This window comes from Musa acuminata, chromosome BXJ1-8, assembly GCF_036884655.1.
Source record: "Musa acuminata AAA Group cultivar baxijiao chromosome BXJ1-8, Cavendish_Baxijiao_AAA, whole genome shotgun sequence".
NCBI lineage: Eukaryota > Viridiplantae > Streptophyta > Magnoliopsida > Zingiberales > Musaceae > Musa > Musa acuminata.
The window spans coordinates 9,781,812-9,909,784 of record NC_088334.1 but is presented as its reverse complement, the minus strand read 5'-3'; the positions used below and the strand labels follow the sequence as shown (position 1 = coordinate 9,909,784).

The 127,973-nt window shown below is 39.3% G+C and overlaps 9 protein-coding genes across 21 annotated transcripts; 3 read left to right on the top strand and 6 right to left on the bottom strand.

The window, feature by feature from the left end:
- Window positions 1-3,348: 3,348 nt before the first annotated feature.
- Window positions 3,349-46,272, bottom strand: LOC135587465 (DNA mismatch repair protein MSH1, mitochondrial-like). 2 transcript variants are annotated; one of them, XM_065078936.1, is made up of 22 exons: window positions 46,043-46,272; window positions 45,454-45,583; window positions 45,262-45,359; window positions 43,048-43,123; window positions 40,948-41,067; window positions 40,272-40,319; window positions 36,858-36,922; window positions 35,700-35,785; window positions 32,539-32,703; window positions 29,902-30,011; window positions 27,783-27,888; window positions 27,610-27,685; window positions 19,304-19,362; window positions 17,864-17,931; window positions 16,760-16,933; window positions 14,795-15,001; window positions 11,279-11,535; window positions 11,000-11,143; window positions 7,825-7,882; window positions 5,163-5,462; window positions 3,945-4,652; window positions 3,349-3,866 (listed from the first exon to the last, which is right to left on the bottom strand). In XM_065078936.1, the coding sequence occupies exons 1-22, from the start codon at window positions 46,150-46,152 to the stop codon at window positions 3,630-3,632; spliced, it is 3,402 nt and encodes a 1,133-aa protein (XP_064935008.1). In that variant the 5' UTR covers window positions 46,153-46,272; the 3' UTR covers window positions 3,349-3,629. The 2 variants fall into 2 exon arrangements, with proteins under 2 accessions (XP_064935008.1, XP_064935009.1); XM_065078937.1 differs by lacking the exons at window positions 40,272-40,319; window positions 40,948-41,067; window positions 43,048-43,123; ... (1 more) ...; window positions 45,454-45,583; window positions 46,043-46,272 and having other exon boundaries at window positions 3,502-3,866; window positions 36,874-36,922.
- A 3,926-nt stretch (window positions 46,273-50,198) lies between these two features.
- On the bottom strand, window positions 50,199-60,609 carry LOC135587464 (ABC transporter C family member 13-like). The gene is made up of 11 exons (XM_065078935.1): window positions 58,382-60,609; window positions 57,979-58,299; window positions 57,817-57,903; window positions 56,549-57,232; window positions 56,278-56,442; window positions 55,430-55,724; window positions 55,011-55,225; window positions 52,206-52,511; window positions 52,070-52,133; window positions 51,235-51,474; window positions 50,199-50,713 (listed from the first exon to the last, which is right to left on the bottom strand). The coding sequence occupies exons 1-11, from the start codon at window positions 60,425-60,427 to the stop codon at window positions 50,601-50,603; spliced, it is 4,536 nt and encodes a 1,511-aa protein (XP_064935007.1). The 5' UTR covers window positions 60,428-60,609; the 3' UTR covers window positions 50,199-50,600.
- A 3,757-nt stretch (window positions 60,610-64,366) lies between these two features.
- LOC135588977 (membrane protein PM19L-like) lies at window positions 64,367-65,433 on the bottom strand. The gene is made up of 3 exons (XM_065081306.1): window positions 65,223-65,433; window positions 64,855-65,032; window positions 64,367-64,773 (listed from the first exon to the last, which is right to left on the bottom strand). The coding sequence occupies exons 1-3, from the start codon at window positions 65,350-65,352 to the stop codon at window positions 64,563-64,565; spliced, it is 519 nt and encodes a 172-aa protein (XP_064937378.1). The 5' UTR covers window positions 65,353-65,433; the 3' UTR covers window positions 64,367-64,562.
- Window positions 65,434-66,093: 660 nt separating this feature from the next.
- On the bottom strand, window positions 66,094-67,147 carry LOC135588976 (MYB-like transcription factor EOBII). The gene is made up of 3 exons (XM_065081305.1): window positions 66,921-67,147; window positions 66,716-66,845; window positions 66,094-66,617 (listed from the first exon to the last, which is right to left on the bottom strand). The coding sequence occupies exons 1-3, from the start codon at window positions 67,060-67,062 to the stop codon at window positions 66,194-66,196; spliced, it is 696 nt and encodes a 231-aa protein (XP_064937377.1). The 5' UTR covers window positions 67,063-67,147; the 3' UTR covers window positions 66,094-66,193.
- Window positions 67,148-70,142: 2,995 nt separating this feature from the next.
- Window positions 70,143-71,063, top strand: LOC135588974 (uncharacterized). The gene is made up of 2 exons (XM_065081304.1): window positions 70,143-70,373; window positions 70,545-71,063. The coding sequence occupies exons 1-2, from the start codon at window positions 70,255-70,257 to the stop codon at window positions 70,759-70,761; spliced, it is 336 nt and encodes a 111-aa protein (XP_064937376.1). The 5' UTR covers window positions 70,143-70,254; the 3' UTR covers window positions 70,762-71,063.
- Window positions 71,064-78,778: 7,715 nt separating this feature from the next.
- Window positions 78,779-80,796, top strand: LOC103993150 (ammonium transporter 1 member 1). The gene is made up of 2 exons (XM_009413109.2): window positions 78,779-79,364; window positions 79,459-80,796. The coding sequence occupies exons 1-2, from the start codon at window positions 78,862-78,864 to the stop codon at window positions 80,468-80,470; spliced, it is 1,515 nt and encodes a 504-aa protein (XP_009411384.2). The 5' UTR covers window positions 78,779-78,861; the 3' UTR covers window positions 80,471-80,796.
- A 2,359-nt stretch (window positions 80,797-83,155) lies between these two features.
- On the bottom strand, window positions 83,156-96,143 carry LOC135587462 (RPM1 interacting protein 13-like). Its single transcript, XM_065078934.1, has 3 exons — window positions 95,689-96,143; window positions 84,657-84,743; window positions 83,156-84,510 (listed from the first exon to the last, which is right to left on the bottom strand). The coding sequence occupies exons 1-3, from the start codon at window positions 96,001-96,003 to the stop codon at window positions 83,581-83,583; spliced, it is 1,332 nt and encodes a 443-aa protein (XP_064935006.1). The 5' UTR covers window positions 96,004-96,143; the 3' UTR covers window positions 83,156-83,580.
- Window positions 96,144-97,634: 1,491 nt separating this feature from the next.
- On the bottom strand, window positions 97,635-111,680 carry LOC103993153 (pre-mRNA-processing factor 39-1). Of its 5 annotated transcripts, none has more exons than XM_009413111.3 (15): window positions 111,505-111,680; window positions 110,194-110,658; window positions 109,929-110,035; window positions 107,840-108,069; window positions 107,072-107,239; window positions 106,277-106,637; window positions 105,642-105,785; window positions 104,609-104,761; window positions 104,415-104,531; window positions 103,885-103,965; window positions 103,648-103,797; window positions 100,607-100,897; window positions 100,020-100,130; window positions 98,183-98,329; window positions 97,635-98,077 (listed from the first exon to the last, which is right to left on the bottom strand). In XM_009413111.3, the coding sequence occupies exons 2-14, from the start codon at window positions 110,630-110,632 to the stop codon at window positions 98,219-98,221; spliced, it is 2,463 nt and encodes an 820-aa protein (XP_009411386.2). In that variant the 5' UTR covers window positions 110,633-110,658; window positions 111,505-111,680; the 3' UTR covers window positions 97,635-98,077; window positions 98,183-98,218. The 5 variants fall into 5 exon arrangements, with proteins under 5 accessions (XP_009411386.2, XP_018686118.2, XP_064935005.1 ...); XM_018830573.2 differs by having other exon boundaries at window positions 110,194-110,654; XM_065078933.1 differs by having other exon boundaries at window positions 97,635-98,073; window positions 110,194-110,654.
- A 2,892-nt stretch (window positions 111,681-114,572) lies between these two features.
- On the top strand, window positions 114,573-122,513 carry LOC135587460 (plasmodesmata-located protein 3-like). 8 transcript variants are annotated; one of them, XM_065078931.1, is made up of 9 exons: window positions 114,573-114,757; window positions 114,844-115,213; window positions 115,394-115,491; window positions 118,301-118,546; window positions 118,686-118,732; window positions 118,846-119,767; window positions 119,855-121,424; window positions 121,659-121,763; window positions 121,869-122,513. In XM_065078931.1, the coding sequence occupies exons 7-9, from the start codon at window positions 120,608-120,610 to the stop codon at window positions 121,874-121,876; spliced, it is 930 nt and encodes a 309-aa protein (XP_064935003.1). In that variant the 5' UTR covers window positions 114,573-114,757; window positions 114,844-115,213; window positions 115,394-115,491; window positions 118,301-118,546; window positions 118,686-118,732; window positions 118,846-119,767; window positions 119,855-120,607; the 3' UTR covers window positions 121,877-122,513. The 8 variants fall into 8 exon arrangements, with proteins under 8 accessions (XP_064935003.1, XP_064934999.1, XP_064934996.1 ...); XM_065078927.1 differs by having other exon boundaries at window positions 115,361-115,491; XM_065078924.1 differs by having other exon boundaries at window positions 115,310-115,491.
- The last annotated feature ends 5,460 nt before the right edge of the window (window positions 122,514-127,973 follow it).

Genomic DNA, 127,973 nt, shown 5'->3' with positions numbered 1-127,973 from the left:
ATCCAAAAGAGAAGATGAAGGAGGTCAGTTGTTATCCTCTCTAGCAGTGATCCATACGGTGGATGTGGTTGCGATGATGCTTCTCCAATCGCAGCATGATCTTCCTCTCTATGCGCACCACAAGGTTGCACTATCTTCAAGAAGGGGCCCTTCTTGCTGTCTACATACCCTAAACAGAGGCTGTCAGTTGAGGAGAAGAGGAGAGAGAGGATATTAGGAGGGGTGACTAAGAGGAGACTAGCTTATGCCACATTTTAGTTCCTTTTATTTATAAAAGTTTCTATCACTTAACCATAATGGATCCTATCCTACTGGGTACTGAATCTCTATCAAATTACCCAAGCCCCTTATATTAGTGGATCTATATTCAATAATCTCTTATTGAATCTCATCCACAAGATCCAATAATATATGAGCTTATTAGATATCTAATAAAATAGGGGCTCTAGCAGATATCTTATATCCAAGCCTTTACTCGTTGCAATACATGTTGGGAAATTTAAGGGCAACATCATATGCGTAGCGGAAGAACATTAAAAACAAAATCTCTAATTTCCCAAAGATGTGTTCATCATCGTGCGAATATTGATGTGTAAAATCTACAAAACTTAAAACTACATATATGAAAGATTGTGTTACTTAGGGAGATCATATATCCCTGAATCTCTACAGATCTTAAGGAGAGGGTAAAGGAGGTCAAACGTCCTCCCCTTTAGTAGTGATCCACACAGTAGAGCTGAAATGATGCTCCTCAATTCTCCAGGCTTGTTATCTGAGGAGAAGGGGAGGAGAATAGGAGAGGCAATCCAAGCTCTAGCCTATTAACTATTGGTTCACTCCTATTTATAAAGGTTTCATGTCAACTTAACCCTAATGTATCCTACCCATTGGGTATTAGATCTCCATCCAACTACCAAAGCCTATTAGATTAGTGGATCTCTATCCAATAATCTCTCATTGACACTTATTGGATCTCGTCCATGGGATCCAATAATTCAAAAGCTTATTGTATATCAAATAAGATAGGGGCTCCGACGAATATCTCATATTTGAACCTCTACTCATCGTAACCCCTACCATATGTGTATGACCCTCTAGGCCCAATATTGAGCTGGCCATGAGTAATATCTATCAGAACTCCTTCTGACTTAGTGAATTATTATCTCCATAATAATTCACTTGACTCATCGACTATGGATATACTTAGGCCACTACGTTGTAGTCCCCAAACGATACAAGGGAATCTAATCTATTGGACTTGCCTATCCTCAGTTATCGTATACTTATAGTCCCTCATCCATTTAATATTCCAAAGACCGTATATCAGATATAGTGCTGTCAGACCCATACGGTTTCTGCTAGAGTCTCGCTCTAATCGGATTCTCCGAGAGAACTCTTTCTCTCTCAATTTGAATGACCATAACTAAGGATTTGTCTGAGCAAGAATACATGTGATTTTTCTCTCATGACACTACAAGTGGATGATCCATTATCGACACTCAATAGTCCTTGTAAAGTTGGCAACCACTTCCGATAACCGGCTGTGCTAGATCTGGAATCTTTAGACATGTAAGTCCAATATCAAAGAGTGGAGTACTTATACAAGATATCCTTGGTATCTCAAGTCTAAGGACCAGATACATCACTGGGACTACGGAATCACTGTTTGACAATAAGGCATCATCAACCATCTAGCATTCCGTAAGCGGATCAATTAGTAAACTCATTCTCCAATAAGCATATGTATTGTATCCCTAGTATTCCCACACGAGCAACTATGAGACCAGATACATCCATCACATAGATGGATATATAGCACACTAGTATGTCTGGTTATCTCGATATCCCTCTCGAGTAACCTATGACCGAGATTACTTAGGATTTGAGTTTAAAGGCGAATCGGTCTCATTATCGTGATCTCATCACGATCCGATTCCCATTGCACAGATCAATGGACATCACAATATATTCAAGCAACAGATAATACAAAGTGATAAAATATCAAATAATAATAATAAGTAAAAAGATTACGTATCAAGTCATACGTGTCATCACTCACGTGATTGACTTGCAATATACTTATGACTAGCAATAGTCAAAATATTACGAGTCTTTTCTTACCTTAACGTTAATTTTTCATGAGTACATATACTAGTCGACCCATACAAGAAATGACACTGTTGCATTATCAATTGCCTACTTATGACCAAGGTAGGCCGGCCAATCGCTACAGTAATACTTGGGTTGCTTATGTGCTAGTATGTACGGTATCGCACTTGCTAGTATCTATAGTAGTTGCTATACGTGATTGGGTTGGTGACGATTAGATACTGTCAACCTCAATAATGTTAACTTTGACAGCAAGATGTCAATAATAGTTCATTAATCAAACATGAGGAATCTTGCATTGTTCACAAACAAGTGAAAGGATGGATAAGATAGAAAAGCAAATCAATAACAAAAATTAATCATTCAAACATCGTAAAATCAAAATTGAATAACACATTTTGAGAAACGAATGATGCTAATAAATAAATATAAATATAAAATAAATTTGATATACTTTTACAATATATTTGATTTCAAAATATAACTCTCAATTATAAACATAAAACATATAATTATGATATCATTATAAAAAATTTAATATCAAAATCAAACAATGATAAATTAAGATCACAATTAAACATTTAGCAACTCTTTATCAAATATGCAAACACATCGTCCTCAAATCTATTAGTTACAATGATACCGATTTATAAGAAAAACTATATTCATCTTTTTCTTTCTTAGGATCACAAGCAATGATATAGAGATTTAAATTGATTAAAAATAAATCTATAATCCTAATTTTTAAAATGATACTTAAAAAAATCTCTTCCCTCAAAATTGTCTTAAAAAATTTTATTAACAAACTTTCTTTCTATTAATCGATAACCATAATAAAAATATAATTAATTTTATAATATATATTACTAAATTAGATAAAACCACATAAAAAATCTATGATATAATTATTTTTTCATCATTAATCACCGTACCTTATGGCACGCCGCCTGGAAGATGCCAAACATCACATTCATGAGAAGATGCATTATAGAAATCAGAAAGGACATGACCCAGCAGGGTAATAGTCCAGGCGATAAGCGTATAAGAATTTAAATATCGGCTTTATAATATAAAGAGAAACTCAAAAAATATTCATATAAAACAAATCCAGAAAGGCAACAACGACAGGAAGAATCGTTAGGTAATCTCAATATGACTTGAACATTCCATCATGTTTCTCAAGGAAAACACGATACGATAACATTCTGCTTCTATCATAATGACCATTTGTTCATCACCTGATGCATAATCTTTCTGCAGAATTGCCTTTTTACTAAATCATAGCTCATATGGATGATCAAGCCATAGGACATTGTACACTACATCCTTCACTTGTTACTAAATGGCAAATTGTTGCCACCCATCGCAAAATTGAGCTATCACCATAGCAGGCGCAAGAATCATGACATTCCCCTTGTACAACAAGAAAAGGGAAAAACAAGAATGAACAAAATTTAAAGACATTCTTGCAACTACCCCTACAAAACTTTGGCATAGGTTGGTTTCAGAAACAACACAGACTAGTCTTGCTGACGCACAGTAAGAGCTTCCATAATGAGGCCAGCGACTCCAAAATTTCGGTGCCTTCCATCAGCTTTGTTTACAAGTCTAAATCCACTTATAGGAAGTTGATTAATGAGAAGAGTCTCCAGTTGGTTTGCAACACTCTTTCCTGGGACAATGACATAAATGATTGGTGCATTTTGCATGTCTTCCTTGGAACGATGTGCACGAAGCCGACCAACCAGGTCATCAGTCTGCAATTAAAGTTGCTCTCATTTAGACAAATACATATTGTACATAATCTAAATGAAGGACGAGAACGAAAATGTAACCTGCCCAATGTACAGTGTCCTATCAGGTCTTATGAGGACATAAATACTGGACGTTCCTACAGTTGATGGAGGAGGCTGCTCCCTAGCACCAACAGAAAAACATCTCACTTCAGCAAGCTCAGGTATGCTCTTCTTTTTGAAAAGGTCTAATAACTTTCTCTGGCAGACTATTGTTACAGCACTCTTGACTTCCTCAACTAGCTGCTGATCCGATACACTGGAAGTACATTCAAAAGTAGTCTTTGAAATGCAAACTTCAGCAGGATTGTTTAAGTAGCCCTTGGGATTAGAAAACTCCATCACAGCACAAACAGCTGCTTGTGCATCAGTTGCATTTACGGAAAGGTAGAGTTCTTGAGCTCTTTTAATAATCATTTCAGGAATACCTTCTTTCTCAGCAGTCTCAAATGCAAGACTCTCTCTACATATACCATCTATCAACTTCCATGTTGGCTTTGTGCATCCATCTACAACCTCTGTTCCCATTGCTTTGTATACAGTACTCCTTGTCGCTAAAGGCAAGTCAAAAATACCATGCAAATGGGTGGACACAATACCCAAGCAACCAATATGATCAAGTGTTTCGACAATACTACCAGCAATACAGGTTCCCTTTGCAGTTTCAGTGCCTCGACAAATCTCATCCACAAGAACTAGACTCCTTGCAGTAGATCCGTTAACAATTGAACGTATCTCCGACATTTCAATCTGAAATGAAATAATTATGTCAGGAAGATGATTCAATAGTTTGGGATCATGATTGAGTAAAAGTTTGAAAGCTAAATACTTCTGTACATTGATGGTAGTTATGCAAAGTTTCGCAAAGCAGAGAAAGATATCAAAGCAAATGGATTATCATTTTTCTAGGCATCTCATACATGTTCCAAAATATAACCAGCAACTTCAATTTTTAAAACACCAGTAAATTTTGATAAAAGTACAACCAGCAGCTGAAGAGTCAGTTATGAGTATTATGATTATCAGCAATCTAAGTTCTGAAGGACTATAATAATATTTAAAACATTTGGCTTCAATAGCAGAACTTGGTAGCCACACTGAAAATCTATTAGTTGACAGCAAACACACTGAACTATGAAATATGGTCGTTCCATATAAAGTAGGTCCCATATGGAATGAAAACCAAATCGAGCATCATAAATTTAAATAAAGATTAAAGTCATAAAACCAGTAATAGAACTTAAGCATTATATTCAACACCTGAAATGAGCTTTTTCCATCAGCAGGACTGTCATAAGCTTTCATGTGCAGCATAATAGAGTCAAAATTAGGAATTAAGGCTGATTCAGCAGGCACCATAAGCCCGCATATTCCAAGTAATGCCGCAGCACAGATTGACCGTAGCAAACTAGATTTACCACCTCCATTTGGTCCAGTAAGAAGGAAAAGTGAATTCAAGTTGACTGTGTTCTTTGTTGCATTTCCATGTGCAACATCAAACCAATAAGGAGATAAGCCTGATAACTCCATTTTACTGTTTACTTCTGCCAAAAAATTTTCCTGCAACCACGGAAGTGATGATGATCATAGCAGGAAGCTATTTTAACTGAAACTGTCAAAAACAGAATCTGCAAGGACATAAGCTCTTCACTGAATTATGAAATCAGACTTAAAATATCCAGTAGTTTTCCATTATGGCAGACCGACCAAAACCAAAGGCAGTTCACAATCAACTACAGTCAAACCTACCAAATTCAGCTACTAAGTGAGATGCTTATATATATATATATATATATATATATATATATATATATATATATATATATATATATATATATAATTTTTTTTTTTTTTTTTTTGTGAATGTAACAGAAGCACAAATGTCGTGCAAACACGGTTTGCAGACAGTAGTGAGAACTTGACACATGGTAGCCAACTTTGTGATAAAATTTGGAAAGAATACCATCCACTACCTAACATATTTTTCCCTTGTGCATAAATATGCATATCCACTCACTGTACACTCCAGCCATGCTGAAAGCACTGTGCCAGCTTGGGACAGATGTACCGAACAAACTAGTTTTTACTGACATAATAAAAATAATAATTTTGTAATGTATAACATACCATAAGAGTCAACATATACTAATCCAATAAGATATTGATGTGATGCAATAGACATACTGATTGTAGAAAAAAAGATATACCCAATGCATGAGGCTCCCAACAATGTGGGGTTTGGGGAGAGTCAATGTATATAACCTTACCTTTAAATATTTAAAGATGTTTCCTCGACTCTATTTCCACGACTCGAACCTTGATCTCTCATGTCATAAAAAAACAACCTTACCATTGTACCAAGACCCACCCTCAACATACTAATTGTATTGGAATATTAAAAAAATACCTAGTGTATTGAGGTAAACCATATTATGAATTGACATATTCCAATCCAATAAGGTCTCGCTATGAATGCAGATATCAGTATGTAAATCATTGTACATAACAAGCACATTAATAGGCATACTTGTGTCATTTGTAATTGATAAATTTGAACATAGATTGCCTTAAAAACGTTATACATTAAGTTATGGAATATTTAAGACCTTGTACATAACAAGTACATCCCTAGACATACTAATGCAATTTGGTCTATAAATTTATTACATAACAAGTGTTCTTCTAAGCATGGTTTGCAGTACCGGTCTGTACCGCACGGTACGGGCAGTATATACCGGTCCGACAGACTTTCGGTACACGGACCATAGGTTACCGTACCGGTACCGAGCCCAGGTCGAAATTCCGGTACGGTACGGTATTGCGAACCTTGCTTCTAAGACTAACAACCCCAAATTTAGTTCTTCATTGCATGTGGGAGAAGACTTGGATTGGTTTATAAGAATTAAATGAGTGTACCACCACTACCTAGAGCTTAAAGAATTTTGGATTAACTATTTAGATTCATCAAATTCATGGATTGAGTATTCCATAAGCTCAAGTAGTGACAAATAATATTAGCACAGACCTAGTAGCTACGGACATGGCGGGGGACACAAGTAGGAAATGATTACCGGTCGAGGCTCGAGACGCATTACAACATATTCCATTGGGTTATGATGTGATTATTCTATTTCATAAAATAGAATTGACATTAATATGGAAAGTTTCGTAGCACAAGAATATTCTCTAAAGAATATTTAAAATTCATATTAAAGTTATTGACTGTTTAAACCAAAATTAAGCATTTAATATTCCTCATTAGAGGTTCAACACACTTCAAGATGTCACGAATCACTTTAGCATTATCAATCCTTCAAAATCAATGCAAAGAGATTTGTTTATCCTTCAAACTAAACACAAGGGGTTCTCAAGTGTTATCAAGCTTAGTTCGTCACACTTCAATGCTCCCCAGTCCTAGGTGTACAGTTAAAGATAAGCACCTTTCCTAGGGTTGGTGAAGAACAAATAAAATTTTGAATTTTTAATATCAACATAGTTTCTCTAGTTCCATTCCATCTATAATGATATTTAAGTAACAGATACAACTAAAAACTATTCAACATGAAACAAATGCCAATTACAACAAACATAATACTAAGCTGTATTCAGAAGGGGTTCTCAACTGTTATCAAGCTTAGTTCGTCACACTTCAATGCTCCCCAGTCCTAGGTGTCAAGTTAAAGATAAACACCTTTCCTAGGGTTGGTGCAGAATAAATATAATTTTTAATTTTTAATATCAACATAGTTTCTCTAGTTCCATTCCATATATAATGATGTTTAAGTAACAGATACAACTAAAAACTATTCAACATAAAACATATGCCAATTACAACAAACATAACACTGAGCTGTATACAGAAAATTAATGCTACAGAATCCTCACTAACAAAATATCACCAACGCTGTCCTCATATAAATACCTTGGAATCAAAGAAATCATATATCTCAGGGAAAACCCATTCTCTTCTCCGGCCCTCACTGCATAACAACAAATTACCCTTTGAAGTGAGCATGTATTAGCTAAGGTATCAAATGATCAGTTTTAAGCATACTACCATGCTAAAGCACACAAACATCTTTAACCAAAGAATTAGCAGCAGCATCTCATTGGAATGAAACATGAATCTCACAAGACCATACGTAACGAGCAAACATGATTGGAAGACCAGCAAATCATGAAGATTATTATGCATAATAACAGCAACAAGAAGCGAAAATGTCCCACCTATTTGGATCAGCTATATGAATCTTGTCTCCTGCCATTAAACTCTGTGTAGGGCCCTAATTAAATCAAGATAATTTAAATTTTGATTTATTGCTTTAAGACAAGTTTTCTTAGGAAGGAGTTCAACTATCTAAATGCGGCATACAATAACAAAATGTTATAGACTAATGCCAACGTGATGGGTGTTTTAAGCAAGGTTCTTAATCTCATACCGTACCGATGTATCAAGCTTTTGCTCGATACATTACGGTACGGCATACTAAGCGGTACGCTAGGGCAGACCAAGTGGTATGCCTAAAATAGGCATAAAAAATTCTCTGAAAATACCTGAAAAATAAAAAAAAATATGATAGAGTTTTTAAGTTAGAAATAAATATGCATTTAGTATAGTTATAGCAAAACTAATATAAATTAGGTAAGAATAGTGCCACATTTTTTTTTCAAGCTTTGAAGAGTAGCTTTGTGCAAGGTTCGCAATTTCGATCCGTTCCAGATCGTCCTTCGTTAATATTGAATTATCTATAGAAAAATTATTCGAATTGTTAAATTATTTTGTATACAACTTAGACTTTATGATACAAATGAATTAAGTAATCACATGTATAGATATACCTAATTCTACCATCAAAACAATCGATAGGCCTCCACGAGTGGTGGATCAGAATCCTCGATCATATGTATCTGTATATCAATATGATATGTTTGTTGGACCCGATCGTAGAATTGATCCCACGACATAATGTATTGATACATCATATGTCAATGGTGAATCAATCCACAAATCATTGTTTTGTTGAGTTTAGGAGAGTGAAAATGTAAGAATCAAACAGAGAATATGAGAAAAAATGAGTTTGAGAGAACTTAAGAGAGTGTAAGAGTGAAATAGATTGAAATAGAGAGGAGGAAAGGGTTTAAAAACCCTTGAGGAGGCCTCCAATAGTTAAATTGACCGTTGGAGCATTGTTATATTCGATAACGATCGGTTTCGACTGTTACTGCCCAGTACAGGTCGGTAATGATCGAAATTTCAACCGTTACTACCCAATACGAGGCCAATAGCCTGATACCACCCAGTAGCCAGATCGGTATGTACCACTCGTACCAAGCAGTACGGTACAGTATAACAAACATTAGTTTTAAGTCTTCCTAATGAAAAGTTACTGATTATGTCAAACATGATTCATGACTCATGTCAACATTTTCTAAGCATCCAACATGGATGCTCATCTCCAAGAAAACGGTGCTTGTTGCTACAATTTGTTGCAAATAAATTGTCAGAATTATATGACAAGATGGTGGAGGCGAATACAATATTAAATTCTCTCCACTAAATCTCAGCTAGTCCTCAAAAAAAAAAAAATGGTAGCCCAGTGTTCAAGCTCCCACCAATGGAGAATCTTTTTAACAGCACAAATTTCCATTAAATTTTCACCAGTAATTCATAACTATTAAAACCAATTATTTAAATGTCCTAGAAAAAGTTGAGTAGCCTAGGTGAAAGACACAAACTTATCGGGCAAGAAATACTCCAAAAGAAACATGAAACTTTAAATACATTATCAGATGCAACAAAGTGAATGCTGAACCATAGGTCCAATAGTTGTACATACGACAGTTGCTTCAGTCAAAATACAGCCCAAGAAGATTTCTAGTTCTTAGTCCTTCAATTTAGCCATAACTGCTAGATTCATGAAAATCTAAGAGATAATTGCTTAACTGCTAATTTGATATTTCTCTGACTACTAGTGTAATATGTCTATGTTATTCTACATGCAAGTAGACTTTAAATTGAGGCTCCAGGCAAGTTTTGAGGACAAAAGTTTGAAACATCTCATACTTAATTGGCATTGGAAGGAGTACAATCAAAAGTGACTTAAACAAACAATGTACATTATGTTATCAACAACTTTGTGCTAAACAGTCATTCCACAATCTTAAATTAGTACATTCATTTTTTGTTAAGTCTATTGCAAGGTTTAAAATCTCGGTCTAAGACCACTTTTTGCTAATCTGTCGGACTGGTAACATTAACTGAGCAGTATACAGACTTGTACCATCCAGCATCAGCCAAAAGATATTAAAATGTTAAATATCCACCAGTACTAAATCATATGGTCTGACACCTGTCCTTGCTCAGATTAGTAAAAACAATGGTTTGGTGTTTAATGCCTAGTCAATGATAAGGTTGTATACAAAGTTAAGGCCAAGTGCTTTGCTTGCTTGAATTGTTTGAGGCAAAACTTTATCCCACTAGATTTTATACATACAAGGGTACTTGTTACATGGAATAACAAGAAACAATAACTGGTTGCTCTGATGAAGCAAAGCTACACGACGACAAAGGTAATTTTGCAACTCAGAATCCCTTGAAGACAGAAATTCTTTATTCATGAGTATTCATTTAACGGGCTAACTCAAATATGTCCAAGGAATCCATTTGCACTGGATCTAATTGATGAATTTCAGCACAATAGTGCACTAATTAGTCCGTTCAAGAGCCACAAGTGTCCCAACCTTTTTGAGATGTACAATATCCCAATCCTTTTTGAGATGTACAGCATCGCCTGGGAAAACATACCTAGATAAAATTAATGGTCTGAAGCCTCAATTCAGATATTGTTTAGCTTTTCAAAACATTCATAGCAGTCCAATCTAGACAATAAATTTATGAATACCAACTCTCAGTATACTACTACACCAAAATGTTACACGGATTACATATCCTATATGCCATTTCAGTCACACATACAGTCATCTATTTTAGTTTAAAAAGACATAGAATGCTCAAAGAATATACAAAGGAAAAACCCAAATAAAAAATCAAATATAGACAAAATATTATTCTCTACTAGAATGAAAAAGGGCTTCACCTAACGTGACTGAAAAGTGCCTTCGCAATGACAAGCAAGATGGACGAAAAAACTAAAATGTTCATTTTGGTCTGCAAATCACTGGACAATCCTCTTAGTAAATTCAGAACTTTAGCTCTAGCATTATCACTTGCTTCATGGTACCTAAAATTTGAACACAACAAATTAAGAAGTCAAACCAGAGAACATATTTGAACAGCTTTAAAGAAAAAGTATTCAGTCTCATGCTGGGAAAACAAGCTCATTTATGTTCAAGTAGCCAAATTAGAAAAAAAGAACCTGTTTAATGCTTCCTCAACCTTGCTAGTTGTAAACCATTCCTCTCCAACCTTTCTACCTTTTGAATCTGTAGCAGGTCTGAGTTGTTTAATTTGTTCTTCCCCGGTAGTGTTAGCCCATACAGCTGGAACAAACCGTCTCCCCTTGAACCAAACTGCTCCATGCTCTCTTGCATAACATATTTCACCCTTTGGACCTCCGAAAGGATTCATGAGAGATTTCACTCTTAAAACAATTGGAGAAAAATCTTCCATCACCTAGAAAAACAATTTAAAAAATCTAATAACAGAAGATAGAAAGCATTATGATGTTTAAAATGAAAAGCATATAATACTAAATAAGAACAATGATATGTCTATCCCGCAAGGTTTGATATTTAAGAACTGCTGACATTGCAATGCAGAGTAACCTAAAATGAGAAGGCATGAAGCATTAGAATTTAGAAGTTTTGACTATATAACACGAAAAATATTCTACAGAACTTCCAAGTCTAGTTCACATTACTGAGGAATTCTATGATAAAAAATATGAAAGGCCCTGAACCACAAATGGTGAAATTGCTAAACATCAGAGTTTCCATAGAGCTTATGACTTATTATAAAATATGTTGGAATTGTTAATTAACCATTGTACACAAAAGAGGTGGGTCCTATAAAACATTTTGAAATTGAAGCTATTAAATTCACAGGTTGTACAAATTTGAGAAGAAAAAAATTTATGGAGACAAACTGCAACCAGAACAACTCATAAGTTTTATCACATAATAGTATATATGCTGCATCATCACTCTTCAGTTATTGTCATATAAAACCTGCACAGTTTTATTTAGAAATTGATTCTCCCTTCTTAGATTATTTACAAAGAAATGATATTGAATTATCTATAAAAAACGATTCGAATTATTAGATTATTTGATATACAATTTAAGCTTTAAGATTCAAATGAATTAAGTAATCGATTAATGAATATACCTAGTTCTATTACCAAGAAGAACGAGAGGATTTCACGAGCGATGGATTGGGATCCTCGATTCTATATATCTGTACATCAATTTGATATATTTATCGGACCAAATCCTAAAATTGATCTCTTGACATAGTATTCTGATACACAGCATGCCATTGGTGCATCAATATGGTAACGTCGTAGTTTAATCATCATGAACTACACATGTCCGAGGTGGCTCTTGAGGCAAGTACGATTGTAGCATACATTAGTGCGGAGGTTAGAGAATGCCGAAACTTCTATTTTTGCCACTGATCTATTGTTTTGTATCCTAAGATCAATCATCATACTGCTGCTCGAAGAAGAACCAACTATCACCGTACTACTGTTGCCCGTAAGATTCTCCATAATACGATGACTGTGAATACGACGAGCTTCACTCTATGCCTACATGACGTAGTGTCACGAACAGTCGTCGCGCACTCGAAACAACTTCGTTCAACGAACCGTTCGTCGCTTTTGCATGCTTGAACAGAGACATGACAACCTGTTTTGCCATGGTTTTGTGTGTTTTTGCTTGTAAAAATACATGTTCGAACATGTTGCAGTGCACAGTGCGACCGCTCACCACGTCGGGCCAAAAAGCCCCAAAATGGCTCCGTTTTCGCGTGTCGCGAGCTGTTTTCTACAACCCACTACAATGCGCGAAATGTCAGCCATCTCAGCACCCTGGAACCCCCCGGGTGGCAGAGGGCTGGATGAGACTTTGGTATATTGTCAGGCGTTGAACAATCTTCACAAGTTTGCACGTTTTCTTCACGGGAACTTGCCTTCGCTCCCGACACCCGGTGAACAGTTGTTTGTGGACTTGCAGATGTTCGTTCAACCTTCTAAAGTCCTTGTTTTCCTCATTTCTCTGTTTTCTCTCATGCACACAAGGTGGTCGCTGAATTGCTTGTAAAGCTTCCCTCTTCGCGAGACGTCAAGACTTGTCCGTCGCTCGTTCTTCGAACTAATCAACTTTCTATTTTACAGGTCCTTCGGGACCTGAGTGAGGTTGCAAATTGGCTGACCTTTGCGAACGCATATCGCAAGGGTGCATCAAGACTTAGGCATCCCAGCTAAGTCCGAGAATTTGGCTCAAGGGTGCTTCGCGACTTAGGCAACTCAAGCTAAGTTCGCGTCTTGACCGCAAGGGTGCCTCACGACTTAGGCAATTCTAGCTAAGTCTGTGACAGTAGGCTCTGTCGCATCAAATCAAAATCATCCATTATCTTCCCCTTCCCCTTGTTTAAACTTGACAAATACATCGTCGAACAACATGATCTAATACTTGGGTAGCATGCGTAAAATACTGCTCTTCAGTTCATGCACCACCCTAAAACTTTATAGACGGGATCATTGACTCCCCAACATCACTGTCATCATTGGTCGAGACACTAATGTCCACGTCGCTACCATGTTTTCGGACCGAGCAGGTTGCTGAATGCGATTGAGGTGTCTTGTCGCCCAACTTGCTTCCTTCTAATGGTGCAACAGATGCTACTACCTTCTCCTTTGGCTTTGCCTTTGCACGCTAGGTGAACAACTGTGACGATTGGGTGTCAATAGTTCCTCAAGTAGTATGGCTTGATGTGAATGAGACTACTCGAGCTTGGTGGAGTTCAAGAGAGTACAAATGAGAGAATAAGAGAAATATGTGAGTGAGAAAGTGATTGAGATAATAGATGAGTTAGAGAGAGTGAAAGGGGAGAGAATGAGGGGCTAGAAAGGGTTTAAAAACTCTTAAGTCTGGTTCAAATGGTCAAATGGAACATTTGGATTCAGCAAATCCCAGCAACGGATCAGTATTGATCGAAATCCGACCATTACTGACCGATATAGGTCGATAACAATTGGATTTCGATTGTTCTGACCGGTACAGACCCCGTATCGAGCGACACGGGGTCCCCTGTTATGGACCGCCCGATACAGGGCAATCCACGTGTCGATCCCCTATTGAACTATAGTGCGTACAGCCAAGTACAGGTCAACACGGTGAACCTTGTTTTGAACCATGTGCACAAGAAAGAATCACATACTAAATATAGCATCTCATTATGAGGTTTAAAAAGAAGTATCAGATGCAATCCAATTACTACAAAAAAATGTAAATCAGATAAAATCAATACCAGAACAGAATGTGCAGGTATTTTTGGATGCACAACAGCTCATCAATGTTTTGAAGGAAGATGCTGTTGTCCCATAGGCTTTACAAGCAATTGAGTCTAACATCCAACCAACGCGCAGAATTTTGTCTGAGAGGTCTTAGATATGTGCCAATTGCTCATAGAGTTGCAAACTTTTGTAGAGCCAATTGCTACAACCTACATTGTAGTGCAGCTGATGTTCTTGCTAGAAAGTTTTTGAATATATAGTAATACTACATCTCCTTTTTGTCTCAAAAAAAAAAAACCACATCAAAATGAAAATGACAATAGCACATGAACTCAGCTAATTTTGTGCTGAAGGTGCAAATGTTTTTTGAAAGCAGTAATATTGCCAAAGTAAAACGATGGTTTAGTAACTTACTGCAATTGATAAGGCCATAGCTGCGCTATCAACCTCTGCAAATGCTTCTTCAGCATGACACCTCTTGACACGTCCTTTCCATGAAGACTCCATATTCTCAAAGAACTCATCAGGAATAAACTCTAATGAACTTGTTTCCTGACCACTTTCACCACGCATAAAAAGTATATCACCTATTTTTTGGGATATGCAAATACACTCATTCACCTGCCAAGAATATATAAAGTAAATACTCAAATAGAAAATTCTATGATATTTAATTGATTAAACTATTGAAACAGTAAATGAACAAACTAAACATCAGCCAATCAACAACAAAATCATCACACCATAATACCCTAAACTAAAAAAGCCAACCACCACATTAAATACATAGAGACTTCAATGCAGCTTGAATAATGGAAATTCATTTGTAACAGATTAATACATAGTTCATCTAGTTTCTTTTTAATTACTTATAGGCCAAGCTACATAGGAGTTGAAAAAGAGCCATAACTATAAGTTACACTAGCTGTTGAATATTAATTAAAAAAAGTTGATTTCCACATTATGCAGGTAGTTAAAATAACTATTTATTTAAATGCTGTCCACTCCAAATACTATGACATTGCACAAATTGTCAAACATTTTTATGTTAAGTTTCCTTGTGTAACTTCTCCACTGAATTAAATGCACTTCTCTGAAATTCCTCTACATTTAATCTACATCAGAACTTTCTATACTTTATTGAATATAATCCTTTGGAAAAATAACAAGTTAAATAGTTTATTGAAGTATCAAATGAAGCATCTAAATTGGTCCACAATGTAATACATCAATTTCCAAGGAGCTTGCAAAGAGTTTGGAGAAAAAACAAAGAAACAAATTATTGCAGATCCAGGAACCTTGTGAACAACTAAAGATTCTCAAACTGATGGATGATGCCGAGATGGACTACAATGTTATTTCTCAAACCTATGAGTGTATCATTAGTTTGACTCATGGATTTCTAACTTGTTAATATAAAATATTTTTTTAAGTAATATCATGACTCATGAGTATCATTAGTTTAAGCATGTATTAACACCAAACTGTTGGAGTGTACACAAACGTGGTCAGCATGATAACAAAGTTCCTGCCATCTACTATATTATATGAAGTTCCAAATATAGATATGATCATCCAAAGGAATTTTTGGCATATTTTTCAAGGCAATACAATCTACACAAGGATCTTGGCAAATTGATAATTTTTCTGGAACCCATATACCATAAGAAACTGATGCCTATGAACCCATCACAATCCCTGACTAGGTAGCATCATCATCAGACATAAAATTTCCTCTTCTAAAATAGGTTATAAATTCTAGAATTTTTTACTATAACAAAAAGAAGAAACCAATTATGCTCACAAAATTGTAACCCAACCACCAACAAAATGCTTAAATCCCACACATGAAACATGAAAAATTTCTTGGAAGAAATAAATAATACGAAGTTAAATATTCCCACGCATGTGATCTAACGCATCCAGAATGAACTTGTATCTAACAAGGAACTGTTTCAGAGTTTACATATAAATTTTCTGTACATCCATAATTTTATAGTACAAGTCCAGATTAAAGTTTTAGACCATTTTGTACAAGCTTGTGTTGGCAAGGGATTGTGAAGGACTATGATGACATGTACAGATGCAAATCAATGGCATGGCACCAGCACATAGATGGAATCCTTGGCTCATGTAGTGAAAATGCTTATACCACATGAAAATATATACACATACTATAAAGAGAGGAGACATAAACTCCAAAGTTCAAGCATTGCAGGTGTACATACACGCAAGCAAACCTAGATGTAGTTGCCTCCATAATATTTAAATTAATGCTTGCAATGTTTAACATAGTGCTTCCATGTTTAAATACTAAGTAATTTGGTATAACACAGAAGTTAATAAATAATAGCTATGGCAATGATGACAACCACATACCAATACATCATATTCAACTTTTAGTCCAGTAGCTACCCATGTTGGTTGCAATAATATATGTAAAATAGCAGAAAGCTCAGGGTTCCTACTCATATGGATAATCTCATCAACTACATTCTTTATTCTACAAAGCTCAATGTGATTAGCCTCCTTTGACTCGAGCAATTTTACAAGCTGCAAAATAAGACAAAGTCAGACTAGACAATGAAAGAGTATATATTTGACATGCAAAATAAAAATAGAACATCCTATAGGAAACAAGAAGGCTTGCATGAATTATGCAAAGAAAATAGCAAGAGAGTTAATTTACGAAAGGAAAAATCTTGCCCACCATTGTTCCATAAGACATTAGCAAAAGAACACAGTTTTACAGATACTTGAACTGCAAAACTAATGTGAGGTCTGACGAAGTTCACCTTATGCAGCCTCTATCCTAAGAGAGGCCAAATCACCAACTAATCAACATAAAGCATGGACATTGTCAAACTACTCTATAAATGATGAGATATTACTGATAAATCTGTACAACCCAGAAATTCTTAATGGAATAGCAACCACAGCAACACCATAAGTGCAAAATGATCTCAGAAACAGATCACATAGTTTAATCAGAAACCTGAATTTGCACACTACATTCAAAAGAAAGTAAAAGATTACAAAGCTAACAAAGCCACCATGCTTTTGGACATGCACACAGAAACTAAGAAAGATGAAAGTGCCGAAATTCAAGACAAAGAGAAAGCGCAAGAACATTAATATGTCTCAGGTGTGACACAGAAATATCCATAACTTTCTTTTTGCAAAATTACAACAGAACTGATAAGGTCCAAGACACGTATTCAATAATCAATCTAGTTATTGTATACTTGTACAAGCCGTTTTCCATAAGTTTAGAAAGAGGCTTGTACAAGTATTACAATAGAACAAGCTACACAAGATATGTGATAACACATCCATAAACAGCTTAAGAAAGACCCAAATATCCAACATCAAATAGTATCATCGAAAAAAAAGCACTAGACCAACCATAATACAATAAATAACAATAAATGACACTTAGACCAAAAAAAGTATACACTTATAAAGGAACATGTAAAATATTACCTTTGCAGCTGATACACAAGTGAACTCAGGAATAGAACAAGTCACACTGCTCATAAGCCTGCACGCCTCTGTCAGGAAATGCTCCAACTTATAATGGTTCCAACAAAGAAAACATATCCAACAAAATCGATATATAATAGATCAAATCTTACAGTGCCAAAGTTAAAGCATAATGTTTGACGTGGTATAGTCATAAAACAAAAGAATGAGAACACGAGCCTCGTGTATGCACTATACGGTCCACTATTCTCATGCATACAACAAGAATTATCAAAAACAGCAATAAGAACTACACTAATAAATGTCCTTCAGCACCAGCATTCAGGCTGGCCACGTGAAACATTTTCCCCAGGGTTTCATTCAAGTAAATGCTTTCTTTAGAACAGCAGTATGACTCTTCTTGCTACATCTATCCAAGTTTTCGTAGCTATCCTTTCTCCCTAATTTTATCACCTTAAACCAAGTAATACTTTACTATTATGCCATATGTTCACTGTCAGATGTCCAAAGAAAAATTTCCACAATAAATACTTCTTAGTTCTACGTCCAACTTATTTTGAATGCAGTCATTTAACATGGTACATCTTTCAAGGTGATATTTCTCGCCCATCTCATTTACATTCATTTAAATAAATGTTGTTTCCGAACAACCTGATATTTTAACCTATAGAAAAGAACAATTTTAGGTGCATTCAGCAAAGACAAAACAAGCAAGAAGAACTCAACTTTATATCTTGTTCCGAAAACTTGATGAACTTTACAACATTAAATAGCCTAACCAACTAAAAAACAGGGAAAACTGCAATTTCCCAAGGCCATACCACGACCTGTGTTTCTTTACCTTTTTTGACAGTATGGTATAATCAAGTGATCATCTCCTCTTTTAGTCTAAACCTTTAGGTCCTAATGTTCTCTGTTGTTCCTCATTCCCATCCAAAGGATGTGGTGATTCAAGGCCCCTCATCATAAGCATGCATGTTATTCCAATGCCAAGTCATTTCCTTAATTAGATTCCTTTATTCTCAAATGACTTATTTGAAGAGTAGTCTCCTTGATGTGTTACTTAAACCACCATTTTCACCAAGATTTTTTTTTTACAAGACCAACTGTGTCATAACTTTATGGAATCTACTACACGCTTCTGCAAGCAATCAAATTTCATGTGAAAGGACTTCACAACAAGCACTCCAATGCATGGAATTTGACAATATTTCAAGACTTAAACCTCGCTCAATCATGGAATTTCCACAAGGCCCTCAACAGCATCATGTAGTGTCAATCCTTAACTAGATTGGCATGTCAACGACATAAGATGAAGCAAGAAGCATAATACAGAACAGAAGAATATCAAAGTAATGACCACAAATAAAACTCTTATCCCAAGCAAAGGACAATATGCTGGACCATTATTTGGGGGAAATAACAGTGCGCTGGACTTACCCTGAATAGAGGATGCAATCTCATAACATGGAGGGTTAAGCAGGAGATCTCTTATGAACCTAAAAAAAGGCCCAACATTAGTTAGACAGTTGAAACATGGTGGTAGTGATCTATTCATGAAAATGTATGTATGTAAGTAATTAAATATAAATAACATGGTATATCCTGGATATCTTTCCAATGGATATATATATACAAAGAACATCACACCTTAATGCAAGTTCTAGAAATTGTTGGACTGACCATTATATATCAGTCCAACAATTTCTGAAAACCAGCACTAGACTGATATTTTTAGAACTTGCATTAAGGTGTGATGCTACCATTAAAACAGGTAAGAATGTAATTGCAGAAGATAAATCCACTTACAGAAGAAATTTTCCTAATTGTCACATAAGATTCATTGCTGCATCTAACATTTAGCTTTGACCAGAATGGCTCACAGCATGTAGAGGTTCTTAACTAGATGAAGTTAATATATAACCAAGCAACCAGGCTGACAAAGGACGGGGTCAGATCATATGATCTGGTACTGATAGGTATTTTTTATTATTTTTCAGGCTTGTACAGTTCAGCTTCATTGGTATCATTCCAGTCTGGTAGACTACCAAAAATGAAATCAGATCAAAATTTAAAACTTTGATACTGAATTACTAGCTTGCAAAACATCATCATCTGATTGGCAGAACTCTTAACTTTTACATGCTACTAATTAGCTCAAGAATTTCAGATCAAGTTTGGTAAGAGTCATGAAGTGATTGATAAGACCCTAGGGGCTTATCACTCGACCATCCCTCCTCGCAATAATCAAAACAAGGCAACCACGACCGCCGCAACCACTGCCATTTCCTCAACCGCACGCGATCCCTCAGCATCACCTGCGCCTCCTTCCGCAGTGCGACGGAGACAGAGCAACGCTGCCTTCCATCCGCGCCGTCATAGCCACCACAGTGGCGAGCCCTTGGCGGCGCTGCCCCCAGCCGCACCACCATTGCTGCCTCCTAGCCCTCAGCAGCAGCGATCCCTCCACGCAGCGACCGCAACAAGCATCGCTGCCTCCCACGCAGCGACCGTAGCTACATCCCCGCATCGTCGTAGCAACCCTTCACTCCCACAGTGCTGCCACCGACTGCCTCACAACAGCAGCACCGAATAGGGCAGTGATTGATGCCCTAGTCTCGACACCAGAAACAGGAGTTGAGATTACAGATTTGCAGTCTTACGCAATGGCCACCGATAACTCAGTGAAAGCACAAATAGAAGCATTGGAAATCAGAATTGAGAACCGACTGCAAGAAATACTTAATGATTTCAAAAAGAGCCTATTGGAGAGCCTTAGCAAATTTCAACAAGATAGGGGCTCAAGTTCTACGTTGCACAGATATGAAAATACCGAAAATGGGCCCCAAGATTATCACACAAACTACTCATACATGAAGGTAGAATTTCCGAGAGGGGAAGATGAAGATCCAATCAGTTGGATCTCCAAGGCGGAAAAAATTTTTCGTTTTCACAGGACCCCAGAAGAATCCAAGGTAGAAATTGTCTCAATCTAGCTGGATGGAGATGCAATCCAATGGTACGATTGGTATGAAACTTGCCACGGAGTTCCTTCATGGGAACAGTTCAAAAGAGGGCTTCTTGTTCGCTTCGGCCCATCGGAATATGAGAATGTTGATGGACAGCTCACCAAAATTTGTCATACTTATACAGTGTTGGAATATCAGAGCAGGTTTGAAAGATTGTTAAATCAAGCTAGAGATTGGTCGGAACGATAACTTCTGGGTACATTTATTGAAGGGCTTAATCCAGAGATTCGGTGTGAAGTTAAGGCTCGTCAACCCCGCACCATGATAGCTGCGATTTCATTTGCATGCCTGCATGAGGAAAAAATCAGCATGGAATATCATCGAAACAGATGTGTCAATAAACAGGCGATCAGCAAGCAGCCCATCCCATCTACTCCTAGTCGAAATCCTATTACTTGCAGACTAACCTGAAAAGAACTCAAAGAAAGATCAACGAAGGGTTTGTGCTGGCATTACGATGAAAAGTGGAGGAAGGAGCATTGATGCAAACAGGGAAAACTTCTGATGATTGAGCCGATCGAGGAGGAACCAGAAGTAGAAGAGTTGGACTCCGATCATAAAGGTGTGGAAACTGATGAAGATATTGAAATCATCACACACATACAATGCATGCATTGGCTGGCTACGCTAACCCACAAATTATGAAAATCGGAGGAACTTTGAAGCATCAACCTGTCACTGTTTTGATTGATATGGGTAGCACTAATAATTTTATAGACAGGAAAGTTGCAGCCCGATTAGCTTATCACATTGAAGGCTGTGATAAATTCAAAGTAAAGATCGCTAATGGACGGATTTTAACTTGTGATAGTAAATGTTCAAAGCAAGGTTCGCAATACCGTACCGTACCGGTATTTCGACCTGGGCTCGGTACCGGTACGGTACGATATACCGAGTTGTCACGACCTTAGCTGGTTTTGCCTAAGGCGTGCGGCACCCTCGCGCATCCGTCCGCAAAGGTCAGCCTCCCCGAAGCCTCCCATTGTCCCTTAGGACCAACAAAAGAGAGAACGGGTTAAAGAGAACGCCTCAATCGGGATCCACAAGCAAACATGTCCGAAAAACACTTTATAGACAATGCAAATTACAAACAGACTTTACAAGCTCTGAACAGTGGCACTACAAAGGGTAAAATGGTCCATTACAGACCGAAAAGCTCTCGAACGTGTCCACATGACACAACCTTTATTTACAAGCCTAAAGAGGCCACCAACCCAACTAAAATGGGACTATTAAGCCTTCGGCCGCCCCTTTACATTCTGTACAAGGCATGAACATGCCAAAAGACAACGGACAGACATAAGCATTACATCCAACATCTTGTTTAGAAGTTTGTCCGTTACATTCTCCCCCACTTATCCCTTCGACGTCCTCGTCGAAGCCTTTGTGAACACTGCAACTCTTCGCCTTTGCTGAGTCTTCAATCTTCCGCTCCAGCTGCAATGCGCCTCCTGGCTCCCAGCTGCTCTCCGCTGCTGTTTCTGAGTAGTCGAACCTTTGATCCGCCATGCTGCTTCAACTCGCCAATGACTCTGACTCTGGTGTGGGGTTGGCTGAGTTGTATTGATCCTCGTTGATTCCTGCGGATCCACCAAATGAAGGAAAAGACCATCCTTAGTGCGCCAGTCTCTCAAAATTTCCACATGCTGCTTGAACTGGGTGGATGCTTGTTGGAGCTTTAACGAGCATCGCCTCGCAAACTTCTGAAGTTTTGGGTCCTTCCTCCACAAAATCTGCTCATTGACTCTTCTTTCAGTTAGTTGTCACATCCAAGTAGGTTCGCATCACTTCCGCTTTCGATTGGCATTTCGTTGGGAAATGAGGCGGACAATCTACTCTCAGTAGCACTGATCACCGTTGGTGAGGATTTGACAACTATTGTCTTCCATTATCTTCGAAGGGTCTTTGAACTTGTGCAGCGCTCCTCTGCTGGATAGATAAGAGAATTGGGGTACTCGGTTTCGCCCATTCTCTTAAGAGTTGAGAAGGCAAAGGTTACTTGACTTCGCCCGCCTCCTCGAGATTGTACTTCATGCATCGAGCTGGTTACTGGCCTTCGCCTGCTCTTTGCTCACACTTCTGAAGTACTTGAAGTGTTTGCACTCCTTGCGTTGAGTTAGTTACTGTGATTCACCTTCTCAATGCCATTGAACTTCTGGAATGCAGGAAGTTTTCACCCCAACTTGGAGTAATTCTCTGATAGATGAGGTCGCCTCTCGGATTGTACCGTCTTCTCCATCAACCCTGCCGCCTACTCCACTGAGTAGCAAAGGTACAGCACCGCGTACTGCCTGCTTCGTTCCTTGGTCGTGCACTCTTGCATGACCCGAAGTCCTTCACTTACGGCTATCTTGATGAGAAACTTGTTGACACCGGTCTTACGAAGTTTCTTGGCCTCTGCCCTTCAGCCTTGTCTCGGTACTTGGAGATTGCCTCTGCATGCTCCACCTCCTCGGCCCCTTTCACGACCAAGCGCTCTCCCTCCGTGAGAGCAAGGGATCAATGACTTGCACGGAAGTCCCGCCTCTGCGGTACCATGGCGCTGCCATGCCCATGGCCCTACTATCCGTCGCCTCGCCTCTGTATCCCTTTTCTGCATGATCAGTAGAAATGTCTCTGTGGCACTCCTCTGAGTCCACCTCCATTCTGACTGATGCTTGATTTTGGGTAGCTAAGTCCCTCTGGACTCGTCGTCGCTTCCTCGCCCCTTTCGACCCCCTGCTTCAACACCACTGTGTTCTCCAAGCAGTCTGTTTGGTCGATGGAAAGACAGACTGCAACTCCCAAGCATGGCCTCTGCCATCACGTTGTAGAGTTAGCACCGATTCTGTTCTCCTTAGCTTCCTTGGTAGCAATGTTCGCTTACTCGACCTTGTCCTCTGACTTGTCGGGCTCCCTTAAGCGAATATGAGCTCTGGAGCAGTCCAACTCTCCAACTGCTTCGATCATACCTCTGCATGATCAAGTCCCTCTCATGGGACTCACTGGTCCTTGCATTCGAACTTTTCCCTTGGTGGAACCCAGCCCCCATATGCTGATGACCAAGGTTTTCATCCGATGCAAAATTCGGTGCACGCCCGGAAGACCCGCCTCTGCGGTACCATGGCCTTCACTCCTTGAATCCATAGCCCTTCTTGCCGTCGTGTTGTTCACCAAAGCGGAGCTCCCAGTAGCTCCCGATCATACCTCCATATGATCTCATCCCTCACGGGACTATGTCGTGTGTGTCGCATTGCCACGAACTGTTCCACCACGATCCGCTGCACCATGTCGCCTCCTGGTGACATCTCCATTGCATTCTGATCCTTGTGGAATAAACTCGAATTGTGAACCCTCCATGTGTGGCCTCTGCCAATACATCGCAGGGTCTCCTCCACCTTCGATTTTGTTCGCTCCTTTGGCAATCGACCTTCATCCACCCACTCTTGGGTCACACCTAGATGAAGCACCGCTCTAGGACAGTCCGTCGCCTAGTAGCTCCCGAAGTCCACCGACTTCACTGTAATTGTGCACCATTGTCTGGATCCTGGGCCTCTGCCCCTACCAGCACAATCTCCGCTGCGCACTGCTTCCTTCATGGCAACTTGAATGGCAACACTGTGGCATATTCTTCAAGAGTACCCGCCTCTGCGTCCTCTTGCCCCGTGCTAAGGCCTTCTGTACCCAACTTCGCCTCCGCAAATTGAGTCGCCTTAGTTCCTCCATCGAATGCTCCTCCGAGATAAGGTGCATGTGCCCCGAAGCTCCCTTCGTCTTTGGCACCATGCAAGATGAGTCCGCTCTGTCAGAATGAAGGACCCAAGGAACAGCATGATTCTACTCCTGCCTCTGCAAGAGTTCATGTCCTTGACCTCTGTCTAGGGAAAGCGCTGTGCCTCTGCTCCATGTTCCAACTTCTATGCTGGCTCCCTTCATGCGGCTTGGGTACTTCGCCAAGTTACACCCAAGTTGCTCCGCTCCTCGTTTTTGCATTGAGTCGATGGTGGCCCTCGCGCCCACCATTCCACGGGTCAGCCCTCCCTTGAGTCCGATCTCCATATCGACTCTAAGTGTGCCTCCATTTGAGTTGCTTCAGGTCGCTCCCCCACTTGATCTCGCAATGCATCCACCAATGCATTCTCTCGAGCGAGATCATGCGGCAACTCCTCGCTGCTTGCTCGGTCCATTGAGCTTCGTGGAGTTGTTGTTTGTGAGGTACTCCTCCTCCTCAACATGTGAAGTCCGTCTCACATGATTCTCCTTCTGGAGAGCTGAGACTTATCCCTCCTGGATAACTGTCCCGTTGGAGCAACATCTCTCTTCGTTTCGGAGACCACCATCCCCTTGGACTACTCCGATCTGCTGAACAAACTGTGCATTGTTCTGCCTCTTGCAAACGCACTTGCTAGATTGCGCCTCCACGTCAATACAGCCACCGCTGCACCCCTCAAGGCCTAGCAACATGCTGAACTTGTTGCACACTTCAGCCTCCTCCGGACGTATCCTTCGCATGTCGAAGAGAAAGTTTCAATGCTCCATGGCGCCGAGTCTCGACCGCCTTGGGATGGCCACGAACAATCCATCGTCCGCATACAAGCCCATGCATGAGTACCGAATTCTTCGAGTTAGCAATTCCCCTCACCTCTGTGAGCTTTGCACAACTCTTTCGGTCGCTGAGCAACTCATTCCACTTTGCATGGTCTCGTCCTTTGCCAAGCGCCTCGCTTGCCTTGAGCACCATCAAGTAAAGTTGTCAACGTTGAGCCGTAGCTCAAACTCAGCCATCCCAACCTTTGTGCGCTCCAAATTCTTCCAAGCTTGCCTGTTCTCGTGGTGCCTCTTGCGCGAAGGGTTGGCCATTCCTCTGAATGCCAATCTCAGATGCCCGCTCCTCTGAGCGACTCTTTTCCCTACATCTCCATGCCCGTTTTCCCTCAAACGGTCGCGCGTGTGCTGACTGCCCTCAACGCAGCCCCGCTAGGTCCCCCACGTTTGCATGTCAAATGTTTCTATGAGTGCTTGTCCCGCTCTGATACCACAATGTCACGACCTTAGCTGGTTTTGCCTAAGGCGTGCGGCACCCTCGCGCATCCGTCCGCAAAGGTCAGCCTCCCCGAAGCCTCCCATTGTCCCTTAGGACCAACAAAAGAGAGAACGGGTTAAAGAGAACGCCTCAATCGGGATCCACAAGCAAACATGTCCGAAAAACACTTCATAGACAATGCAAATTACAAACAGACTTTACAAGCTCTGAACAGTGGCACTACAAAGGGTAAAATGGTCCATTACAGACCGAAAAGCTCTCGAACGTGTCCACATGACACAACCTTTATTTACAAGCCTAAAGAGGCCACCAACCCAACTAAAATGGGACTATTAAGCCTTCGGCCGCCCCTTTACATTCTGTACAAGGCATGAACATGCCAAAAGACAACGGACAGACATAAGCATTACATCCAACATCTTGTTTAGAAGTTTGTCCGTTACAGAGTGGTACATTCAGGTGTGTCGAGTACTGTAGCACTGCTACAGTGCTACGGTGCACTGCTACAGTGCTACGGTGCACTGCTACAGTGCTACAGTGCACTCAGACCGGTAAGAGGTGGTCCACGTACCGACAACCTGTCGGACCGGTATGTACCGCCCGTACCGGGCGGTACAGTTCGGTACGGCAAACATTGGTTCAAAGATAAAATTGATTATACAAGGCCAGGAGTTTCTTGCAACGATTACTATACTAAAAGACCGACCTATAGCTTACACTATCAAAAAGTGGAGACCATACTTGATCAATTGGTTGTGATGCGTTGCAGATAGCCTATGACTGAAGTGTTGAAAGAGAAGCTCCCCGAGTTTGATGTTGCTCAGTCTTGAGGACAAGGCTGATTTGAAGATGAAGGAATTGTTAGGACCTTTTTTCTGAGCTTTTGAATAATGTTTATTGAGTCTGTTTAGTTCAGTTGTTTATTGTCTGTTTAGTTCAGTTAGAGTTAGGTAGAGGTTTATTTAATATTTATTTATTATTAGAGTCCAAGTCCCGGTGGACTCTGGGTGGAACTCTATAAATAGTGATGTAACAGTTTCTCTTGAAGACAATGAAATATTATTCAGTCTTTCGATAAACCCTAGGAGATCGATCCCCTCGAAGTGATCAAGGAGGTCGATCCCCTCGAAGTGATCATTCCCTTTTCTCCTCTTTCTTCCATGATAAAACCCTAGGGTCTTATCAATGATCAACTAGCTAAGAGAAAACATGCTAACCTACTATGTCGCAGGTCATAATCTTTGGTTGCAAGAGAACCAACAGAATTTAGAAACTTTCTAAGCAAAACCAAGGATCAGTTAACCATTTAAATTTTCATAGGCTATGAGTTCTAACAGCAGAGAAGTTTGACGAAGGGACCATCTTGCCATATAAATTATGATTTTAGCCAAAATCCAAAACCACCAATATAAATTATAATGCTTTAGCCAAAATTCAAAACCAATAGCCACAACTAACAAGCAAAATAACATAGTTTTAGCCAAAATTCAAAACAACCAGGCACAAATCTTCAATGACCACAATTACACAATAAGTTCAATTCAGATGAATGTCTAATTTGACAGTATTCACATCACATATCAGAAATAAATTATTAGTCTAAGATTCCTTTAACTGAAGCAACATATAACAATATGGAATCGTACCTTTCCATGTTCAAATTTTGAAAACAAAAATACTATATATTAACTTACAATGCTGGAAGACCAACACAATTTGAAGGAAGCAATACTTTCAACAAGCTGGGTATTCCCTCAGTTGGTAAGACTCCTGACAAAAGTATACATATATAATATGATTAAGCTTCAAACAAATGGGTGAATAATAGGATGGAAATACCAATAACCTAATAGAAAGCCTCTCTGACCTATTTGAGTAGCTGTTCCAAGATACAGAGGTTGAGGCCTTTTATTTGAAGAAACAGTGACATTTCTGAATGTAGTTTCTTGATCAAGACCATAAATTCCCCTTACCTTCAAGAAATTAAGAAGTCATCAACAGAAAACACAAATTTTCTCAATACAAGACCAATAAGTCTAAACTCCACAAGCAATAACAAGTTGGTAACGATCACACAATTAGTTGATACCACGATAAACATGAACAAGAAAAGAACAGCCTAAGTCTTAGGCTGCATGGTATAATGAGCAGCTGAACACTACTTCCAACAAGAAATATGGTTTAAACAAAGAAGAGAAGCGAACACAAGCAACAGAAAATCAATGGCCAATAAGAACTATTTTGACAATAAAACAAGGTCGTCAAGAGCAAGGTTTGTAATTTCGTACCGTATCGAAGTTTCGAACTTAGTTCGGTATGATACAGTATAAGCATATCGAGTGGTACATTTCAATGTACCGCTCAATATATATATATATATATATATATATATATATATATATATATATATATATATATATATATATATATATATATATATATATATATATAAACGACAGGTCTACCCACATGAGGAGGAGGCGTCGTCACTTGGTTTCCCCGCACACAAAAAAAGAAAGGGAAAGGCGACGTCACCTCGATTTCCCCATGCAAAAAAAAAAAAAAAAAGAAAGGGAAAGGCGACGTCACCTCGGTTTCCCCGTGCAAAAAAGAAAAGGGAAAGGCGACGTCGCCCGGTTTCCCCGCACGAAAAAAAAAAGGAAAGGCGATGTCACTTGGTTTCCACATGCGAAAAAAAAAAAAAAGGCCGCCTCACTCGATTTCTTCTGCTGGGGAGAAGAAATTGCTTCTCCCCGCGACGTTGCTGCGTCGGATCTCTAGGTTTTCTTTTTTCTTCTCCCTTTCTTTCTTCTCCGTCACCAACCACTTTCTTCTCCCTCTCCTTTCTTCTCCATCACTGACCGATTTAGGAACGAAAACAGTCGCAATCGATGCTACCGCCCGGTAGCGGACAGTCTGTGTACCGATCTGTCGACGGATCGATATGTACCGCTCAGTATGGGCAGTATTATTCGAAATTAAAATCCTTGGTCAAGAGAACTTGATCATTAAGCTGCATATGTCCAATTTATGGCCACTCACTTATAGGATCTAAATCATTAGTAGAACATGAGATGTTTTCTTTAACCTTAACTCCTCGAAGAGGATTACCCAGAAACTGATGGTTTTGACATGGAGTCCAATTCTTGGATCAAGGTACCATGGAAGTCAGGCTTCAACTGTGCCACTTTACTTTCGAGGAAATCTCAAGCCACTACACTAGAGAAGCAAATTTGTCCGTCAAACAGTAAATACTAACAGGAGGATATGTAAAGTGATGGAAACTTTATTCCAAAAGAGGTTCGGAAACTCAGAAGTTAACCCTAATTACAAATAAGAAGAACAGCCTTGAGCAAATTTAAGGAGATCAGATCCCAACTGGTGTGGGAGCAGCAAAGAAATAAATTACCTATTAGTGTAGGCCAAGAGTTTTGAATCCACTCGAACTGGTTTACAAGTCCATGAGTGAACCCACATGCAGACCACCCCCCTCAGGTGCTCCAATCCGTTTTTGTTTTTTATTAAGTCTTACGGTCTGCCACATGCAAGTCACAAGTGCCCACAACTAGTGACACTGCCCACCCACCCGCTTGACACTCGCCACCTGCTACAGTCCCTCAACTCACAAGTGCCCAGGTGCTCTCTCTCTCTCTCTCTCTCTCTACCATGGTATATGCCAATGTACCATGTGTCAGAGACTCAGAATGACACCATGACCTAGACGGGCACTAGTCCAATACTCAAAACAACATTACTTGGTGGACTGTAGGCATCAACAATCATGAAGATATAGTGCATACTGAATTCTGTTGCAACAGATTGTTCATTTGGCATTAATGTCTGGAAAAGATGGGCATCATTGAGAATCTTAATGTAGATTAAAAAACATCCTAAATCTGAACTAGAATCGCTATGGAAAATAAATACTAATGGAATATAACCAAAAATGACAAATTTTCATGTTATAACTACTAAAATTTGAAAACCTTGCATAAAAGTTCTTCAATAGGGTTGCCGCCAAACCATTCAAAAGTTTTTCCATTACATTCTCCCCATAGAAGTCCACCCTCACCAAATTCTCCCCACCGACAAGTACCTGCAGAAAAGAGAATTAAAGCCATTAGAAAATGCAGCTACCTTAACAATAGAATATTATGTATTCCTAGAATCACTTCTAACTTATTTGAGCCGCTCCACCAATTCGAGGAATTGGTAAATGGTTGTTTAATATGGTTTAGAACTTTAAACAAGAAAATAAAAAGCCAGATATCACCAAAGTCGAAGTAAATAGATGTGGCTCAAACAATCGTAAAATAGACACTGATGCAGTTAATTTGTGTTATCTCAAGGCTAATGAGAAAGTGAAGTGAGTAATACACACACAAGTAATGATGCACAACATTGCATCCACCTGCCCCCTTTAAAGAATGGAAGAAGGTAGCATGACAAATTAGCATACACAAGATGAAAGTACTGGTACTCTGAAGCTCAACATGGATAATACTCATCTAAACATAAGCAAATGTCCACACATAGATACACATACATCATCTCAATATGAAACATACACAACTGAGAACCCTCATCTTCTCACCACATATATAAGTACAAGAGATGGGCATTAATCAACTGTCAACATAATTCAGTTAACATATCAAACAGAAGTGAGATTTTCATGGCTTGTAAGATATGTTAGTACAAGAGATGGGCATTAATCAACTGTCAACATAATTCAGTTAACATATCAAACAGAAGCAAGATTTTCATGGCTTGTAAGATATGTTAGGGACGTTGTAATCACATCCTCCATCCTGGACAATTGACGTAGGCTGCTGTATGTGATGGAAAAAGGATATGTAAAGAGACTGAAGGATCAGTTTTCATTAGGAATCTAAAATTCCCTTAAATGAAGATGGTAATAATCAAGAATCAACTTTTCAAAAATGAAGAAGAAAATTCAATCAAAAGAGATGCCTATTTCCGTGCAGCCTAGGTTTAGGTAGGACAGTGACAGTCAAATTAGGTCAATCTTATTTTTTGCTTTCCCAGATAATTTATGCTGCTTAGCATATAAATTTAATAGACTCAAATTTATATGCTTGACTGGCAATCAGTTGAAAGAATCAACTGCTTGGAGAAACAATGGAATATCTGGTTGTATATGCTTTTAACCAGTGGCAATGGCCTCGTATAAGATATGTTAGGGATGTTGTAATCACATCCTCCATCCTGGACAATTGACGTAGGCTGCTGTATGTGATGGAAAAAGGATATGTAAAGAGAATGAAGGATCAGTTTTCATTAGTAATCTAAATTTTCCTTAAATGAAGATGGTAATAATCAAGAATCAACTTTTTAAAAATGAAGAAAATTCAATCAAAAGAGATGCATATTTCCGTGCAGCCTAGGTTTAGGTAGGACAGTGACAGTCAAATTAGGTCAATCTTATTTTTTGCTTTCCCAGATCATTCATGCTGCTTTACATATAAATTTAATAGACTCAAATTTATATGCTTGACTGGCGATCAGTTGAAAGAATCAACCGCTTGGAGAAACAATGGAATATCTGGTTGTATATGTTTTAACCAGTGGCAATGGCCTCGTGTAAGATATGTTAGGGACGTTGCAATCACATCCTCCATCCTGGACAATTGACGTAGGCTGCTGTATGTGATGGAAAAAGGATATGTAAAGAGACTGAAGGATCAGTTTTCATTAGTAATCTAAATTTTCCTTAAATGAAGATGGTAATAATCAAGAATCAACTTTTCAAAAATGAAGAAAAAAATTCAATCAAAAGAGATGCCTATTTCCGTGCAGCCTAGGTTTAGGTAGGACAGTGACAGTCAAATTAGGTCAATCTTATTTTTTGCTTTCCCAGATCATTCATGCTGCTTTACATATAAATCTAATACTCTCAAATTTATATGCTTGACTGGCGATCAGTTGAAAGAATCAACTGCTTGGAGAAACAATGGAATATCTGGTTGTATATGCTTTTAACCAGTGGCAATGGCCTTGTGCAAGTATTTCATGGTTTTGCAACTTGGCAACCAAATCTACCTAAAAAATCAAAAAAGTTGAGGATGTTTGACTACTATCCCTACTGTCTGTTATTATAGGCAAAAAAGTAGAACAGCTCATGAAACAAACATCCTGTATGCCCAGTGGGCACAGACCTACCTTTCCACTCTCTTTCGAAGATTGGCGGCTTGCCATTCCAATCGCTTATGACTCGGTAAATAAATCTCCGTGTGGTGGCCTCCCTTTCCAATGGTACAGGGGCATTTTCAAATGTGTTCCAATTGTGACTATCCAGTAGGGTCAGTACATCATACAGAATGCCTTGGCTATTAGCACCATGTTCACAGAGTTCATCAAATCACCATTGAACCAACTAATCCAGGCAGATATGACTATAATCACAAATAATACTTTTACAGTTTACTTCCACAAGCTTGGCAACTCTCAAATTGATGCATATTGAAAACATGGTTATTACAAGTCAAGCATGGAAACAGATAGATGTGGCACATGGTATTCAATCAAATAGGAAGTTGCGCAAATTAATAAAAAATAATAATACATTCTAACTTAAAACATAATAAAATGGATGATAACACCTGAAGAATTATGTCTCAAAGAAGTATGCAGATATAGATGGTGATAGTGACAAGTACGAAGCTTCGTAACTATTGCTTCCTCTGTAAGACCATCTTCTGCTGAAAATGTTTTCATCGTTTCAAGTACCGAGATCATGCAATAGCCTTTTGCCGATCGTGAAATCCCTAAATCACAGCATGTTATAATATTAGAAAACATGTAAATCTCAATCTTCACATTTGCATTTGAAGGATGTATACTATTATTTAAAATGAGAACAAAATTCATAGCAAACTACTAAAGACCCCTGAATATTAGTAATCAGTAGGGTTATCTGCAAGACAATTAGAAACCCAAACAAGACAGCAAACAAAAACAATAAGACAAAAAAAAGAAAAAGAAGGTTAACTGTTGGCATCACAATATTCTCCATAGCTGGATAGAATTTTTCCAACTGCTTCACGTTCAGTTAGTCAAGGTGCTTTATCAATTATCAGTACATACATAGAGGCCTTCTCCCACGACAATCTCATGATGATAATTCTAAGCAAGTTCCACTAGTAATTTTTAAAAGATGATCCATCATATCACATCATAAGATACGAGACAATTCATGTTTCTCTGAGAAACAAAAACTTCAAACAAGGCTCCTATAGCTAACACAGATATGCAGTCTTGAAAAAGAGGTGCCAACAAAATCTTCAGCGAAACCCAGTCTCACATGAACCCTTCAGGACTAGCACACAATCCAAGTGGCACAAAATCAACTCCAGTAATTATATGATGAGAACTGAGACCATGGTGGGGTATGGTACTTCAAAATCACTAACAGTGGAATCACCATCATTGTAGGTGAAGTATGTCACCTTACATGTTGAACCTGTTGCTTACAGGGAAGCACTCATGGCAGAGTGTGAGAAGGGGCTAACTGAGAGTATACATGAAGTGACTTCAGATCCACATTAATTTCATAAACAAGCTGAAAGAAAGGTGGTGTAGGATCAAAACCTTGCAACACAATTGAATTTGTTGACGCATTTTCTGGAAGATGTCATTTTGTGCATACTTACAGAGGCAAATGAGTTGTCGACTGATTGATGAATACAACTAGATGGTCCAATATGATATTTTGTTTCAATTTTCCACTAAAGACTCTTCACATATCTATAACAAATACCTCTCATCAGGTGCTTGCCAAAGTCATCAAATATAATTAGCCCCTGGCTCTTATGTTAAGGGAAAAATTTTCTTGCTAGCATATTAAACCAGCGCATGCCATAGCAGTGTTGTAGGCACTGGCATTGACAAGCTAGAATAACATTGCTTGGACAACTTTGAATAATACGAGGACATGTATACCATGAAATCTACATTAGCACTTATGCTCAAGACAACAAAATCTTATTACCTAAATCAAGAAGCCTGTAAACCCAAAAACTAATATGAGGCTTTCCAATGGAAGCTAAGAAAACAAGCATAACATGTTTGGTTGTTATTTCACAGTCTCTTGGATATACAATAACTTTATTGAGCTTGAAGCCTAATTCTGGATATGGCAATAAATCCTTTGGAACCATAGGTGATCCTTTGAAACCTTTAATTAACAAGGTTCAAAGTTTGAAATCTATATAGTAAATCTGATTATATTGAAAATTCAGAATTCTCAACACTTTAGTTCCCCTTACAAAGCAAATTGAATTGTCAAAAGAAAAGAATTTACTACACAAATTACATCAGCATATGTAAATGTAAAAAAAATTGAAACAGGTCTGATACCAAATGTCACAACCCTGATCTGATAAGCTAATTGACCTATCAATTTCGCTTGACTCAAACCACTAGCCAAAATGCTTAAGCTGATGTTGATAGTAATATACTCATCAAATTCTTACAAGTCAATCTTATTTTTTTCCATTTCCAATGTGAGACTAATCAAGGTGTTAAAACCTTCCACACTCAAGAGTTTGACGTCCTCGTCAAGGCCTAGTATAGTCCAAAGCAAACCCTAGCATGGTGCACGTGAGGCATAGCCCAATGGTGGCTCCATGCCATGACGAGTCATCTGACTCCATCCATAGGTAGTTCTTTCCTACTCGAGCCCCTCACCATACACCAATACTAAGTCGGGTCATGACATTTGGTATCAAAGCCGATTTAGAATTAGGGCATGGTGAGGGGCTCAAGTAGGAAAGGACTACCCGTGAATGAAGTCAGAGGATTCGTCACGACGTAGAGCCACCACTAGGCTACGCCTTACATGTACGATGCTAGCGTTTGATTTGGACTATGTTGGACCTTGACGAGGACGTCAAACTCTTGAGTGCAGGAGATTGTAACACCCAAATTAGTCCCACATCGGAAGTGGGCATAATTAAGATTGACTTATAAGGGTCTGATAAGTATACTACTATCAACTTCAACCTAAGCATTTTGGTCAGTAATTTGGGCCAAACAAAATTGATAAGCTAGTTAGCCCATCAAACCCGGGTCGTGACAATAAGCCTAGTGTATAACATATCAAATCGCAGTTTGATTACTGTCAAGCTCACGTTACTCCACTTCTCATGTATGTTCAAGCTCCACAATATCCAATCCTGATGTAGAATTCTTTTCAAACTAACATCATAGTGATTTTAGATCACAAATTTCTTTTGATTTTTATCTTGAAAAATACTTCCCTCAAATTGAAAAGGTAAAGAAATGAGAAGAGAAATTGACTAAAATAGAGAGTACAAATTGTGGATGGACTTGATCAAAGACTCATCTCAAATCAGATCAGTTACTTTTTTGACAAAAGCAGTAAGGCTACAATTTTGTTTCATTAAAATATGAAGTTAAGTACACAGGGAAATTTAAAAAAAAAAAAATTCAAGCTTAAACGAGTCCTGTCTCTTCTTGTAAATCTCTACCTCAAGATAACATCAGGTGATAAAAATTTAAAGATTTTATAACATATACAAGGCTTCCTGTTGCTACACACAAAACTTTGCAATGAAACCACATTATCAATCCACCCAAAACTGTAATTCTGATGTTCAATACATTGAAGCATTTCTAAACCATACAAAGACATGCTGAAACCTCAACCAACTTGAAAACTTTTGGAGCATTCAAAACCGTTTCCTGAATAGTATATAATTTTAAAGAAACTATAGAAGTGTCATAATCAGTTTGAAAATACCAACTACAGGCATTGGATCGGGAAACTCGACATCATGGTCAACTCCAGCAAGCCCAAAAACATAAGGATTACCAGGATGTGCATGGCTGCAACATCAAGAATCAGTCACAAGTCACAACAGTAATATTAAATGAATATGAAGGAAAAAAGAAAGAAACAGTTTTGCCTCAGAAATTTAAAAAAGAAATGAAATATCAACAAATTCCTCTATGAAGTCTCCAATGAAAATATTTCTAGAAATAGGATACCTGGCATATATGACAAATATAACATTACTGTAATAAAGTACCACAGAAATAAAATGATCGGTACTTGGATAAGCTCAACATGATTCAAAAGTGACTTGGAAGAAAACTAAGGAGAGCATTTACACAAGCAAGAGTGAAGAAGAAATGAGGTTTATCTCAAATGAATTCTTGATGAGAGAACAAGGACTAACATGAGATACATCATAAATGCAATTAATGTCATTAACAATCTTGTATGTTCCGAAAGTTGCGTACGTGAGAATAGAAAATATGTCAATTCAACATCACATGCTAACATCATGAAAATATTACATAGAAGTTTTATTCCTTTCTTTCTATTTTATTGTTTTTCATGCTTGCTTATAGTTCCAATTATAAGAACCTAACAGCAACAACATACTGAAAGAACTCTAAAACATCAGAAAATACAACATCCCTTAAAAATTTGCCTCTTAAATGCTTTGAGCTTTACATAAAAAGTTTATACTCTATGGTTGATTTCCTCTGCATAAAATAAGGTGATTCTGAAAAATACATGTTTGAATCTTAATATTTAATAACCATTCATTCTCTCTCCACATGTTTATTACATGGCTACTAAGTAAACACAGGAAATATCTTACAACGTCCTTCAGAACAAATGTAAGAAAATAAAATCTACCGAAGAAACATGGAATAGAGAAAGAAGATGGAGTAAGAGCATTTCATAACATTTGAACAACAAAAGTAATGTCATCAATTGCACATGCATTTCATGGAATTCAACTAGGCAGCAATGCACAGAATTATGACTGTAAAATCCCGAACAAGTTTTTCCTTTGTGGAAACATGGTGCTAACTAAAATAACAAGTGTAGATTTTTAAAATAATAAGTTTGAAAATGAAATAAATTTTGTTGCAAATTAATTACCCAGATATAAATCGACCTTTACGAGTACGAGCCTGAGTTGGTCCTTGAATCTCCTCAACTATGCACTGTCAGAACCCAAAAGAAAATGTTCAGCATTACACCTTATGCATGCACCATTAGCATCATTTTGTACACATTGAATCTGAAAAACTCATTTAAGTGATATATCAGCAAAGTCAGAAAGCATATTGAAGTGACTAAAGTGTTTCAAACTGAAAAGGGCAGTAAACAAGAGTTAAGGTCAAGACAAAGATGTTCCAAGTATCATCTCATTTCACTACGACTCCATTTCATAAAGGAATTCATAAAAATTTCCAGTGAAATCCCGGGATTTTAACCAAACACCCCCAAAATCCTTGCCTGACCCTAAAAATCCAAGGATTCAAATTCCAAGGACCCTCAAAATTCAAAGATTCGTACTCCAAAGACCCTCAAAAATCCAAAGAATCGAACTTCAAGGACCCATTGAGTAAAAGGGTTTCATTGGGTTTTGAGTCAAACACCCTCAAAGACCCTCTCTAAAAATCCTAGGATTCAGATTCCAAGAGCACCCTATGGAACTTCGAAATCCCAAAGATAATATTCAAAATTCCCATCAACATATTCCATCCGCATATATCAAGCTTTGGATCCCCCAACAAAACACAAAATCTTGTCCTGCCTTGGAACTTATAAAAACTACTTAGATTTTGGATAAGAGCTTTACAAAAAATTGCAGCCAAACAGAATGATGAAAGAGAAGAAGAAAGAAGAGAAAAAGAATAAGAAAGTGTTTAAGCAAAAGGTCTACCATCAAATTATAAATAATGTAGCTATTCTCTTATGGAAATAGATAAAAATGAAATAAATGGCTAGTGTACAATAGCTTCCAGCTGAAGAAGTCTCCAAAAAGTTCTCTTGACAGTGCCTCAGACATGTGAAAAAGAACAAGCCATCCCGGTCATAACCACAGTAGGATAGAAAGTAACTCCCATCAACTGAATTACTGAAAGCCCTGTGCCAAACTTGCAAGAGCAAGCTGGAGCCTGTGACCCAATCCAGTCTGATTGCTTGATGAATTGCACTTTGCATGATCCTTCTTTCTTTTACCAGCACATGGTCCAAACAAATTCCATCCTTTTTGTACCAACCACACAAAGATATTAGCTTTATTGGAGATTGAAACCAAAACTTCTCAGGGTCTCAATAGAGAAGACCTCAAAGTTAAAGAATTTATATTAGTGTGCTACTTTAAAAGATTTAGTAGAAACACCAATTCAAACTAAAGAACACTGTCATAGTCAATTTGGCATCTCTGATCTCCTTCAAATCTTAGGTGCTCCTCCATCTTCGAATGATAGAGCAGACACTCAAAAGAACTAATATCACAGAGGACGATGACCCTTTGTCCTGGGACAGGATGGCCTAAAGAGGTGTCGGAAAGTGTAGTTATCCCCACCAAGTGAGGTAATAGTCAAAGGCCAAACATCATTTAAGTACCCTCAAAAAACCTAATCTTCTCCCCATTGGCCCCAATAACTTTTGAACCCTAATCATGGAGATCTGTCCACACCAAAAGGCATCGTTCAAAGTAGCAAGGGAACATACATATCTAGCCAATTAGATGCATAATGGTTCCCACTAAAAATTTATGTTTGCCATGCATGTTTGTTCCAAGGAGGATCTCATTCATTGAATACTTTCTACCATCAGTTTCAAAAATGGTAATTGTAAGCCCTCCCTACTATTTGCTTTTGCATACCGCCATCCACTAAAAATCAACTCCCTGCACCCCTTTAAACTTTTTCCAAAGGAAGCTCTTTATTCTATCAGTCATTCAAAAAGCTTGAAATTAACCAAGAATACGCTCCTTAGTGAAGATAAAACCCAAACTCATTTCATAGCAAAAACATGTTCACAAATCTTTTTATTTTACTTTTCTTCAACATTTTTAAAGTCGCATGTACTGACTCCCCTTTCTCCCCCCTCCCTAATATGAACTCGAGTTCAAGATACAAGATACAACCAGCCATTGCTTTTTATCCTCCCAGCAACCCTCCTCTTCAATCCCACCTGCTTGAGAAGCTACATATCTCATGCACTGCATCCTTGTTAGATATTGACCACCTATACCTCATCATCATAGCCCCACCAAGAAGTGGTGGACAACTGATAAAAGTTTCCCCTATTTTTAATTTAGTCTCTTGGTGCTTATGACTCAGGTGCCCTTCTTTTTTTTTTTTAACAAAAGAAGGATAGAGGCATGGAGGGGAAAATGGGCCATCCAGACATGTCAAAACATGGTTTCGAGGTAAGGATTGCTACTAATAGGAACATTAATACAGTGATTTAAAAAGCGCTATGCGCCAAAGTCCCAAAACCCCCGAGGCACTAGGCGCTCGCCCGAGCAAAGCAAGGCGCTCTAAAATATTAAAATATAAAAAAATATATATAATATTATTAATCTAATAAATAAAGATTATTTTGTACAATAATTAATAATCTATTGTTAACAGTAGATTATTTAGATCCATCTGTAGCTTTAGATCCTGCCCCTTATTCTTCTCCTGAGATGAGCTCATAGACGGAGTTCTGTTCTTATGCTATAAATGCACTAGAATATTTACTGTTAACAGCAGTTAGAAGGGAAGAGTAGAAACTGCGAGTGAGAAGTCGCGGCAGCAGACAGCAACAGCCACAGCAGAGTCGCGGACAGTAGGAGGCAGCAGACAGCAACGGAAGCTGCAGAGTCACGGACAGCAAGAGGCAGCAGACAACAGCAGCTGCAGCAGTAGCGTTGCGGACAGCAGGAGGCAGCAGACAACAGCAGCTGCAGCAGTAGAGTCGCGGACAGCAGGAGGCAGCAGCGGACAGCAGCAGCAGACAACGAACAGCAGCGGAAGCTAAGGAGACTCGGTCGGCGACAAAGGAAGACTCAGAGGCAACAGGAGAAATCGTCAACGGCGGAGAAAGAGGGAGAAATCGTCGGTGACGAACGCAGAGGGAGAAATCCTCGGTGGCGAACACAAAGGGAGGAAGCGTAGGGTTGGAAGTCGGGGTCACGTGCAGGTTTTAATATAACTGTGTGTGTTAGTTGGTTCAATCGAACCAACTAACGCAAATTTAACCAAACCAGACTTAAAAAGTCTGATTCAGTCGCCTTATATCAACCGGGTGCTCGCCCAAAGCGCCCAACGCCTCATTTAAGCGTGTTGCCTGACCCTTAGGCGAGGCCCAAGCATCTTTTTAAATCACTGCATTAACATACCATAGTATTCGCAAAACTTTAAGTTTATACATGGCAACTTGATTGTAAGATTAGTATTAAATAATTCGTCCCCCTTTCTCCTTCCACAAGATCTTAATGCAACAGAAAATGAGTAGCATCAGAAATTAGAAAAAGTAAAAGAATTTCAGATATTGAAAGTGACTCACAACAGAAAATCCATTACGAGTCAAGTCATCCAAAGTCTGGCGCAAGTTCTGCAAATAAAATAAAATAATTATTTTAGAGAGCAATGAGCAGAAATTATCTTTCAATACAAACACATAATTCAGAATGTGGCATGACTAAACAGGTTAGTTATAAAACTAAACTAACCAAGTATTACATCCTCAAAATAGGAATGACAAGGAGAACAATTGAACACCAGAATCATTAGAATTAAAGAAACAAAAATCCTCTATCTTGTTGTTTCTTGAGTTGATTCAACGAAATAGCACAAAAGACAAGCTACAACAATAACACAATGTATAAAATTCCTTTAGTACAGTCCTGTGCCAAAAGAAATCTTGGACTTGAAGACATGACTACCAAAATTCTTCTAGAAACATGCCATGACACTTACCAAAGACAGTTATCAACTGTTGGACACCAATTTTATCCACTTACAACAACACAATAGCAGAAACAACCCATGCCGCACTAAACATGGTGTGCATTTTTTGCTCACAAAGAACAGCTGTATAAAAACTACCAACCAGAGTTTACTAAAAAAATGATAAAAGATAAAAACTGATAACAGTGAATATACTCTTCTTTAAGCATTAAATACTCTGTAAGAAGCAACCATAATCAAGAAATAATATATATAGGGTGCAGAAAATCAACCATAACAGGGCACCCAGCTCTCGGAATACTATCTGTACGCAAACCCCCAAAAGGATTCAAACCAGCATACTCAACGAGAACACAAGCATCAAATCCAATAGCCTCATAAAAATCACCAACCTGAGGAAAAATAAAGCCATCAGTTGCAGTCACTAATTGTGTCATAATCAGTAGAAAAAATGTATCTTGATTAGAGTCATAAAGAGCATCCTGTCTTAAATTTGGTATCATAATCAAACCAGCTATCTAATCTACAGAAGATTTTGTTTCAGTCCATTAGCATCAAAAATTGATTTGCAAGTCATAATCAGTAGAAAAAATGTATCTTGATCGGAGTCATAAAGAGCATCCTCTCTTAAATTTGGTACCATAATCAAACCAGCTATCTAATCTACAGAAGATTTTGTTTCAGTCCATTAGCATCAAAAATTGATTTGCAATTCATTTCAGCCGTCCAATAAAATGGTAAAGATAATATCTTCTACAAGCATGGCACTTTTCATATTTGGTTCCAGTGTTTCTCGGCAGAGAGGATAGTATTTATCAAGGCCAGCATATTTTTCATGATGTCATGTTGGCATCCGCTTTCTGGTTATAAAGTTTAAGTCCATGCAAATGCATAAAACTGTTGAAAGCATGCAATCAGTCATCAAGGACCAATGTGTTGCCTGCATGTCAGAACAGCTGATGGTACACAAGTCAAACAGAGAATCATAATACAGAAGTTTGCAATGCAACTGCATTAGATCAATGCCAATGACTGGGACATACATAAATAGAGCTGTATAAGCTGTAGAACATATGTTGCCACAAGCTGAGCCACAAATGAGAAGCACCTTAATATATAGCAAATCTTAACATGCAATGATGGCAGGAAAGAAGATGGATAGCATTGCCCATAAGCCGCAATGATGTAAGAACTATTTCACATTGAGAAAAAAATGCTTAAGTATTAAGCTACAAATCAAATTGTCTGGCAAAGGACAAAAATGAACTATCATGCTAAGAAAACACAGAAAGATGCAAACTCTGTATTTTGATGAATAATTATCTAGAAATATAATTACAACTGTAGATAAATGATACAGAAAACACAAGTTCTTGGAGTTCCAAACTGAATATATTTTCTCTTCAACAGTTGATGCATCATCTTTTTCAAATAAATTACATTACAAAGAGGATTAATCTAGGTAGTCTGAAATTTGTGTATATTATGTATACAAGACAAAGAAGATGAATCTAGCTAGCCTTTTCAAATTCATACTTAAGAGTACTCCAGGATCTTATGTAAAATTGCCAGCAGAAATTTTTATTTGTCTTCACTGTGCACCATAAACTTAATCAATACTTTTCCTGCACATCTAATATGGGACTGACAAATCTTAATGTAAAATTCATAATGGCCAAGAACTTATTTCAAAGACTAACTAAAAGTTATTGCTCAGAACTTCAAATTTCCAAGTCCTGCATGCACATCCAAATCCTTTGCATACACATAGAATGTGGAGCTAGAGTGAGTTGTCACATATGTCCCTCTTCCAAGCTTTGGAATCCAAGACAAGCCAAGGTCTCATACACAACCAACCCATGATCATCCCAGTAATCCTTTGTGCTGCAGTCTCAGTCACATAAGATAAATTTCATCCTCGACAGTTGACACAACCTGTAGTCATCCAAAACCTAGCTCAAGAAGAGCTAGCCAAGATTTACTGTTTCGGTTCAGTTGCGTGGTTAGAGGGCTGTTTTGACACTTAAACTGCTTGTAAGATATAGGACAATAGAAACTTAAAGCAATATGCTAATCAACTGCTACAGTGAGGATCATATGCAACACCACCACAACAATGATGACAAATTTTCAATTTACCAATTTGCACTTTTTGCTACATAATTATAGCCATCAAGAGAAGCATTTTTCTCAACATGCAGAATCATAATCAATCAAAGGTTATAAAAGATAAAATCAAAAGGAGAACTAATTGATGCTCAAGAAACTTGCCATTCTCCAACAAGGTAATTCTCACATTTATTTCATTATAAAACAAAGCAACAACAAGTAGAACATGACAAACCAAATATCATAAGAGATCAGTGGCATACTCGACAAAGCAACACTTCTCGAGGAAACCTCGACTTAAATTGCAACAACTCCATGTTGAGTGTTCCTTCTTTCAAACTGCAAGAAGCAAGATAAAGGAACAATCATTCTAGGAAAAAATATCATTAAGAAAAATATCAGCAGTATATATATATATATATATATATATATATTAAAGAGCAAAGAAAAATTGCATGCTAAACTTATAGTGCAGCAAATCCAAAGATACTAATTTGAGTATGTAGGAAATCTCATGAGCCAGGATTACCAGAAGTCAGAAAATACCCCAATTAAATTCAAAAACCTCTGGTCATCAACAAAAGACTTGACCCAGTTTCAACCACAAGTTTTTATATGTACGAGTATGAGAATTGCTTAGAAAAACTAGGAGCTTATAATACTTAAATGACTTGTTCTTGGTAAAAGTATAAATCTATATCATATCAAAGTCAGTATTAGTGCAATGGCTAGTAACGACACGATAACTAGAACAAATGTTACTATTTTATCATAATACAATAATCAAGGTTACGGATTTAATTTTTGGCCGGCACAGAAAGCTTAATTCAAAATTGTGCTAAGTTATGCTGGATCACACCACACTAATGCCTGATTCAATAATATATCTAGAACAGCTTTTAGCATAAGACACACTGCCCATAAGTGTCTCCGGCCAAATTATGTTAGCCCATACCAAAACCTCCATTCTGCTGATATCAAAATTCATTGCAGTGTAAGCATCAAATGCCCTAGAAACAAAAAATATAATGCCTCTGCAACCATAAGGCACCTAAGAAAGCCATAGATGAATAGGTTTAATTTTGTTAAATGTCATAATAAATCATGAAATGAAAACAATCGTTAATGAATCATAGCAATTGATGCTTAAATGTAATTTATACAAATGGACAAGCTAGTACACTTGGGCAAAGACAAGGTGCTATTCTTGTCAAGAGTTGGAAGTCTGGAAATCTCAGATATTTTAGGGCTCTGCCAATAAAGTCAAAAAAAAAAAAGAGAAAGATCAAGTTTACAGTAGCTGCAATTCTATAAGGCTACTGCAAAGAAACAACAAATTTAGATAAAATCTACTGAAGGACCTTAAATATCAACTATGCACATTAAAGCTGTTAGTTGCAGGAATAAACAACCATTAGGGATGTAAAATAACTCGAACGATCGAGAATAACATACATTACCTGTGAAACAAGAAGCCTAATGAAATTAAAAGATAATGATCATCACAATAGCATGGTAACTATTAGTAGCAATAATCTATATAGCATTCTCCTGAAACAAACCTCATACTGGTTGTTAGTTACGGACACTAACAATGTCCAAAATTGTGTTAAAATTTAAAAAATTGAGAGATAGCAGCTTCTGATAAGGATTTATATATTTGTGGTGACAACAATAATAATCCCTCAAGTTAGTTGGGACATATTAACAATAATTTGCTAACATCAACATGGTAAACTTTTAAAAGGATACAATTTGGTACCCTAACCCTGTGTAGTCAAGCTGTCGATTTTAAAAGGATACAAGAACCAAGGTTTTTGATTCTGCTGGATTTGGTATGGTTTGACCAGTATTTATCAGTCCAACTTCCAAACAGGACCCAACTGATGAACAGGATGTCGGACTAAGAAAATTGGATGGTCTGGTCCGGTGTGCTTACAACCAGTTTTTTCTCTTTTATGTAGCAAAATAACATGTTTCAGATGGGTCACCAACCCAAAAAGGCAAATTTTTCAGCATAATCTCTACCACCTAAAACATGAGCATATAAATATCATATTTTGCAGAAGAACATTGCAATCAAGTTTTTTTTTCTCCTTGCCTTTTCTTGCTTTCTGTGGGAAACCAAAAGTAATTCTTAGCAATTACCGCTATCCAAATGCATTTGACAGATTAATACAAGAATCATATATTATTACCACTACATTGACTGAGAAATATCAAAGGCATGAGAGGTAGGAGATAAAAATACACAGAACAGATTGTGCAGCAAATTAAGAGTGATTGTTCGTCAGAATGCAGTAGTATCAATTAAAGTCCTTGTTCACACAAGGGGCAACTTTGTATGGTTGACAAAACAATAGGAACTCAAAGTGCACTATTATAACATGCAAGTTTCATGGAACAAGATCATGCACTGTCAAGGGGAAGAAATGAGAGTAAACCTTTTATACAGTGAGATAAGGAACTCTGCTTACCTTCCATTTTTTAAGTTGACATCTAATCCTAACAAATTTGAATAAGTAAGCCTTTTGACCAGTAGAACAGTAGAATGCTTTTTGCAAAGTTGGATCTTCTGAGGAATTCAAATCATTAATTCATGGTTAGATAAACAACCCAAGATTCACAATATAGGGAAAAAAAGTCTAAAGGCAGGTTGTCATAGAAACCTCTTTCCACCACATGATATGAGAGTGGACCTCTTCCACATAAAAATCCTTTTGCTTACTCAATCTCTTACTTGCCATTGGAATTCCTTTAAATACTTTGTTAGGCCTGACATATTTCCTCACAAGCAACCTGCAAGGTGTTCAAGCGGCGAACATTAGTTGATATACTAGAAACCCTCATGGAAAAAGTGTGAATGTATCATTTCAGGCTATCAAATTTCATTAACTAAGGAATCAAATTTTAAAACATGGATGTGGTAAAAGCTTATATATTTCGTCATCTCATTGCATGAGCAAACTTATGAACTTATAAATCTAAAATCTAGAAAAAGCAAAACACCAGTTTGCAACAAAAGATAAATCAGGATGAGGGTGGGCAACAGAAAATGGATCAACCAAAGAGACAAAAGGGTACTTGCTCTATTACAGGTGTGGTTACTGCAATCTTGATCCCTTGTACAGAAGAAATTTCTATTTTCTTCAAAACAACTGCTCTAAGGGCTTGTCGTAACAGCATTTCACCGGTCAAGAGACACTTTAAATTTCATCAGGTAGTTTGAAGGGAAGAAACTAGGGCATCAAGGTTTACCTTGGGAGTGGCGATTTGTTGAACCTATGGATGACGGAGGGGCGTAGTAGTCCCACGAGAAAAAGGCGAGGCGAGGAAGCCATTAGAGCGGTCAATACGACGCGACGCATTACAAGTGGAGACGGGAACAATGGAGAAGCGAAATGGTTGAACGGAGTTTAGGGTTTGCTCCGGCACCCTTGTATGGACGTATCGTTCTCGACGCCCAAACGATTGAGAGGTCACAGCGGTTATTAATGTGAAGAATGGTGTATTAATGTTGTCTTTCATGCTCTTGTTTCGCAAAGTTGTAGTTATATCCCTCCGTAAGTTAATATCCTAAACAAACCCGATTTAAGAGCATAGTCTTCAGTTTGGCCAAAATTACATATATAACCCTACCTAATTTTATATTATACATATGTACCTCTAAAAATAAAAAATTGAGGACTATAATATATCGTATGTCAATATATTCGATACAATTCGATATGCTGATAATTAATACCTATCTGATATTATTATCTTTGTCGACTAAATGAAAAAAAAATCAAAGGTTTTTTTTTAGGTTCAAATTTATGGGTTTCGTCGATGATGTTAATGATAGGATTACGTGTAAAGGATCTCAGGGACGGATACGCTTGACTAATTCTACATGGACAATATGCTATTTATGGGCATGTTTGTAGTGGGTTGTGAGTTTCTCACGGGGATGGCAACAGGTGTAATTTGCAAGTACCTATTAAAATGAGTACATACTAAACAAGCAAATGCCATATACGGACGGGTTTGGAGCGGGTTTGCTACTCTCACTTTAATGATGGTCAAACAGGTCGTTGACATCAACATTCGGTCGTACTAAGGAATCTGAGAGGATCAAATTGGGATAAGACAATATCCGAGCATGGGTTAGCTTCATCTGAAACCTGCCAAACGATTAAAAATCAAAATCAAAAGAATGGAAGTACATATTTTCTTTCACGTGAAGCAAATTTTCAGTTTTATATTCCGATAGATTCTTCCGTCTTACTCTTCTGCCAAGAGACTGCATGAAGCAAGAGCAACACCTAAAAGCTGAGACTGTTTTACTGACATCAAAGCAGGAAAAAAAAAAGAGTAAAATCACCAAAAAAGGACAGCCCTGATTGATTATTAAGCATTCTAAAACTCAAAGAAAGAACAAGCTCTCATAATTAATTATTAAGCCAAGATTGAATTCGGCTAGGCCACATTTTTTAGGATTCTTACACCCTTGCAAATGTGGTCCGGACTTGTCATCGTAATTCCTAGTAATTTTACATCCCAGCTCAAATAGAATCATTTAAAGTCAATGGATGTTCTACTCTATAATCCTTCAAGAAGCGTTTACAAAAACACTATACAGTAAAGGAAAAGGCTTCGGAGCAATTAGGTATCCTACCATCACTGTCATTAGTTGAATAATTAATTACCAAGACTAGTATATTTTGTCTTACGAAACATACTTAATAAATATTTTCAATATGTACGAAGGCCGATAATAATGAACCAACTAATTCTATCTTGAATGTTGATAACAACTAAAATTTTTTATAATCCTTAATTATACTAGGAAATATCATTACTGTGTTGAGAAAAATCCTTCTCTTTATGTGCATAAATAGAGAACATCATATCAAACAAACACATATATCATTTTCGTTTAATTTCTAACACATATAACAAGATCTGTAATTATTGTTCTGAACTCGGGGTATTCCCGAGGGTAAAGCATATTCAGCGTGACTAAATATTATCAACATTAACTTATTTATAAGTCAAAATGCACTTTAAACTAAATGTACTAACCTCAATACATGGAGTAGCATCTCCTCTACCACACTGGTTAGAGTCTGTCAGCAACTGCAAAACCTGCAAAAAATAAAAAATAAAAAATAAAAAAGAAGGAAAGAAACATTTTGTGGGGTAAATCTACCACCCAAAACTCCACATGAAACACAGAACAACAAAGCAAGGCTTGCAAGATCAAAAAGCTACTCATACGGAACTAAGAAGAACTCGCTAGAGTGGGAGCTCAGTTGAAGCAAATAGTTCAAGAGATGTTGTCACTGTCCGTGCAAACTCTTCCTGCACTCTCCAACTTTTCTGTCTCCATGAACAACCACCAGCTCTTTCAACAGTAGTTGTTTGAGAGGACACCTAACTTACATGTGAACCTCAATTTGTCAATCATATCATCCCATACAAAGGCAGCATCACCCACACACCGTTGGATAAAAAAACTTATTTTAAGATTGAAAAGTGTTTTAGAATTTTTGAAGTCAATGTCCCTAAGGAATTCTAATACAAGCAAGAGTTTTCATGAAGGAAAAAAACTCCAAAAATTAGGATTTAATTCTTCTATAAATATCTCATGTATCCTTGGATTTTAGTAGGACTAGAACAAGATTTAAAGTGTCTCTTTATAGTTTCTATAAAAGGTATTCTCTATAGTTTAAAAATATATATATAAATTCTTCGATGTTTATATGAAAGAATTTGTAAAAAATTATGCTTGAGTAGGAATAATTCAAGGTCTTATAATTGATCTCACGTAGTGAAGAATTTAATTTTATCTGTAAATGTGAATGTAAGTAGGGACTTACCAAACCACGTTAATCTTAAATCAATTTTTTGATACATTCTTCATTATTGATCTTTGCGTGATTCATTTTTTGTTTTTAATTTTTTCCTCCCCCTCTCCAACACTTATTTAACATCAATATTAGAGTATTAAGATATTGATAGCATGAACAAGAAAATGTGATCTCTAAAAATTTTAACCTAAAAAATCTAAGATATATGCCTTAATAGGTTAATCATGTAATCAACAATGATTGATGAGAACAACTAGATTTGAACGGTTATGTGATCTCTAAGCTTCAATTACTAAGAGCTTCCATAAAAATCATCATGGAAAGACTGCCACTACAAAGTCATAACTTCTAGATTATGTAGAACATAAAATAATGATACAGATCAACAAATTTATTTGATTTTGTCCCAAAAAGAAGAATATCTTACAATGGAGAACCAACCGACACAAGAATGCACTTCATAGACACCCAGAAATATTGCACGACTGAGGCAATGCATTCCCAGATTGTAAGTGCTCAAGACCCAAACGAACGAAGAGAACTCCAAATTCAGACCAGAGCAATGATAAAGAAGAGAATAAGTCCGACCTCCATGAGAGTGATAAGAAGCTACCTTCCGATGTCCCTTACGGGCTGCTTTCCATCTTCAAGCCTTTGGACGACGACCGGCACGACGCCGTTGAAAGGAAGCTTGAGGTGATCCCCGTAGAGCAGCGTCGGACAGCGCCTGGAGCGCTAGGGGGAATTCAATTCTTCATAGCGCGAAGAAAGACGGTGAATAATTTGTACTTCCATATTTACCCTCAATCACCGAAGATTTACCATTCCACCACCGGTTGGTTCTATTGTTTGATCGAACAGAAGTGTCTGTTTAATCCATTAGAAGTGTCTGTTTAATACATATATATAAATATATATATATATGTATATATGTGTATATATATATGTATATATGTGTATATATATACACACACATATATACATATATATATATATATATATACATACATATATGTGTATGTATGTATATGCATATATATATATGAATATATCTATATCTATATCTATATATATATATATATATATATATATATATATATATATATATATATATATAATTTTTATTTTTTATATGATTAACCAACCACTAAAATTAACCAACCAAAAGTGCTGATCCAAAAACAGAGTCAATAAAGAATTCTTGACATTTTCTATCATTGCAAGCATATGAATGAGAAATGGAGAAATATATGTTTGGTTGCAGTGCACAGATACAATAGAATCCATAATTTCTTTTCTTAAATTTGTTTCTCAGAAGCAAAAATTTTCTCACACACATACTGGAATTAAGCAAAAATGTTCCTAAACATGCCTCATGCCTCAATTTAAAGGTTTGTAATCTTTCAGAAGCAATAGCACACCAAAATCCAGACAACCACAATATCACAATAATAGAGTTGAAGGCTGAATTGTCTTATGGAATACAATCCTTTCAGTGGATTAGTGGAGCATGTTCACTAAAGATGGCCTGTAAGCTTAAAAGTACAGCAGGCAACATCATCGGCCGAGAACAATTATTCCTTCATTTTGATTGTTCTCGATTTGATCGTACACAAAGGAGTTGACATTACAGATTCTAGCCTTATATGAAAGGAAAATGAGAAAATAGTCCAAACATGATTTCAAAAATGCCTTATTGTTCTACCTCAACAGAAAATTGTGGCTGATATTTTGATCTCCATTATTTTGCATTAACACATATTTATACAGGATGTATTCCAACTCTGAGTTCACAATTCGAGGAGATCTGTATCGGGGCTGCCGATATTATTCCACCATTTTCCTGTTGTGTTGGTTAGGAAACTACCTGTGATGTTCATCTACACTGATGCAGTGGAACAGGGTCACCAGTCAGAACATGCCACCTAGCCTTTTCCTACCTTTGGTCCACTGTTCATATGTACTCAAGCATCTTGCACACTGCTAGATCTTGTAGAGTACTCAGAAACCAGCCTAAGAAACATGGATGATTTGTCTTCCAACAACTGGTGTGGACTGTCAAACTCGGCAACTCTACCTGACAAGCATAAAAAATGTCAAAGAAAAATCAGTGATGTTGTATACATAGAAAAAATGTTGATAAAATAGATCATGACCTTCACAAAGTCAATTAGTCGCCTAGTTCTCGGTTATCAAATTTGAATATGGAAACTATTTACCACATGCAATGGGAGTCAATTTAATGGAAAATCTTTTAACTGTTACGTCATTAATGAGTAGTATGAAGGAGATGGCCGGTAGAACATATGTTATATGATAATTTAACATGAACTACATTTTTCTTCTTAACAACACACAACATCAACAAAATGACCACACGTGGACGGTTCAAAATGATGCAATAGTAGTTTCTAAGAGGACTCAACTATGAAAATAATGGCAATATATTTAAGAGAAATTTTAAGTAGTGGATGTATCTTTATTTTTTCCTTTTTTGTTGAAGAACCAATTAGAGAAAGAGAATCAGCCTCATATAACAACACAAGAAAATCAATTCTAAACTTTTCAATTGGCTCTTTGGGTTGACAAACAACTTACCGTCGCTAAGGACCAAAACCAGATCACTGTCAATAACAGTAGGGATACGGTGTGCAATGGTGCAGACTGTACAATCCTTAAATTCTCTTCGAATGATCTTCTGGATAAGGTTATCTGTAGCTGTGTCAACTGAGGCTGTTGCCTCATCAAGCACCAATATTCGTGCCTGCTTCAGCAATGCCCTGCCCAGTGAAACAAGTTGTCGCTGTCCAACACTCCAGTTGTCTCCATTCTCCAAAACTGAAGAGGTCAGAAGTGACAATTACAAATGAAAGTTAAGCAACAGGACGATGCTAGTATGCAAGGTAGCAAATGAGCTCTCTTTTCAGAAATGCAAATTTTGCACATTGCAGTAGCAAGAAACCCTGACAAAATTCCTAAAGAGATCGCCTTTCCTTGGACAATTTTAATCCAAAATTTGGACGCAAAGGAGCACATGTATTTTAAGAAAAAGCAGGGATATGATGAGTTCAAGATAATCTACACTAACAGAGACCTTTTCTTAAATCTACATATGTGTTACAGTCTATGACATTGTAAATTCACTGGGGTCAAGTACCATAAAGAAGCCTCACACATAAGAAAACCGATATGTGTTACAGTCTATGACATTGTAAATTCACTGGGGTCAAGTACCATAAAGAAGCCTCACACATAAGAAAACCGATAAAATTTTTACATTTAAGAAGAAATACCATAATAGAGTATATTAAAAACATGCTAAGCAGCAATCTTTCATCTCCATCTGAGCTGACAAATCAGAATTTTTTGCAACTGTAGATCTAAAAGTAGAACAAAAAGCAACAGTCTTTTGCCACATCAACAGGCAACATACCTGGAGCATCAAGCTTTTGGGGCTTATGGCGGATCACCTCTCCAAGTTGACACTTTTCAAGTGCCTGAGGAAGGAAACTACTTTTACAACAACGTAAAAAATGATGCAGAATTAAAGGTTTCTTCATTAATATTACCTGCCAGATTTCATGATCAGAATGCTCTTCGAGAGGATCAAGATTACCCCTTATTGTACCCTCAAACAAAGTGGGATCTTGAGGAATGATGCTAAGCCGAGAACGAAGGTCATGGAGACCAATGGTAGAAATGTCTATGTTGTCAATGATAATTTTCCCTTCTGCAGGTTCAATTAAACGGAACAGTGCCTGTATAAGAGTGGATTTACCGCTCCCAGTGCGCCCAACAATGCCAACCTTTTTCCCACCAGGAAATGTGCAGGTTACACCATGTAGGACCAGAGGTAATGTGTCTTTATAACGGACCTTTGTTGTAACAAAAAGAAAACTAAAGTCAATTGCTGCCTTATCTGCTAATGAAAATCACTGTATATTTAATATGTTAAGCATGAGGAAAAAGGATGTGCTGGACTTCAACATCTTTGACCAAAGGATGTGCAGGACTTCAGAAATCTTTTGATAAACAATAGAGTATAAAAATATAGATAAAGTATGAGTATGACAAATTTTCACTAATCAACAAGTATCTTCCAGAAGAAATATTGTGTAACTATGAATATTTTGGCAAGAAATAAAAGTTACTGAAAGAATGTTAACAGGGAAAATGTATGATCTTTGTTGTTTTGTGTATCATCTACATTAAGTATAAAAATTATTTCAGCTGGCAAGTCAGCTTGGATCTATGGCTTAACTGTAACCAGCAAGTTCAAGGGGGATAATCCGATTGCAAGATCTTCAAAATGCATCGATGACACTAAATATGATGCATCATCCCCATGTGTGTTTCTTCTTCTTTCATAAACCAGCAACAATTACATATTCACAAGCAACAAATTCCCGATTGAACATATGCCAGTGATGATAAAATTCTTTCAAACTTGGCCATTACCTCTAAATAATGCCTATTTTCCTTAAATAATCCACTAAAAGATGCTTTATAAAACAAACTTGAATAATTTGAGATCCTTATCAAGTTTTAAGCTGTTGCACTTCAAATCTATCACAATATCTTGGCAACAAACATCGGCCGATAACTACAAAGAGTATATTAAATAAAAATGATTCATGCTCTACTGAAGATAACCTCCAATGAAGATGACAACAAAGGGAATCAAAAGATATGATAGAAGGGGAAAAGGAGTGAATATAATAGTGACAAAGTAGATCATTAAGTTACCATGACAAACTTGCTTTAAATATAGCAAACAACAGAAACAGAACAAGATCCAAAAGGACAAAAATTATACAATATTACAAATCAAATAGCCCTATTATGGTCTGCAGTTTGTACATGTGTTATTGCATAAGATCGTATTGCAGTATAAGTTTGAGTGCACCTTTTGAAGTACAGCACTATGAGAAAGTTTGTACAGCAAATTCGTCGATTTAATATTGGATGACTGGTTGCATTTCCCTACCTAAGAAATTCCAACAGACAACCAAGTGACCTACATTACCATATCTAATTGTAATTCTTCTCAAACCTTAGACGTAAAGAATAGCAGAAATTCATCAATTATCATTTTGTCGAAACACTTATTAATCACTGTCAGATAATTGTGTTTATCATAAGGGCCTCCACCGTCAACGTCAAATTCAGCCAAGTGGAAGTTAAGGCAGAACAAAGGGCCGTCAAACCATTCCTATGCTTGGTGTGGTTGAACAATAGGTCAGGTATGGAGCTTGGATAGCTAGAAGAAGAGCCCATGATGCTATATCAACAACTTTGTTACACATGGATGCCTATGTATGCGCTCGTTCTACCTTGTATAGGAGTCTGACCAGGCTTGGTCAATATTTGACTAGCCAACCAGAACGACTCCTACTTGTATAAGATTGGGACTATACTGATCCAACTTGATTGTCCTGTTTTGGGGGATTCCAGTTCAGTTTAAAGTCACTGAGAACTCTCAATCACAAAGACAGAGGGGAAAATCAGGGGATACAAACTCTCAATCAAAAGAGAGGGCAGTCAGCCAAGATCACCCAATAAACAAAGGAGCTGGCTAGTCCTTACATAGGGTGTCTTTTGTTATGGATGACAAATTATGCCCATAACACACTAGATGATGATCAGCATAGGAGTGTTTCAGTGGTCGAATGTATATGCAACTAGTCTATGATTTCTTGAATCCTAACTAGCGTATACAAGTCTGTAATTCAGATTGTCTATATATATACAGCATAGTTATAACCCCTTGGGCAAGTCTTGGACCTTATTCCAACAATACATCTCCACTATTCCTTTCCAATGTCTCCTCTATAATTTATCCCTCTTTCTCTCACACTCACTTATAATTGGAGGTCACTATCTTCCAAGTAAGGTGGCATTTAATACAAGGTGGCAATCCAATTACATATATTGATCGTAAATAAGGAAAAGAGAAACTGTTGAAAGAAGAAGAAAATTTTAGTTAAAGTTATCAAAAGACTAGCTATTTCTCCACAAAAAAGATTCTGCATTTCTTATGTGTAGCAATTGTACATGATAATGATATATAAAATTTCTTACAGACAAATACCTCATCATACCCTATACACTCTCCTAGTTAGAAGTGACCAAGAAAAAGATAATTATTATAAAAAAAAGAACTTGAGGTGGATTACTATGCGCAGAACTAAAACAACAATGTGGAAATCCACATTGGAAGTCTAGTTATTATTCATAATAAATGTTCTAGGAACAGATTATGACTGACAAGGTAACACTTGTAGAAGGTCTAAACAACAATATTAACTAAGAATGAGTCTCCTAAGTCCTAATAATGTTTAATGCAACAATCAAAATGAACCTTGAATCCGCACCTTAAGATCAACCAGTTCAATTTTTCCAGTCTCTGGCCACCAAGAAGTAGGGCGACAATCCTCAACAACAGCTGGTGCTTCACTTGGGATTTGGCAATACTGATGTATGCGCTCAATAGAAATAATTTTATTCTCAAGCTTACAAAAGCTCAATATCCACCGTGATAAACGAGCATTTAGATTTAAGCCATATGTTACAGCTAGACCCGCCATACCTACAACATCAAAACAAGCTTCATGTAAATAAAACTTTTCACTGAGGAGCGTAAGAAGATATTAAAGGTCATCCCTCCTTAAATATACTGATTTATGAATGGAAAAGAAATTAGCACAAAAAAATGTGGAAATCATCAGGATTGGACATGTATAAAGAATAATTACAAGTTATCAAAACGCTTAGAAAATCAATAGAGGCATACTAGGATCAATAGAACCGTGTGGGAAGCTAACAAGGAGAGCCATGCAGACAGCAAATGCAAAAGTCGAGAGCAATTCCATCCGCAAGCAAAGCCATTCAATTGCGGCAATACTGCAGAAGAATGGACGGGTAAAGCAATCAAGCAGGTATAGGTTCCTCTTCATAAAACGTTTCTCTTGACGGAAACCTCTAATAGTAGCAGCTCCAGAAATTGATTCCCCAAATAGATGGATTACTGGGGATTTTTGTATACTGACAATCCGGACTAGTTCCCTCGATGAAGCCATGTAATATTTCTGCACAAAAACAAGTGAGATTTCAAAGTCATGTAAAATTATTAGTATCTAAAAAATCATTAAAACCTCCTATTCTTCTTTCCAATTTCTCAAGCATCGGCATTCAATTTAGCCATAATAGAAGGTTTTCCAGAAGCAAGCAGGTACAAACAAACATTCTCACCAAGCAACAAGCAAGATAAGAAGATTGTTCTCTTTTCCCAAGCTTGAGTTATTTAGTGCCTCAAAAACCATACGGGATGACACCATGAATTACACAATCACACCATTTCCTGCAACTTTTTCCTAAGCACTTCTTAACTTCACAAAAATTCTATAATTGCAAGAGAACTGATTATATCATAGTGAGTTCAAGAATTTCATTATGGCCAACAACCATCCAAACTAAGTAACTAAAGAATACACTACGTTCCTCTCCTAACCTCTCAAAAATGAAAATATATGATCCAATCATGGTAACAAACATAAGATATGGGGATAATTATTGCTTCATTTTCTCAGACAATTGCCAATGATGTTGTAAGATGATAAACCTTATCGCTGTAATCAATACCTGCATCCATAAGCAAGCCATCGCCATGGGGAGAAACAGAAGCAAAACTTGCCATGTAACTTTGGTCATTACACCAACTATACCAAGAAGTTGTATTGTTGTTGAAGCAAAACCACCGAGTCTGAAAGGTATATCAAGATCCACAACACTTTGATCCACAGAAACCTGATGACTCGTAATTCAAGATAATAAGCAGTATTGAAAAAATATATCATACCATATGATAAAACCAGTTCAATATTAACCAAGAACACCAAAGTTGATTGCTTACTCGATTCAGTATCCGCCCAGCTGGAGTAGAATCAAAAAATGACATTGGTGCTCGAAAGACAGTTCTAAGCATTCTTAGAAACAACTTTTGTGCAGCTGCTAGGCCAAAAGTAGCTACAAGAACAGCTCTGATAAAAACAAACAGTGAACTCCCAAAAGCAAGGGTCATATAAACAACTAAGAGAACAATGCTACTTGTCTTCGGGCTGTCACCTCTAGTTTGAGGATTTGCCCATGCCATCCACCAGTTGCTGGCTATTTGGAGCACCTGAAATGTAATCTGAGCAAGTATAATCAATGGTATTAATGTTCCCTTATATGCTGCAGCCATATATGATAAGTACACTTTCAAGCTAACTCTTCCTCTCTCACGCTCCTCTTCTTGAGCCAGCTGTTTCTTCCTTGTTCGTTTCACTTTCTTTTTCTCTTTTATTGCTTTTTCTTCAGATGGTGGTTCATTTTCTGGTGTTTCACTTTTCATTTTATCTGTGCTGCTTGGACTTGATGTTAACCTTTTACCAAATACAGGAGGAGCACCAGAATGAATAGTTATGCTAGAATCTTCCAAAATATCCATTGTTTCAATTGCTTCATGGTGAGCTGAAACTAATGCATTGAAGTCGGTTCCAGCTTGCAAAAGATCTTCATATTTTCCAGCCTGTATAATATGGCCATCTTTCAGGACCTGCAGCAATTAATGAGAAAGCTGAGTAAAGATTACTGTGATAAAAAAATTATATATAGACCTATATAACTTCTAGAACGCTATCCGTTTTCGGCTTGGGTTTAAGGTAAAAAAAACGTTCAAACAAACTACAGCAGCAGTAACATTTTCAGCATAGAGTTTTTCTTGCTAATATGAATAATTCCTCGTCAGGTATGGCAGACACATCTTAACCTTTATACAAGAAATAGGGTAAAATAAAACAACATAACCAGTTGTTCTTGACAACATACCTAGCTGAGAAATTTGGGAGGAAGAAAAATAATTGATGCCAGGATGTAAGCACTGAGAATTGTCTGGAAGCAAATTGGCAATAATGTCAAGATTTGGCTGTTGATTGCAATCAGGACAAATGGGAGGTCTTGACGATTGATGATAAGCAGGAGAAGAAGGTCAAGAACAGATGGGATATTATAAATCTATTCAACACATAGATGCCAAAATGTACGTGAATTTGTTAAAAAATAAATACGGACATTTTTGCCATAGTATTCATCCAAATATTAAAACATTAGTTATTATAACACATCTAAAGCTTGCTGTACCAGTATTTTGTCGGCAGCTGGTAGAAACTCAACTTGATGAGTGACATAGATTACAGTCTTTCCAGCTAATGCCGTTAGTATGTATTCCTGCAGAAAAACACAAGAGCTGTGAAAGTCAGGTTGAAAGATGGGACAGGACAAGGGAGAGCTGTGTATCCTAACCTTAAATAGTTCGCTTCCTGTGTGAGCATCAAGTGCACTGAAAGGATCATCAAGCAAATAAATATCAGCATCTTGATAAAGTGCCCTAGCAAGCTGCACCCTTTGTTTCTGGCCACCACTCAGGTTAATACCTCTATCACCAATGATGGTTTGATCTCCATGCAATAACAATTCCAAATCTTTCTTCAGACAACAAGCATGAAGAACACTTTTGTACCTTGGCTTATCCATTGGGCTACCAAACAGAATGTTCTCCTCTATATTTCCAGACTGAATCCAAGCTGACTGAGGGACATAAGCCGCAGACCCACTTATACTAACCTGGAAAATAAGATAAAGATTGAACTTGAGAATATAAAACAGAGTTACATGACAGAGAATTGATTGTAGGAGTATTACTTACTTCCCCAGAAGTTTTTGGTATTTCGCCCAGTATGCAAGATAGAAAACTAGATTTACCAGAGCCAACTATACCACAGACTGCTACACGCATGCCTCTTTCAACTTTAAGCTGTATCCCAGAGAGTGTAGGTATTGCAGAGGAAGGGTCCCAGCAAAATTCTCCATCATTAATTTCAATAGAATTGCCCGTAAGGCCCCGAGGAACAACAATGGTGGCATCTTCTTGTAGCTCTTCCTCCTGTAAGAAACCAGATATCCGGTCCAGAGAAACCTTTGTCTGAGCAATCATGGATATCAAGTCTGGAAAATTCCTAAGAGGCTCTTGAAGAATCCTGAAAGTGGCTAAAGCTGAAAGCACACCACCAGCTGTAAGCTGACCACCCAGCAATATAGAAGTAGCAAAGGTTGCAACTGACACAAATATCGGAGATCCCCAGAAAATAAAGGTTATAACAGACTGTGCATATAGAGCTCTCTGAAGCCACTTGAACTCGACATTTCTCATCTCCTCTAATATCAAGCGGTACCGATCTTCCCAAGCCTGCAGCTTCAAAATTCTCATGTTCCTCAAACATTCAGAGGTCTTCCTCATTCTTTCATCCTTGGCAGACATTAAATTATCCTGATACTCCTCTTGCACCTTGGCCAGCGGAATTGTGACAATGATGGAGATAATGGTAGCTACCAGTGTTGCAATTGTTGCAATGCCCACATTTTTATACAAGATTGCCAAAGCAAGTACTATTTGTAGTGGAAGCATCCATATATCATGGAGATACCATGAATAATCACCGACTCTCTGCACGTCGACTGCCATGTAGTTTACTATCTCACCACTTGTATGACTTTGTCGAGCTGTACTTGATAGCCTAAGCCCTTTTCTGTACACCATTGCTGTTAAGGCTGATTTAACATGCATGCCCAATATGTCTACTCCTAAATACCATTGCCGAGTAGAAAGCGTCTCTATCAACTTAGCAGTGAAAAATATTGAGGCCAAAATGTAACCCTCATGAGGAAATGCTATGTTGCCACTCAAGTAATCAACAAAATAACTAATCAAATATGGACCCACATAAGAAACTAAGGTGTTCAACCCGGCAAAGACTGCATTCAAAGCAGCTTCTTTCCAAAATGACCGGCAAATAGCCATTGCCAGTGATGGCTGATTCTCAGGGTCCTCAGCTTTCAACCTCTCCCAATTTAAATTCAGTATCTTGTAACAAGTCTTCGAACGATCTTTTGTGGCTAGCAAAGGTATGTCCCGCAGCTCTAAGGGCCTTTTTGCACCCACTGACAAGAGCGGATCAAGCCACGACAAAGTTGCAAGGCTAAACAGACCTGCCTCGCTGTAGGGGGTGACTCTAAGACATCCATCTTCGTCTTCTCCAGCAAGCAATGGTTCCCTGAGGTCTCCATGTTCCCTATAAAGTTCTATAGATGTGATACCTCGAACTGAGGCAAGGAAAAGGAAAGCAAGGGCAGGCAACGCAGCATAATTTGAAAGCGTATGTGAATTTAGGCTGATCGACTTGGTTATCAATCCCTTGGTATCAAGGTAGCCAATGTAGAGAGAGAAGATGAATGAAATAAACCACCATACCCTAATCAAGCATGGAAATTTAACCAATGCCTTCAATTTACAATGAAATACCGATAAGCCCAAGACAAGCCACGCGGATGCTTGCACGGAAGGCAGGTAAAGAAGCGTAAAATCTCTGGATTCGACCTCTCCTGTAACCAAGTTCACGGTTTCATACCCCAAGACCACCGCTTGAAGGAAGAAAACAAAGAAGCAGCAGAAAGTTGTGACCTTGAACCAATAACCGACTTCTACAAGCCGATCGCAACCAGGATCGCGGCGAACGGGGAGAGGGCTCCGGCCATCATCCTTGAGAGCCGGAACCCGGCGGATGGCGCAGGCGAAAACTCGCCGTGCGGAGGCAAAGAACAGGAAGAAGAGAAGCAACGATGCATGGGTGGCGGCCGCGACCCGTTCGGGAAAAGGGAGGTCGCCGAACGAGCTGATGATGGAAAAGGAAACCATAGCCCTGCCAAGGGTCGGATATCGATGAGAGATCTCGAATGGTAGCGGGCCGAGGCGAAGATTTCCGCTACGAGCATTTCACCATCAAGGGTATGAATAGGATTAAAAGCGAGGAGGAGAACTAACAAACGGCAACAGGCTGCAGAGCGATTGATGTCTGTTCTATAGCAGCTGATGACACACTGCACATGGAAACAAAAGCGCCTTCCTGATCATCTACCTAATAAAAATAAAAGGAAATTTTTCGCAAAGAGACAAGCCAAAACCAGAGGAAAATTCTCGAGAGAAACAAAAAATCCAATCTTTACCGACCTTGTCTGTGGGGCTCCCTCCCTCGTTCCACCTCCTCCCTTCTTTCTCTTCCCCGTCCGATGATTCCAAAGCTGGGATTTTGAGAGGTGTGAGTGACCGATAGAGGGGTAGGGAGGCAGAGCAGGGGAATGGGTTGTGGTTATACGCTCTAAAATCCAAAGCCTTCTCCTCCCTCCGTCTCCTCTCTCTACTGCTCTCTCTCCCACAGCAAGCTGATGGGATGATGTTGCGAGCCTATTCCGGAGATGAAGAGCAGGGGAAGAGGGTGCTTGGTGTTACTGACTTTGCCGAGGGGGTTGCGTCGGATCAAGTGGCGATTGCTTTGTCTACGGCTGATGATGCCACAGTTCCAGGATTTACTCTTATATAGGAGGGTGGAGAAGGGATCAGTGTGGATGTGTGGTTTTGCATGCAAATAAAGTAGGATTAGGATATAAGGATATTACAATAGGATATTTGCCAGGAATAATATAAGATGTTTTATCCTATAATTATATAAATGTATTTATATGTAGTATTTTATGGATTTATTACTAATTTTAGTTCACTATTTTCTGATAATGTAATTCTATATTTGTCAACTTATACATGATTCTGAATTATCTCTTGAAAGAATAAATTTATCATTATATAGATTGTAAAAGAATAATTTATCAATATTAGTTTTAATTTTGAAGTATGAGATGACTTTCATAGAAATTTTATTTTTTTAATTTTTTAAATTATATCTTATTTTTACCTTTTTGATGCTGTTATTTTTCTATAATTTCTCTCTACACCTTTCCTCCTTTTTCATCTAATCGTTTTGATTCCATCGTGATTTTTTTTTTTTCCTTCATCATATTTGAAGATGAAATCACGAACAATGATACGATTAAAACGATGGACATTAAAGGTGAATTAAAAAAGGAAGATGATCATAATAAAATAAAAAAGTATTTATAATATTATAAAAAAAAACTAAATAAATAATTTAAATTAGGGAACATCATTCAGAAAAATCTAAAAGAAAATTTTAAGGAGAGTTCTCGTACAGACTTATCCAATCAGCTTAATGATATTTTTATCAAGAAATAGTGCTTATTATGGAAGTAAGCTCTTAAAGAATTTAGGAAGACAAGCGAACAACCTCTTCCATTGTGACGATAGCCTTATGTACCGATAATAGGTGGATTAGTTCATTCAGATAAAGTTTCAGGAAGATGATTAATGCTTTAAGTAATGGTTTAGGCCCCTAACTAACAAAAGGGAGGAGAAAACCATTTTGCCTACATTAAATGTGAGCCACACCACCTTCCTTTTATGAGCTTAAACCTTCGAAAAAAGATAAGGACTGAGGTGTCATTTGACTGAAGGTACATTGTGATTGCTGCAAGCATCGCTCTTTATGCGTCAGACCGGCTTCTCGATATAGGATGACACGATACGTGATAAGCTCCACTGAAGTGACATCGACGACGGGGAGGTCGAGTATGGGCTCATTCTTTGTCTCATTGGCTTTAAGTTGATGAGATGATGGTGGCGGTGACTCATGCTGCAAAACATGGAGCGTGACTGTGAGAGCATGTTGTGCTTCCGCACCAGTTTAAGATGATGCAATCCGTTTACCTGACAATATGTTAAGCACGGTGTAAAGGATGGAAAGGATTCGATGGGTTGGTTGGACCAGAGAGCGCCTTTTACTGTGGATTGGGTCTAATTATTTTGGATTATCGCTTTCTGGTGACTCCACCTTCCGCTATCGATATATTAATTTATGGAGAATAGCTTTTGTTGCCTGCTTGCAAGTGATATCAACCCCAACCCCACTGAAAGGCAACGAAATGGCCAATACATGAATCAAATTAGTGTATATGGTCTTCCCCGTACTGGGACGACGAAGACGGATGCCAGAAGCAAGCCTGGCAAAGAAGAGCCGACGCGTCACGCGCGACACTGGTGAGAACGGGTGTTGGCGGACCGCCCTCCGTGTGACTTAATGGCGGACAGCTGCACATTTGTTCGGTGGCGCTACGATGCACGTGTTGCGTTGGCGCCTGTGGCTGACGTCTCTCCAGCTCCGGTGGCCGTATTGGATCGTGATGGCTCGAGACTCATTCACTGAATTCAGTTTACGTACTTTTCCTTTTTTTGTTTCTTTCCCAAGGCAATCCATTTAGGAAGTGCAGGACTGCATGCATTCAACTGTCTCTGCGCGTAACCAGTAAGCACGCTAGCCGAAAGAGAGACAGGATATTCGATCGTTCCTCGTCTGATCTCGAGGCAGAGGAGGAGTACGCAAGAACCTATGAAACAAGCGATGATGCTGCGGACATCTCCCGCATCTGCACCATTAGAGGTTGTCAAGAGTGCTTTGGTACCGTATTCCCCACCAGGTTTATCCATGAGAGGATTAGTCTCGGACATGATTCGATCCTCCTTCCAAGCTGCCAGTTGTTCCAAGGATTCAGAGCTGGCCATTTGGCCTTTGGATGTATCACTTCAGTCCCATTGTAGCTCGGATATCCAATACAGGCATTCAAGTACGTGGGGAATATTGCAAGTGATGATCAGATTGTTTCTGAATGCATGCATATGCGTCGGAAAGTGCCAATGTTTGGTTCCTCGAGTATCTTCCGAGAGGAAGATCCCTGGAGTGGCATCTATTATTGAAGGACCCAGTGGGGTTGTGGCCCCAGAAGCTCCTTCGATGGAGAGGAGCATTGATCCCATGGAAGTGGGAGGAGGGAATCCTCCAAAGAACTCCATAAGAATAAAGGAAAGAGGTGGGGCTGCGGTACATCAGAAAGCGAAGCATTCTTCGGCTAAAGGTATGATACACATGGGGAAATCATCGTCAGCACCGTTGCAGAGGATAGAGACATGAGAACAGAAGCAATCGAGGGAGACAGGACACCGAGTGCTGCCACACCGGCACGGTAGATAGTACAGACATGCATTGATGCGCCGGTCTCGTACATGTGGCTTCACATAGCATACGGGCATGATTTTTCAAACTTAATTACGTGCAGTGTTAGCGTGCAACTGAGAAGAGACCAATAGCTGGGCTTCAAATCGACCTAAATAGAGATGGACTCGAGCTATAATTATGACAAACAAACACTTGGCTGCATCCTTTATTGAACCTCGAATTATCTCTGGTTAGATGATAAGCAATAGTAGGGTGGCTCTCATGAATTCCGTTTTAACTATAGGAAGAGGTCACTTGCTTCGTTGCAGTCACGTCCTTGGCAACATATTTGACCGGCAGTAAGAGTTGATGATTTGGTAATGGATTTTGATCGATGGATTTGACGATGGACATGCAGGACATCGTTTCGTACTCATAGTCGCCCCTGCTTTTAAGATTTAATCTTCCGAAATGACCACTTTTAATGATCCTTTCACTATTTGCCCAATCAAATTAATATCCAAAAAAAATAAGACCTTCAGTACTCTTGCTTCACATGAAACACATGCATGAAACATATTTTCTTCTTTAGCAAGCCTTGAGGATGGTTTTGCAGTATCATTTTGATATGAAGATCCTTCGTGGCTTGTCCTGCAGATGGCGCAATTTCTATAAATTGGATACTGTTCAATATTTATTAAAATACTTCCCTATATATATGCGTATGTGATAATGAATTAAGCCACGAAGTCAAAGGTGATGCAGCCCCTTAGATAAGTATTGCTACAACTAGTCAAAGATCCACTATACAAGATCGTGATAAATATTTCTGGCGACTGGAGTACGAGGATAAACGCAGAACAGTTGAGCCAAAAACTTCAACGTTGAGACGACCCATTCCTTGATCACATTATTGGGAGTTTTTGATAGGCCCTAGATTCTGGTTCCTTTCACTTCTCCAGGTCCACCACCCACCACATAGTCCGGATCTCGATACCCAGGTCCATATTTGCTGCTGAACATCCCGGCATGGAGCAGCAATACGTAGAGCAGCTGTGTGAAGGCCAGGATTATGATGAAGGCCTCGAGGACTCTCAGCCTCCACCCTCGGTGGCCTCCGATGGCGATCTCCTTGCACGCCACTCTGCATCAAGGTTAACGCACGCCGGTAGCAGCTCAAATCAAACTGAACTGAGAATAAAATATGGGAAAACTGTGCGTGTACCCGAAGGCTAAGGCGGTGATCGCCCATGCGACGATGGACGAAGAGGCCGCAGCTGCAAGGCTATCATTCGTCCATGATCTTATGTGGTTTGCTCCCACGAGCTTGGACGCTGCTCCCACCACTCCGGCCAGAATGGCGAAGACTAGGAAGTAGAAGGTTGCACCATTGCCCGCCACACCTGACACAAGTTCATTCGACAACATCGACTAATGAATCCATATCTTTTTCTCATACGTAGTTGGGTTTCTTTGACTAAAGAAAACGTTCAAAGCCGGCAAAATCTGCTACATACTTGTCTGATCTATATCAAGTTAGCTCGATGCGAGGCCAACCTGACTACGAAACAAAGAAGAAAGGGAAAACAATACCAGGGTAATTAGTCTGGCCATTGATGAAGTGGTTGAGGTTCCAGCTCGCGAAGCCGATCACTATTATGTACATTATGAAGTTGAGGAACAGCAGCGGTGCTGCCAAGTTCCGTCCCACCGTCTGAGCCATCTCGAGGGAGTGAAACACTCGACCACCTCTGCTAGGCTCCCAAAGCGCAGAATGTAGCTGCAAGACGAGCTTATCTTCGGTCCGTCACTATCCCTCGCTGGTTCTCAGCTTCGCTGGCAGGGTGGGGATGAGCATGGGAAAATAAATAGCGAGGTGGTGTCGGAATACGGGCGACGCGTGTGGGAGGTGTAGTGAGGCTCGGTAGCTCTCAGTACTGTTGTCTGCCATCTCTTGCGAACATGTGTCCGATCGGTATGCTCACGTCTCCACCGCCTATGGGTTCGGCCTTTCTTTAAGCGATAAATGGTTACCCTCACCTTCCCTTCGGTCACCTCCAAAATCCTCTCGCACTTTAACTCGTTCGGATGGTTGCTGCAGAAGCTTGGTTTTGTCGATTCGTCAAGTCCAGCACGCGAGCAACGGGAGAAACGCTCACGTGAGCGGCCATGGCCATCTCTCGATCGTCGTGCTTTGTGGTGTGAGCCTGGATGACGATGCTTTTCGTGTCTCGGCCAGTTCGTTCTTTTCGTAGCGTAAGTCGTCATCGTTTCGATGGTTTTGGCTTTTAAGTTAGACCCGAGTGGCTGATGCTACATTATCATTATGAGGCTGCGTGCTAAAATCGTGACACGGACCTCAACTTGTCCGGCCCAAAGGGATTACAGACACAAACAAAGTTCATTCACGAGTACGAACTCGTTTTCTCTCGTGGATTTGAAGCAAATGGTGATCGATTAAATCTTTCCAAGAAATGATACCACCGTATTTAATTATTTGAAGTCTCAGATTCGTTGACATCGCAGTGCACGCAGCGTCAACAACATTATCCCTTACATGGCATTCATCGACGCTCTCCATACAGTGCTGTCACTGCACATAGGTCATCTGGCACGTCACCAAGATTCCACAGGCTTCCCCAGGAGCCATCCCCGGTGGACCCATCGCTCGAGTAGCCACTAAAGCCGCCACCTTGCAGCATACAAGATACGGAATACATGTACGTCGTCTCTTCCATGTCTTCCGCTAGCGCGGCTTCCTCCGCCCGTTTCAAGGCGGCTCTCATGTCCGCTTGTTGCTGCTGGGCACCCTGGTGCAGGTGCTGTTGTTCCTCCTGCCCTTGCTCCTCCTGTCGCTGCCTGATGACGAATCTCGCTCTCGCCTTCTCTACGTTCTTCGAGGGCTTGCTCTTCTTGAAATGGGTCCTCCAGTAGTTCTTGATCTCGTTGTCGGTCCTCCCCGGGAGGCTTCGAGCTATGTTAGACCACCTACATGTGCGAAAATTGAGCTTCTACAGAATCATAGAGTTCAGCAATGAAAAATGAAGACAAGAACACATGATCCGATTTATTCCGACTGTGAATACCTGTTTCCCCACAAGGCATGCAGCTCTTGGATGATGATCTCCTCCTGTGGAGTGATATTCCCTCTCTTAAGGTCAGGCCTCAGGTAGTTCACCCACCTAAGCCTACAACTCTTCCCATTCCTCCTCAGACCTACAGCACAAAACCACCGCCATCAGCAGATGAGCTCATACCACAAGTGACAAGCAGCAGTTAGAGATTAAGTACCTGTTAACTTGGAGACTGAGTTCCATTTTCCGTCACCATGGAGACTGACATGCTCCGTGAGGAGCTTATCCTCTTGGGCAGTCCAAGGCCCCTTTCTCCACTCACCATTGTCGAGAGTTCCCCAGCCAAGTTGCCCATCCATGCCTCAACAAAGAACTTTTAGTCGACTAGGAGCAAGATAGATTCTGATCATAAGCTGTCTCGCTGCCAGTGGGAAAATATGCAGCACAAGCGTGGCAACATATTTATACCGTATACTTGAAAGTGATCAGCGACATGACCTCCTCAAAAGCACGCCACTACTGCTTGTTAGGTGAACTCAACTCCTAAATTGTCTAAATCTTTTACACAGATCCTTGGATCCACAATAGATATCCCTCTATTAACCCTGTGTTGTTGTGCTACTCTTATTAACTGGCTAGCGACTTCCATCACAGATCCTTTCTCACACCTGAAGTGGTTTCTAGCAAGAAGCTAAAATTCAGATGGATTTTATCTTCCGACCAGTGAACTCTCGGCAAATTCGTAAGATCAAGAAGAGAAGAAATCCTGGTGATGATTGGACTCTTTGACGATTATTTAAAGTTCAACCACGTCTTAGTTGAGGTAGAGGGCAAGATTGGAAGTATAAGCATGATAACTACTCTAAGAATCAAATTAAGGGCCTGCTAAATTGCACCATTAATCTTTGATGCAATTCCATAGCTCGAGTACGGACTCCCCGCATTGCATCCACGTATCTGATATGCTTTAAATGAGGGCAGCCATGATCACAAAGAAAAAGGAAGAGGCGAAGTGCCATATTAGCTTACAGTAGTGGGAGGTGGCTGTTTCCTTGATGGAGGCTGCACCACCAACTACTACTTACCACATGGTGCAGCTAAGTAGCCTAAATCCTTACTTTGTGCTTAATGTGATGCCTAATGATCGTTGTTTATTGGCTTGAGTTAGCTTGTGGGACGTCTATTAGGGTAAGCGTGGCATAAACTAATGGAGTTATGCTCTTTATGCGTGCGGGGACAAACTCGACACGTCGTTCTATCAACACCTGAATTCCTGGATTACAGTCATAGAAATATAACAAGACACCAAAATGGAGGGGACTAAGAGACTCTGATCAAATCATTGCAGTGAATTTTCTTTCGAGGGTGATCAACAGGTGGCCATCCAAGTCAAGAGTGCATACGATAAGATAAGAAGATGTCACAATCTTCTTTTTCTTTTTTTATTAAACAATGAATATTTTTTATTATAAATACAATCTTTCTTCTTGTGGAATAAAACTGTACATGTTGACCTCTCACTAGCTACTCACTTTTGGTAAAATACTTGAGCAAGTTTAGCTGAGCTACAAGTGCAAGTGGAAAGGTTTGCTCTAAGAACACTTGAACTTGAGAAATTAAAAGAAGCTAATCATTTCTCCTGGCATACGCCATGTTAAACTAATACCAAAGTGAAAAGGACTTTTTGAGAGGATCACCTTTTGTCTTATAATAATCCACCGCAATACTTCTGGTAGAGAAAAGCTACAAGTTCTAGTGATTCAAGGAATCAATGCAACTTCATCCAATACTACAGCCATGGTGCCAATGGAACTCATATGCCTAGTTTATTGTAGGTTATTTTCTTTGAAAGGAGGAGCAAAAGTACTTCCGTACTTCTATTAGTGGTGTAATTAAGAGATCTGGATTTAAACCTGCTCTTAGAGTTCAGATACATACTATTTTGAAACTGTGATTGAACTCTATCTTTCTTATTGGAGATCAAACTGAGCATCAGCTCCTTTGAGCATGATAGTTAAAAAGTTGTCAAAATCCATATCATTTAAAGTTTCCTAAATTTTACATCGAGAACAAGGAAAAAAAAAAAGAAAATTGTGATAGATTTAAAATTAATTTTATCCCCTAATGGGAAGTTTACTTGGAAATTTGCAAGAAAAAATAAACATTTTGGGCTTCCTTCTGCCTCAGCTTGGATGCAGAGGAACCAGAATAAAGTAGCCCAGACAGCACTACTGTCTCTCTTCTTTTAGTTCTTTATGTCTCCATCAATAACTTAGTTGCATCTTGGCATATAATACAGAAGAAAGAATAATAATCTACAAAAGTTGTGGACGTATCTAATGTCAGTGAAGCCCTTCAGCGGCCTCTGATCTCACGGCTGCACAGAGAAAAGAGCACTTCTATCATATCAGAGCTCATGAAGATTAATGAAACAGATCACGACTGTCTTAGAAAAGGAATGACACAAAACACTGAGAAGATAGTCACAAGTGCATGCAAGCAAGTGATAAGGACAGGCCAACAATACCTGAACATTATAAGGTTCACACATCGGTCTGAAGGCCGCAGGAAAGCAGTGACTGCAGGTGATGCAAGCCTTTCATATTACAGATCATATCAGCAAGAGAGAATTTGGCTGGAGTACATATACGAGACGGTGGTGTCTGCCAAGGTTCGTTGCACCATCCTCTTCGAGGAAACCTTCTCCTGTAACTGGGCCGGCTTTGTCAGGTTTCGGTAAACACAGCAGGGCAGAGTTGACTCGAACTGGAGCTCCTAATCTGACCCACTTACAACCATGGCTTAAACATCGCAGATAAGATCACGTTTTCTTTGCGCTGAGCAGAACCAGCGGGAGCGGTGCCGCCACGTCGGTTGCGATGGAGGTCAACTGGCTGACCCGATCGGTATGGACTGCGTTGAACTACACAGGATGTGGTTCGGGTGCTTCGAGTCGACTCGGTTGTGAAGGCACCACGATGCATAGACAAACGAACCATATCTTATTGATTTACCGATTTGGATTCACTGGAGACTAATATTTATTTCGTCGCTGACTCAAATCACGTTAGGATAAAACCGAGTCCCGAGTCAACTCGCTCCGTCATATCTTTGACCAAGCAAATGGATTCCCAGCATACGTGAAATCCTTAGGTTCAACCAAATTTTTCCAGTTCATCGCACAAGTGGATTGATATTAGCAATCAAGTTGATTGTCGTATTTGCTCCTTAATAAATATGCACAATCAAGAAGTGTATCTCTTCAGTAACGACAACTAAAAGATCGTCCTTCATAGCTGCAACTCGATAGCTTTCAGGGGACTGCTCCACGGTTGCTCTGCCACCAGAAACGATACAGTGCTCATTAACCTTCAATTCACCTATATATATCTCGATCGAGTGCTTGTGGTCACATACATGTCAGAGTCCGAATAAAATATTAGATCACAGCTCTCGTAATGCATTCGTGGAGATTCCCTCTACCATCTCTCGCAATATAAAAAGCAGCATCGTCCTCTTCCTCCTTGTCCTCTCGTCCTTGTTGATCCTCCATGGCCTCAAGCTCAAACCCAGGCGCCACGGGGACTGACGCCCCCTCCATTTCCATCACCGTGGAGAGGAACCCTCCTCAGTCACGCCTGCTGGAACTTGGCATCAAGTCATGGCCCAAGTGAGCTTACATACAGACTCTCTTCTCACCTTTTCCTTCTCTTGGATTATGATCACACACAACTGTTTATGATGGCCGAAGATTAATCTGTGCGTCCTTGCGCTATTAAGTCTGCTACCGTGCAGTTGTTTTCTCTTATGTATATACAAATCTACTGCTACTGTTCTTCAGGTGGGGTTGCCCTCCGGGGAGGTTCCCTCTAAAGTTTGATGCAGAAGAGATGTGCTATTTGGTGAAGGGGAAGGTGACGGCTTACATCAAGGGTTCCTCCGAGTCCGTGGAGTTCGGCGCTGGTGACCTTGTGATCTTCCCCAAGGGACTTAGTTGCACCTGGGATGTCTCAGCACCGGTCGATAAGTACTACAAGTTTGCTTCGTCCTCCTCTTAACGCTCCTCCCGTTTGGTCCACCTTAGAGCTTTTCTTGTCCTTCTGAGACATCATTGTAGCTTCCTCTTCTGATGATCTATAGGTTTATAGCTGATATATTGGCGCTTATGAAGCGCTTAGGGTTGCGATTCCAGTCAAACACCTGTTATCAGTCAATGCAGGTCGCGTTCCAAGAAATCTTATTTATTCCCATGACTGGGCCTTAAATGCTCTTTTGACAACCACCACCCACCACCACCACAGCCCTCTCAGCCTTCTGTGCCATGCAATCTATTATATCAATGATGGTTTATTTTCTCTTGCGTTCATGTGTTCTTGTATACATGTTCATGTTTTCTTCTGCTCGGTGAGACAGGGTAGTTGTCAAATGGGAATCCAATGCGGGGAAGTAAAGATAGATCCAAGGAGAATATACCAAATTCCTAGGGTTTATAGCTCGGTATGAAGGTTGGAGATGATGGAGATGTTTACACTGATGTTGTGGCTTGGCACTGGGTCATGCATCATGCATGGCTCAATTTGTTTGTAGTGTTCTCCTGGATGGATGCCTGAATTGACATACTTGAGCGTCATGCTTTAGATCAGCATGAGGCTGTTTGGAATCTGACTAGGACTTTCTCTTTGCATTCAGAAGAAAATTAGATTTGCAGCTCATGACTTTCTCCTACAGCAACAAACAATGTATACAAGAAATATGAACCAACAGGACGAGAAAGAACGGACTATAATCTATATCATCAACTCAGGGAGAATAAAGGAACAGCAAAACAGAGGACGAAGCCCTTGTTTTCAGGTTTAATAAAGAAGTAGACCACATATGAATCCCCCTAAACCAAAAAATCTTGCTTTATTTTCCAAGTTAAACCAAGTAATATTAAACAAAGCTGATTATTAGATGTTCCAAGAGCCAAAGAGTTTCTTTTTTGTGCAATTTGATTAGGAGCAAGACAACAAGTGAATAAAGCAGTGCTAAGAAGAAGGGTAGCGAGAGAAAGGGAAATGTAAGACTTACTTCAAGGAGGTTTCAGTTGCTCCGCAAAGACCTTGGACTCCTATAGGCTATTTCCGTAATCTAGAGTACTTTCTCCTACTGACAGTGGTCCATGAGCCAAGGCTACCTCTGTGCCAATGAACAATCCTAGTCTGCCTCAGGTGCTACTATTTTCTTGGGTGCTAAAGATCAATGGATGCAGTCATATAAATTGGAAAACAGCAGTCTTACCGTCACACCGAAATCTACCCTTTGAACACAAATTTGGTGTTGATTTTGACTTCCAAATTTCTCTCGTATCCCTCTTCTTGGCAAGTAGTTTTCAAGACCAACCCTTGTTTCAACTATGAGAAGGCCATTCCCCTAACATAAATCCTAGATGATAGAGATGAACTTTGCTTTGTGGGAATGAAGATTATAGAGAAGAATTAAAGTTTACATAGTCATGAGAGAGATGTTGATGAGTAGACGAAAAAAATCAAACATCAAAAAATACAAAACAAACATAAAGAAACCCCAAAAAATTTACCCAAATAAAATTAATATTGGAAGTAAAAGAAAATTAAGTAATTATCCATGCTAACCAAAAGTTGATCTATTGACCATGATCGAAGTTGACTAAAGTCAACTTTCTTCCTCTTTTCTCTATGGTTGTTAAGCAAGGATGAGGCATTACTTGTACGTATAAAAAACTATAATCATGTTATTATTATATAGAAAACTTTATGCTAATAACTAAAATCAAATAATCATAGCTCAACGATTAGAATGCATGTGTCTTTCGATGTCATTTAGAAAATCTCTTTTGATCTAAGAATGTAATATGTAATTCGATCCGTAAGAAGCAATAACATAAATCTACAAGATGAATTCTACTTTTATTCTCCTCTCTTCATATCTTTCACATGATCATTATAAGCCATGAAATAAGACTAGAGGAAGATGAGAAAAGATCTATAATCACGTGTATGATGTGTCGTCACATGTGTATTTTTAAGACTTTATGAGGTCCTATTTATTTATAAGTGAGAGCAAAGAATTTAAGTCTCTATGAGATCCGGTCTATTTACAGCAGAAACAAAGAGTATAGGAAAAATAATTAGGAGAATCGCTCTCATCAAGATTATCTCATATAAATTTTTACCAGAAGTTGACTTCCTTATTATTGACTGACATCCGTAATTAGAATATAATCATATCTATAATATATTTTATCTAATTAAATAGATCTACATAATCTAATATTCTTTCACTTATTTAAAAATAATTTTACCTAATTAAATTTAAAAATATTTTAAAAATATTTTATCCATGACCATTATTTTTTAAAATAAATCAATAAGTCCAATAAGTACAATAATATTTTATTAAGTTAGACTAACAATATGATTCATAGCAATTATATATCATAAATATCATACTTTTTTTCTATGTACAACAATACTATTAGTCTTTTCTAATATAGTTTATAATTACTCTTGTAATTTATCTTATCAAGATAACTTTGTTATCATATTTAACTATATTATCTATATACATACATATAAATAAGATAACAAAAAAATAAATAACTTTAATTAAGTAAAAAAAAACTATAATAATATTCACTTAAATACGTATCATCATATCTTTTATGAGTTGCTCACCAACAAATGAATCAGTGATCATAAAGGTTATGTTTAGGTTCTTAATCAATACTTATTATTTTTAGACTCGTTTTCTAGCTATAAAGTACTTTATCTTGATATTGATATGTTTGAAACTACCATGGTATTTGTTATTCCTAAAAAAAAAAAATTATTATGTTGTTATTATAAAATATCTTCAGTAGTCTAGTAATTAAATTAATCATACCAAGTCATGAGATAAAATTTCATAACCATGATCATTGATTTGTATAAATAATTATATAAAATTTTAAAATAAAATTATTAATTATAAAATATATAGAGTCTACCATTATTAAAAAAATTCTAACTTATCAATTTAAGCTAGAGAAACTAAATTTTTAAAAATAGCATGAACATAGCAAGTATCGTAAGATCCATAAGATGATCCGACTTTAGGCATAGATGATAAGTTCATACTATTATCACTCTTTCTTTGAAATGATTCTTTGTCACAATGAATTTTTTATATTCTTTAGCTTTTAGATTATAAAAGATCTTTATATAATATTAGTAACATGAGTTAAGGTACTGTAACTAATCAAACAAATATTAGAATGAACCTTTATAATATTTAATTTAAAATATACGAATGTCAAGTTTATATATTTATTTTTCAATCAAACGTTACGTTTCACATAATCTTATTTCATATATTCCTTATTAGTATGTATTTTACTATGAAGATTTTTTTTTCATTAGTCTAATTAATATTTTTAAACTTAATAAATATTTTTTTATCAATTCATTAAATAGTAGTCAAAATATTATAAGACCTTTCCTATCTTAATTTGAATTAGTTTGGAATATCCATATTAATCATCTTATTTATTTTTATTTATATTATAATAAATCTAATTAAATTGATAAAAAAATTAAAAATGAGTAACTATATATGAAAATATTATCTTCCAAGTTTTCCTCACTTGTTCCTCCACGAAAGGAAGTTGGGCCGACGGCTCTTGGTCTTCCTCGTCTGTTCCTCGTCGCCGTCCGTACGCCCGCGAGATGAGTGATGGTCGACGGTTTCCAAATCGCTGCAGCTCCAGACTCGACCGTAGTGTGAAACGGTCGAGGGAGGCAGCGAGGACTTCGGCCGCGGGCGGCGGTGCGAGCCGCAGTGAAGACTGCGAGCAGCGGCGCAGGCGGGGTTCGCGGGCGATGCAGGTGAGGACGTCGGGCGGCGGGCGCTGGCGGGGGCCGCGGAAGTTGCTGGCGCGCGGGTAGCGGCGAGCGCCGCGGGCGATGGCGACGCTGGTGAGGGCGCGGGCGCAGGCACACGCGGCTGCACGCATTCCTTGCGTGAGGGTTTCTGACGCGAACCCAAGAAACCGGTCCGGTTCAGCCCTTGACTTGAGCCGAGGCCCGACTCCAATCGAGTCAGTTCCACAAAGACGATGTTCTTCAAGATAGGCAAACCCTATGAAATGCTACTCCTTTCTCAGCATTCTTTTTGTGCAGACTCATCTTAATTTCCTTCCTGCATAAGGAGGTACTGCATTTGTGAAATAGAAGTTTAAATATACAAGAAAATTCTATATGACTCTGTTCTTTATAGTTGTGATCAGAAAACCGTACGTTCAAACGTAATCTGACCGCCATGAAATAAGAAAACGCAGTACTTGTTGAAGATGCAGCAATCCTCGAAGGGTTTGACTTTGATTCTGAGCTCCACTTGGCAGAAGTAGGTGACAAAACGATAAGGAGGTCAAAGCCTCTTTTTGTGTGTGTGTGTGTGTGTTTGACTTTTTGCAGTCGCTTTTGATTGCACAAGCTCGTAGTCCCATTCTTCCCCAATGCAAACCTTACGTTGGTCAACGGGACAGTTCGGTCCAAATACAGCTTTGTCAAATGAACAATTGAGTCCAGATGTAACTTCTTCTAAGGAACACAATATTTTGATGTTCTTCTAAGTGAGAAGTAGCTTTCTCAAGTACACTGAATAGATAAGATAAGATAAATCCTTGATGAACACTGCTTCGTATGAATGTTTCTGGTCATTGTGGATCCATCAACTCGAGGTAGAAGCATCACACTACCTTGACTAAAGGCCAATAAACTGATACAAGCAGATTACATCTGGTGACACTGTCTGTCATATGAGACCCTTTCTTCTTCTGGCCTTCCCAACATTAGAATTACACGGTGGAGAATGAACTGAAAGAATATTTGCTTGCTGAGATTACAACAATATTCTAATAGCTTCAAGTATGATGGAATCATGCTTTGGAGAAGTCAGTCATATTGGAATAACATGCAAGAATAATTAGTGAAAGGAAAAGTTCTTGAATCATTTGATCGAGTAGCTTCGATGGTAATATTTAGTTTGGTATGAGATTCTACCAATGCCACAAGCTATCAAGTGGGCTGTCTATTCCGACAAAGAGATCCAAATGGCAATCTCGAACCACCACAGGCTGCAGGACTTGTGCATTCACTACAATAATCTCTATTTCTTGTCATCAAACTTTCACGTTATGTACAAGTAGGAAAAATCCTTGATACCAAGATAATAATCTCATTAATCAATAATGAAGCGTAAACTCACGATAACAAATATAAGATATGGGTAATTCGGCATTTCCTACATTTACGAAGAAAAATTAAATTTTAATCATACGAGAAGAACTTATAAATTAGTGTGCTTTTTTTTTTTTTTTTGTATATCTCTCACACGTAAACTCCAAAAAATTTTACTCATATATTCTCTCATCATCTCCAAAAATTACTAAAGATAAACCCTAAAAATCCTTCAAATGTTTTCTCATGTTCTCCCTCACCAAAGCTAGATATATACACATATCATAATTTATTGAAATATCAAGAATTTTATATGTGATATTTATAGGAAATCTTCCCATTAGCATTAAGAATTTTAAGATACTATTAAGAAAAGGTAAAAGAATTGGTTTATCTCTTGTCATATTATATGCAAATAAAAATATCACTAGCTTACAAGAATCATTGACTTCTGCATGATTTTTTTTCCTTGAAGCAACAGCCAACTTAACACAAAATATCATGAAACTGAGAGCCATGAAAACAGAGATTCCCTTTGTCTGGTCCTCATGATGACATGCTTTAAATATAACTGTTCTATAGGTATAATATAAGCTGCAGCAATTCCTATCGAGAAATCAGTGGCTGGCTGGAATTCCTGCATAAACAAGTAATCTAAAATATAATTAGCACAGCTCACATGATGGATACACAAGAATGAACCAATGGTTTCGAAGAACACACTGCAAGATCTATGCTAAGAACTTGCATTTGCATGATCTTCCAGGTTGCAAAGTTAGACTTTGTTGATTGAGACCTGGGCCTAAGATGAAGACCTAAGAATCAGATTAGGTTGTAGATGCAATATTGAAAGATACATTTCATCCATAAACATAGATTGCATCGCATGCAAAGGTTAATAGTTGAAAGAAAATATATTAGACTAGTAATGTGTGAAAGGTTAATGCTATACATCTTTGGTCAACCTTCTTCTTCTTCCTCTTTAAATATTGATAAATATTCAGCCTCATATCATATGAAAGAAAACATCAACTTGAATCGAAAGTTGTATCTTCAAATGTTCATATCTCCGCTTCTGAAAGTCTACATCCTCTTTTGATTGGTTCTTCAGTCAAGCCATTCGGATTCCATGGTTAGATTCCCATTTCCAAGTTGGACTTGTTTATTAGGACGGACACTTGTCACCCCACCCAGAGTTGAAACAAGGAGATGCAATCTCTCGAGAGATCACGTCAAGCACACAAGTACTCATCTGTACTTGCATGTAGATCATATATCCTAAGATCTAATTCTGGTCAACCCTTCTGTCACCGATCAAAACTAAGAAATCTTATACTATGAAATGTGGAATCCAGTTTCTGATGATCTTACCAATAGAAGAGTTTACTTGTCTGATCTATGGAATTACTCTCGAGTGGTATCATCATCGAAAGCTATTATCTATAAGATAGCATTCGATATATTGATTAATAATCTTCAATATATGCTATAATATTCAATTGTTTACTTATCTGTCGAAATATAATAGACTTTTGATGGTGAAACCATCAAGCAAGGATTATATTAGTTGGTGACAACAACGGAGAAAACAAGTGTTGTCGATTATATGACTTAAGACACCTCACAAATAATAAAGCATAAGAAAAAAAAAATATATATATATATATATATATATATTATTTTTTATCATAATAGTTTTTTTACTTATAATGTATTAAAAATATTTATATATGAAATAAAGATTAAAAAAAGGACTAAGAATAATACTCTCATATTGCTAAGTATTGAAAGAAATAAGTAACATAGCCTGACAAATTCAAACTTATAAATGGATAATAAATCTAATGTATGTTACCCTTGATTGCTCTGATTCGAATTTATTATCTAATTTATAAATCTCAACAAATGTATGTGCCATAATATATTTATTGATTGGTAATAATATGACAGTATAATCAGATAAAAATATTATGAATCTATTATACAATATAGATAATTCAACGTGGAAAACAATTTGAAGAAGAGATAAGGAAAAGTAAAGTGGGGTGGAGAAAATTGCAATAGGTTATCAGCAGCCAATGCCACAAAATAATAATAATAATAATAATAATAATAATAATAAATAAATAATACAATAGAGCCAATGCCACAAAAAATAAATTAAAAGAGCTATTGCTTCTCCTTGTGCCACCTCTGATCTATTTATTTTTAGTCCACTGTGGATTCTATACCACAAGTGAGAGAAATAATTCCTATGCACTCTCTCAACCATACTCAAATGACATACACTATGACAAGAAAGACAAAGAAGAATCTTAATGAAATAAGAATAGAATATACTCTTGCTTGTATACGAAGCTTCGGTTGTTGTTGTTCTATTGGCACACTGTTTAAAGGTATCTAATCGAAGCCTCTCTTCCCCTACCGTACACGTCTTCTGCGTCTTAGATTCCACACCTACGTATACTCATGCAATTACCTACGTGATTGCTACTTAGAAGTCCCTTTGAGATTCGAGCCCAAAATAAACCCATTTAATGTGATCGATAGGTTATTCCGTCATTAAGTACTTATGAATTCTACGATGTGTATTAACTTCGATCGATTACACACTTTCGACTCGAGCCGAATTCGAATCGATTTCGGTCTTAAGAAAGAGGTCGAACCAAATCGGATCGAGATGGATCAGATCGAATCAAATGGTTGGACTGAATCCCTGTTTGCCACCAAACTGTTCAAGATTCGAGAATCTGACGATGATACGTATGTGTGTCGCGATAGAGCTACGGAATACCCAATTGGTTTCGGCCCCTTTATGTCGCTTTTCTCCGCTCGCGTGGCCTATAAATTCGACTCCAATCCCCGCCCGTCTCCTCCGTTACCCCATCGGGCACGCGGCCGGCCAAGAGAGGACTAGCGGAGATGTCGTCGTGCTCGTCGGATCTGGCGCCGCTCCTGGGCGGCGTCGCCAACTCCTCGGCGGCCGCTAGCTACATCTGCGACCAGTTCACGGACGTCGGATTCGCCATCGACAACACCTACCTCCTCTTCTCGGCCTATCTCGTCTTCTCCATGCAGCTCGGCTTCGCCATGTTGTGCGCCGGCTCCGTGCGCGCCAAGAATACCATGAACATCATGCTCACCAACGTGATCGACGCGGCGGCCGGGGGGCTCTTCTACTACCTCTTCGGTTTCGCCTTCGCCTTCGGCGGCCCCTCGAACGGTTTCATCGGGAAGCACTTCTTCGGCCTCAAGGAGGTGCCGCAGCCCAGCTTCGACTACTCCAACTTCCTCTACCAGTGGGCCTTCGCCATTGCGGCCGCCGGTATCACCTCCGGCTCCATCGCAGAGCGCACCCAGTTCGTTGCCTACCTCATCTATTCCTCCTTCCTCACCGGCTTCGTCTACCCCGTCGTCTCCCACTGGTATTCATCTTTAGGATCTCGAAAGTCTAACGTTAGGATCTCGCTTTTGTCGCCATATGATCGGTCCCATGACGATGGTGATGATGGATGTTAGGTTTTGGTCGGGTGACGGATGGGCTGCCGCGGGGCGGAACGCCGGAGAGTCGCTGCTGTTCAAGTCAGGGGTGATCGACTTCGCGGGGTCGGGCGTGGTGCACATGGTGGGGGGCATCGCGGGGCTGTGGGGCGCCCTCATCGAGGGCCCCCGCATCGGCCGCTTCGACCACGCCGGCCGCTCCGTGGCCCTCCGCGGCCACTCTGCCACCCTGGTGGTGCTCGGCACCTTCCTCCTCTGGTTTGGCTGGTACGGCTTTAACCCTGGTTCCTTCAACACCATCTTCAAGACCTACGGCCCCAGCGGCTCCATCCATGGCCAGTGGTCTGCCGTCGGCCGCACTGCCGTCACCACCACCCTCGCCGGCTGCACCGCGGCGCTCACGACTCTGTTCGGGAAGCGCCTCCAGACGGGCCACTGGAACGTGGTCGACGTCTGCAACGGCCTTCTCGGCGGCTTCGCGGCAATCACCTCCGGCTGCTCGGTGGTGGACCCGTGGGCCGCCCTCATCTGCGGCTTCGTCTCCGCATGGGTGCTCATCGGGTTCAATAAGCTCGCCGCGACGCTCAAGTTCGATGACCCCCTCGAGGCCGCGCAGCTGCACGGCGGCTGCGGCGCCTGGGGGATTATCTTCACGGCCCTCTTCGCCAGGGAGAAGTACGTGAACGAGGTATATCCAGGGCGCCAGGGGCGGCCCTACGGGCTGTTCATGGGTGGCGGCGGGCGGCTGCTGGCCGCCCACATCGTGCAGATCCTGGTGATCACCGGGTGGGTGAGTTGCACCATGGGCCCGTTATTCTTCGCGCTCCACAAGCTCGGGCTCCTCAGGATCTCCTCCGAGGACGAGATGGCCGGGATGGACCTCACCCGGCACGGCGGCTTCGCCTACGTCTACCACGACGAGGATCCCAGCTTGAACGACGGCAGTCCCAGCGGCGGGTTCATGGTCAAATCCTCGGCGGTCCGGGTGGAGCCGAGGACCACTCCAGCTGCCGCCACCAGCCAGGTGTAATCATTGACGGATCGTTTCTTTCTTTTCCGAGGGCGGCGTGGTTGACTAATTCCGCACTGTGCACTGTGCACTGTGCACTGTGGTAGAACGAGACGTGCCTCGTGTTCTTTTCTTTTCCTGCTATGGTCTTATTTCCATGTTCCTTTCCTGGGGGGAGGGGCATATGTACAGGGTGATAGGGTTTATGTGGTGACCGGTGAATCCGGCAGTGTGTGTCGAAAGATTAGGTTATGGGTCTCTCTCTTCTCTCCGTTCGTGCATTGTCTGCTTGTGATGACACAATTCTGGAGTATCAGTAATGCCATCTCTTTTATTCTGTTTCTATATACAGATGAACTCAATTCTTATTCTGCAATTTGGAAGGCTTGTAATCGTTTCAGAAAGATGAGAAAGAATTGAAGTGATGGAGGCTCGGCAACAGTGTCATCTCTTTGATTCTGTTTCTACACACACACACACAATGAACTCGATGCTTATTCTGCAATCTGGAAGGCCAGTGATCCTTTCGGGAAGACAGGAATGAATTCGGTGATGGAGGCTCCAGCAACAGTAGTGGTGGTTATTTAATGTGATATGTTAATGTAAACTCTCTTGTGGTGCGGAGACAAACGCAGAGGGGCTACAAGATCACTTGAATGACTGCATTCAATGGTGGTCCTGAACCCTCAAGCTCGGTCAACCACAAAAAGGAGGTAACGGCGACAGTAAAAACGGTGGGAAGACATCTCTCGAAACTGGTTTGAACGATTCCAGTTCTCTCTCTAATCCTTCCCAACGTAGCAGAGACCATTAAAGTGAGCTGGGAAGAATCTTCAAAGTCCGGTCACTTGTCATCTCCGGGAGCGTAGGGTGTCAGGAATAGGAAGATGAGAGGATCGGAGGATGGTCGGATCCTCAGCTAACTAAAGACAAAGAAACTACAAGAAGCTTAACATGGTTAACGGTGGGAAACAGGTGATAGGAAGTTTCTATCTTCTACACACGCTGCGGCTAATAAATGACATGCATATGCAACGATGAATGCAAACGTTTCAGAAATGGAGAGGGGTCAAAGAAGGCAGCCTACAAACAGGGCAACTAAATGATGTCTGCATGAAAGCAGAATAAATGTTTCTTTAGATTCTAGTGCTTCGCAAGGTTTCTTTCTAAAATGTGAAAGTGGAGCCGCAGTACCGCAACAAATTTGATTTAGACGCATTAAATCATTCATGAAAACTGATGTGTTCATTCATGTGTATGGAATCATCATCTCTCGCATATCTAACATCTAATATGCGGGCCCCAAACAAGAGGTCAACCTATCATGTCCCTGTCGCCTCTACTTTTTCTGAAATGATTTAGTCAAATGTGGGATGGCCAAACTCGATAGTTTAGTACAGACGAACATAAATTTGGTTTTTCTGAACTTGAAACAAAATTAGTTCATAATTAAAATTTATTTCGATTTGGTTGTTTGACTTCCCATCATAAAGATACCCAAAACCTTTCTCATGAAAGAAAGGCGTTAGCTTCACATTAATTCATCTCATTTCTCTAGAATATATCAATAGTATTTGATTTTACATTTCATTATATATTAATGGCAACACTTTAACAGTAAAAAGAACAGCCTCAACATTCTTATCCGAAAAAGATTCACTAATATCTTATCCAAAGCTTAGAAAACACTAACAAGATATCATGTTTTCCTACGGAAGGAAACGACGAAGCACAACTTACAGAAGTGGCAACAATGACTTCATGGAGGCAGACTTTGAAACGCACAGGTAGTCAATGAAACATATTGATGAAGCAAAGTCAAAACCTGCAAATGGCAGCGAAACTTCTCTTCCAGCCAACAGGAGGAACGGAAGTCAAATGTTGGTGGAAATGGACATAACAGCCACGGAGGCAAAACAAAAGAAAAAAGAGATCAATCAGCTTTGGCATACCATTTCTTGCTTAAAGAATCCCACATCTTGTGCATCGTGCAAGTCTCCCGGGCACCGCACATCATTTCACCAAGAGATGACTACAAGATGAGATTGATCATCACAAATAACAGGAGTACAAATAAATTCCCTCTTTCCTGCAAGTAATTAAGCGTAAGTCAAGAGGCTTCAATTTCCATAAATGATAAAAGGAGATTGGGAAAAGAAGTTGAGCAAATAAAATGAAGCATATCTCTGATTTCAGCTATTGCTGAAGCTAATTCCATAGAGGTTAATAAATATAAGTATAGAGTTCTAAATAAGCCAAACAACAGAATCAAGATGAAATGACTTCATGAAGACTGATGCCAATGGATTACGGAGATAAGGTGTAATGCTAACAAGGTATCCTGAAAGTATGGCATCTCATTTATGCATAACAAGACCGGTATTCAGTATATTGCATCCATATCACATCGGACTAACCATACTGATCGAAAGGAAAAGATCGCTACAAGTATCTTACCAGAATCAGTACGTTGACCCTGGTGGATGAGGTTCAGAATGGTCATCACACATAGGAAGAATCTGCTGTTGCTGCTGCTATTGAGAAATAAATAAAGCAAGAAGGCTTGTAAGATTCATAAATAAAAGCATACAGATAAAAATTTGCTGCACAACTTATGGCACTATTACTTGGAAACTGACATCCACATCTTAACTTGGATACTGCAGAATTATGTACCATTGCCCAAGCATGAGTTCTCTAACTTCATTAAATCAACTAGATGTATGGATAGTCTCATAGAAACTGAAAATATAGATAAAACTCAATCCCTGTTAAATTATACAGAGGAGACATTGCAGCCGCTAAAAGACCAAGTAGATCGACAGAATATTGCACAGACAAAGTGCACTGGAGGACAGAGTTGAAATTTAATCAAGTTGGGAGCTGCTAAAGCACCCTATACCTGTGCCACCACATCTTCGCTCCCTGAGACACCAAAATCATATAGCAGATCTGGTATAGCTGATTGACAGGCTATCCAGACATCTCTCCTGAAATTTTGTTGCTTCCGAACACCACAGAGTTGGATGTCCAGAATGTTGAAAGGCGAGGAACTTCTCCTGGACTATGTTCTAAAATCTGAGCCATTGTGTCATTCGACCATCCATGCAGTCAAATCTAATAAACTAAGATTAGTCCGATTGAGTATCTTGACTTGCATTGGTTTCAGAAAATGGCTTATCATGAGGTAGTGATAGAGATGGAACCATAAGCGGCTGTTGAACATTAATGATGTCAGTGTCACTACATACAGCAACTCCTAGTTCAGATGCCACACTTGCCAGGAGATCCTGCCAACTTTTCTGGCTAACATCTGCTGCTGTCAACGGAGGGCACACAGAACTCTGGTTTGTTGGCTTCGAAAATTGAGATGATATAGTTGCTTGCATCTGATCAGCTGAGGAACCTGGTGATGTTCCCAACAGGTCTTGAGATCTCTGTTGTCCTACTCGAGGGCTCCGAGGTCTCCATGATGTCATCGTTGCATAAGTAGAGTTCTCTGACACAGCACTGGGAATATTATTCTTAGTCGAAGCAATGTTGTGAGATCGGTTAGTCTGGCTAGCAAATCCATCTCGCATCGTCCCAACCCTTTTATATCTTGTACGAGAATACACAAGTTGAGTAGTTAATGAACCAGCAACACAGCTCTCTATCTGTACATTAGACTTAAGTGAGCATGATTTGGTTGGCTGCTGGCCAAGTCTCCGGGTATAAGAGAGAATGGTAGGTTGATCTTGGTGCCTCTGGTTGATTGCATTTGAGTTTGAGATGCTAGTGGCAGAACAAGGCCGGAGCAAATTAGGTCTGGAATGGGGAACCAATAGAGGACTTGGATAATGATGGAATGGTGGTACTGGATCTCGAAAAGGTGGGATATTAAAAGGAGAGTCATATGTAACTTTCTGTGGTTGTGTAGGCACCATGTTTTTCTGTTTGAAAGACTGTCTCATTGATTTCCACCTTCCTTCTTTATCAGTAGAATGGCAATGGTTGGAACTTGAATTACCATTGCCCCAGAAATAGCAAGGGGCTGGAGAATCACAGACATAGCAATGGCACTGCATTGAGTAAGCCAGCATCAACCATTTTCATGCACTAAAGCATAAGAGAACAAATTGCCAAAGAAAATCAAATCTTTTAACAGATAAAGCATGGGCACAAACTTTCAACAAATCAGAATATAACCTCAAGACAGTGGACTCACCAAGTCACAATACTCTTCATGTGGTGATGAGTTAAAAGGAAAATTGCCACATAGATGTCGTGGATGTGGGTAATCCCGGCAAGCCAACTGCAATAAAGATATACAAATGGTTCAAAAGATAATCAGATGCTCACTAACAAAGGTAAAGATGCCACTGCATGTAAAATTTTTTAAGAATAATATAGTATGTCTCTTTTGGTGATTAAACAGTGAAGAAGCTGCACATCTCAACATAAGCATTTAGAAAATAAGCTCCAAAAATTTTCTTCAAATATTCAATAATTTAACACAGCAAGTTTTGATCCTGAAAGATCAGCTCACAATCTATAATATGAATCACAAGGATAAAGGATGCCAATCTCATTTGAGTTGTCTGAGGTTCCAAGTTTCATTGCACACGCATCCTCGACCAAGTTTTTCTGGTCTGTGCATGATACATTTTCAAAAGGCTCCATTTCAATACACTCTCAATAAAACAGTCAACAGGCTATTTTCCACATGTATGGATATCGTAAAATTAACTTGTAAGAATGTGCAGGAGACAGCAGCGAATTTGTGCTACCAAATTTCCCAGTCATTTTTTGTATGTAAATAATACATTTTAGAGAGTTAGTTGCTGCATATATTATTCAGTCTACTTCAGTATATTTGCTTGTGTCAATCAAATAAAGTTGAAACAACCATGCATCAAGACTTGGTTGATTGAAACTTATTTTCTCAACTGTTCCCTTGAAAACAAACATACAAACTTAGCAAAATGAGCTGTTTTTTCTACTTTGCTCTCTGCTTCCATGATGTTAATGAACCAAAGAGCTAGAAAGAAAAAATCAGAAGCCCTTTTACATCAACTATAAAAGAAATAATTAAATATAACCATCATTTCATTGCATGTAAATGTAGATTTCACATTATTCGTTGCATGTGTAATTGCATGTAACTTGAAATTAAATAGAAACAAATCTAAAAAGGCTAAATGATCTTTTTGAATAGATTTCATAGAATAACTGATGGATGTTTATTCTTGCTAGTTTAAAGCAGACAAGTTAAATATGCATGACATGACATCATACAAGATAAATAAAATGTAACGAGTTTTATTTGTGAAGAAAATTTAATAACCCAAAGAAAAGGCTGTAATCGCTTTAAAAAAAAAAAACGCAAACTCTTCGTATAAACTTAATGTTAAGTTTGCCTATTTCTGTGGGTCTCATATTTTAGTTGAACTGTTCCAACATATAAATTCTCAAGTAAACAAAATCTTCACACAAACGTACAAAATCTGGTACCCCAATGTGCCTTGAGCCCGTAAACAACTTTGGTTTAGAGATATTGGCAAATTGTAACGATATAGTAACTGAAATTGTAACCATTTTACAATACCACAAAACCAATGCTCAGATCTAGTGCGGCTAAGACTTCAAGAAAATATTCACAATTATTCCTTCTCACGTAGTGAGGTGATCTATTTATTTATCACTTACCCCATCCGGAGCACAAAATACAAAATCAAGACAATCAAAAAGCAACATTGAAATATCTGAGGAAGGAAAAAAAGCTGTGCCTACATAATAATTCACAACTAAAGCTGAAGCAGCAGAAAAAATAAAGATGGCTAGAGGCTTACAGGAAATAGGTATTTTATAAATGCTGTCAACTAAATACATTGCAGCCATGGCATACTCTATTCTCTCACTTATGCAAGTAGAAAAAGCAAAAAAAAAAGCAAGTGACACAATTCAAGCCTACATTCTATAACCGTCATAATTCTCTTGACTTTATATAATTGCAAAGAGGGTCAAAAGCAATTAATAAATTTCATTTAAAGCAATAGTTAGTTGGTTACTATGTCATAGAAAGAGGTCAAAGCCAAAAGAAGAAGCATGCATCCCTATTGAAGAGAAGAATTCCCAGTAAAGTAACTTCTTCATTTTAGAAGAAATAAATGTAATTGAATAATAAGGCAACATCAATCAAAAAAGAGAAGACAAAGGAACCTGAGAACCGAATGACTACAACATAGAATCTATGCTATGTTTGAGGATTTAGAAGCTAAAGCAACAGAAAATGAAGAAGGTAATTAGGTGGAAGGAATTATGTCTACACCACTTTTCAAGGCAGGCCAAAGGAAACACCCAAGTAACGTCTGTATTTATGGCCTCCTTTGTCGCATTTTTTAATTGTTGTCAACAGAAATGCGCTCCCCTTTTCCCATTAAGGTTCTAAAAGGAGGCCTTGTATCTAACTCTATAAATAAAAAGTATCATTATTATTTTTAGTGGATATTGGTTCTATACGATGGACTACAGGATCGCAACTTTATTCAGATCTTTGGCCTGTTCATCTCGAAATTTACCTTCAAGACTAGGAAAATTGTGGTCTAGTTTTCAGGTAAATTCACAACATGATCATGATAGCAACAAATAGCCAAGGTTATCCGAGTCCATTTCAAGAATAAAAATATATAGTTTTGCAGCCTCTTGTTGAATAAACGGAAACCACTTATGGATATGCCATCATGGGAGTGCAGTATATAAAATTAGAAAGTTATGATGAATGAACTACAATGAATTAAAGGAAAACCACAAGTTTTAAACTGCTTGGTAAGCTACTTATTAGATTGTTTTTTTAGATTGTTTTTTCTTAAACCTGTCAAGCATCAAAAGAACAAACATGGGGAACACAAAGGTAATAAACTGCTTGAACATGTTAGCAGTCAGTGTTGAATTGAAATTCACCACAATGTATTTAGAAATGAACATTCAGTTAGAAAGTAGTTTAGAGAAGAAGCTAATCTTAATGAATAAATGGCTATATATAGGTGGAATGTGTTGCCTTGAAGCTAAGTTGAAGAATATGCCCTTTCCATAAAAGAATTCATCCCTATACTTGCACATGATTTGGACAAATGCCTTCCATCAACAGTCAGAAACCGTAAGTTTAACAACTAAAGCATATGAGCAGTACATTACAAGAAATTCAAAACTGCCTGGACTAGTTCATATTGATTGGTATTTACCAGATCGGGCATGAACTAAGACAAGGACTGCCCCTTTTTGAGTGGTCCTGTCCGGACATGTACCGAGACACAAACCGCTACCTTTGAGAGGCCCAATTCAGTTTTTATTTTTAATTTTTTTTTAACACTGTGTTTGGGCCAGAAATCCATTCTCATGTGTCATAACTCCTCAGGAGCCACTCGCCGCACCACCCCTCACCTGCCGCTTTGTCACGAACGGTCGTCGCGCACCCGCAACAACTCCGTTCAACGAACCGTTCGTCGCTCACACCTGCATGTACAGCTGCTTGACAGCATGTTTTCTTTTGGTTTTGGGTCATTTTGCTTGTAAATATGTAAGTTCGAACAAGCTGCAGCGTTGCAAAGCGACCGCTCACCGAACCGAGCAAAACAGCCCCAAAACAGCCCAAAACAGCTCCGTTTTCGCGTGCCGCGGGAGGTGAGCAGAGAGCTGCCTCCGCTCACCAAAATGTCAGCCATCTCAGACCCCAGGAACCCCCCGGGTGGCACAGGGCTGGATGGGGCTTCGGTTATATACCGGGCGTTGAGATCTCTTTCGCAAGTTCGCACGTGACCTTTACGGGAACTTGTCTTTGCGCCCGGGACCAGGTGAGCGGCTGTTTGTGGGCTTGCAGCTGTTCGTTCATCCTTGAAAGCCTTGTTTTTCCCCCTCTCCCTCTTTTCTCTTGTACACACAGGGTGTTCGTCGAATTGCTTGTAAAGCTTCCCTTTTCGCGAGACTTCGGGACTTGTCCGTTGCTCGTTCTTTCGAACTAACTTCTTTCTCTTTTACAGGTCCTTCGGGACCTGCGAGAGGTTACAAAGTGGGCTGATCCTTGCGGAGCAAGATCGCAAGGGCGAAGCGCGACTTAGGCAACGCAAGCTAAGTTCGCGTCTTTGCCACAAGGGTGACCCGCGACTTAGGCGACGCAAGCTAAGTTCGCGTCTTTGGCCGCAAGGGTGCCTCGCGCCTTAGGCAATTCCAGCTAAGGTCGTGACATTGTGGTATCAGAGTGAGCAAGCTCTTCGATCGAACAGCGAACGAACTTCGCAACTTCGCCATGGCAAAGCATCGTGGCGAATCAAGCAAGACGGGGCAAGCCGGACCCTTGCCCCAAGCAGCCGCAGGTGGGCTGCATGTGCACACTCGCTCTCATGCTGTTGGAGCCGCTCAAGAGGAGCGCGGCAGCGAACAGGATGAGCGAGAAGTTGGCAACTCTCCGCGAGAGGAGGAAGCGCAATCTGGTGCGCTAACTGGGAAAAAGAGTCATAAGGAGAGACTCACGACGGCGGAAACCCGCCTGGATGTTCTCGAAGCGAGCATGGAGGAACTCTACCATGGCCAACAAAGACTTGTTGGGGTAGAGAGCTCGCAAGAGGAGGCGGAGTCCAGGATCGACAAGGTCGAGGCCCTAGTCGACCAACTGTCTGATGACACCAAAGACTCCGTGCAACACTTACAGGATGTTGTGGCGGAACTCACTGCAAAGGTGGCCATGCTCACGAGAACACTAAATGCGGGAGGAGGCAACACCCGCGTTGCACCGCCACAAAATTTGAGGGCACCTGAGCCTCATGGATATGGAGGGGCCAGAGATGCCAAGGAGCTCGAGAACTTTCTGTTCGACATGGAGCAATACTTCCGAGCTACGAGGCCCGATTCTGAAGATACCAAAGTTTCTATAGCAACAATGTATCTGAACGAAGATAAGAAACTTTGGTGGCGAACTCGTTGGGAAGAGATCCAACAAGGTCGGTGTCGAGTCGACACATGGGAGGACTTGAAGCGGGAGTTGAGAACTCAGTTCCTACCGGAGAACACAGAGTTCGTCGCAAGAAGGAAGTTGAGACAACTCCGCCAAAGCACCACCATCCGAGACTATGTGAAACAGTTTTCTGCACTAATGCTGGACATACAGGACATGTCCGAGAAGGACAAGTTGTTCAGCTTCCTCGATGGTTTGAAACCATGGGCTCAGCAGGAGCTAAATCGAAGGAATGTTACCGATGTAGTCGGGGCAATTGCTGTTGCAGAAAGGCTCACCGACTTTGTTTCCTCTGAAGACCCAGCGAGAAGGAAACAATCTTCAAGCAATCGCCCTCCAAAACATTCTCGAGGGAAGGAGCTCGGGGGCGAACAAAAGAAGAAGAGCTCCCACAAAGGGCCGAACCCAAAAGGCAAGGCCTCAAAACCTGGAGGATGCTTCTTGTGCGGAGGACCGCACATGGTAAGGGAGTGCCCACAGAAACAGGCACTCAATGCTTTGACGGCTTCCATCCACCCTCCCCGATCGGACAAGGGCAAAGCTGTTGCTCTTAGTTCGAGCAGTTCAGAATCCAGCAGCGACGATGAGGAGTCGCAAGGACCCCGAATGGGAGCAATGCGTCTGTTAAACGCTATGCGGGGTCAAGTGGGGGAGAACATGAAGACGAAGGCACAAAAAGCAGGAAGTAGCGAGCTGATGTATGTGGACATCAAGCTAAATGGCCAAACGACCCGTGCAATGGTGGATACGGGCGCTACCCACAACTTCATAGCCGATCGCGAAGCACAGCGACTTGGGTTGACCTTGGAGAAGAGCCCAAGCCGAATGAAGGCGGTGAACTCGGAGGCCAGGCGAATCTCCGGGTTGGCGAAGGGTGTTCCTATCAAAATCGGGACTTGGAGCGGAAACACCAACATGATGGCCGTGCCACTGGACGACTTCCAAGTGATTCTCGGAATGGAGTTTATGCACGCGGCAAAGTTGGTGCCGATGTCGTTCTTGAACTCCCTATGTATGATGGGAGGCGATGACCCCTGCGTGGTTCCCGTCTCTCGGAGAGGAACTAAAGAGCCCCAACACATTTCGGCATTACAACTGAAGAAAGGGGTGCGAAAAGGCGAATTGACATTTGTGGCTGCTATGAAGCTAGAGCCACTCAATGAGGAGGCCATTCAAGAACCTGCTGTGGTGGCGAACGTCCTAAAAGAGTTCAAAGACGTTATGCCACCGGAGTTGCCGAAGACTCTTCCACCACGCAGAGGTGTGAATTACAACAACGAGCTGGAGCCAGGAGTGAAGCCTCCAGCGAGACCACCCTACCGCATGCCCCCGCCAGAGTTGGCAGAACTCAGGAAGCAGTTAGGTGAACTGCTAAGCGGTGGTCTCATCCGCAGCTCTAAAGCACCTTTCGGAGCTCCAGTTCTCTTCCAGAAGAAACAAGATGGGAGCCTCCGATTATGCGTCGACTACCGAGCCCTCAACAAAGTGACAGTGAAGAACAAGTATCCCATCCCGCTCATTGCGGACTTGTTCGATCAATTGGGCAAGGCAAAGTATTTCTCAAAACTCGACCTTCGGTCGGGGTATTGGCAGGTGCGCATTGCTGAAGGCGACGAAGCAAAGACTACCTGTGTGACCAGGTATGGAGCGTTTGAGTTCTTGGTGATGCCTTTCGGCTTAACCAATGCTCCGGCCACATTCTGTACTCTCATGAACCAGCTATTCAAGGAGTATTTGGATAAGCTCGTGGTTGTCTATTTGGACGATATCGTCGTCTACAGCCAAACGCTCGAGGAGCACGTCAAGCACTTGCGGACGATTTTCAAGGTTCTCAGGGAGAACACTTTATTCGTAAAAAGGGAGAAATGCTACTTTGCTCAAACTGAGATTCTATTCTTGGGGCATCGAATCGGTGATGGCTCCATTCGGATGGATAAGTCGAAGGTGCAAGCAGTTGCGGAATGGCGAACTCCAAAGAAGGTGCCAGAGTTGAGATCTTTCCTTGGTTTCGTCAACTACTATCGACGCTTCATTGCGGGATATTCGAAGCGGGCAACTCCACTGACGGAGTTGCTGAAGAAGGAGCAGCCTTGGAAGTGGTCTAACAAATGTGAGATAGCATTCCAAGATCTAAAGGCTGCTGTTCTAGAAGAACCAGTGCTCAGATTGCCAAACTATGGAGAGCCCTTTGAAGTCGATACAGATGCTTCGGACTTCGCTATTGGAGGAGTACTAATGCAGGAAGGTCATCCGGTAGCCTACGAGAGCCGCAAACTCAACGAGACCGAGAGGCGGTATCCAGTGCATGAGAAGGAGATGACAGCAGTGATCCACTGTCTACGAGTTTGGCGACACTACCTCCTCGGGTCGCGATTTGTGCTGAGAACAGACAACATCGCCCTGAGCTATTTCCAAACTCAGAAGAAGCTCTCCCCAAAGTAGGCACGATGGCAAGACTTCCTGGCTGAATTTGATATGGCAATGGAGTACAAGCCTGGGAAGGCGAATGTCGTGGCCGATGCGCTGAGTCGGAAGGTGGAAGGCGTGAATGCTGCACAACTGGAGGGCAGAGGCCAAGCAAGTCAGTTGCACTCCAACTTCCTTTCCCGAATCAAGGATGGACTGTATAGTGATCCCCAGGCAGTTATCCTGATGCAGCTCATCAAAGAAGGCAAGGCACGACGATTCTGGGTCCAGGAGGGACTTGTTTACACAAAAGGGAATAGGGTCTATGTTCCCCGAGTGGACAATTTAAGGCGTGAACTCTTAAAAGAGTGTCACGATTCCCTTTGGGCTGGACACCCAGGCATTCACAGAACGTTGGCTCTCGTGGAGAGGGTCTTCTACTGGCCGAAGATGGGGATTGATGTGGAGGAATATGTTCGAACATGCCTTACTTGCCAACAAGACAAGGTGGAGCAGCGGAAGCCGGTGGGACTTTTGGAGCCGTTGCCCGTACCAGAAAGGCCGTGGGAGAGCATTTCCTTAGACTTCATATCAAGCTTGCCACCTGTAGGGGGACTTGGATCGATACTCGTGGTGGTCGATCGGTTTTCAAAGTATGCAACTTTCATTGCTGCTCCCCTACACTGTTCAGCTGAAGAGGCGGCCAGACTGATGATGAAGGATGTAGTGAAGTATTGGGGACTCCCACACAATATCATTAGTGATCGAGACGCTCGGTTCCTGGGACGATTCTGGACCGAGCTATTCAAATTGTTGGGGTCAAAGTTATACTTCTCTACAAGCCTCCACCCCCAGACGGATGGTCAGACTAAAAGAATAAATTCGCTCTTGGAGCAGTATCTCCGGCACTACGTGAGTGCCAATCAACGAGATTGGGTGAAGCTGTTGGACATCGCCCAATTCTCCTACAACTTGCAGCGGAGCTCTGCATCCAACAAGAGCCCCTTCGAAATTATCACAGGACAACAACCGTCGACTCCGCACACTATGGCAATTGGGTATACTGGGAGTAGTCCATCAGCCTATCATTTCGCAAAGGAGTGGCATCGAAATGCAGATATTGCGCGGGCTTACTTGGAGAAGGCGGCAAAACGGATGAAGAAGTGGGCAGACTTGGGAAGGCGACCACAAGAGTTCAAAGTTGGCGATTTGGTGTTGGTAAAGCTCCAACCAGCATCACTCCAATTCTTCAGGAACAGAGTCCACAAAGGATTGGTGCGTAAGTATGAAGGGCCCTTCCCAATTATCAGCAGGGTAGGCAATGTCTCTTACAAGTTGCAGCTGCCGGCGTGGTTCAAAATTCACAACGTTCTTCACGCCAGCAACCTAAAAGCCTACCATTCGGATCCGCAAGATGCTTCCTGAAGTGTTCCAACTCGGCTACCTCCAATCACAGCCTCCTACGAGAAGCGAGTGGAAACCATTCTGGCGGATCGGAAGATAAAGCTACCCAACGGAGCGGAGCAGACAGAGTACTTGGTGAAGTGGCGAAAGCTTCCCCGAACTGAAGCCAGTTGGGAGCCTGAAGACGCCCTGCGACATGAAGAAGTCATCAAAAACTACCAACAAGCGTCGACGAGGGCGTCGACAGTTTGAGTGGGGAGAATGTCACGAACGGTCGTCGCGCACCCGCAACAACTCCGTTCAACGAACCGTTCGTCGCTCACACCTGCATGTACAGCTGCTTGACAGCATGTTTTCTCTTGGTTTTGGGTCATTTTGCTTGTAAATATGTAAGTTCGAACAAGCTACAGCGTTGCAAAGCGACCGCTCACCGAACCGAGCAAAACAGCCCCAAAACAGCCCAAAACAACTCCGTTTTCGCGTGCCGCGGGAGGTGAGCGGAGAGCTGCCTCCGCTCACCAAAATGTCAGCCATCTCAAACCCCAGGAACCCCCCGGGTGGCACAGGGCTGGATGGGGCTTCGGTTATATACCGGGCGTTAAGATCTCTTTCGCAAGTTCGCACGTGACCTTTACGGGAACTTGTCTTTGCGCCCGGGACCAGGTGAGCGGCTGTTTGTGGGCTTGCAGCTGTTCGTTCATCCTTGAAAGCCTTGTTTTTCCCCCTCTCCCTCTTTTCTCTTGTGCACACAGGGTGTTCGTCGAATTGCTTGTAAAGCTTCCCTTTTCGCGAGACTTCGAGACTTGTCCGTTGCTCGTTCTTTCGAACTAACTTCTTTCTCTTTTACAGGTCCTTCGGGACCTGCGAGAGGTTACAAAGTGGGCTGATCCTTGCGGAGCAAGATCGCAAGGGCGAAGCGCGACTTAGGCAACGCAAGCTAAGTTCGCGTCTTTGCCACAAGGGTGACCCGCGACTTAGGCGACGCAAGCTAAGTTCGCGTCTTTGGCCGCAAGGGTGCCTCACGCCTTAGGCAATTCCAGCTAAGGTCGTGACAGCTTGGCGCTTGCCTTCAAGCAATTTGGCAATAGAACCATCTTTTCTGTATTTCTGATAGACAGATTCCAGTTACAACAGAAGGAATTAGGACAGGATGGACAACTGGAAATGAATGGGAAGGAAAAATTTATGAACAGGTGAATGAATTTCCATCCCCCTAGAGTCCACTCCTTCCCCATATTATGAGCAGGTGACCTAATGACATTGTCCTGCTGTGAATATTCCAGTGGAAGTATTCAATATTTGGCCTGCTGTGAAAACAAAAAACAGAAGCCACTAGGAAGGCATTCCAAATGTTTAGCATCGTGTAGATTTACGGTAAAATATTGCACAGATAGGGTATAAGGGATTAACTTTCCCATATTTTTGTACGAATGGCAGCATCCTATCACGATTACGCAAGACAATATAAAATATTGTTGTTATAAACACCAACATCATAAGAACATTTTCTGTGCATGTGATGGATGCGCACATAGATGTAGTAACAGAATATGAGAGACAAAATAAGTGAAGTCTGCATTGAAAGGAAAGAAAACAGTGATATCATTAAAAAAAACTAAAAGAACACTTCATATGCTACCAGGACCTTTTGAGGGCAATAGCATCAAGTGCTCCATCCTGATCCAGCATGTTTTTAGTTAACAAGATAAACTCAACAAGAATATAGGACAAACGCTTAGAGGATTTATGATCATCGCAAAAGATCAAGTCTAAAATTAAAGAACATTTGTATATTTTATAATTAAGTCTACATACTATAGGATTTATTTTTCAAGCTCCATATGTATTTCTTCCAATGGACATCCTGATCGTAAATGCATCATGCAACCCAGCCATGATAGATGGCACATGCAAATTACTTCTAGTGACTATAAAGACCAGAAACACAAACCGGACATAAGACTCTTCTCAAAGTGCAAGGCGCATTGCTTTCATCAGTTCATTCAGGCTAATCCAATGCAAAGAAAACCAAGAGAGGAGGCATGTCATTTATAGTGCAGTCATTGAGGAGCCAAGATTGGAATGGGCGAAGCTATTTCAGTAAGCTTTGAGTAGGTTCTCAGGCCTCCCAAGTTGTCAAGTTCAGTGAAGCTAGGCAGGAGGGAGCAAACTTCTAGCAGCTTGGTTCATAATGCACAAAGCACTGGTGCTAAACCTAATGGAGAATCGTTTGCCCTAAACCATAAACAAGAAGGCAAGCAAGCTTCTAAGCAACATTAAAAAAAGTTCAATAGCCACAAAAATTTTCTTTCGAAATTTTAAGCTGTTTATTGTGATAGGTTAAAAGGCAAGACATCAAAAACAGGCACGAAACACAAACCCTACGCGTAGAATACATTAAAGCACGAACAACATCAAAGAAAGATAGAACGATCCCCACCTGCCCCTTCTCGGCAACGATGAGCAAGTCATCTCCCCCGTCCCCACCCCCGCTGCCCTTACCATCAACTACCGACACCAGCTTATCCGGGTCGGAATCCAACACCAAGCAGTCGTCATCGTCGTCAGAGGCTCCGCCCTTCTCCGGCCCAAACGAACCCGAATTCTGCTTCCGCCTCTTCACGGCAGGGGCCGAGAACTCTTCTACGACCACGACATCATCAGATTCCTCCTGTCGCCGCCCGTTCGCGCGAGGTAAGGAGAGGCCATCAAACTCATCCTCATCGGAACTAATATCGACAATATCGGGAGCCATGAATTCCGACGATACGACAACTCGAATCCGCGAGGAGGAGGGTTTGCTGGAGTCGCTTGAAACTACGACCGAGGGTTTGATGCACCTCAGTGCCAAAAGGCCATTCTTGCGAGATCAAATTCCGTCTATCGAAACCTGGGTTGATTATTATGGGACAATTACATAGGGAAAAGTTTTTATAGGTATAAAAAATAAAACTATTTATCATAATATTATCGATTTTATCCATATAAAAATAAAAAATAATAAATAATAAAAAATAAATAAAAAATAATTTTAATATTTTCATTGGTGATGACATGCGACATCGATGGTGATGGACAATAGGGTCACAAGTGACTGCTATAGATAAGGAGAGCAGTGACAAGATGTGAGTATCGCTCTACATTTGACGATGCAATTGTCAAGCGATCCTTTTGCTGCTCTATATTTGTATCGATGTCGATGCAAATGTAGAACGATGTTACTTATATTGGTGACTCTTTCGTCGCTCGACAACTATATCAACGTCAACGCATATGCAAAGCAGTGAAAGGATCGCTTTGGTGGCTATTGTGGATGAGAAGAGCGACAACGAGAGGTGAGGGTCGCTCTACATCTGCGTCGACGCCGATGCAATTGTCAAGTGGCCTTCACCTCTTACCATCACTCTCCTCATTCATAACAGCCACTCAAGCAACCATTATGCCACTTTGCATCTCCTCAACGTCGACGTAGTTGCCGAGCAACGAAAGGGCTGCTGATACAGATGCAGAGTGGCATCGCTCTACATCTGCATCGGTACTGATACAGATGTCGAGGGCCGCTAGGCAAATGTGTCGATGTCGATACGAATGCAAAGTGTCCCTCACTACAACAGCCTCATCGTTTGCCACCATCGACACCGCCCACCATCACTAATGGAAACTTTAAAATTATTTTTTTATTATTTATTTTCGTATTTTTATCGATAAAACTGATAGTGTTATGACATAAGAAGCTAGATGTTTTACTTTCATAAATATAAGGATTTAAATATAAATTTTTAAATATATAAATTTTTAAATCTAAAGATCGAGTGTCTTGAAGGTGGGGTAATATGTAATTAACCCGAATATTATACTGTAGAATGAGATATTCAATTAGGAAAAGATTTTTTTTAAAAAAAAAAATTTAATTATTTTATAAATATTTACATTGTTTTGGATTTTGACAAAAGGGTTAATTGTGAGGAAATACTTGAATTTATGGTATATAAAACAAAACAATTTTTGTTTATTTTTTTATTTTAAAATTTTTGAACTTGATGTTACATGCGTATAAAGGAATTAATGTTTCAAGTTTGATTCAACTTAAAAAGGTTTATAAATCCTGTGTTCCTAATTTTCTCAGGCTGCACTTCATTTGATTATCTGAATTCTTCTTTCTATATCGATCTACTCTCCCCACAGTATATTAACATGCGCTTAAAAGTTACAACAGTCTGAGCGCCGACCTCCGACACCTTTTAACTTTTCTTAGCAATGAGACAAACGTTATTACTAGCAGTAGATATATTACCCTTCGTTGAATCCCACAAAATCTAGGCAGCTAACAGATATAATAAAGATTTGGAGCAAATCCACTTATGATCCAAACCCAACACAAACAAAGAACCATAAAACTTGTATGGGGCTCCATACATCCAGATCATGCGTAAACACCAAAATATTTTCTGATGCAATACATTTTTGACAGAATATTCTCTGATTTAGTACCTCAACGAAAGAAGCTTTGTAATTAGCTGGTATGATCACAATGTTCAACAAACTGAAGCACAGACTATTCAGAATACACACTCCATTAAGGATCACAGTCCCACTAATCCCGCTCTGACAAACCTAACATAAAAGAGCAATATCTAGCAATATGTTCCAGGAGATACGATCAGTGCCTCCCCTAAGTGCAGTCCTATAACCTTACCTACCCTTAAGTGCTTCCCTAAGGATCTCCAAGATTGGAGGACCCACAAGCAGGCTGAATTCAAAACTGAATGTAGCTTGCAAAGAGTCGGCATGAGAGTCGGATCAACTCTTCGGGATTTTGCGCAGCCTTCCTGCCACCAAATATTTGTCATGGCATTAGCATATCACTTGAAAGAAACAAAATGAAACTCAGGAACCTGAGATGATGACAGCCAAGAAAAGGAAACAGGACTAACCTGGCTTATCCAAGAAGCATTGGTTGTCTACAAAGATCAGCTATAGTAACTTCCATAATACTGCTGAGGAGCAGGTGCTGGTTGTGAAGGGAATGCTGGTGCTACTGGTGCTGCTGTGGGCTGGGCATAACTTGGTTGCGGATAAGCCTTCAACAACAATCAACAATCATATTAAGACATGTACTCAATGGAAAAAAACAAGCAAGCAGTGTCATGCGTGAAATTAATCTCTATATAGTTTGGATCCTAATTAAAGTCAAAGATTCTGTTGTTCCTGTTTAGCAGAAAAAACACCTGAGCTTCACAGACAGCTTAAAAGACCTGAATGGTTATTGATAAGAAGGAATAAAGAATCTTTTATTAATAAACAAGCACAAAAATACTGAAGAAATCAACTATTATAAATTAATCCAACATGATCAAAACACGAGGCACTTGTATATTAAATAAGGTTAAGGATACACCCACCAACAGTTGCAGTTAAATACATAAGCTAATCCTTGAGAAATCCGCTACAATAAATTCATCCAGCATGATCCCATTAACAAATCTGGTTGGGCTGATATGTACAATCATGGCCTTCAGGGTGTTTGGCACTTCGACCTCTATATCACAACACAAGGCTCTTCTACACGCACCCTTGCTAAGTGCTTCAAAGAGGCAACCATAAAGTGGAGGCCACTTGGCACCAATGTGTGTGTGTGTGTGTGAGAGAGAGAGAGAGAGAAAGAGAGAAGTAAAACAGGATGAGAAAGGAGGTTCTTCAAAGTAAAATTTAGTTTTCTTCCAGGTTTCACTTTTCTTTTTTCAATATCCTTAATTCCATATTTGAATTTAGATCAGACCAATCTTTCGAAGCTCAATGACAAATACCAATGCCGATCCCAAATAAAACAAACTCATCAGACCAATTAAGCCCCACAAAAAGCCTCACACCAAGTATAATATATAGAAGCACAGCAACAATTCATATAATTATCAAACGATCAAAAATACTTCATATACATACAAAACGTAGAAAAAGTCGGAAGTCCAAAAAAATACAAGCGTATCGTCGACATAGCTTAACATAAATATGCGTGCAAAATGTAAAGCAATTTAACATAAATAAGCACAGTGGTATAAAGAAGTCCTGATATGCTTCGTAACACCTAACGTGTTAGACAGGACATGCCAAGTTTTGATGACTACACAAGTGTCATATAGAGGCAATGCCTAACGGTTCATGCAAGTATATGCCTATAACCATAAAAGGCTGCACACCCTTAAAAATATTTCGACATTAAATGAAGAAGCACCAATAACATGCCACTAGAGTTTAAACTTCTTGCTTGAGAAGATGAAAGGAATGATGGGATACATATCATCCGAAAAATGTAGGCATTCTGTAGAATTGTAAAATGTCTAGTCCAGTTACAGAAATGAGATTCTGCTTGATCACAAGGAGAACAATTACAAAGGTATGCGGAGGTTTTTTTTCCATGGAAAAATAATATTTGATGCTCAGGGTGTTGTAAAAATATCACCCTGGAGAGCTGCAAAGGATCAGATGCAGCTCATATTTTGTGGAAAATTAACCAAAATTCCAGATAAAATGAGGGATGGGAAGCCTTTTATTTCACTGCAAAAAAGAATGGAAGCTAAATTTTTCCAAGAATCCAAGAAATAGCTCCTCCAAATTTAAAAATTTACGAATAAATAAACAAATGTACAAGTTCATCCAAGAATATTGGTTCCGTTTCCACCAATCATAGGGCACATAAAGATTAGATATAAATGTTTAAGAAATAAAAAATATCTGACAGCCATTCTCGATAAAACTGGAAGAACCAAGTACCTCTACCTGGTACGTAGGAGGATAAGCACCATAAGCAGTGCCCTGAGGAGCTGATGTGGCAACTTGTGGCTGACCATAATTATTATAACCTCCATATGCAGCATATCCAACCTGAAAATTTTGAGTTTTGTGAAACCACATAAACATATAGAAGCAACAAACACTAAATAACACAACATAACCAATAAAGCAAAGCACATCAAAGCATCTGTAAGAAGGAACTTCGGAAGTTAACAATTAGAAATATCCTGGGATAACAAGATTGAAGATTAACAGCTCATGATCCATGTATACAAACATGATCGAGAAGAAAAAACAAAAAATTGGTGAATTATCATTTTCAGTAAATTTACTTGAGGCTTTCGGGTGTCATTATCAAATTCAGGAGGCACGTTATGGTCACAAATTGTAAAAATACCAAAAAGCACTTATGCAGCCTCGACTTCCAGAAAGCACAAGAGTCAGAAATTCAAAGGCTGGAAAGACTAGAGAGATGCCATAGCTGCACAACCCATGATACTTAAAAGTGCAGGCACTAAGAACAGTGCACTTGACTTAAGAAACCAGATAAAGCTGATGTAACATACCTGAGATGCATATCCAGGATTCCATTGAACCTGTGGTTGGGTTGTCGTCGGCCATACTGGAGCCTTTTGTCCATAACCAGCTGGCCACTGGCTCTGAGCATTTGGATAGGCTCCCATCACTGACTGACCTGGTTCTGAGAAGTTCTTAGCCATTTTAGCTTTGTCTGAAGAAAGAAAATCTTCAGCATAACGCTTTTTTGATACAAGCATGCTCTTCTGACGTTGAAAAAGCAGAGCATGCCGGTTGTCGGCCTTTTTTATCGACTGTGCATCTCCAAAGTGATCCAAAAACTGATAAAGAAAAGTTCATATAAGGAATGTTCTAAAACAAACTAAAACACTTGTATATTTGACTAAATGTACAAAAGTCAATTTATATGCAACAGATTGACAAGGACGGAAACATGAAATGAAGAAAAGAAAATGTGATCTTGTCATCAAGATGCAGAACTCTCTGCATATGAGCTGTCTGTAATAATAAGAACTATGATGGGATATCCATCATCTTGCAAGAACTATATCACACGAGTCCACCAAGTAGCACCCAAAAATAGTGGCCTAATTATAAGTATATTTAACAACAGCAATATGTCTAACCATAAAGCTGACCATATACTACAGATGGCATATTTAACCCTGTTTTTCTCAGAATGGTTTGTGTTCGGCCAAATGTCAATTTTCCTATTCCCATTTAGCAACTCCAGAATCATAAACGCACATATACAATTACACCAAAACACAATAGCCTCCAGATGAGAGACAAAAGAAACTGGACTATCAAAATATATGAATGTGCAGGTAAAGAATCGTCGGTCAATGGAGTTTAAATTCCATGTGTGAATTGTAACAAGATAAACACATACAACTTCCTGAGTAGCCATCCACACAAGCAATTAACAATATCACAAATGCATTAGAAGCACCAAAACTAGGAAATATACAAATAGTCGGTCTATTTTGATTCATCCAAAAAGCAGTAAATAAAAACCCTTAGATAATCAGAAGTTCAAAACACAACTTTCTATTTGTAATCAACCATACCCATGTGCTAGCTCTCTTTACTACTCAGGCTTCAGCAAAAATAAGTTAACATCAGCTGTACACAATTGAACATGATAAATCATGCTAATAAAATATGTACGGACTAAGGTAAATGAACATGAATTGATTGCCCATGCCTCATCACTCCTGAATATTATAGGACAGCCATATGAAATTTGGGGCTGGATCATTCTTGTTTAAGAATCTGACATCTTCTCTTAATGTAAATTATTTTCTCATCCAAAGCCTCCAAAAATAAATTAAACACCAAAATTATTAAAATAGTGTAGGCTTTTAATAATACAGATCATGTAAAATGGTAGCATCAGAAAATTTTGGATTGATGCCCATTTTTTGATGAGGATGTTACCATACCCATAATGGTTCGCTGCAAGCAGTAAATCCATCAAAGCATGAAAATATGAATAGATGTAACATGTAAGTACCCAAAAAACAACCTAAATGCACCAGAAATTTCATGCCACATAGGAACATTTGCATGTGTTTCAAAAAGATGGTACAAATTAAAAACTAAATTGAACCACACTAGTTAGTATTTCTATTTTACCATGTTACTACTACATTGCTATAATAGAAGAAACTAGCAACCACTTGATCGTGCTTTTAAAGTACTAAATTCACAACAAATACAACCATATTTAAAAGTATTAGCATTTTTCTTATGGAATTAGTATAAAGTTATAAAAATCGACATTCTCCAAATATGCACAACATAAATTTCTAACCATGATGTGCCATGTGACAGAAAAAATCTTGGCCCAAAAAAAATCAGTCAGGAAAGTGAATAAAAGAATATCCCAGCAAATTACTTTCATGCTACTCAAACTGTTTACTGTCCCTTGATTCCGTAAAACCAAGTAACATAATATAATGAGAGAGGTATGTAAAAACTAGTGGTTGAGCAGTGTATGGACCACAAGTGGAAATTTAATCCCTCAAAGTAGCCTATTCATAGACAATCAAGAAGTCAAACTTGTAATTTTGTTAAGATCTCCAAATATTCCTCAAATCAAAGGCATTTCAAATCATCAAGCCAATATGTATTCAGCTGAAACAAACGTATGTCACTACATCAAAACCAAGCACCAGAAAGTATTGGCCACGAATATTCTCAAGAACCACATAATCTAACACTAGTAAAAAGATGAAATTATTGATTATGTAAAATGCATATTTAGGCCTCATAAAGGTAGTGTTCATATAGCAAAAAGCAATCAATTCCTGACATTCCACTAACTCAAGTTACTAAGGTTATACAAAATGATATTTGGGCCAAAAATATTCCATCAGGAGAATAATTAGGTAAATCTTTCAGGGTTACATGGATCATTTGCAGCCTTGCTCATAATACATAGATCCAAAAAATGCAAGCCGCGTTGTTTAATTCCAAATAAAATCCAGGACCGAACCTGTTGAATCCCAAATACAGCAAGACTTCATTGGCCAACATTTGGAACTTGTACCAACTCAAAATATGGGCCACCTCAACCGAGTAAAGCACCACCATCTAATTATTAAAACAAATAAGTGGAAATGTGTGAGCATCATCTAGATACCTGATATTCTATTTTGTACATACTTTTTAGTTTCAGCCACCATGTACAATTGTACATGTGTGTGATATTGATCAATCCAATCCAAGTCTGGCAACAAAAAATTAGAATATGGTCTACAAAAGATTGACAATAAGAAGATTCAGAATTACCCATAACCTAATATGACAAAGGAATGTATAGCATACTTCCAAGATATAGAACTAAATCATGTGCAATATGAGCAGGACACCACCACCAAGTAAAACAAAGTAATAAATAGCCACTAGGAATTAGCATTATCAGATGCAGATCAATCACATAAACAAATAAACTCGTACGAACATGTCAACCGAAATGTTCCATAACAATAAAACTCAGTCTTGCGCAGGTAAACTACTCCTTGGTCAAATGCAAAATCTAATTGTGTTGATATAAAACTATTACCTCCAAGAGTATGCAAGAAATCTCTTCTCTATCAATGGTGCTAGCAAAGTTAGGATTCTCAGGGTTCGGGGTAATAAATTTCTCAACCAGTGAATCCAAATAATCAACACGTTTGGGTAATGGCTGTATCGACTCTAGGTGGATAACAGCCTGCACAGACAACAGGAACAACATTACCACACAACTCTGAGAAACAAGTTTACAATATGCAACCAAATCAAAATCTAACAAATAAACCTCAAGAACTGGTCTTGATAGTTGCATATTCTCAAGATGTCCAGATAACACCTCCCTTGCTTTGTCTGCATCACCAACAACCTAAATAGAAGACACATAAACTTGACAATTAGTAATTTATAGATGTTTAGTTAATGAAAAGGACAATTTTTAAATGGTTCTTGCCAAAAACAAAAAAACAACTTTACACTACAGAGTACAGATAGCTTTCATTATTTAAATTCCAAATGCTACCTATGATGGATGAACAATGATCAATTGCACATCAGTTGATTATCATATAAAAAGTGCACAATCATCCATTAAGAATGAACTGTATAATGCCCACTTTTTCAAAGCACTAAAATACAAAGTTTAGCCAAAAAAAATGATAAACTCATGCGGCACGATATTGAAGCCCAAAAGCTTTACTCATGATTCTTTCGTCATAGGTTATGCCCTTAAATATATTATAGAGAATCCAATACTTGCTTCTCCCTATAAACTCAAGTTTTTTTGAGAAACTTGTAATTTGAGAATGAACAGCTTACCAAATAGAGAAAACGTGAGTATTGAACAAGCAACAATGGCAACAGTTGGGACTGCTCCTTTCCCTGTTCAGTGCTGATAGCTGTCTCATAAACAGAAAAGGCAGCTTCTTTTTCACCCTGTATACCATCAGAAATTCAGTTAAAATTGGGACAAGGTTCAAAAAGTAGAAACTTCAATCTGGATCAATAAATACCAGCCGGTATTCCATGTTTGCATGTCTCACAAAGGCTTCCAACAGACCAGGAGAGACTTCAGAGTAAAGAATCTGATACTGTGTACGAGCACCCACGATATCTCCACTTAATTCCTTGAACCTGGCAGCAAATAGATGAATCTCGGGTTGTTTCTGTCAAAAGAAATTAATGTAGTCAATTAAATTGAGATACAGAACAAATTTACAAACATAACAACACAACATCTTCACCTTAAAGAGAAAATTAACATATTAGTTCATCCTACAGTGAACAGTTTAAGATGTTAGAACTTCTGACCAAAAAAGGCTTTTATTTCCAGCAAACATATTCACATAAAGAAAGTTGCACAAGAAGAGCTTTTACCTTTAAAAAAAGAAATTGTATATTAAACATAGAAACATTATAATTATGACTCGAGAAGTGGTTGTTCGTATATGTTCTTTGTCAAAAAAAGTATGCCATTTATCAAGTTGAGACTTTCAAATTTAATATCATGTTGATCAGTTCTGAGACATAACAACACTGTATACTATTGCTGCCTTAATTAAGAAGATGCAGATAATGCAAATTTTGTGCAATTCAACATATTCAAAAAAATAGAAATAAAGTGTTTCAATACAAAAAAAACAGACATGCAAGACAAATTATACACTTAATTAATTTAACACAACATTCCATGTTTAAAAGATTCCCAATCTTGATATAGAGCAAGGAGCATAAAGATCAAATATGAAGTCTTAAAATGAAGACTTTATGTACAACAGCAAATCCATGACAGATGTTAGCTATTAAGATATTTTTACAAATCATGTCAGCAGAAGTTTGCATGCAGGTATGTTAAAGTCCACAACAGAATGTACTGGTCGTTAAGAAACTGGAGTAAAATGCATTTTGTAAATCAAACAAAAACCAGTTGATGAAAAACATATGATCCACAGAACAAATGCAAATAGATCCATAAAACAGACGCATAAAATGTAGCAAGATTAGTGACAAATACATATATATATATATATTCAAACAGAGGTCTACCTTTACAAAGACTTGTGTTGCCCGAGCAAGGGCATTATTTGCAAGCTCCATGCTTCCACTTGCTTCCATGCATAGGACATAACGGGTCCAAAACTCCGGATAGTTGGCACAAGCAATCAGACATCTTTCATACAACTTAACAACCTGAAATAGCATATATGTAAGATATGAACAAGAAAGGAGAACCTTATTTCAACATTCAAGAAAGAAAGCATGATCACAACAAAGAGAAGAAGTACTCCATTAGCTGATCAGGGAGGCCCCTCTTGAAAGAGGGACCAACCTTGCCTGACAGATAGATGGTTAGGGGGTAAGCAAATAGCAAAGACCTGCATATATGAGATACAAATTTCAAAAACAGATATTTATGCAACACTTGATGAACCCAGAATGTCAACTGACAAATAAGAGTTCAAAGTACTTAGCCTCATAGAAACCAAACAACATGCCACGCTTTATCCTCAGTTCAATACCCCATTTTTAAAAGGTAGCTTCATCGAACATAGTACCCAATAAAGCATACAATGCAGCCAATATGACTGAACTGTAAGTTCATAGTCATTCCAAAAAGAACTGGAAGAATAAAAAACTTTGAAGCAATAGATCAGATAAAAGAAACAAAATTAACTATGTACCTTGTTGAAATCATCCCCTCTCTCAATAAAGTCAAGATAGTTGTGCCAGTTTTCAAGCTCTACATCATCAAGAGGCCTGACATGGAAGTATGGCCTTCTAATAGCTGTTTCAAAACCAATGATCTTAGAATCGAACTCTTTAGCTTTCTTATACATCTCTTCCCTAATTGCAATATACTTCTCCAACTCCTCTGCTTCTGTTAAACCTGCACTTACGGGTTTAGAAGATTGTTCTACCCCATCATCACGAACTTCATCCTCAAGAGCATGTCCACCAGTCTCCAAAGTGGAAGCCACCACAGCAGCTTCCTCTGCAGTTCGTATCTCTGATAAAGGCCGACTGGCTGCCAACTCCTTAAAGCTGAATGTAAAGTTTCAACAATTCACAAATTTAGAAGGCCACATCAGAGCAATATCATAATAATAAATTAATAGCATGGATGGCATCACTAGGTCCTTCAAAACCTGATTCCCTAAAGATCTATCAACATAACATACCACTGTACAGTCAATGTCATGATACACAAACGCCATGTGTTACAAGTGTTAAATAAATATACAATATAAAATTAAGAGATGGTACTCATTTGACCGATATGAGATTGATCATGATGATGAAGCATATGATCTTGTAGTGTCAACTTTTCCAGTCTATATTGACAGTATAGAGATAAGCACTTCCAAGTCTACAACAATGCAAGCAAGATCACGTTGGACAAAACTCTTACAGAACAGCACTATAGGGTCATAGGCATCCTAACAAAAAAAACCAAACAAAAAGTCACCAAAAATTACCAGTTAAAATAGCGATCTAATTGCTGAATGGGATTTTCCAGAATCCTTGTATATATCATGGCTAGATTACTCCAGGCCTGATGTGATTCTTCATATCTGATGTATTCATCCCACAGCTGGTATGACTGATAATCTGTCCCAACATATGCCAATCCTCGCTCAAACAGCCTAAAAGACAAGCAGAGAGGTTAGTGCTTGAATCAGTATGCAAAACTAGTGGTTCTGAACCATAGTTGAAAAGGAAAAGAACTCTCTTTTTGGAAGGGGTAATGCAGAGATGAGACTCTGGAAATTGGCACAAATGCATTGCATTTACCTTCCAGAAACAACCGTATACCATCCTGGGCATGGAGGAAAGTGTAGCGGTCATCTTAGCCCATAACTGAGTGTCATCTTCAGAGCAGCAATTTTGACTAATGTTGCACCCATGATAGCCTCAAAAATGAAGGTTTACGTAGCAGTAATTCATGAACTACCCTATCTACTATATGAACCTTTTAAAAAAAAGAAGGGTAGGAACAGAATGAAAATTAAGAAGCAAGAATATAGTTTAAAAAAAAAATATCTCAAGTGGTCAAACTCAAACAAAGAGCTAGCACAATAGAAAGCATTTCTATGGTGCATCCTTCAGCAAACCTTCCCTCCAAGGCAAGATTGTTCATGCATGCAGAATAAGGTTAGAGGATACAGCTACACTCACTAAAAACCAAAAACAACAAAAGATTATTACTGAATATTTCTATAGCAAACGAATCTTATGACAGTTACCTTCGTATAATATCCGGATCTTCATATGTTGAAATTGCAAAAACTGCATAATGCAACCAAATTTCTACTGAGTAGGTCACTGCAAGAACAGCCCGTTCATAAACCTCCACAACCTTGTCAACACTGTCCAAACGTCCCTCATGATCTGCATATTTCTTCCAGTAGCCATAACATAGAGGAAATTCAGCCAAGAATGCATCATATACTTTCCGAATTTTGACAATGTTGTTCTGCAAATAACATGTAAGAATAGCCATATCAGTTAAAATGAAAATTGTATATATCTCATCCAATATGATTACATTGAATTGACATAGAACAAGTGCAGTATGGTCTCTATGGAACTAGGTCTCCATAAATGAGTTAATAGTGGGTGACTCATTTACTGAAATTCTGATCGCAGACCTGTCTATGAGATTATAATGTGTTGTAAAAATGGAAGTCAGTAAAGCATGTTATCCTAAAACTCAAGTAATATTGTATTAATAAGAGAAGGATTGAGAAGATCGAAAATTCGAGTCATCAAGAGAAATTTAGAGAATGACTTTAGATTAAGTAGGACCAAAATTGAATACAGTATATGTTACATTAGAACACAAAAGAGAGGAATTAACTGAACTACCTTAAATACAGATCAAAGAGAGGTTGGTATAAAAATAATAAGAATGATTTTGGTGGCCCTTGAATCTGCCATGCATTAACCTCATTATCCTAAAAAACATGTCAAAGGCACTTAAAGCCCAATGGAGGGAATAATCCATAAAGGGATCCCAATTAGTTCCAATAAATGGCTTATTTTTTACACTACCTCTATGGATTTTATTTTTTTTTTCTTTTCCTCTAGACAACAAGAAATAAATTTCGAACATAATTGTACATTACCTTTCAACCCACATCTGAAAAAAGAGACTAGTAATTATCGTGCACTGCAAATGCAAGGAAAATACACATGCAAATTTGAAAGGCAAGCAAATAAGTCTTTGGTCTTCCGTATCAGCATGTCCAAAGTCCAAAAGCAATCACCATAATATGAAAAATTTTAAAATCAATTAATTTTCACAAAAAGGACCAGGTAAAGAATAAGGAAAAAAAAGAATAATAGTGCAATCAATTTCCATCCAACAAAATGACTCGTAGTACAACCTCTTACTTTTCTGGGGCTACAAGAGCAAATAAGAGGTTAACTTACAAAACCAATCAAAGCTATTACCAGAAGCAATAAAATGACAACTTGAAAGATAGCACAGTCAACGATAAGTTATACAACATATTATTCCTAATATATCAAAACCTCAGAGCTCAAGAGGTGCATAAAGAGAGAAAAGGAAGAAGAAATTAGATAAATCAGACCATTAGGAGAATACATAAATATGAGTATCATGGTCAAGAAAAATCAACTTTCCACTCAAAAACTGATGCAAAACTAAGATAAAGCAATAACCTTTCTTAAAGTCGCAAGACACACCCAACCTTCACCATAGACATAGGCCACAAACACTCTTCAACTAATCCAGATGATATCCAATTCTACATCAAATGCCCTCTCATTTAAGTGCAATATTAGCTATGAACTGTACAAACAAAATTCAAATTTCCAATAAAACTAATATTAATTTGTGAAAAAATCCATGAGGCAACACAACCTCAAAATAAGCTTAAAATTCAAAAAGACTCAATACTAGAAGAGCTAGTAGTCATTGACACAAATAACAACCACATTTACAGATTCAACATGTGGCTCTATCTTATCAGTCTGAATCTTAGCTTCCCACTCAGTTGCCCTATTTAGGTCCATAAATTAGAGAATCTCAGCATAATTATAATGTTACGTTGGCTATTTATGATTCTCAACAAAGGACTATTAGTTCCTGCTACATGTTTTATCTGTTGCTGTCTGTACCATGGGAACACTGTTTTATTGGTTATCCAATTAAGAATGAGTATATGGCTACATGTTTTATTGCAGTATCTAACAAATTATAGACATCACTTATCTAAAATGAGTCCAAGAAATACTAAATGAACTAGCTCCAGTCAAGTGCATATTTAACAAACAGAAGTATTTTCAGATAACAGAAGAACCACATACTTCAGCGACTTTCTCCGTTTCCTCAATAAGTGCTGTCCAAGAATTGAAGTCTAAGCAATTTGCTCTAACCATATTCCACAACCTATCTTCCTCGGCGGAATACACAGCTGTAACAGGAAAAGGTATAATAAGTTAAATTTTACACTAGATGCAACAAGATAGAAAAGTTAATCAAAAAGTATACCAGTGCAACAACAACAAAAATCTACAAAGTACATTCAAGAAAATGAAAATTTAATCATCAAAATGTAGAAAGGCTCAGTACCATCCTCATATGCTTGCTGAACAATGGCTCCACTGGTGTCAGTAGGCACGCTTCCGTTCTCCATAGCTCCAGTAGATTGGTAATTTGCCATTTCACTAATACTTCCATTAGCAGTATCATACCCAACCACCTGTGTCGAGATACCAGCCATATTTTCATGACTAACTGTTGCAGCACTAGCATTGGGTTCATATACCACACCAGTTGTAGCTTCTTGTGAAACTGGATTTAAATCATGAGAGTAGGTATTCCCATCATCAGTACCAGAACCATCTAGTGAAGAATGAGCTGTAGCACCAGATGATACAGAATGAACAAGGTTGCCATCACTCATAACACTGTCGGAATTGGTTGCCATGTTCTCAGCAGGAACATGATCTGAAGAAGTATATTCAGTGACAACGGATGCTTGATAGAGTAAGGGTTGACTGCCTTCCATCCTACACTGCCAGCTAGCCTATCTAGCTATCAAAGACAAGTCAGTGACACGTGAATGCAAAGTGCACAACAAATACTCGGTATTAGATGTTGGAGAATGTAAACAGAGAAGGGACAATAAATTGACTTAATCCATCACTACTATAGAAAAATAATGCAGATCAAAGACAGATTCTAGGCAAATTAAGTAATGCATCAAGACTAAAATTAGATATACAATCCATCTTAATGGAAACAAAAAAAAATAATGGCATCACACGTTTTAACACAAAAAAAGTCGTTCAAGATGCACCAATAATGACTATACTTTGGCAAAATATCAGATGTCCTGTTTTCCTAAGCAAAAAATACAATATCGTAGCTATATTAGAATCAAATTTTACAGGCTTACAATCCTTCAAACGAAAAGCAACAAGCCAAGAAACCAAGACTACATATAAGGTGAGATATAAAGCGAAAACCTAGCAGCATCCATTTGTTACTCGTTTGCGGTGTTTCCACACACAAGGGAATTGGTGCACATGAGCGCAATTAAGAGAAATAAGACGATCGCGAAGAGTTAAAGCCAAATATAGGTAACACCGACAATGATCTTGCAAAGACGATCGATTCTTTATGCCATACATCCAAGTATTATGTAAATCCTGACAATTTTTCCTAACTACTAAGGATTGCACGATGATAACTTAAAAGAATCACAGATTTAACCCCAAACAAAGAAAAAGTGATAAATGAAGCCAGAGCCTTTCGATATAAATCTTAAACCTACAACATAAATAGGGCTAACCAAGACATTCGCAACAACTGGAACATATCCAGAAGACAGAACCCTAACCCTAGCCTAGCGAAGACATTTGTCGAGAGAGGTAGTACCTGCAGAAGAAACTAGGGTTTGAGGAGTTCGATGTCACGGCGAGACACAGAGGCGCAGCAGCAGCGGCGACACGGCAGCTGCAGCGGCGACAACGAGACAACAGCGCAGCCGAGCGCGCGAGCGGGGGCAGAAGCACTGCAGACCAGTAATCGGTGAGAAGCCAATCGCGATGGATCACAAGGCTTGCCGCATTAGGGCTTCCGTATATATAGACATGTGCACTCGTCACTAACGAACAGATCCGCACGCGCATCGCACGTGCCTAGTGATAAATTGCTGCTTGAACCCAACCTGACCCACGGTCAAGATTTCTCGCGGCGTATGCAGCCCAATGAACAACGGATCGGGTCGGATTGGATTACAACAAACTAGATCCAATTAATTATACCTGTTTTAATACTAAATTGATATATGTGATCGGGTTAACATTGTTGGTCTATATAATAATGTTCATCGTACAATTAGCCTAGTTTGGTTCATGACGATCGGAAAGATAAAAGAAAATAAAATGCGTGAATACATGTATGTATTCATCCATGGTTGTTTCATAAAACATGTTAATCTGAAGATATATATATATATATATATATATATATATATATATATATATATATATTTCAATTCCAAAAGGGGTCTTCGATCGTACCGTTAAAACTTAACTACGAATTTAATTGTATGTGGATATCTTTGCTTGGAACAGAATAGGAATGAATCAATACATGCTCAAATGATAAATCGAGGTTATGCACGGAAAAAAAATAAACTAATAACTAATTTGAAAAACCAACTCGTGAGGTTGAAAGTAGACACCAACTTAGCTATTGGTCACAGTCGAACTGAAATGAAAAAAAAAATGGATATTAAAATTAAATATTTTATATGACCATTAAGTATGTTTCCATAATGACAGTGTACATAATAGTGGCTTCTCCAGACATGGAATGCTTTAGAAGGATCCAGCCCGATACGAGTCACGTGACACTTGAAATGAGCAGTCTTGTATGAACTCCCCGATCGAATCTCGCAATAAGGTGACTTACACACAAATTCCAAACACGTGAGGATTTGGAAAAGCAAACCAAATTAACCATCACCTTCGAATGATGACAAAAACTATGCCAACAGATGTATGCGCAATACGTATACGCGAATGACAGTTAAACCTTAGAGTAAGATCGATGCTTTCGAAAATTTTAAAGTAGCCAAGATGTAATACACGACTAATTATAGATTGGCTAACGTGGTTAGATTTCTTTAGTATTATTGTTTAAAATTTTTATAATTATTAAAATAAATTATTTAATCTCATTTACTATGATGTCATTAGTTTTATCGTTAAAAGATACAACACATATATGAGTGACATAAAAAGTATGAGCAAAAAGATAATTTCAATAATGATGACGGACGACAACACTGTGGGTGGTTATTATAATGATGGTTGACTAGAACGATATAATGGTCCACATTATCGATGTTAATCATAACATCGATGACGAGGAAGAAGAGGGAGGCAGAGTGATGAGGTATTTACATCGGTGTCACAGTGCTTTACCTCCTCTTCTTCCTCTGATGCCACTATGCATCTATATCAATGCTGGAGAAGGAAGAGGAGGTAGGTGAGGCATTTGGGTCGCCGACGATGAGAAGAGAGGAGGAAGAAGAGGCAAGTGAAGCAGAGTGATGCAACATAAATACCTCAATTGCCTCCTTTTCCTCTTCTGATACCACATTGTTTTACCTCACTTGCCTTTTCTTTCTCCTCCGATGCCGACATAAATACATAGCAATGCCGGAGGAGGAAGAAGAGATAGAGCGATGTGACACCAACGTAAATGCTTTACCTGTCTTCTTTTGCTCCTCTAACACCGATGCAGATGCAGAGCAATATTGGAGGAGAAAGAAAAGATAGAGCAGTGCGATGCGACTTAAATGCGTCATCTCTCTCTTATTCATCCTCCGACGCTAACACAAATGCCTCACCACTCTACCTCTTCCTCGTCAATGTTCATATCAACATCGACAAAGTTGACCATTGCATCATTCTCGTCGATCATCACCATAACTGTCACCCATGATGTCATCGTCCATCACCATCATTGAAATTATCTCTTTGCCTATCGTATCTGTGTCATTCATATATATACTATCACATATTATATTTTTTTATCAATAAAACTAATAATAAAATAGAGTTAAATATTTCAATTTGAAAGATCTTAATTAAGAATAGAGATCGAAATACTAAAGAAGCATAACTATAATGGATAATCTATAATTAATAATATATCAAATTAATAAATAGTAGAATCATGCGAATCAAAAAGATAGATTTAAACAAGCTCGCAGATCGAGTCATCTAAAATTTGTTATTTGGGTTCAAATAAAGTATTTCAATCCCATTAAACACTTATAAACTCATTAATTGCTCATATTAAAAATTTAGATTCTTTTTCTATAAATAGCAAGTGGTGATGATAAAATTTAATATTTAAATCTTATTATTAAAGTCAAATCATTCATGCATATTGGCATGGATTGCGGGTTGACCAATATTTAGTAATAAGTGACTATCAATCGAGCAATAAGATTGACACTTTTGACTGCGAAGCAAAATGAATATCAATCCTCAATAAATAAATCATATAATTAGATTCATAATTATGCATTCGATTCTTAAAAACATAAATTAATCCCTATGGCTCTCCACCATATTATTAAAGGCCTAAGTCCGTTACCATGAAAAAGATATGCCACTTATCAATCACCCAAATTACTCATCTTAATATAACTTTTATAAGACTAGACATCATGTGCATTTATTAAATCTTTTTTGTTCATTTAAGCAACGATTGATGTTTGTCGAACATTTTCTCGATATAATTTTTCAAATATTCTAAAAAAAAAATCACAATCATTTTCTAAATCGGATAATCAGATATCTCTAAATTTGATTTTTTAAATATATGATTTGACTATTATTACATAAATGGAAAAAAAATCAACATGACAGCAATATCAATGGCGTGATTCAAAATAAGATCGGTTGCGATTCCAAGATCTGTATCCTGTGAATGATGAATGACCTGAATCCGACCCGAACGATGGGTTTCCGATGATCCACTTGCACAGTTGTCCTTCCTCGATTATTTCGTCCCTTTTCCAAACGATTGTATTGTTCTGGCCGTTCGCAGCTTGGAGGAGCAAACTTTGCAGGACATACTGCCGATGCTCCGTCGAATCATCGCTCAGGTAGTTTCTGACTTCACATAATTCATTATTTGGGTCCAATCCGATGAGATATCTCACCGGGAGTGTTTCACGGATCAATGGTAAAGATCCTTCGGCCTCGAGCGCTCCAGGAAAATCGCGTTCAGGTCGCTCCGCTCGAGACTAGCGAAGCAAACTGAAGGGTCGACGAAGATATTTGAATGAAACCAGAAAGGGTGGCCGGAGAAGATCCCGGAGACGAATCCGAATCTTTCACCGCACTTTCCTGGGTACTTCTATCGAATTTGAACCCGGGTTTCACCCTTTTGACGATCGACCCGAAGAGAGCGGTCGATTCTTGTTCAATCTTTCTTCGATCCGGGGTTTGATTTGAGGGGGCTCATTCGGAGGGTAAGGACGTGGATATCGATACCCTTCGCATGCGCGATGAGGGCGAAAATGGCGTCGTTTTATCAGGGTCACGTTAATGCGACTCAGGTAACCTAATCGAATGCCTCGAAAGAATTTACGCAATTTAGTCTTTTATTTTTTTTGCACCCAATAAGTAATTCGTGAAAATGTTGTGAGTGTTAGCTGTTTGCTGTGTTCTCGATGATACTTTTTGATATCCGGTGATAACGTCAGTTAGGGACGTACTTTGTGTGTCGGAACTATCAGATTCATCAACAGCAATCGGAGTTAGTCGATCAGTTCTACACGAATTTTAGTTCCACGGTGCGATGTGATGGGCGACGGAGTCTGCTCAAGGGATGATGGTAAATTAAATTTAAACTTGAATTTCCTCTGTGGCTAGATTGGATTTTTTTTCCTTTATTTGGTATATTTGATGGCTACAATAGCTTATGTGGGCGGTTTGCTGTTCAGTAGCCTTAGGAAAAAGGGAACAGAACAATGTATATTCCTACTTCATCTTAATTGTTGGTTGCTGATTATTCCCCGAATTATCTCAATGTTAAGGACATATGCAATTCTTATAGTCTTATTTTGTTTACATGTGTGCTTGTGTGTTTTTCATTTTTCTCTAAAAGCAAAATGGTGGAACCTTATTGATTTGTTAACAGTTACTCGAGATATATGTGGCAAATGTTGCAATTGAAAGGTATCATCCCCATAATTTAAGACAAATACAAGACTAGTAGTAGTTTTTGTTAGATTAGTGCTCTTGTGGAAAACTAGGAACAAAATACCACAATGCACTAGCCAACTACTAAGTATATGATCAATTTATATCTTAATTTTTCAAGATATTAGTGATCTCTAATATTGTATTGTTTTTTTGCAAGTTGGTTATTGTTTTGCTTGGTTAGCAAAATAAAAACATAAATCTTTTGTCAATTTCCTTTGGAAGTAATTTATGTAGTACAATCTTAAAATTCTTAATCTACTTTCGAACGAAAGGCTCTTATTACAGTTTTGCTAACTTGAAGAACTGTTGGGCCTTTACAGTGAAGCCTTTTTATTGTCGGAATCCTTTTGATTTAAATAAGGTCATTTAGATCTTGGCTAAGTTCTAAGTAGATATTTGTTATATTTGTTCAATCGATTGTCTTGCCGGACAACTAAGAATTTATGGAGGTAGCTAGGAAATTAATATAGTTTGGCAAGAAGTCTCCTTAACATATATGTATGCTATCTTTAATGACTCTCCCTAATTTAATTCTTTACTAAATATTGTATCATAGGACACCGTGGACGACCATATGACAAATATCATTAGTAATATTTCTTTTCATGAAACAAGAGCTTGTCTTCTCCATTCTCTTGATTGGTTTTCAAATTAGCTAAGCTAATGCAGATGCAGTGGCTAACCAGCAATTTTGGTGCATGGCACAATATTCCTGGCAGTTCAATTGTTTGGTTGTGGTTTATCACCATTTAGCTATGTGTTGCCTCCATTGTGGTGGATATAAGGTTCATTGTAACTTTGTTATGAAACTAAAGATATCCATGGTTTGTGCAGCTAGCTTTAGGTTAAGGCAAATATGGATAGGGTCCTATACTTAGGGTTAGATGTGGCTAAACTCCAGATACTTTTATCAGATTGTTAACTTTTGTTCAAGAGAGCTGGATAAGATTTCATAGACATGCAATTAGAATGTGAAATTACAGTCTTTATATGTGATTCTTTTGCAACGTTTTAAAATGCAGTTATTTCACTTACATATGAATGTGCAGTCATAAATCTATACAACCTCAATAAACAATGTTATCATCCATGTGGAATATATCATACATATAAATATGTATACAATAAAAAAGTGATTGCATAAAGTAATTTACATTTCCTTATTATTTATGCTTCAATTATTACCATAATCTTGATACTATTAGATATGGTCCACTATGGCATTCATTACTTGAACATTTTCTCATTTTATAGAACTTATCACTTAAATTAATTTTTTAAACAGATATTAATCTCATCTTATAAATGATTGATTTGGTCTTAACATTCATATACCTATTAGTAATTTTGACTTGATTGTATAATATTAATGCTTGATCAATATTATTTTGAATAATTTTGGTTGAATCTGTATGTGCTTTCATATGCTTCCGTGTATTGTTTGTGCAGTAAATAGTACCTTGACCTGACACGGCTGCTCTTTAAATTATTGACTCTTTGTGATGATATATATATATATATATATATATATATATATGTATATATACATATATACATATACATACATACACATACACATATATATGTATGTATGTATACATACATACATATATATATATACATATATATATATATGTATTTATATATATGTATATATGTATATATACATATATACATATACATACATACACATATATATGTATGTATGTATACATACATATATATATAAATACATATATAAATGTATATATATGTATGTATAATGGCTGATCTTCCAAAGAAAAGTGGATGAGGTGTTGTTTTCGACACATTTTCTTCACCTTAACATGCCATCATTCTTTTAGTCATATTATGCTTGTCAATAAATTGTTTTATGTCAACAGATTAACCTCCTAAAAGATTGTATGGCATTCTTTTCTTTTATTGATTGGAGGTCAGATGAATTCATCCTTATTTATGTTTGTGCCTGGGCCTGACACATGTAACTCCTTTTGCTCACTGTACAATGGTTTAATATTACTTGTGAATTTTGATTCGGGTTTACTTGTGTAAAATGTTATATACCTTATCTGTTTTCTGATGTCCTTTTGTGCATTCCATGTTGTTGATGAACTCCTATCCTGGACTACTTTCCTGAGATACATATTGGCATGCATGTTTTTTTCCCATTGTCAATACTTTGCTGGCAAAGTCTATACTGTTTCATGAAGGTGATTTTGATCTGCTTTACTGGCAGTTGATTCACCAGCCCCGGTTTCTTTCTATATATTCTTTATAATAGTACTCTTTAGTGAAGTAATACAAGCTGTGTAGCATCATTTTGTGGATTTGCTTAATCCCAAATTTCATGGTCAGTTATGATAATTTCTTTTATTTTCTGGAAACCTATTGCGGCTGGTAAACAATATGCCATTTTTCACCTGATTTGTTTTCTGCAGGAAGGAGCAGAGGAAGAGGTATATCAGCCTGAAATTTCAAGAGACAGTTGAGTGGTGCGGGCATAAGGTTTATAACAGCCGACCAAGAGGAAATGGTAACCTCCAGCAGGTTCCGCACCAGCAAAGGGGCATCTTGGGCAGTCAAGCTCCAAGAAACCTTGTGGAAGCTTAATCATAGATATTTAGTATGTTGGTGCAGGCATATACCATTATCTTTCTTCTCTGTTCATCAAAAGTTTCAGTGAGGTTCTTGATCTCTCCTTTTATAAAAGACTAATTTTGTGGTACCATTTGATTAGATAGTATAGAAGCATCTCAATGTTCCAATGTTTTTGCTTTAACTAACTATCTTCTCTTTCCTTTTTTTTTTTTTGTTTATCAAAAGGTGAGGACTTATGCAGTAAAACCAGTAGATTAAGGGGCACTAAGGAGGTACTCGACTGCATGCTTTATCAACTGTAACATTATTTTGATGCAAAATATGCATCTTTGGCGATTTCCGGTTTCTTATACAACTTATTTAGCTTTTATTTTGTGATGTATAGGCTGGGTGGTCTTTGAGCACTCCCTGATGCCTTACATAATCGAGGCATTCTTGGGTGATTGGCTCATTGAATATTCTGCTGTTCGATGCCAGCAGTGTCGGTGGCTTGATTGGTAGCTACAGATATCTAGACATGCATATAGTTCCTATTCAATTTTTTTCGTGTGAAACTTAATAAGAATAAATGGCAGGATTCGCTTTCATTCTTGTATTGCCTTATTAATGATTGTGCTAGGTGTGACAAAACATCTCCCGGAGTTGTCTTGTTCTGCATGTTCAAAGATGTCCTATATAGCTTGGTTGCATGAGTTGTTGGCTATTGACGGGTTCGGAGCGAGTCTGGGATTTTGGGTGCTTGTGTTTTATTTCGTTTTTAACAGCCTAGTGTCTTTTGTTTTTCTCTTTGCAAAGGATAACAACTCGAGCTCAGGACTTAATTATTTTTACTCGCTTAGTTCTTCTAAACCATTTTTCCAAGTCCTGCTATTTTGGAAAATAAATAAGATGTGTGAATTGATCTCAAATAAATGATCGAGTAATGTTGGTACAGCTTTAAGTTAACACGGAGATATATACGGAAGTCAATTGCTTACACTTTAATCGTATGAAGAGTCTTGGTGAATGCTTGATATGAGCTTTTTGTGCAATTATTTGGTAACTAATCTTTCTCATAGAAACTCGAAAAATCCCTACGGTGATTTGTTTTCTTTTTTTTCTCCTGCAGTTCAACCAAAATTAGCGTCTCCAAACTGATACGCTCCCGGGAGAGGCAGAGGCAGAGGCGCCCGCCGAGGAAGCGGGAGGCGAAAGTTATAGTGGCGATGTCGGGGAAGCAGAAGAGGAGGCGGCGGCGACGGCTTGGCGGTGCTGTAACAGTCTGGACGTCAATCCGGTGATCGGCACCGCCCTTGTTGATGCATAAGGTAAATATGGTTCTGCCCCTGCTGCCGGGATGCTGTTTGATGAATTGACAATGGATTCCTATCTTGTCACGTGAAATGCAACGTCAGGCGCGTACGCCATACAGCGTGACACTTCCAGAGGACGATCGAACTGTGCGACCTCTTTTATTGCGGTGCTGACTACCTGTGGCGATGCTGGATGGGCGGACGAGGCCGATATAATTACGTTGATATGATGGTATGTGCTCACGCTTGGCTGGTACGTTGGCCACTATATATATATATACATATTATTCGTCGGTGTCGAAAAGGGTCGAGTCGCTGAGAAGTCGACAGAGCGGAGGGACCGTGGAGCACAGGAGGGCAGTGGGAAGCGTTGGATGGAAGCCACGAGGAGGAGCATGTCTTTATTGAAGGACACAATAAGCAAGGCAAAGATTTATGTTTCTTCCCATCGTTCACACCCCACATTCACAACACTCCATGTGTCCCAGTTCTCCTACGTCTTTTGACTGGTTTCCAAGGGTATGGTAAAACTAAACTATTATATGAAAAGAAGATGACTGGTATGTATAACTGGCAACTGGCAATTCCCTAGTCAAAAGTTCGACACAGTTCTAGAAAATGTCCCGAGTATCCTCCGCCAAGCACTTATTTCAAAGCGAAAGTTGTTGAAGAGAAAAGGTAACCCACTACATCTTCCTTCGCTTAAAGGTAACTGAGAAGGAGAAGATTAGAATAAGAGCAAAAAGTTGGCGAAAGATGCACCAGAGGGACATTCCTTGACAGAGATCGAGGGAGAAGGAGAGGGAGAGACAGACGAGAGGGAGAGAGTGTGCGAGAGAAGGGAAACCCTGGTAGATGGGCATTTCTGGAGCCCAACTCCAACACCACCGCCACCGCCACTCCCTTTCTCCTCCCCAGATCTCTAAAACCCCATTTCCACTCCTTACAATAACCCTAACACTTCTGTCTCTTCTCTTCCTCTTCCCCGTCGTCGCGGGTGACCTCTACTCCCTGGTCTACAAGGGCTGCGCCAACCAGACCCTCTCGGGTAGTGGCTCCGCATACATGCAGCCCCTCGCCGCACTCTCCTCCGCCCTCACCGCCCGGGCCGCCTCCGCCAAGTTCTACAAAACCACCACCTCCTTGGCCGGCGGCGGCCAGCCCCTCTTCGGCGTCTTCCAATGCCGCGGCGACCTCCCCCCCTCGGACTGCTCCGCCTGCGTCGGCCGAGTCCTCCTCATGTGGGCGTCCCTCTGCGGCACCGCCGCCGCCGCCGCCCGAGTCCAGCTCAACGGGTGCTACGCTCTGTACCAGGCCTCCGGCTTCCCCCAGGTCTCCGGCACCCAGATGCTCTACAAGACCTGCGGTTCCGGGCGGGGCGGTGGCGGCTTCGAGGTGAAGCGCGACACGGCCTTCTCCCAGCTCCAGAGCGGCGTCGCCGGCGGCCAGGGGTTCTTCGCCACCAGCTACGCGTCCGTATACGCCATGGCGCAGTGCGAGGGAGACCTCTCCGCCGGCGACTGCAGCGAGTGCGTCGCCCAGGCGGTTCAGAAGTCGGAGGTGGAGTGCGGCGCCGCCGCCTCCGGCCAGGTGTACCTCGACAAGTGCTACATCAGCTACAGCTATTACGCCAATGGCGTACCTCACGGCGACAACAACAGCGGCGGAGGAGGTGAATGCTCTCTTTATTCCCTTGCACTTCTTTTATATGAGATGCGGTTCGAAGTTTCCTTTATTCATTCCCTTTTGATTTGGTCATTATATAATTCCAGCATCGTCTTTCCATTCCTTTAATTATGCAAAGTGAGGTTTGTAATGCTTCGATGTCGCATTTCATCTGATTACTTATTTGCTTTCTTTTGATATATCATCTTCTACATATTTGCTTCATTTTCTCGGGAATCAGGGCAAACAGAGAAGACAGTGGCCATAGTGGTGGGAGGGGCAGCAGGGGTTGGGTTCTTGGTGATCTGCTTGCTGTTTGCCAGGAGTGTACTGAAGAAGAGAGATGGTGAGGGTCACCATGAAGAAATAAATAGGTTCTTTTACTTGTCATGTTGCCTTCTTTACATGTGTCTAAGGAGTAACTTCTCTTGGTTTTAACAATCAATTGCAGATTATTGAAGGTTGGTGGTGACTGGTAAGTGGCGCGGCAGTAATAGAGGAGTAATTGAAGGGAGATGGAGTTTGGAGAGGGGATTGTGTCCTTGTATAGGGTTGGGCTTCACAGAGGAGGGAATGGATGTTTGTCCATTGGGAATGGATTCGTGGCTGGAGCACAGAGCGGTCCTTTGGCTGTTTCCTTTTATAATGGTTTCATCCATCATGTCAGAGAGGGGGAGGGAATACTGGATGACGGGTCCAATCTGCTCTCACTGTGGGGAGAAGCACCTCTCTTCTTTTTCAATCATCATCACGTATATCTGTCCCTACATAGAGGGATGGAAGTGTATACAGAGATTCAAGGGATTATTTTTGACACAAGACATTCTCGAGTAAATTTTGCAGAATCCCTTTCTACCTGTTTCAGGGCTTTAATATAGTGGGCAAACTTTTGGATCATACCAATCAGCATTGAAAGGTCAGTCACAGGATTATACTCTTTTAGAGCTTAGTATAGCGACAACAGTGGTCATGATAATTTGTTTGAGTAGATTGCTATTACAGCTTGCAGTAAGTTTTCATTGGTTTCTTGTATCAGAACCCTTGATGAGATGTTCTGCTTCCTCCGTTATAATTCTATTATTTGTAAATTTTTGTAGTTCTTTCTCTTCCATTTGATTTTGCTTATGGTAGCAAAATATTTTTAGACAGGTATGAGTTTCCACAGAGACGGAATAGAAGAAGAAATATAATTTGATTATGTTACAAATTCCTCAATATTATTTGTTGAGTCATAAGGAATACATTAATAGTCAATCATCATCCGACACGTAAGCATCATGTGGAAGCTGTCGCGGAAGAAAAGGGATCCGGGTTACTCTCGCCCATCTGCCTATGTGGACAAAAGTTCAAGACAAATCGTTTAGGGCTGTCTCTCCTCTATTGCCCATGTAAATAAAATATCAATGAGAGGATAATGAGGTAATTACGGGTTGTCATCTCTAAGGCGTGGTATATAAGGTAGTCCTCGGCATTATGCTAGAGGGCTATCTTTTCGAGAAAAAAAAAATCAATACCCATTAAGTCTTCGGTGACTAATTTAAACGTCAGAGAGATAAGATAGAGAAACTTCTTCTGATATCGATCTTAGTGTAGGTGATGTCTTGGGAGCTCGATGTCCTATCTTGGAGTCACCTCAAACACTCTTGCACCTTCAAGTTTGGATTATATCGGATTAACTCAGATGTCAACGATGATTTCCCTCAATATTTTGGTGCTAGAAGGGGGGCTTAATATCGCAGGAACGTCCACTTGCCACTCCTCTTTAACGAATGCTCCAATGAGGAGGTCCTGTCTCCAACCCACATCACTTTTACTTAAGGCAGACATCTTCCATCTTTCTCTCACGTGGATGCGTCCACTTCGGTGCAAACATTGATGCGATATTAGCGTCTATTCAGTAATTTAGGCTTTTCACCTTCGGGGGTGACCTTAAGCCACTTGTTCCCACCGAGGTGTTTCTGAACCTCACTTAACAAACAATGCCACTATCTCAACTACGATCAGTACCTCAATCGTCATTGGCTCTAGCGCCTGTTGGGATTCCCTTGCCCGACACGGTGCCAACATCTTAGGATTGCCAAAGGCTTGTGAAATCATTGATCGAGGGAGCGCCCCACTCCCTAATCGTGGAATTCAACGCATCGTCGTACCATCGCTTCGCTTTGTCCAAATCCGAGACTCGGTCAGTAGATTCGATGGATGACTCCCTGAGGGTCCAATTGTGACAAAAATTGACGAACACCTAGAAGAGATGCAGCAAGAGTTCTAGTAATCTCGAGGGGAAAGGCCGGACGACCCCACCTCGAGTTGGTTCCCATTCACCCAAAACATATAGGAGTCAATCCCGATAAACTTTCGCCTCCCATCGCTAGAGGCTTTTGATAGTAATACCGACTCGATAAAGCACATTGTTACCTTTCGCGCCTAGATGTCACTGTATGGTACCTCGGATGCCCTAATGTGTCGTGCCTTCTCGATAATATTAAGAGACTCACACGATAATGATATGCTAGTCATAGGTGCCCTATAAGCTAATCACGTGAGTGATAGCACGTGTGACATGACATGATATCACATGATAGCATCTATTTGGTATTTTTCTCAATTTATATTGTCTGTTATATATATTATGATGTCCATGAATTTATGTAATGAGAATCGGATTGTGATGAGATTATGATAATGAGACAGATTTGTCTTTAAACACGGATCCTAAATAATCGTGGTCATAGGTTACTCGAGAGAGACATCGAGATAACCGGACAGACTAGTGTGTTGTATACCCATCTATATGATGGAGGTAGTTGGTCTCATAACTTTTTGTGTGGGGACACTAGGAATACAGTGCAGGTGCTCATTTGAGAATGAGTTCACTTATTGATCCGCTCATTGAATGCTGAATGGTTGATGATACCTCATTTTCAGATAATGATTTTGTCATCATAGTAGTGTACCTAGTCCTTAAACTTGAGACACCAAGAATGTCCTATATGAGTACTCCACTTTTTAATACCAGACTTATAGGTTTGAAAGTTTCAGATCTAACATAGTCGATTATTGGGAGTGGTAGCCAACTTTACGAGGGCTATTGAGTGTCGATAGAGGATCATCCGCTCTCGATGTCATAAGAGGAATATCTCATATGTTTTTGCCCAAGTAAATCCCTGCCAAAGTCATTCGGATTGAGAAAGAAAGAGTTCTCTAGGAGAATCCGATTAGAGTGAGACTTAAGTAGAAATCGTATGCGCCTGACAGCACCATGCTCGGTATACAATCTCTAGGATATTAGATGGATGAGTGACTATAGGTATACGGTAACTGAGAATATATATGTCCAAATGATTGGATTCCTCTATATCGTCTAGGGACTATGACATAGGTACATAGTACGTTTATAGTCAATAAGTCGAGTGAATTATTATTGAGATAATAATTCATTGAGCCAAAAGAAGTTCCAACATGTATGACTCATGACCAACTCGATATTAGGCCTAAAGGGTCACACATATATGATAGGTGTTGTGACGAATAAATGTTCGGATATGAGATATCTGTTGAAGCTCATATCTTATTGGATCATATGGATGAGATCTAATAAGAGCCATTGAGTGATTATTGGGTAGATATCCACTAATCTAAGAGACTTGGGTAGTTGGATAGAGATATAGTACCTAAATAGGGCAGGATTCATTATGATTAAGTTGATAGGGGACCTCTATAAATAGGAGGGAACCAAAGGGCCATAGGCTAGGCTTTTTTGGCCGTCACCTCCTCTCCCCCTCACCTCCTCAACCAACAGCCCCTTTTTGGGGCATGTGTATAGCAAGAAGGGTCGCCCCCTTCTTGATTGCATGGTGCGCGCGAAGAGGAGATTTTTACAGTGATTTGAAGAATATTTTCGCAACCCTTGCTATGTAGATCACCAGTAAAGAGGAGGATGCTAGACCTCCTTTATGTGGATAGGAAGAAGGGTCGCCCCCTTCTTGATTGCATGGTGCGCGCGAAGAGGAGATTGTTACAGTGATTTGAAGAGTATCTTCGTAGCCCTTGCTATGTGGATCACCAGTAGAAAGGAGGATGCTTGACCTCCTTCATCCTCTCTCATAAATATGTAGGAATTTAGGGATATACGATCTACCTAGGTAACACAACTTTCTTATACGTGTAGTTTTTCGATTTCGCGGGTTTTTGCATATCAATCTTTGTATGATGACAAGAAACCTTTTTTCTGTGGGAAATTTAAGATTTTTATTTTTTTGTTCTTCCGTTACGCATGTGATGTCGACCCAGATTTCCCAACATGACACACTTGCTTGAAGCCCCTCTTGGTCGATTCTTTTATTCAGGTTGCAACGGAGTTGGTGCTTTACTTTCTCGGAAATGTGTGCTTGAGACAATCGGTAGCGATGCATCTCGGACTTAGGCAATAAGACGAAGAAACACTCTCTGACTTTGTTGCTCGATTCGCTAACGAGATTTGAGGTATATAAGAAGCTCATTCGTCTCTCATTATATAGGTCTTTTTGATGGGGCTCAAGCCCTCACACTTTTTATGGTCATTGGTAAAGAGACCACCGGTAATGGTGCTTGAGGTTCTCCATAGGGCCAACTAATATATTGCCACAGAGGCAATGGTCTCCAGTAAGCGCGAGGAGATGCACAAAAGACCAAGACATGAGCGATTACTGTCAGCTCTGAGGTCACCACAACGAAGAAGAAATGATCGACCCGAGTTACCTCGCTTGAGGTCCAAGTTGACTCCTTTAAACATAACTAAAATCAAAGTCTTTTTGCAGATAAACGAAAAAGGGCTCTTGAAAGATCCTCAGCCGATGAAGTGCTAGTCATAGGTGCCCTACAAGCTAATCATGTGATTGATGGCACGTGTGACTTGACACATAGTCTCTTTGCTTGTTATTATTATTTGACATTTTATCACTTTATATTGTCTATTGCTTGAATATATTACGATATCCATGGATCTATGCAATGAGAATCAGATCGTGATGAGATCACGATAATGAGACCGATTACCTTTAAGCACAGATCCTAAATAATCCCGGTCATAGGTTGCTCGAGAGGGATATCGAGATAACCGGACACAGATCCGTTGGAGCTCATATCTTATTAGATATCCAATAACCCATAAATTATTAGATCCTGTGGATGAGATCCAATAAGAGCTAATGAGGGATTATTGGGTAGAGACCCACTAATCTAAGAGGCTTGGGTAGTTGGATGAAGATCGAATACCCAATATGACATGATTCATTAGGGTTTAGTTGATAGGGGACCTCTATAAATAGGAGGAACCAAAGGACCATGAGCTAGGTTTTTTGGCTGCCACCTCATATTCTCCTCTCCCCTTCTCCTCCTCAACCCGCAATCCCTATTTGAGGTGTGTGGACAACAAGAAGGGGCGACCCCTTATTGATTGTGTGGTGCGCACAAAGAAAAGATTTGAGCAGCGATTTAAGGAGCATCTTTGCAGCCCTTGTCATCATCTCTTATAGATCTGTAGGTTTTCAGGGATATACGATCTCCCTAAGTAACACATCTTTCTTATACATATAGTTTTCAATTTCGTGCGTTTTTATGCACTAATCTTTGTACGACGATAAAATATTTTTGTGGAAATCTAAGATTTTTATTTTTGTTCTCCTATTGTGCATGTGATGTCACCCCTAGATTTCTCAACACTGAGAAGCAACCCGAGGGAGTCATGTTAGTGCTCTCTGACGACGATCTCCTTATCGAAGAGGGCTCGGCCCGAGACATAATCTATGGACCCCTAGAATTATGCAAAGTCCCTCTCACATCTGGAGATGATAGAGCCGCTAATTGAAGCACCTCTGGATTAGGTTATAAAGGTCAGGGTGACACTTTTCGAGGAGAAACGAGTGCAACTCATCAACTTTCTCAAGGAGAGCGTCGAAGTGTTTGCATGGTCACCGAGAGACATGCCGTGAATCGACCTAGACGTGGCCCAATACTGCTTGAACATCTCCCTTGAGGCTCGGCCGGTAAAGCAAAAGCCTTACAAGTTTGCTCCTGATTGCTAGCAAGCGATTAGTGATGAAGTAACTAAGTTGCTAGGCGTGGGGTTTATTACCGAGGTGCAATACCCCTAGAGGCTAGCTAATATTGTACTGGTGAAAAAGTCTAACGAAAATTAAAGGATATGTGTTGATTATACCGATCTCAACAAGGCATGTCCGAAGGATAGCTATTCTCTCTCCTGGATCGATTAGCTAGTTGATACTATCTTTGGCCACGAGCTCCTCACCTTTATGGATGCATTCTCGGGATATAATCAAATAAGGATGGCACCACAGGATCGGGAACACCTCTTTTATCACCAACCGAGGCATATATTGCTATTGTGTCATGTCATTTGGGTTGAAAAACACGGACACAACATATCAAAGGATAGTGAACAAGATGTTCAAGTATTAGATCGGGAGAAACATCGAGGTCTATGTGAATGACATGATTGTTAAAAGCAAAATGACATATTTATATCTAACGAACTTGGCCGAGATATTTGAAGTTCTAA

Bases quoted from the DNA above. Each gene is read 5' to 3' on its own strand.
- LOC135587465 (XM_065078936.1), bottom strand. From the start codon at position 46,152: ATGCGTCGCGTCGTATTGACCGCTCTAATGGCTTCCTCGCCTCGCCTT. The intron at 16,934-17,863 runs GTAATATTTTAC...CTTATTTTGCAG, and splicing joins CTTGTGTATCAGCTGCAAAG to CTTGTAAAATTGCTCGAGTC. The intron at 5,463-7,824 runs GTATTTATATGA...CCGTGGTTGCAG, and splicing joins ATGATTTCTTTGATTCCAAG to GAAAATTTTTTGGCAGAAGT.
- LOC135587464 (XM_065078935.1), bottom strand. From the start codon at position 60,427: ATGGTTTCCTTTTCCATCATCAGCTCGTTCGGCGACCTCCCTTTTCCC. The intron at 55,226-55,429 runs GTATGCCTCTAT...TTGATGTTGTAG, and splicing joins ACACGGTTCTATTGATCCTA to GTATGGCGGGTCTAGCTGTA. The intron at 52,512-55,010 runs GTGCGGATTCAA...GTTACAACAAAG, and splicing joins TTGAACTGGTTGATCTTAAG to GTCCGTTATAAAGACACATT.
- LOC135588977 (XM_065081306.1), bottom strand. From the start codon at position 65,352: ATGGCTCAGACGGTGGGACGGAACTTGGCAGCACCGCTGCTGTTCCTC. The intron at 65,033-65,222 runs GTATTGTTTTCC...AACTTGTGTCAG, and splicing joins TGGCCAGACTAATTACCCTG to GTGTGGCGGGCAATGGTGCA. The intron at 64,774-64,854 runs GTACACGCACAG...ACCTTGATGCAG, and splicing joins ATCACCGCCTTAGCCTTCGG to AGTGGCGTGCAAGGAGATCG.
- LOC135588976 (XM_065081305.1), bottom strand. From the start codon at position 67,062: ATGGATGGGCAACTTGGCTGGGGAACTCTCGACAATGGTGAGTGGAGA. The intron at 66,846-66,920 runs GTACTTAATCTC...TTTGTGCTGTAG, and splicing joins CTCAGTCTCCAAGTTAACAG to GTCTGAGGAGGAATGGGAAG. The intron at 66,618-66,715 runs GTATTCACAGTC...TCGCACATGTAG, and splicing joins CATGCCTTGTGGGGAAACAG to GTGGTCTAACATAGCTCGAA.
- LOC135588974 (XM_065081304.1), top strand. From the start codon at position 70,255: ATGGCCTCAAGCTCAAACCCAGGCGCCACGGGGACTGACGCCCCCTCC. The intron at 70,374-70,544 runs GTGAGCTTACAT...ACTGTTCTTCAG, and splicing joins GGCATCAAGTCATGGCCCAA to GTGGGGTTGCCCTCCGGGGA.
- LOC103993150 (XM_009413109.2), top strand. From the start codon at position 78,862: ATGTCGTCGTGCTCGTCGGATCTGGCGCCGCTCCTGGGCGGCGTCGCC. The intron at 79,365-79,458 runs GTATTCATCTTT...GATGGATGTTAG, and splicing joins TACCCCGTCGTCTCCCACTG to GTTTTGGTCGGGTGACGGAT.
- LOC135587462 (XM_065078934.1), bottom strand. From the start codon at position 96,003: ATGGCTCCCGATATTGTCGATATTAGTTCCGATGAGGATGAGTTTGAT. The intron at 84,744-95,688 runs GTGGGGATCGTT...TCTTTATTGCAG, and splicing joins TCGTTGCCGAGAAGGGGCAG to TTGGCTTGCCGGGATTACCC. The intron at 84,511-84,656 runs GTGAGTCCACTG...TACTCAATGCAG, and splicing joins ATGAAGAGTATTGTGACTTG to TGCCATTGCTATGTCTGTGA.
- LOC103993153 (XM_009413111.3), bottom strand. From the start codon at position 110,632: ATGGAAGGCAGTCAACCCTTACTCTATCAAGCATCCGTTGTCACTGAA. The intron at 105,786-106,276 runs GTACATAGTTAA...ATGCTATTTCAG, and splicing joins GAGGGGATGATTTCAACAAG to GTTGTTAAGTTGTATGAAAG. The intron at 98,330-100,019 runs GTACTTGGTTCT...TTGTTGTTGAAG, and splicing joins CTCCTACGTACCAGGTAGAG to GCTTATCCGCAACCAAGTTA.
- LOC135587460 (XM_065078932.1), top strand. From the start codon at position 120,608: ATGGGCATTTCTGGAGCCCAACTCCAACACCACCGCCACCGCCACTCC. The intron at 121,425-121,658 runs GTGAATGCTCTC...CTCGGGAATCAG, and splicing joins CAACAACAGCGGCGGAGGAG to GGCAAACAGAGAAGACAGTG.